General features: G+C 41.2%; 2 protein-coding genes across 2 annotated transcripts; both read left to right on the top strand.

The window, feature by feature from the left end:
* Positions 1-38,199: 38,199 nt before the first annotated feature.
* Positions 38,200-62,768, top strand: RRP15 (ribosomal RNA processing 15 homolog). Its single transcript, XM_068405646.1, has 5 exons — positions 38,200-38,278; positions 41,795-42,069; positions 43,977-44,074; positions 44,931-45,132; positions 60,532-62,768. The coding sequence occupies exons 1-5, from the start codon at positions 38,215-38,217 to the stop codon at positions 60,679-60,681; spliced, it is 789 nt and encodes a 262-aa protein (XP_068261747.1). The 5' UTR covers positions 38,200-38,214; the 3' UTR covers positions 60,682-62,768.
* A 10,511-nt stretch (positions 62,769-73,279) lies between these two features.
* TGFB2 (transforming growth factor beta 2) lies at positions 73,280-139,945 on the top strand. Its single transcript, XM_068399788.1, has 7 exons — positions 73,280-74,140; positions 116,291-116,454; positions 130,842-130,974; positions 131,093-131,203; positions 133,596-133,770; positions 134,345-134,498; positions 136,411-139,945. Exons 1-7 carry the CDS (start codon positions 73,798-73,800, stop codon positions 136,567-136,569), a joined length of 1,239 nt encoding a protein of 412 aa, XP_068255889.1. The 5' UTR covers positions 73,280-73,797; the 3' UTR covers positions 136,570-139,945.
* Positions 139,946-144,179: the final 4,234 nt, after the last annotated feature.

Below are 144,179 nucleotides of genomic sequence, written 5' to 3'. Positions count from 1 at the left end.
TCACTCCTGCACATTGTGATCTGTGTGTCGTGGCCGTGTGATGGGACATTTTGGCAGGACTTCTAGGAAGTTTATTTCATCTCATCTGACTCTCCTCATCCTGTCTGTCTGCTCTGTTATTTATTTATTTGTCAAAAAAGTAAACAATGGGATAAAATAATACCTAATTCTTAGTCTTGTAATGCTGCAATAACAGTATGGCAATTGGATTTGAGAACTAGGTAAGTATACTAAGAGCAAGGTTACTTACCACTTTCTATGCTGGCACATATCACTGACAATGGTTTTTCTCATGCTAAATTTCAAGTAACTTCGGATTTTTTAAGTGTGTATTAGCAATTACATTTATGCCTCACTGTTAATACTCCTTGCTCACCATCTCAAGGGTATTTCTAAGACTTAACAATTATAGACTATTTATATTAGAGAATTATAGTTGCAGTACTTGCTTCTCTCACCTTTCATTTTGTCACTTATTTGCTTGCAAATCACTGAAGGCACATCTCCATTTTTAAGCATGGAGATACGCAGATAGGTGTCCACTGTGATTTTTATACACACTCAGTGCCTGACTCCCATAAAACCAGCAACTTTATAAAGCTGGCTCAGAATCAGAGCCTCCATCAGAGACATTTCAACATCTATATTTCTTTGCATGACTACAGACTTAAATTCTCTGAGCAAAACCTGTCCACATTCAAGACATTGCCATTAACGTCTATAAACAAAGACTTCATTTGATTCTTAGATTCTTATCTACTACTGTTACATTTTAAAAATTAAAAAAGGGGGAGAAAACCAAACAAAAATGCACGTAACTGAAAAAGCTAATAATAGACAACAAGGGAGAGGTTTTCTTGCAATATGTTTTGCCCGATGTGCTGCTGTGTAGCAGCTTTATGGACTAGTGTTCCTAAATATGAATCGTATTTTCCCTATTTGTCCAAGTCTGTCTGTCCTTTTGACTTCCCTAATTGCATGCATTCTTTTAGCAATATGATTGATTGGATCAAAGTATAGCTTATGTTCTTTTTCTTAAAGCAACTCATCTGAATTGCTGGAGATGAAAACATTTATTTTCCAATAAAAGTAAGTCTGTGTGTCTGGTCTTCAAGAACAACCATGCTCTCTGTCTGTTATGTTGCTCAGTACAAATAAATACATTGATTTTTAGTAGCTGTTTTCATATAATAATAAAATTTAACTAACAAGAAAAGCATGGATAAATACTAGAAAGAATTACAACAATGAAACCCCCTCCAAATTAAAGAAAATGTCTAATCCATGTGAGTAGAAAAGGGTTAAAAAAATTGCAAGAATTCAAGAAGGCTTAGATGACTTTGGAAACACAGATCAAAAACAAAGAGACTGGAAGTATAATTAACTCCATTACTGCTCAGTCAAATGAAAACAGCTGTGACACCCCGTCTTATTTATGACAGCAGCAAATAGCTCTATTCCCTTGCTGGTTATTGCTGTAGGACAGCAGTGGTTCTACAGCAGGTGAAATAGAAACAAGCTGCCAATATTTATGTCACTAGATCAGGTTATGGTTACAAGATTTATGCAAAAGTTCTATAAAAATATCTAAGTAGCTTTTATATCTTCCTGCAGCAATCCTTTTCCAATAGCAAACTAAGTATCTCTTTATTAAATACGATCCTACGCTCTGAGTAGTATTGTGGCACAAAGGCAGCTCCCCCACTGCTAAAGATGAGAATGTGTTTTCACTGCAAACCCGGTTTTGTTCACTCTAAAACATAAATAAAAAGCCATTTGGGTCTCAAAACCACTCATTTATTTGCAGATCCAAGGTAGACTTTGTCAATGTGGAATGGGATATGTGGTAGCTTGATAATAGAACTGTTTGCTGTATTTCAAAGAGCCCGGGTTTGCTTTTAAAAGTATGGAAAGCAAGCAAGAAAAATAGTTTTCAGATTAAAGCCCTTATTTTATTAGCAAATGTCATTAAATCAGATGCTACCTACTTTGATATAAAAAATGTGAATGGGTAGAAGATTTCCTAAAGCGTTTTTTTATCCTGCAGCTTTAATCATTGTGCTTCCTACACCTAATCAGTCTTACTTCTTACTCAGACAAACTGCCCATTAAATAATGACTGAGAAATAAGATTGTCAATAACAGGACAGAAAATAAAGCAAGTAGGATGTTGCACACTTCACTGCTAACCTTTTTACCCTCTCCACTGCTCATCAACCTCCCTCCTCCCATTCCCCTCCAGTCTGGATGCTGACTGTACTCCCCAGCTCCATGGTGTGTTGACACTTGCTTGCTCCCCACCGCAGCGCCCACCTGCACCCCCACATATCAAAACCCCTTTATTTCTCCACCCCTCTTCCATTATGCACCAGGAGTTTGTTCTCTAAGCATCTCACTTTGGTCCCATCTGGCCAGACACCCCTCAACAGCCACTGCCTTCCAGGGGCTTTGAGCAACCTTGCCAGCCCTCCCAGAAGAGGTCACCTCCTCCACCTACCCCATGGATCCCACACCAGGGACCTGAGCAGCACATGAGGCTCCCAATCCCTCTGCTACTGCAACGGCATATGCCCAAATGCTCCTTCCCACCCCTCCCAACCCTACTTATGTGTCTTCAATATAAAGAGTAACATCAGGAACCAGCCTCTGGGGTATGGCTATGCTGGAATACCTCTACAGTGCTATGCCACTGCCTCCAATAACACAGGAATGACGTAGTTGAAATTGGGGCTCAGACATACAGACACCATGTGTCTTTGTGTCCCTCATCTGGTTCTTGCCCTTTTTTTAGTATTTCTCCAAAATCAACAGTGTTGATAACATTCCCTGTGATCTGCTGGACTCACCAACTGCATATCCAAACAGAAATGCCATCAAGATGACCACGAGGGTTTCAGATTCAGGTAGAAACAAATTTGCTCTTTTTCTACCACACAAATATGTGTATCTAGAAGGTCTAGGATTCCCTCCTGGTTTCATTTTCACTGAAAATAACGTGCAGAGATCTGCTGAATAACTACATATGTATTTAGGTATTTAGTTATGTACGAGCACAGCACAGATCATGGTGAGCTTCCCCTGCGGTGTCATCATTATACTTTTACCCAGCCTTTTTGCACCTGTCCACTAGAAATCACAGGCATCATCCCTCTTTGTCCTGGACTTTAATATCCTGTTACTGGCTACTTCTGAAGATATTTTTTGGTCCTGACTCTCACAATGATTTACAAGAGAGAACACAAGAGTGAAACTCAGGGTCTGACAAAGCTGTGAGCAAAACTCCAGCTGGCCTCAGTGGTACTACGGTTGAACCACTGTCAGTCCTGTGAGCACATGCACAACAACCACGTTAAGACAACTTGGCATTGTCACACCAACACTGAACTGCTGCTTTCAGCTCTTCCACAATGCAGATGCTTTGCCTCGATCTGGCAAATAATTTATCCGAGTGGTCAGTAACATTGGGAATATTTGTAGTTTTTAACTCAAAGGGATTAATTCGTCCTGTGGTTACGTTCTGCACGATGGAGAAGCAGCACTAGATGCCCGTAGGAAATAAGTATATAGTAACCATATTTTCTTGCCCTTTTCTTAGGGAATAAAGTTCCTCATTCCTGCATAGTATAAAGACCCAGATCCACAAGATAATTTCTGCAAGCAATGCAAAGAAAAGTGGTACTGAAATCAAGAACAAGGTAAACACTTGCCTGGATTTGGACCTCGCTGAGATCCCAGATGACATCCCTGCTTCCAGGAGAGACCCTGCATTTCTTGGCTTTCTCAGTCTCCCCGCAGCTGCAGCACAGCATCACCATTGCAGCTGTAAAGGCAACACGCAGTGGCCAGCTGTGCTGGCAGGGCTGAGCTTCCCACAGAGCCGTCCCTGTGAACACTGCTCAGAGTTCTTGGACAAGAGAGATGAGCATCCCTGCAAGCCAGAGCCATGTGGGGCTTTTTTCTGCTGCAGCATCACTCTGAGAAGACTCAAAAGTAGGGTTTTTCATTTTGCCTTTGTGGAGAGGGTGATATTCTAAAAATCATTATTAAATTCCATATTTGCTTCTTCTGGGCAAGTTATTTTGTTGATGGAAAACTGAAGCCAGCTCTAGGTAGCTGTTTGCTCTGTAAGAGGCCCTCAAGCAAAGAGAAGCACAGAAGACCCAGAGCACAATGAAAGACTGAAGTGGTCAAAAGAAGGGCAGGATACAAGGGATGTTGCAAAGGGCATGCAGCTGGCTAGGCCAAATACCTTCAAGTCTTTGGCCAGGAGCTGGACTGTAAGGTACCTGAGGCAGCTGCACAGAGAGGGCTGATATCCCTCAGAATCTAAGGAGCCTTACACCCTGTCGACCAACAGCTGGAGGAGTGCAGGACAGCCAAGATACCTCAAAGGGCACCACAAAGCCAGGTCTGGGCTGCTGAATCAAGCTCTGAGAGCTGACAGTGAGCCCTGGACCACCTTCTCAGGAAAACATCCTTCTCTTGCCTTCTGCAAAAGTTTGTGGCCAAACCAAAGAATATGGTTGACATGGTAATATATCTATATGTTGATACAGCAAATGATGTCTTCAGCACATCATTCTCGCTATTTTGTAACTTGCCAATAGCACGACTATAAATTTTCCTATATTATAACAGCAAAATTAGATGATCCTAACAGTCATTCGTGATATAAGGCTACCAACAATCAACACAGGAATAAATTATTTTGTAACCTTATTGTCAGATCCACAAAGAAAGCAGATTCACTGCTTCTGGCATATCTGACAGGCAATGTTTAAAAATTAGAAACAAGAAATACAGACTGCCCTGGTACAATTCTGTTGATCTTTCAGCAACATAATCAAGAGAAAAATGTAGTCTATGAGGTATTCACGTTTTCAGAAATTAAATAGTTGTTCTCTTAAAATAAATATGTTTCCATTTAATATAATTTATCCAGAGAGAGTAGAAATATAATAGTACTCCAAAACAAAACACAGGAGCTAAAAATAAAATTAAAAAACATATTTGAGTAAGACATAGTGTACTTCAGTTAAAATAACAGCTAAATGTCAGCTTATATTTTTGTATAGGAACATCTTAGACCTGCAAAAGACCACAAAAAATATTCTGTCTTTAATATAGGGGAGCCATATTAAATCTGTTTAGCAAGAGGAAAAAAAAGGACTTTTAATTAACAGCTGTAAATTGCTTATGAACCTCAAAATAAATTAATTTCTTTATCTGTCCCTAGTCCACATCACTGAGATGGCAATAGTAATTAAAAAATAGATCAACTGTTAAAAAAGTCCATAACTTAATACATTAGGCAACCTGAATTCTTAAGTGTGCAACAATAGAGATATTAAAAGCCACAATACTGTTAAGATTCTGCTTTAAAGATGAGACCTCATACGCCAACTTTCAACAGAGAGTGATTTCTTAAAGTCAAGTCATAAACCCTAAAACTGGGATTTCATGGAGACACTATAATTTATAATACTTCTGCAGTTTTCAATTATTCAGATGCTCATGGCCCAACAAATTGAATAATGAATGGAGTAATGAATTGAACCCTGACAAGATGATAACAGAAAATATTATGAGTATTCAATACACAGCAGAACCCACTTACAGAAAGATCCCTCAAAGAAATAACTTATTTGAAGGACACATTTTCTTTTGAAATCCAAAAGACTTGCAGGAAAAAATGTGTGCAGGAGTTGCCATTAACAAATAACCGCTAAAGGCATAAACCTGCAGAATAGTATATTTCTAGTGACCGAACTGTGAATCATAATCATAAATAGGCCAGTTATATTTTCTGTGGATGTAGGTTATGCATTTCATTATTGCTTTTTTTCCCCTCCCTTTAACGCCACAGAGAGAGAAAAAGAATGGCCGTATAAATTCTTAAACACTTTAGCTGCAGGCTTAGCCTTGGAGGTGTGATGATATTCCACAGATGCTAAAGCACACAGGTCTTAACAGTATTTAATACATTTGCATCAACACTGCAAGCCAGAAACATAAATAATAAAAGTGATAAATATACTATTCAAAAATGGTGATAGGTAATGCATGTTTGTATCTCCCAGCTTGTATTTAAAGGAGCAGAGCAGGCAGCCAGCAAATGCCTTGTTTAAAAAAAAAAAAAAAAAAAAAGACACAAGTTTTATTTTAAAAAAAGGTATTAAAACAAAACACTATTGTGCATCAGCAAAGAGGTAGGTAACTTATCCTACATATTGAAATTTTGATGAGACATTGACCACTGCTTCAAATTAAGGTAAACAACACTGCCTTCCAAAATCTGACCCCAAACTTTCTGACAAAAATCAAAATAAGTCTTTTATAGAAGTTTGGAAAATACTGGACTAAGTATAAGAGAAAAAATAACAAACTGCCTCCTGTTGGAGTAGATCCAAATGCAAAGCCAGTTATTTGCAGCATGTTTCGCTTGAATCCAGGGTTGGTCTTCAGTGCTAGGTCAACACTTTTACTGGGTTCAACCCAAAGACTCATATAGCTGTAAACACTGGAAAAGCTGCAAATAGACTTAACAGCTCAAGACTGTCTGTGATTGTACTTTTGCACTATCTATTTTGATTCAGGAAAGAAAACTGGATGGTATCAGAAGCGCCCAAGCTTACTTACATTCTGTTTCCCACAAGCCAGTGGGAAAAAAAAAATCAAGAAGTTGGAATATTTTAATAAATATTCAGATTCTTGGGCACAGTGGACTTCTAACTCGCTCCTTGTGCTGAATAACTCTACCTCATGGGACTATTGGGAAAGTGTGCTTCTTTCTGTGGAATAGTGAAAGAAACTGCCCATTTCCAGCATTCTGAAGAAAAACCCTGGTAACCCAGGAACCAGTGGCCAGGTGGCACAGCCCACTGTTCAGTAGCATCTCCAGGTACTCTGTTCCTATATGGACACTCCTAATGTGCAATGACAGCTCATCAAAAAGCTACATCAGTTGGGAAAATAGATCTGCACTTTGGAAGTCTCCAATATTGGCACAACTCCTACCACATGCAGTTCCCAGCTCACCACCCTTTCAGAAGCTCCCATGATCTCACATTTGTATGAGCTCTCCCTGGACCACCTCCATGAAAATCCACGAGCTGGGTTACAGTGTGCCTAGACCACACACGCATAGGCACACCCATCCCTTCTTACAAGCTTAAAGGCATTTAGTCAGCTTTCAGCATCTAGAAGACCTGTCTTCTGGAGAAATTCAGATCTCTGCTGTAACACAGTAAATCCATAATTAACTATACGGATGGAAGAAATAATAATATACAAATACCTAAACTGTGTGTATGATTTTTCTTTATTTATTTCCTCTCAGAGGGAAAAACAGGCATATTTGGAAGTTTGGACTAGCACTAGCACTGAAAAGACAAGTCTCTCCTAGCAATGAATTGGCTTTGAAAATGAGATGCTCTGATAGAATCACTGTAATTACACTTAAAAATCACTTACATTTTTATTTCAGCATTTTCAGTATCCTGCCGGTAGTGAGTGATCTCCAGTCATACCCTAAACATTAAATTGCACCCTTTGCCTTTCCATTTTCCTTCAGAAATTGCTTTTTTTAAGAGGTTTGACACCGTTCTCTTTCCATGAGCATTTTTTTCTAGTATTTAACTCATCAGTTGTGGCAGCTTGCATTGCTTATCAAATCCAGTATCCTGTATTGAAATCATGATCTAGTAGTAAAAACACATTGATCGTGTTTACTGTTAATATTTTACAGCTTAAAGCACATTTTTCTAGCCAGAATAATGATTTGCTGCTCAATTCTGTCATTTTATCTCATACTGAGTAGTTCCAATGAAGCCAATGGGATGGTTTACTTAGTAAGGCAAGAGAGCATAGCATGGGGACATGATTCGTAACTAAAGAGAGAAAATTTTGTAGAATTTAAAATAAATTATTGCTATCATCCTTAAGCTCAACTGCTATTGAGAGCAGTGGGAACTGTCCCAGAAAAAGCCTAGTAACTAGTTTTATACAGGCTGAACGTGTGCTCACCTTCTGCATTTGTATTTCCCCCAAAATAGCCGTGAACTGGAGTGCTAGAGGGAAAGACATGAAGAAAGAACTTGCAAAGGGCATGGGAAAGCATTTTGCTGAAGTCTTAGATCTGGAAACAGTCTATGCCTCACTTGAAGATGAGCCTCCTGAACACAGATTCAGCTGTTCTCAAAAGGGATGGCTTCACCAAAGCGATCTAAATTGCAGTGGTGCCACCAGTATAATTTCGGTACGGTGAAGCCCTGCCCCTGACCTCGGTGGACACAGGAATGGCAGTGCTTCACACACAGTGCTTCAGGAGCAGAGAAGCCAGAGGGATGCTTTTGTATTTACTACGTATAGCTGAATACAAGCTAGCACTACAAAGTTCAGGAGGTGGGGGCTTTAAGGGAAGATTTAAAGTCTTTTTAAAAAACATAGTGCATGGAAAGTGTTAGCCAGCTACTCTTAGAGAAAAATCACCTAAAATATGTATTTCTGAAGCACTAGCACTGCTAAAACTTTTTTCCAATGGTATTTTCTTCATCTGGGGCCTGTGTTTGATATTCTTCAGAATTTTTTTTTTTTACTAGACTGCTTTTCTCCCATAGGTCTCTTAACAGGAAAAGCACTGCTGTATCTTCATCACTACTTTTTATTTCTCATCCTGTCTGGCATCTTTCTTAGAAATGCATTTCCTTCACGAAAATCAGTCACCTAACACATGGGTGGTGAAGAGCCGTTGGCAAGGCTGTTTTCTTTACCTGCTTGATCTGTATAGTCTGTACTGAGTCTCCATTAAACAGTCTGGGTTACAAATGATTCAGAGTTTTGATATAAATGGTCATTCGTCTCTATGCCTTAGTTCACACATTAGCAATAACAGGCCGGGCACTAAAACAGGGGTAATATTTAAGTTCTGTTATGATCAGTGCTCCAATATTCCCCTGTTAGCTCCGTACAATCTTCATCTCCCAAACATATCTCACCCCTCTTAGGGCCAAGCACAGCTTGCTGCTGGTGTTTCAGGGTACACCTCCTGCAGCAGCATCAGAGCAGTTCAGTGGTTCTCACCTCCCTACATGCCACAGAGCAACATTTATGCAAGAAGTTCGTATTGATGCTAATATATGGATTATCAGTATAAATACACTGCTCAATATAGGGGTAACTTCTAATTTACATGTTGGTCTTCTAAAAGCTCAAAACAGAGGCTTTCCTGAAAATTTTACGCTACCCAGCAGTTCTATCTTCTCTAAGACCTAAAAATTAGATGAATCCCACTTCAAATCAGATGAGGTCAGAGCCTCTGCCAAATCCCAGCTATGTGAATTACATGCTGCCCACTTAAAACCATTGCCTGAGTGCCTATCCCAGCTACTTCAGGCAGACACAGCACCTCTCTTCACAGTTGTCCCCGGGATGCTGCACCACAGGGCTGGGCACGGCCAGATGGCCCCTGCATTTCCCCGCAGTGCTGGGGAAATGTCTCCTTTGCTTGTTTGATGAGGTAATGCTGCAAAGCACGTAGGGATCCCCAGGAAATGAAAAGGCCTGTTGAAGTGTCAGAGGTTATTTAACATCCCCTTCAACAGGTTGATTTTTATATTTCTGTGAGGAGAGGTAAAAACACAGCAGTACTGGGAGATGAGGGGTTATGCTGCAAGGGCCAAAGAAGGATGCACGTCCTTGCTTGGAGCCAAACACTGACACAACACCTGTGGGGGCTGCCAGGGATGTGCTGGGGGGACTCGCTAAGGAGCTCAGGATGATTCCACTTTCTTTGGTGGAGCTCACCCTTGCTTTGGTCACTGTTTAATCACCCCTATCAAAACCAGCTTTTACTCCAAGGGTTCAAAAAAATAATCCAAAGGTTATGGGTCATGTTATTATTTGGTGGAGCACATACTCATACATCGATGCTCACACTTACACAAAAGAAACAACAGAATCAGCAACAGCAACAAACCTTTGGTGCAAAACAAACTGAAACAAGGGATGACAGTTTAAGATGAAATATTTCAAAGAGAGAAGATTCACCCTTTCTTCTACATATCCACTCTCAATCCAAGTTTGTTCTTTATCCTATGCGCCTCAGTTCCAATACCCATCCCCATTTACTGAACGGCAGTTCTGGTAGACTTCAAAACCATAGCACTTGTATGGCAAGCCAAATTCACTTAAGAAAAAGTATTGGGATTTTGGGGGGCCTTTTTGGTTTGTTCTTGTTTTCTGAGGATAGATACAAAAAGACATTTTTTTGCAAATACTGAGGGTGCTTCTAAGTAGATATTTTTAACTGCATACAGTCCTAACAGGATTCAACACACCAATGAGAGTCCACTTCTTGACCAGGCCAGATCTTGTTGTCCTCGCCCTCCAATGGTGAGGAGACGTGCCACTGATCCAAAAGCAGTGTATTCTCCAGGAAGTCCCTAAACTTCATTCAAGCTGAAAAGGCCAATAAACCTGGTGCTGGTATTTTGCACAACTACTAATATTACCTCATGAGCATCTAACAACCTGATGCATGTATTTATCACAAAGTTAAAACATTTCTTTTTTTAAAAAAAAACTTTTTTATATTATTGACACATCATTGGTAAAACCAGTTGCTCACACAGCAGAGATAAAAAATGAAAACTCCACAAACAAAAATGCAAGCGTCATTTAAAATCACAAGAATGGTTCTAAATATTGTGTTATTGCCTTTCTAATTGTTAGATAAAAATGAAATGCTAAATCATGTTTTATTAAACCATAGTTTCTATAAGAGCTTCTCTTCCATGAGATTGTCTCGTGTTTCATTTTACTAACTCTGAAAAGACTGCTGGAGTTAAAAATAAAATAGGAAACAGTTTGGGGTTTTTTTTTTTAAATCATGCGTCACAGTTAGATTTACTAAGCCAGTTAAAACTGCATCACTTCAAAGCCTAATGTATAAAACAGTTTTATCTAATGTGCTAAGAAAGGCCAGGTCGATGAACACTTTTGACTTACAGAATATACTGATGATCTATTAAACAGACAGCTCCACTCAGTGAGAGTCTGGTTTTGAATGGATTCCTTTATTTTTGGATACAAAAATCTATAATGTCACTCAGAAAAGTCTTTAAGAATGTGTACATACAAACTCAAATGCATGTATATAGTCCTGCTGGACTCAATGGGATTCAACGTATTTAAACACCTGCACCTATGAAGTGTTTTGCTGGATGAGGGCTGTACAAAATATTGACATCTGGATTAAAGCATAAGCATCCATAAAATGCATATCTAAATCAAAACTGTAGCGCAGTTCTAACTGCATTAAGCACTTAGATAACCCTATGTACTTGGAAAATCCCATATGGTAAACACATACCTGGCATATAGCAGTAGATCATCCAGGATTAGGTGTCTTAGGTATCTACAGATCTGATACTGAAGTGAAGTCCTATTTGGAAGGTCAAAACTCAGACAAGTACAGTAGTTCCAATATTAAGAAAGGCAGCTTTATAAATAATGACACATGGTACTTAATATAGAATTTCTCATTTGTGGAACTGCTTATGTCGGGCTTTCTGCAGGAGCGGGTAGATGTTACCTACACTAATTTTGAAGGATCCACCTTACACTGAGGCATTGCAGTGCTAAACACTATACCATAAAAACAGTCCCTGCCATGAAGAATGTGTTGCTTAAATTGGCAGGAAAAAGATGGCAAGAGTGAAAATAGAGACACAGACAGCTAAGCAGACTTGCCCAAGATCTCAGAGCAGACCAGTGCCATGGATATGGTCGGAATCTGCCCGACTGGGAGAGGGACATGGAAACCTGATAGACAACAAACAATATCAGTTTTGGGAACAGGGGTCAAAGTGAAGGGCAAGTGCCTCCAGTCTCACTGAACACTATCTCCAGAGTCTGGCTCACGATGTGAAGGTGTGTCCCAGCTCTCCCAACCAACTTCCCCAAGTAATAGAGCTGAACCATTCCTAAGCACAGCATTATAAACTATACTTCCTAGGGGAAAAAAGGAAGAAGGCAAGGAAGTCCTTTAGGATTTCATGAAGGAATGCAACTGTACAAGCAACGGAGCCACTGTGCAGACTGATCCCAAGCAGCTCAGAGATGAATTCATAAACCTCACGGCAGTCTTCCCATTGGAGTATGAATAGCCATGCTCGTTTTACAGATGGGTACACATCTATACAGGTGCTTTCTGGGGGCCAGATCCTGAGGCTACTAAGGCTGCTTAGCACTTTGAAGGATGGAGAAGCACAGCTACAACAATTTATTGGTGTTACAGCTGAGCTTGGACCGGTCCATAGGGGTTCCCACCACCTGCTCTAGTTACTATTCCTCTAAACCAAACTTGCACAGCAATGAGCAAAGTGCTTCCTTCTGAACACTGCACACAAATCAAGCCATCTGCAAGGAAGCACCCCGATCTTATCCAAAGTGAATAAACTTCCTTTTTTTTTTCTTTGTTTTCTTCTCTTTCCCAAGCAGACTACTGAGACAAGAGGAATATCCTTTCTGGAGTCTTAAAAGTCACTCTCTCACAGTTGAAAGCCCTCCACCTGGCACAGCAAGCACATGCACTCTGCTCTTCACCTGGCATTTCACCTCCCTGTGCCGGACAAGACCTCCTCTTGTCATGGAGGCAAAGTCCAACGCTGAAGGACTCCAGCTTGAATAGAGAAGACCATTGTGATTTCTGTGGGACTTTGTCTGAACATTTAATGTCCTCCCTGGTTGCTCTCCCAGGAGGTCAGACTTTAAGAGAAGTCAATGCAGCACAACACACAAATGCACTTGCACATCTGAGATATGTTTAACACACACACACACACACACACACACGCACACGCACACGCACACACAAGTCCCTGAGATTTTTTAATAGTAAAATAAACAGGAAAGGTGGGGGAAAGCAGAGAAAACCTCTCTCTATGATCATTAGTGTAAACCTAGTTCTTGGCATATTATGGAAAATTAGTGGCTTTTAAGAAAGGGCTTTTAATTGCTTAATCTAAGTAATGTGGACAATGGCATACGTGTTTTATTTTAGGGTCTATCTAGCCCACTCAGAAAATGTAATGGACGTAATTTTCATTTAGTATAGGTCTGTGCAGTTCCTAAAACATCTAAATGGCTATTAATTTAATCAGGTAATTTAACTATAGCTCTAGAAAAGGCCACCAGCTAGTTGTCACGCAATGATTATGAGGATGACATTTCTATCCCATGATGCCAGAGGCAGACTTTGATACATCATTTTCTTTTTGAAGGTTAAACTCAGATAACCTGCCTTTGGCATTTAATTAGCTACATATTAAACACTCTTTTAATAATAAAATGATTAAAAATTTTATTGCATCTCAAATGAGGCCCTTTTAGATAGATTTAATGACTTGGTTAGAGCACTGTAGTTTGTGAACCAAACCTTAGTTAGACCAGTATATAGTATAATGATATGCTTTACAGCTTGCAAAATCTGTATTTTATTCAAATGACTGCCATAATCATTTTGGGTAAAACTTATAATGCATTCTTCTGTATTTTTAAGTCTAACTGTTAAATGTCATTGAAAAGTAACCAAGAACCAACTGATCTCAGGATTTAAAGAAATGATCAAATTCAGGTATAGTTACATTAAGCTGCAGTAGGATTAATGTACTGTATTTTATACAGAAATTGTTTATCCTTTTAAAAAATCATTTTTCACAGTTCAGTATCTGTAAAAAAACCCCTCATCTTCACCTAGCAATGATAAAAAAGCGTGAAGTGGCTGACAGTCTCCGCTTTTTATTTGGTATAAAAATGTTAGCAATTTAATGAAAACTGACACAAAAAAGATAATATTTTTCCCATTCCTGCATGGTAATAACAGTGTCATGACTGCAAAATAGCTGTAAAGATAATAATTCCATGGGCTGTGTCCACAAAGCGAATAGTACTATAAGGTAAAGCAAGTACATGGCATTTAAGAATATATATATTTTATGTCTGTGTGCATACAGATTTCTCTCTACACATAAACCAAACAAGTACCTTATCTACAGAATAAGGTAATTATTAAAAGCTCAACTTTTTGCAGCCACGAGTTTGGCCCACCAAAATCCCATCACCTTCACAGCCAGAACTAGGTCATCTCCTCACAGGCAGTTAGTTACTGGCAGAGACGCATAATGTAGGAATCAACCTACCATCTAGTCCCCTTAAAAGTGGTCCCTTAGGGAAGAAGTACATTGTCAGGACAGCTGGATAAAGAGGGAAGTTAATCTCCAAGTCTGTCAACCTAGCACTTTTCATGAGCATAAAAATGAAGGAGAAAAAACAAGAGCAAACCCAATGAAGAACTGAAAAGTAATATCTTTTAAACTATGCAGCTTTGTTTCTAAGACTTTGAAGGATTCCTCATCAACTTAAACCCTGCTGGAAAGAAAAGTCTTTCCTCAACATCTACTCAACCCAGTCATGACAAAGTAAAAGCCAGAGCCTTCTTAAACTCTCCCTTTACAGGCAGGTAGGACAGATTATTTCCTTTGCCAAGATGGATTTGATAAAGGAAAAAGGGGAGGCCATCACGATTATGGTTATGCCCTGTTAATTTTCAAACTGCCTTAGTCCCTGTCCAGATGTAAATTAAGACAATCTAAAAGTTACTCTGCTTACAGTCTCAGCTGAGCACGCCACAGGGAGTAGAGGTCTACTCTCTGATCTTCCCATGTCTCCTGGGCCAGGGTAGGCACGCAGAGGTAAAGTGTGCACCAGTGTCCTTCTCACCAGACATCCACACAATTTTACACCTCACGTTTGATACAAGAAACCATACACCTAAAGAGTCAGGGCCACATGGTCATGTCAGGGCCTTGAGGGTGCCAACAGGCTAATTGCCCTGACCAGTCTCTCATGCACAGTGCACCTGTCTTTGTGCCATGATTGTATGTTGGCCTGGCTTGTCCTTGGGCTTTGCAACCACAGGCTTGCCTGGACCCAGGTTGACCCTGGTTGCTGTTGTTGGACCCAGTCTGCTCCTCTTGTTCAGGTACTGTGAGGCTGAGAAATCCCTGCCTGGGCTTCCACATTACCCTTGCCTCCTGTCTCATCTGCCCTCAGGAAGCAACCTGCTCCTGCTGCTCCCTCACAGGTTGCTGGTGAACACCAAATGTTTTTTTTTTTTTACTGGGTACATCTGTACAACATAACAAGTGGAAATAACTAAGCTAGACTGGAACAAAATGAGTTAGGTAATGAAGCCAGCACAGCTGTATGGGAATGATGCTTTTCAGGGGCTAATACTTCCCTGAGAGAAGCCTGGGCAGTCTGGCTCCTGCTGAGAGTTACTGTAGATGCTTCACGCAGTATGATGCCGGTGTATGGGCATTCCTAACATGCTCTCTTTCAGCTTTTTTAGGCCACACCTCATTTCAATTAATTAAGACTTCTTCATGCCTCATTATATGCTATAGCTAAAAGGGTAAGAGGTGCTTTGCACCTCATTTGATGCTTGCAGGACCTAACCCATGAGATGAGATAAAACTTTAGAAATTCTGCTCTGATAGCTCAAAGGTGTACCATATAGCGTGTGTAAACTTTGCAGCCTAGACAAAAGCCTTGACAGAGAGGACCACCACAGAAATGTTTCTAGAAGAAATTGTATTAGATACATCAAAAAAAAAAGACGAGGTTCTGTTCTTGGGCACTTCTTACAAAAGCAAATGGAGAGCATGAAAAAGGCTACCATTCCAGTATGCCTCTATTTTACTAAAATGCTGTTAAAGCCACAGGGAAACAGAACCATGTACCAAGAACTGAAGGTTTTGGAGGCTATTTCTTCTCATACTTAGAGGATACGGTGCTTGAAGAGATGATTTATCACTGGGGTGATGACACTCACATTGCTGCCTTTGCACCACCCTTTTGTGAGGGGTGGGGGAAAAATAATCTCTCGAAGTTCGTCTTTAAGCATGTACAGATTTCAACATGAACTCAAAAAGAAAGATGGTAGGAAAGAAAACAGGTCAAGGATTTTCCTAAATACTAGACCTGCAAGCATGTCAGAACAACAACAACAACAGCAGTCAGTCTTTCTAGGTTTCTTTTTCAGTAGCATCTGTTTTAAGCATGCCTTCCAACACTGCTGCCCTTTCCATGGTGGGTTTTGTTTTCTGTTTTGCTTTTTCTTTCTTGAAAGTTGAATCTTCCCTTTCAAACTGTCTCATTCTGCAAGCTATTGTTACTTGAAAGGAGAGGAATAAAACAAGCAGCAAATTGGTCTTAAAATGCAAATGCCCTCTTCCAGTCATGCGTGTGCCTGCTCTGGGAGCATGCCCACACTCTGCAAAAATTCCTAGGCATACCAGCTTTCATATTCTCATTTTTCTTTGTGAATAATGACTATCCTCTTTCTTATGTTACACTTCTGTGCCCAGCTATTCAGTTTCTGCTTTTCCACAGGGGAAAAAGCTATGATCTTAATATCATGGGATGATATTGCAGTATATTATTTTACTATGCATCTATGCTGCAGGTGAACTACTGAATGAAGAAGGTTCAGGCAACACCCTCCCTCTTTTTACTCCTGTTTTGAAAGTATGCAGATTTTTCACTCCTTGAATACTATGAAAGGGCCTCCTAGTGTGGTGGATTACATAGCCAAGGACTAAATCTACACTCAAATACAAATTTTTAGCCCTTTTGTGCCTCTTACACTGCCCGTCGGGACTAGCTAATGTGAGTACAGGTCAGAAATAGTCCTCCAGCAATGTCACCAAGCAGACACCTGGGTAAAAGACTGATTTTAGGACACTGGGAAAACTGACTGCCTGCAGTGATGCTCATGTTTCATCAAGTTTATTCAAATATATCAGTTACAGTTAACTCCAGCTGGATGCTAAAGGTATTGTATTAAAGGTGTTGTATTAATGGCTAAGCTAACACAGTTGCTTCTTACAATGAAATAAAGCTTCTCCCTTTCTCCCAGGCATGTGATCCTACACTCCCCAATACCTTACAGAGTTAGCTCATCACACCAATAAACAACTAACTTGGCAAGGAGAAAGCTTTCTTGTTGCACAGTGAGTTGAGCTGGCTCACTAAGGGATCTGACAAGCCCCAGAGCTGGCTTAACAGAACAAACTGTGATGGGACCAGGATGGTCCCTTTTAACAACGGCGAGCCTTTTGATGTCATCAAATTATGCCCTAGATAGGAATCAAAACATAAAAAAAGCTCTCTAGCACTCCTCCAGTAGAAAGATGAAACGCAGTTTTACTTTGCTGAGAAAAGGCAGTGATCCAACTTTGTATAAATTAAAGGTTAATCACATAACAGAACTTCTAGATTTCCAGTATCATCACATGCTACAGGAGATATCGGGTAACACAAGCTATATGATTTGGTCCAACACCTTATACTTGAGCTCCAAGCTCCCTGCAAAAGAGTAGCAAGAACGAAGTGGAGCTGGAAACAAAGCACACTGCACTCAGAAGCCATATGATTTTCAGATATTCAAATACATATTTCCAATCAGTTTTAAAAAAAAAAGAAAAAACAAAGCTCTGTATCTAATGTTATAAGCTCAGCCCATGATCGAGAACTAGGAAACTGCTTGCAAAAGAAAGGACACTAATAGCACTATGCTAGCAACAATCATAGACACACCACTCAAAAAAAAAAAAGGAAGTTGAGATGCTCCATAGAAAAATTTGATGCAAAATTTGTTGGGGTAAATGGAATCTTTCCTTTGACTTCAATGGGCTTTCAGTTAGGAGTCAAGTGACTGAATTCAAGAGGTAGTTTTGTGCAAATGAGACTGGAAACAGAAAACAGAGTGACTAGACTAGATCTGTAGGCACTGAACTTCAAGTTTTCAACCAAGATTTTGAGTATGTTTGGTTTTTTTTTCAGACTGTTCAAAATATTCCAGGAACATACTAGAAATCTAAGCAGTTCAGTAATTTAGCTAGTGCATTGAGTGGTAACGGGTGAAAGAAAATGTAGTAATTCTGGGAATTACCTATGAACCTACTGTGCATCTAATCATTGGGAAGGATTCCAAATTTACCACCAGAAAACATATAAATTAAAAAAAAAAAATCTTTGAAACCCAGACATTGGTATCCCATTATTTGCAGAAGAGTATCTGGTTTCCTACCTCATTTTCTATGGATAGTAAGATTCCCTTCCCACTCTGACAACACTTATCATACATGTATTTGCTTATGCTTTTCCTTCAGGAAGTAGAAAGTTCGTAAAGTGGTGAAAACCACTATCATCTTGATATACCTGCTTATAAAAGGGAAGCCCAGTAACACTACACATATAATTTTATTATTCCTTTAGATCTTTAAAAAACATAGATAGAACACACAGAACTGTAAAGAAAAAGCAGACCGTGAAGGTGACTCACATCAGAAAGATACTCATGGTTTGACTAATAAGTGTCTGGGATACTTTTTAAACAGTAAATAGTTTTTAAACAATTTAAAGTCACACTACTAGTTCAACATTACCTTTTGTTATTTGAGACGTTTGAAGAGAAGTCAAGAAAAGACAAATACAGAAACAGGCATGAATTTTTACACTTCAGTATTCTTTACATCTGAAGTAAATAATGAGGTTTAGTGACTTTTAATTTCTAGGCTTTTCTAGGTACATTTTGGCAAGCTGTTATGCAATTCGTTTTGCTTTTCTTTTAGAGAATGGTTTTATGGCCAGAGCTGGAAAGAAGCTCACTGCTAGTTCCAAGCTCAGAAGAGAAATACTGGTTTGGAGTTCCACATACTTACAGCATGTAATGCTTCTGGAGGAATTAAAACAAAACCAAGAAAGCATCACATTATTCAGCTTTTTACTTTCATGAATATGGAATGAACATCACAAAAAAAAAAAAAGAAAAATGAAACCCAACAAACAAATGACGACCCAAAACTCCTTGTTTCCCCAAAGCCACCTGAAAAAAAAGAGCATCCCTTTTATATGAAGCTGAACTTCAGGCCCTGGTGGCCATAGGGGAGCTTCTATGAGTTAAAGGATTACCATAGGAAAAGGAATCAAGGTCTGATATCTTGGAACTACTCCATTTAACACTAAAATTACTTCAAATTGGCTGGAGAGTTCCCACTGAGAACTAGAGCAGTTGCATACTTCCTATTCATCATCCATAAGGATCCATATTTAACTTCATGTTACTTTTCCTACCACTCTGAGTATCAATTCAGAATTACAATTTGTTCCTGAACCCAAAGCAGTAATCATGATCTGAGACAATGGAGTAATATACTCTCTTTCAGCATATACCTTGGCAATGTGCCAGGAAGCATGTGACCCTTTTGTTTTATTCCTGGCTCAGCATTCAGAAAAGTAAATTAAATAAGTGTTCGTTTGCAAGGAAGTGTTTCAAAATTATTAGGCATACTTTGATCAGACAATTGCATCATAAAAAGTGATGGAAGACAAAAGTTACCTGCCTTTGTGGCAATAATGTCTTAGGAGTGGCAAGGAATTGACTAGTTTTCTCCTGATAACCCCATCCACCAGTCTTAATATCTCTTTACCTCCAATACAGTAACTGAAAAGGAAACCTTTCCATATAGGTTGCACATTCTCAGTAGTTGTCTATTGAGCTCAGCTGCTGTGTGCAGCCACATATACAAGATGGAACACTGCATTTTCATCACTGAAAATGCTTTGCCTGTAGCAGCCTCTGTTGCAGAAGAAAAGTTTGATATGCCCAGTGAAAGGCAGCCCTTGCTCCACTGAGGAATAAATTACAGGTGTAGGAGTCCAAAAGAGAAATTGCTGCAATTTTTTTTTTCATATGAACTTCCCATAGACATGTACAACTTTTCCTGTGTAGGATTACGGCAAGGATTCTTATTTTTACAAGACTAAGTAAAATCCAGCTTTGCCTAACAATTGCTACGTGCAAAGCACAGTATCTTTCCTTTCCTTATGAAAAGTACATGAAATGTTATTCCCTGCCCACACACACCCAAAACCTGAAGCTGCTGTTTCTCTGCACACTTGCTGCTTTGCTGTCTCCCCTCAAGGACAGAATCTTGGGGGTTTCATGTAATTTGTATGAAAATGTAATGCTTTCCAGATCTTTCATTTATGTTATGCAAAGCCAGTATTCTCCTCTCCAGAATTTAAAGCATACCCAGTGAAACTTGACAGGTAAGGGAGGGTAAGGTGGAGGAAGATCTTACAGGTCTGAGAAAGCGAATATAATTTACAATGCCTAAAACCATAAAATCTCATTAAATATGTAAAGCCAGCAGAACTACCAGGAGAGGAAACTAGGTAGGGCTGGCCCTAAGTACGGAGGATGTGCTCCACAGAGACTCCCTGGTGACCTTCAGTGGGGAGAGGACTGCGTGTAGGTGAGCTTTCCCACAACGTGGCAGAAGTCTTGTGGGACATTCTCCAGCAAGGCGAGGTGCTGGGACACTGCTCCATTTCCCTTCCCTCTTCACCAATAGTGGACAAATATACAAGCAGATGCCACACTTCATCCATCATGCCACCTCTTCGCTTGAGAGTGATTGCTGGATTGAATGAGAAACTGTTACCCTGTTGTGTAAGATTTAGAGACCATTCCTGTTCTGCATTGTGAAGTATCCATGATTTTTTTTCAGTTTCTCCTATTAATCTGATCATCTAGTGTTTTTAGCATATATGTAGGGTGTAGGAAATGTAGGTGGTCTCTGAACTATGATCCTCCACGGCCCAGGAAAGCCCATCATTGGGCAGATTTTACCCTTGTCTCTCATTCTGGGTTGAAAATCTTTCCCAAATCCTCCCAAAACAGTTCTAAAAAAAGCATTATTAAAATGGTAAGTCAAGGAAGTGCTCTATTGCAATAAACAGATTTTTCAGCCAAATGCCATTTTTGAGCTTTCCCAAGCTTGTCACACTCAGTGTGCAGATGGGGCCCATTTCTGTGATTTCAGCAGGAGCAGAGTGTGCTTCAAGACCCCAGGCACCCACATGGACAGGTACAGAACCAGATCCTAGACTTCACAGATTATATTATACGTGCATTGTTCAAACAACACAGGACCTATTCCAAAGATTTCAAAATGCCCAGTATTCTCTAACGAGAGCACTAAATGCATATCATTTACTATGCTACTAATTGAAATCCATCCTTATGCTTTTAGTTCCTTATTATTTCTTTTATTTCCCCTTCTCTTTCTCCTTTCTGTTTAAGTGAAAAAACATAATGTTCCATCTTAAGCGTGGCACTCAGCCTCCCAGCTTTGTTATGGATATGAAAAACATGCTCAGAAGAAATGCACCTGGCTCTATGCAGTTCTTTAAAATACAAGATGCAGTGAAAGAGCTGTCACAAGTCTAAAAAAAACTGGGGTCTTTCCCTTTGCAAGCTTCACATCTAATCAATTTAGAATGCGACAGTATTCCTAGAAAACCTTCTTTCTCACTGTATAAAGGCCTGGTATTCAACCATTTTTGAGTGATAATTCAATAGGATTAAATTACACTCATGTGACAGCTCAACCTCACTAATGAGGTACATTTCAGTAAACTGTTGACAGAACTGTCTGGAAGGCTTCTTTAATTTACCAACATGTAACAACATGGGAAAAGCATTAGTCAACTAGATGAAGATGAATAAGCATTGGGGTCTGGGGGCATTTTACATTAACACATGACAACCTAAAAGTGTTTTTGTCACTTGCTCTATTTAGCCCAAGGCAGTCACTGAATAACTGGTACCTGTTAGCGTGATTGACTTACCAAAGCAGCAGAAGGGGTTATATTTATGAATGTCTGTATGGAAAACGCACCAGAGAAACGTCTGTCTTTTTTCTTAAAAGATAACAGTTGTTTTGTGGGAAGATGTCTTACAGCCACAGACAGGCTAAAAGAATTTTTAAATTGCTTCAAACAGCCTGCCAGAGAGCTACATCGATTATTTAATTTCAGAAGTTCTTTACTAGATTTTTTTTTAACTTGTTTAAAACATATAATTCTATGCAGCTGTTGACTAGCAATAGTATATACAACCTTTTACTAAGAAGAAAATGTAAGAGGAAGAGAAGGATGCAGAGACAAACTCTCTGCCTTCCAGTAACACAAAACACCTCTTTATGTATATCAGTTTCTGCACACACACTGCTATTAGCATGCTTAAATAGAAGCTGAGGGATATTTAAGGAACTGATGGTATCATTAAACAGGGAAACTAAAACGCATATGGAAGTGAAGACAAAGCAATGCCAGTAACTTTGAATGTGCAGCTTCCTGTAGGTGTAAATTAGCACAGGCAATTTTAAAGGTGTGATGAAAAGTCTCTCACCTGATGCACTCAACTGATGCATCTGCTGAATTTTAAAACTAGAAAAGTTAAATACTTGCAAATAGCTTAAGACTTAAGCATAACAGGTTGCACCATGACTTATGGGAAGTGGTCCACTGAAGGAAAAGCCTGTCTTTCTACATAATCAGGTTACGTATTTAACAGGAGGAAAAAAAGTGTTTATTCTATTCCTCCTCAGTATCATCTAGTGCAATGCTCACAGTTCTGTATGAGTTTACTTCCCTAAGAGGGACTGTCTGCTTCAGAAGAATTAAAACATTCCCTGATGTTTTAATTGAAAAGACAACTGAACTAGAACACAAGTTTTCCAAGGTAGTGGAAACAAGTCAAACATTCTGAAATAAGACTGTGGTTGAGGACTGAGGGGAAGCAGGAGATTTGTAGGCTTACCAAAGGAGAGAAATTGAAAGGCTAAATTCACTTCGATGGGAATCAGACCCCAAAACCACATAGCTGTCCAATTACATTGAATTTGAACAATGTGAAAAGAAGAGAAACAAAAGAGGTGTAATTTAATCTTGCCATGAGTAAAGCTGATGAGGTTAAGTGATAGATATCCACTGACTCTTTCAAAAGATCCAACTTTTCCCATCTGGATTTGTACTAGTCTGCTGCTGTCTGTGGGCTACCATCATCTTAATTTTTTCTATCTGTACTGGCTGTACTAGCTGAACTCACCACTTCTTTCATCTGTTCCTAATTCAAATGACTTAATCACAGAATCACAGAATCACAGAATGTTAGGGATTGGAAGGGACCTCGAAAGATCATCTAGTCCAATCCCCCTGCCGGGGCAGGATTGCCTAGACCATATCACACAGGAACACGTCCAGGCGGGTTTTGAATGTCTCCAGAGAAGGAGACTCCACAACCTCTCTGGGCAGCCTGTTCCAGTGTTCGGTCACCCTCACCATAAAGAAGTTTTTCCTCATATTTAAGTGGAACCTCCTGTGCTCCAGCTTGCACCCATTGCCCCTTGTCCTGTCAAGGGATGTCACTGAGACGAGCCTGGCTCCATCCTCATGACACTTGCCCTTTACATATTTATAAACATTAATGAGGTCACCCCTCAGTCTCCTCTGCTCCAAGCTAAAGAGACCCAGCTCCCTCAGCCTCTCCTCATAAGGGAGATGTTCCACTCCCTTAATCATCTTCGTGGCTCTGCGCTGGACTCTCTCCAGGAGTTCCCTGTCCTTCTTGAACTGAGGGGCCCAGAACTGGACACAATATTCCAGATGCGGCCTCACCAGGGCAGAGTAGAGGGGGAGGAGAACCTCTCTCGACCTGCTGACCACACCCCTTCTAATACACCCCAGGATGCCATTGGCCTTCTTGGCCACAAGGGCACACTGCTGGCTCATGGTCATCCTGCTGTCCACTAGGACCCCCAGGTCCCTTTCCCCTACGCTGGTCTCCAACAGCTCTGCCCCCAACTTGTACTGGTACATGGGGTTGTTCTTGCCCAGATGCAGGACTCTACACTTGCCCTTGTTATATTTCATTAAATTTCTCCCCGCCCAACTCTCCAGCCTGTCCAGGTCTCTCTGAATGGCTGCGCAGCCTTCCGGCGCATCAGCCACTCCTCCCAGTTTTGGTGTCATCAGCGAACTTGCTGACAGTGCACTCTAATCCCTCGTCCAAGTCATTAATGAATATATTGAATAGTACTGGTCCCACTACCGACCCTTGCGGGACTCCACTAGACACAGGCCTCCAACTGGAATCTCTCCCATTGACCACCACTCTCTGGCTTCTTTCCTTCAGCCAGTTAACAACCCACCTCACTACCCGATCATCCAGACCACACTTCCTCAGTTTAGCTGCGAGGATGCTGTGGGAGACCGTGTCAAACGCTTTACTGAAATCGAGATAGACCACATCCACAGCTTTACCATCATCTATCCACCGGGTTACGTCCTCATAAAAGGCTATCAAGTTGGTTAAGCATGACTTCCCCTTGGTGAAGCCATGCTGAGTGCCCCTAATGATCCCCCTATCCTTGATGTGCCTAGAGACAGCACCAAGAACAAGTTGTTCCATCACCTTTCCGGGGATGGAGGTGAGGCTGACCGGTCTATAGTTACCCGGGTCCTCCTTCCTGCCCTTTTTGAAGACTGGAGTGACATTTGCTTTCCTCCAGTCCTCAGGCACCTCTCCCATTGCCCACGGCTTAGCAAAGATGATGGAGAGTGGCCTAGCAATGACTTCCGCCAGCTCCCTCAGCACCCGCGGGTGCATCCCATCAGGGCCCATGGATTTATGGACGTCCAGGTTGCTTAATTGGTCCCTGACCCAGCCCTCATCTACCAAGACAGATTCCTCCTCTATCCTGACTTCTTCTGAGGCCTCAGGGGTCCGGGGCTCCTCAGGACAGCCTCCAACAGTATAGACAGAGGCAAAGAAGGCATTCAGTAACTCCGCCTTCTTTTTATCCTCTGTCTCCAGGGCCCCCACCTCATTCATCAGTGGGCCTACATTGCCTCTAGTGTTGGCTTTACCTGCAATGTATTTGAAGAAGCCCTTTCTGTTGTCCTTGACCTCTCACCAGTGTAATCCTGTTGTCTGTGATCACAAAATTAAAAATCCTAATTTTAATACCAGGGAACAGCCCTCATCAGTCTCTTCAGCATTTCAGACTGGTAAATATGGCTGAAGAAAAGACAAAGGACTACAGGAGCAACACCTGGGGAGTAATACAACTGCCATAGTCTCATGCTCTGTGTCCCCTTCTCACCTCCTCCCTGTCACTTACACACTGACGCTCCTAGCTCTGTACAACAGCAGATTCATGGAACAGCACAAACACAATATTAAGGACAGCCTGAGCGCAGAGTAACCTACACTCTGGTCCCTTCACACCTATTACGAACAACTTCCTACAAGAATAAAACTACTGCAGGTCCAGTGATAGCTGGCACTTGCTTCAAACCTCTGTCCTCCTCCCTTCCCACCTGCCCCTGTCACTCTTCTCTCTGTACAGCTGCAGTGTTGGTGCTTTGTATGGGCTGTGCTCTCCTTTACAGCAAGTAATGGGAAGCCAACTTTGACTGCATTCGTAAAACTGTTTCAAAAATATAAAGAGAAATGTCTCAAATGACAAATATACAGGAGAAACAGAGGAGGGGAAAGGTGGTTGTCATACATAGAAGAGCTCATTTAAAATTGTTTCTGAAGACCCTTGCACCTTGTAATCCCTGTGATGGCTGACTGAAAGCATTGATGCCACAAAAATGGAGTAGAAAAATAGATGCATGCTGTGCCAATAATGTATCTTTTTTAACGGTTTGAGTCTCTGGGGCTAAAAAGCACTGGTGCGTGACTTTGTCTCTCTTCCTCTTTTCCCTCAACTCAGATGCAAGTGTATTTCTTATGCAGCAGGCTGAAACCTCTTCACCACAAAAGTTAACTTTTTTCCATTGAGTTTTACTATTTACTGGAAAGGGGAATTACTTACACAGCTTTGATTACTGCAGCACCAGAGCAGCTCACAGTCCTGGTGCATTCATTCTCACAGAATTATTTGAAGGAGGGACAATGCTCTTATCTACATTTTGTATACAGGAGGACCTGAGCTCAGAAGCTGACACATTCAAACTCAGTGACTTGCCCAACAGTATACAAACATCTCTGCCAAAACAAGGCCTTGAACTCAGGTCACCCAAGTTTGTCTATATGGAAAAATCAGCAATTGAAAGAGCTTTCTTTTCAGACAAAGCAGCTCCTGAAAACACGTAATTCCCGTCTTAATTGGTTCTTAGGTCTACTAAATGTCTACAGCTGCCAGATGACAACTTGAATAATCCTCAAGATGATATGATCAAGCATATTAATAAGCCTATTGATGGCTTTAAGTTTTTTTTCCTGTTCAGCTCTTGTTATTAATAGTTTCTAACTATGGTGTAATTGGTAAGTGAGACTGAAAAGGTTTGGCATGCATCAGCTAGCCAGGAAAGGGCTAAGAGCCCTGGCATCCAAAATACCAACAGCAGTAATTTGTATAGCCTGTTGAAAACACAGGGGTTTGGTTATGTTTTTTTAAAGCAATAAAATTTCCTAACCAGTCACAAGCTTCACAATAGATCAGTATGTCTGATCTATTCTACTTTGAATAAAGTATTTGCAAATTCAAGAAAAATATCAAGTGTAGGATTGTATCCTTAGGAATAATTTCAGCTGGTTTCCAGAGGAAACAGGCAGGAATCTTGTAAAGTTGTTCCTGCCCATGAATACTTGACCACTTACAGAAACCAGAACTACATTTATAAGGAGAGGTGCTCTTTTGGAGACCAGAGTTCATAAGTTTCCTCCCTTTTCCCTTCTACCAAAAATACTCAGAACAAGTAGGACTTAAGAAACCAGTCTGATCCTTTGTCTAATGAAAAGCAGCTTTTTTCATGCTCATCCCACGCATTGCCAGAGACATCAAAAGAAGGGAAAGTTAAGACACTGCATGCTCATTTACTTCTGGGTGACATAAGGCAATTTCAGAGCATCCATGAACCTGAAACACTTCTCTTCTTTAATGAGACAGTATCTAGGAACATCCACGGAGTATGAACTATGCCATGACTTTCTCAGGCACAACAAATGATGCTAGGGAAGTAAGTGTAGCTGAATGACCATGAAGGCCTAATCCATCTAGGCTCTGTGAGTACATCATAGCCACCCAGCAGTAAATTCACCAGTGGGTTCAATTTACACTCCTCTGGCACATCCACAGAATGACTAAAATCATACTGAGTATTGTTATCCTTTCTCTAGAGATGAAGAAACCTGTCAGTGCAGAACTTGAAGTAGGATACTGGAATGCCAGAAAATCACAGATTTTGAGTGCTTCTTCCCTAACACCACCAACACACATGCACACACACACACATCCTGGGCTTGCTGGTAATGCCCAGCCTCTCCAGCACTCTCACCAAAGTCCACGGGGCATGCAGAGTGGAGGTCAGCAGCCTCCCTCGCTCCATCCCGTAAGTGAAGGACAGCAATGCCATCACATCTTCCTGACAGTGTTATTGTGCAATTCCAGAGCTCAATCTTGGGGCTATTTTCTCTCTGTGTTGAAACACTCACAAGTTATTAATTTGCTATATGCCCATTGCTGTCCGGATTCTTTTGTTCAGTGAAGAGTCCCCTAAGTCATTGTCCTTTTGTATAGGACTGTAACTCAAGTACTTTGCCAGTGGCAATGCCTTCAGGTAGTGATATCTGCAAAAATTGCACTTTCCCAGTCTACAGGCAGTACAGGCAACTGTCAGAAATGGCAGTCAGCTCCATCCTCTCTTCTGTTTGGCTCCAGTTCCCTGAACACAAGTCCCATTCCTATCTCCATTGACCGAGGGTAACCTCTCGGGCAGATGTGCTGACCTGCAGGTGCAGCGCTTGTACACAAGGCAGCAGCTCGCCAGTGTGGCTCCTTCCTGCAGGTGTGGGCCTGATCACCTGTGGAGCCATGACCGCAGGTAACACCCACATGAAGGCATCTCACAGCTAATGCAAGCACCTGAACAAAGCCACTGGGTTCTTCCTTGGCATCCTCCTTGGGAAATGGCTCAGGTCCTAACTTGTGCTTCAAAACATGTCCTTATTCATGTTTGTGCAGCACCTAACACAAGATGAACAAGAGACACCATCCCAGAATAAATTGTGATTGTCCTAACAAGTATAGGACCTACTCTGAAAAATCTACATTGCTTGCTTGCAATATACAGCCTTGACTTCCCCAAGAAAATAGTTGGGTGGGCAGAGCAAGGATATCGTGCTCCATCTTTCAGCTCAGGGAGAAGAATGTATCCTGAGCTGCTATTGCTCTGCTCCTCCAGCACGGAGCACTCAGAATTCCAGGTCTGCTGCCCTTATCTGCTACAAGATCTGCAGCCAAAAGACAACACACATGCCTTGTTATGATAAATTGCTTAATTACAAGTTTGGCAATATGTAATACTTTGTATTTGCTATTATCGTCAAAGCAGAAGAAACCAAAAAAAACATCCATTACTCTGAGAAAAAAAGTCTACTGTTACCATAAATTTCTGATAAAGAAATGAAGAAGGTTCACATTTAATCACATCAGCAGTAAATCAAATATCAAATTTAAAACAACGAATTACAAAGAGCCTCCTCACAGTCACTTAGCATTGATAAATTAGTAATGTAATATTAAATTATTCATATCTTTTTTTTCCTTAGGACTATAATGATATACTGTACACAGCACTGATAATTTACTTAGGCTGAGTCCATTCATTTAATTATGCTGCTAAACTTGGTAGGCCAATTGGTCATCATGAGAGTTTCCAGGCAAGCTAATCACAAATATATAGAACATGTCCCTTATTGTCCCCAGCGGCTAAGTGCTAAAATGCTATTTAGTGCTCAGAAGGTTAATGTCCTGCTTATGTAAATTGTCCAATTTAACATTCAGCAGCAGTATCATAAATTCTGGCTCCAGGATTTCATTAAACGTATGTTCAAACTAGTTGACCTTAAAGGTTAACAAGCACAAGTTAAACAGGACAATTATTTAACTCGCTTCTTATCAAGAGACTGAAGCGCTCTAGCTATTTAATAGTTATGCATACTTCACAATTAGAATTCTTAAAAGGTCTCTGATAAAGCAGCAGGTCATGAATTTTCATAAGGATGTCAGATAATAACTATTTATCTGCACTTGTTTTTCTTTCTTATAAACTTAAACTTTGATCTTAACATTCAATTAGAAATGATTCCACAGAGAAAGACTAGGTGACTCAAGGAGCTTGTCTTCACATTAATTTGAATCTAAATTAAGCTTTAAAAACATTGCATCCATATTGTCTCCTACATAAATTAATTCAGAAGTTAGCAACTTATTCTTCAGGCAAAAAAAACCCACTTCAGCCTTTCAGCATTAGCCAATTGAAAAACACTGAATGCCAAATTATTACATCAGGCTAACCATTGCATTTTTATGTAAATCATAGGAAAAAAGTCTCCCTATACATCATGAAATAATTTGTATTATACACGATCAACTTCCCTCTTAATATGTTAACCAAAGATGAAGACAGACTAGCCGAGACCATTCCTTTTTTATACTGCCCTATTTCTCACACAGCCTCTTTTCCTGAGGCTTTTGTGAAATATGAACAACAGCAGCTTCTGAAAGTGGCTGCCACCGCCACCACTACCTATGGCGGTGGTGATGCATTGAGAGCAGCCCCTCTGCTGACACTTCAAATCCCAAACTCACAACTTCTAAATGTAACAGGATCAAGTTGTAGCTTCAGGGATACAATAAAACTGTAAACATACACAAGGAATCTCAGGAGCTGACAGTAACTACATTCCAAGGAAGTCATAAGAAATATTCTTTTTTTTTTTTCAAGCTCAGCTGTATGAGGTGTTTTTATTTTCAAATAAAATAGCAACTACAAGCAGTTTTATATTTATAAATCATGCAAATCCCACAGTATTTTAGAGACAGAAAAAAAATGGAAGAGAAATTGAGTTGTTATTTGAGAGAGAAAAAGTATTTTCCTTTTTTAATATGATTATGCTTGCACGCAGCTTGTAATACGAAGATATTTTTAGGGCAAAATTTTACTCCTGAGGGTGTCTTTTGCCAAGTAGGACCACAGGACACTTCGGAGCTAGGGCCTAATTTTTTTCAGTAATACCTAAAAAAAAATGCAGGTCAGTTGGAGTAAGTCCATGAAGATGGGAAGTTGACTGCACTTTTTTTCAGTATGTTATTTAGAAGTTTTCTATTCTAAAAGATATCAGATAACTTCACATTTTGGCAGTCAGGACAAATACTCAAGAATAAAGTTACGTCATGTAAGCCTTGAGGGGAAGGGACTAAGACTCTGTAGGAGCTGCTACTTGCAGTACATTTAAACAGCCCATGGAACTATGACACGTTCTAATTTTGTGCAGTTAGCAGATTACTTTGGTTTGGTTCACCAGAGTTTTCTTTCCTAAAAGCACTGTAATTTAATGATGGCAAAGCAGTAGATGATGAATCCTCATTCCTCTTTCTAAAGGTTATTGAAAACCTTGAAGAAAGAAAAGGATTTTCTAGCATCCTGAATGTGACAGCATTTTATGACCTCATGTGTGGCTCTTTTTCCAAACTTCATCTTTTGAATTCTGGCTTCAAATTCTTCCTGAAAGAGGACATAAATAAAGCTGAATGGCTAATGGACTAAAAACACTTAATGATCAGGTTTCATAACGAACATTATTAATGGCTTCCTTTGCACATGCACTGACATATTGTGAAATACTCATTTCTAAAGTAAGATTTAGAGCCCTATTTGCAATAAAAAGCTAACAGATGCAAATAAAAAATGAGAGATTCCATTACATAGCTACATGCAATGGATTTCTATTAAGGATAAACAGAAACATTTTCTTCTAAAGACAGAAAGAGCTTCCATAGACCTTCATTAGAAACTCCCACATGAATCTGGGAACCACATTCATCTTCTCAGACTGACTTGGGCATGTTTCTTTTATTGCTATCAACAGTACTAAAAACCTTGGGTCTGCTTTTTAGCAGTAATGCACACACACATCCTACTTTGACTCTTCCTAGAACTGTGAATCTTCATACCTTAAAAATCAGGTTCAGAGATTAAAGATTATCTAAAAAAAACCCCAAACAAAACTAAAACAAAATCCCAAAGACCCAAACAAACAAAAAAACACAACAAAAAATGAGCATATATCCCTCTGCCAGGCTTCTAATCTTTCCCCATTTTTCCCCTTTTTTCTTAAGGGGCAGTAACAAGAGATTTAAACCTAGAAATGAAGACATGTCACATGAAAAACGATTCTCTATACAAAACGCAGCAGCCTGCCTATTGATTTATATAGATCATCACAAATCCTCTGCTCTGGCTCTTCAGAAATCCCAGGCTAGCTAAATGTTTTTGCCCAAATATTGAGAGCCAAGTTGTTTTTCCTGCTGCCACCACAGTACCCCCCGGCAGCCGCATTCCTGCAGAGCAAGTGAAGAGCCTGCCAGCATGGGGAGGCTCACTCAGGCAGGAGGCTGAACACCCTCACCAGCCTGATTTACTCAACAGGATGCACTCTCAAAACAAAACCAAGAACAACTATGGAACTAACTGCTTTCAGAATTAAAAGTAAAGCTTATTTCTCTGACTTTGCATTCTTTCAATAATTACCTTAGATCCCTTTCAAACATCCAAATTCACTGCAACAAAAGAATACAACACTAAATCAAGCAATTCAGCTCCCCTATAGATTCAGATGAAGGCCTATGATGTTATTCTTTTCTCAAATACATAGTAAATAATGTGGTGATGAAGCTCAAATGAAACCTTAGGCAAACGACCAAAAGACCACACAACTCTGAAGGTGAAGGTTTTATAGGATTCAAGTGTCATTGGCATATCAGTGTGCTTTTGGTCGTGGCTGCTGCCCAGAGACACTTGCATTGTTGAGCGAGTTGTTTTTTTCCAAAGATGGTGACGGTAGCAAAGCCTATCCTACAAAAGACGGACTTGAGAAAAAGCAAAGGAGTCCCAAGCACAGTTTTCTCTGAAACATGACAAACAGCTACACAGGTTCAGCCAAGTCCCTTGTTCCAGTTAGTAACTTCATTTACAGGAAAATTGCTCAGTGGATTCAGGGAGTTCAATTGCAATAATCACTTCTGTTGGGGCTGGAGAAGAAAAAAAAAATGACTCAAGTTTAGTTAACGCTAGCGTTCAGAGGAAAGCTGAAAGAGTAATTTTACCATAACAGGTTTTTCCATTAATAAATTTATCATCAAGGTAAATGTATCACTAGAGGTTTATAGGCAAGAAAATGAACTTGACAAACATTAGGAGTTATGGTTTTGCACAGGGAATAAAAACATAGTACTAATTCTGTTTCCCTGAACATAGTGGGAGATATGCTACTGATTTCAGGGAAAACAGAAATGTATCCGCTTGTCTTTTATTAAAGATGAAACCCTCCTAAAACCACTTTGAAAAAATATCCCAATATTATCTGGGAAGGTCCCTGTTACAAGAACATGGAGAGAAGAAAACTCAAAGAAGGCAGATTGGATGATGAATCTCTCCAGCACCCATCTTAACAGTATGTGCAACTTGCTTGATAGAGCTACCTCTTTCTTCCCCTTTACTTCTCCATCTATAAATATATGTAATACACGTCTCACTGAAGAGTTTAGGTCCCTCTAAATATGTTCCCGTCATGGTAAGACTCTTGATAGATCTCACCTTGTTTAAATGAGTTTTAACTACAGTTGTTACCCAACTTCTCATTCAGCTGAAGGAGCATTAGCTGGATTCACTGATTGTAGATGATCTCCACTGTGAGGAGGAGGGAGTGGAGGAGGAGGAATTGATTTTTAGAAATAAATTACTTTGCCGCAGTACATCTGAATGCAAAGTTCAGTTTCCTGTGTTTAAAGTGTTCCTCTGACCTTACTGCTAGCAAAGTCCAGGTTCTTAAAAACATACCATGACTCGAAAATCTGAGAGTATGGTAGGAGACCAGTTGTAAACCAATTCCCATTGCGCTTCGGCTGTCAGGAGAAAAAAATTAAAGCTTAATCATTTTACAGAAGATTTGCTGATATGAAAATCATGGCTTTTCATCAGCACTCAGGTGCAAGTAGCACATCCTAGTCACAGCTCATGTGCTCACAACCTCATGTAGTCAGGCTTCATCAAGGTAATTACGTACATGCTTACTAAGCACATTTGAAGCTCACAAGTACTCATGGAAAGATTTCATGTGCTGAGAGTTCACAAGTATAGAAGAGTCTTGCTGAACAGGGATACAGAAGCTTTTTGAAATCAGATTTTTTTTAATGTATTTATTTATTTTTACTGATTGGAGTAGGATAACTTATGAAATTGGGTGTTATTGAAGGTAGGTGTATCAAAATCTGGTATTAAATGAAGTGTAAAAATAGATGCAGTTGCTGATCTTGTGCAAACAAGTTTGAAAGTAAAGGTCAAGTCCAGTTAAAAACCAGAATTTCCCCGTCTTATAGTTAAATAAAATATATGGATGGTAATTTTTAAGCTACTTAGCATGAAGTCTTTCTTTAGCTCTTACACCACTGTACAAGGGTATTATCTCATCCTCCCTCAATTATCCAATACAGTTTTGCTTGTAGCTACAATACTGTTTTTGGCTAACCCTTCTGCATCTCTTTTTCATAATGACTTTTGTGGCTGATGTGAAATCACTGCAGTGAGGCTTCAACTGGTTTTGTGAAGACTATTATAATAACTAACAAAGTAGATTCAGGAAGATTTTACAACTTGAGATAATAATTAGGCATAATTTTAAAAGATTCAGGTAACAAACAGATAAACCTTTTAAATAAAAATGTATATAAACTTCCCTGAGACTGTTCTGTAGGAATAAATGACTCATCTTTTAATTAATCACCTTAGAGAATTATCTTTCTCTGCAGTTTGTTGCTTTACAACTGGTGAGACATTCCCACTGTCAGAATTTACAGGAACTGTCCCTGCACAGTCCTCTGGGCATACCAGCCAAGTCATTATTTAGCACTTTCGTCACAACTGGAGGCTTTTATTATGATTCAGGTATTAAACATTTGGATTATCTTCTACTACAGACAGGCTCAAGTCACAGTCTCTTCTGTAATTTCCAGAGAGCAGGAGACAACATTCTAAGCTTACCTAAGCTTTTCTGCTTTTCCATATTAGCAAGTTTCTTTTTCTTCTCTTTTCTAACCATTACTGAGAATTCTTTAAAATTATCAGATGTGATGAACATGGCTGACAACAATTTAAACGAAAAAAATAAACCTCCAAAGCCTTAAAGATTTGTATAAAAAATTCATTGACTGTTTTGTTCTCCTGTCTGCCCTCCTTGACAAGTCCTTAAACATTTAAAATCTACTCAGGACATAAATCCACAGTTTTGGGCACAAGCTCTTTTTCTCATTTGCTCATTGTAACTCCAGCTAGCTCCTGTGATTCAGATATTGATAAAATGGAGAAAATCTGACATTAATACCTAAAATTCTAGTTACTAGTTCATGTTTTTAACTCGATTATGTCAGGTAATATATCACCACCATAATTCATTCCTATGGAATACAGGAATAAGAATGGTTATTGAGCCTGAATAAATGAATGGAATTAGTGAAGAAGAAACAGAAAGCAATTTAAGATTTAGCTACCACATACATTAAGCCCTTTTCTCTCTTTTTCATTTTCTCATATTGATGTGGAGAAATAATAATTACTCCTCAACACGACATATAAACTTACATATCTCTTAAACCAGGAAGCTGTATTTCAAATGGCACCATGATATTAGTTGAAAGATAATATATAATAATCAATAACTACATGCAGAATAAATTGTGTCAAACAATATGGATAGTTGCAAACTCAAGCACTTAAAGTTAGGAAAACATAGATTTAAGATTACCAAGCATTACTCTACACATATGCAATGTGATAACCTGCTGCACTCAAGTGTCAAGATTTCACCATTTCTTTTTAGCATCATTTTTCAGTCCATGACTTCGAGCCTCAGAACCAAAACCCTTTTTTTAATGTACATGAGAGTTGTTCTTCTTGACTTTTGTATGGTTTCCATTGCTTAGGTAGCTAACAGTTGCACAAGTATTCAGCTAAGTCTAAAAGAATGCATTTATGCTCACAAATACAGGCATAAACATTTGAAAATGTTTTATTTACCCCTCTGTGACTCCTTCCTAAAAACACTAAGATTTATTTCATTGGTGGTTGTGGGGCTCAGGGGCCAAATGAATACTGATGTAAAGAAATAGGAAGTCTCCACCTGACCTTGCTGGGAGCTGGACTGGAACTTCCATGAGGTAAAACATTTGCAGAGGACCAGGTAGTATTTTATTATGGTTTATTAAATGTCAGTTTATATGAGTTTTACTGAATACAAGATTAGAGCAGTAGTTATTATATGACAGACAGTCATTCTGTGATTTACTCATGAACTGCTCTCTCTTTCTCATCTGCAAATACCCTGCCAGAGTTGGGGGGGAAACCTGGCATCAGGCAGAACAAAGAAATGGAATGAGAATAAACATGTTAAATCTTGGGGCACTGGAGAGCTTTCATCATGCTCATCTTCTATCCGGTTGCTATTGATCTCTTTTAGTGGGGAATCAGGCTGTGAATATGACCTACAAAAGTGGCAAAAGATTTTGAACCTTTATCACTACTGGCTTGGGATTCAGCCTTCATTGGAACCGAAAGGGCAATTGTTCGGGGGATATGTGTGAGTCAAGGCAATCTGCTCACAAAGTGAAGAGGAAGAGAGCAGAAGCAGCCATAGGGGAAAGCTGGAAAAGAAAACACAGCTGGACAGCTCAGAAACACCGAGCTGTTTGGTTGGGATAATAAGGGCTCAATACTTGGGAAGCTGAGGATAATGCCACAGAAATGTATGAGGGATGATACAATGCTTAGCTCTCAGGGATGCCAGTAACAATTTCTAGCACAGAACAAGGGGTTATATTAGAAATTATCACAATTATATTGTTTTTTTCATTTCTATTCTATTGAAATTTAAGCATGAAGAACTTGATCCAAAGGCCACTGGAGGCAGCAGGTCTCTGCATTTACTTCCACACCTATCCAATTAAGTCAAAACCGGACTCCTATCTTTAAGGCCCTCGGTGGTCTGCGCCCAGGATATCTGAGAGGCTACACTCTGGGATGAAGATCACAGCTGATAACAACAGAATGACTGAACTTTTTAGAGTGAGGGTAATTCTGTCTGCATAGGCAAGAGTACCATTGCAAAGAATGAGACAAGTCTGTGGAGCACCTTCCCACAAGAACTAAGGATAATACTGGGCACAAGGTATGTTTCTCTGACTTTGTTTTCTTCTACATAAACCCACTGCACATTTGGGTGTGTGGCTGTGCATTTGTGTTGAAATACACCACGCAAACTTCTTTCCTGGAGACAAACTGACAACAGACATATGGCAGACTTCGGTCTCTGCTTAGCACGTTGCTGGGATCTATGCGTTCATTGTAACTCCAGAACAGACCAAGACAGGAAGGAGCTCTACCACTCCAAAGAGAAACCAAAGGGCAAATCTTCTCAAAGGGCAAATCCTCTCAAATACATTACTAGCTATACTCACATCTATAGACACACTTTTCAATGTCCAAGGTTATTTGTACTGCACCTTTAGAGCTCCAAGGAATCCTGGAGCTTCTGCCTACCAGCATATTTAATTGTTACAATAATAGCAGTTCTTGATAACGAACTTTTGTTTGCTTAGCTTGGAGTGCTTTTAAGTAAGAAGTTGCCTAAGAAGATTTGCTTCTTTTACAGTTTTGGTGTTCTAGCTTGTGCTTTTTTCAAGACGTACTTCTTACAGATGCATCAAATTGAGTAATTGGATTACCGGTAGTGTTACAGTCTGGGGTTAGAATCTGTGTGTAAATACTGGTTGTGAAGTGACAGAAACTTAGTGTTACTAAGATAAGAAATTCTCTAACCTAAGGTAAGAGGGATTTTTTTTTCTACGCATGGTGGATAGTCTGCTCTTCTGAACACCCAGTGCTAAAAACAAATACTACCATTAAGAGGAAGGAATTTCAGAACATCAATAGAACAGAAGTTTGCAAAAATTTCTACCATCCTAAACTCTTAACGTGAAACATTTGTAAAAGAATGTAAAGGATAGACAGTGATCTAGGACTTAAACTACTCATGCTAAGCATTAGATCAGTGTAGTTTGGGTGGATACAGTAATTATCATGTGGAGGTTAGCATCCTAGCGTGCCCCAGAGGAGACCTGTGGTGGCACATGTCATTTTGCATATACAGAAGAAAAGCAGAATTGTTTAGAAAGGGTCCATGACCTATCCACTTATCTGGGGCCCATGTGCCTTTTGGTGTCCAAGGAGGTTTGAGCTCACCCCTTCTACAGATAATAGCTAGTGCAGACTAACCTTAAAGATTGAAAGCACCCTCTCATGAGTATCCTCAGAGGATGTCTCTAGTGTAGAGAAAACAGATTCAAAATAGTATGTGGCATCAGCGCAAAAATGGTAAATGTTTAAGAGGATGTAGTAAATATTCACTTTTTTTTTTTTTTTAATTTGAGTGAGTGAAAAGCCAACAAAAGATAATCTCAGTTTTTCATCCCTCCCCATGTTGAAAACCATCCTCCTTTTGGGCCTTGAAGCGATGTTTGAAAGCGTGGCTAAGTCTTCTTAGGGATACCAGCACTGTGAAGGTCAGACTTCAAATTTTTCTTCCCACCATGCAATCTATAGCAAGTACAACATGAATTTCCTTTTATTGTTGCCATGCTCACTGTGGCTCCCAAAGGTGGAAGCCCATAACTAGCAGGCAATAACCAGCCTGGGCTTGGCTTGGTGGGAGCCCTTGCAGGGGTACTTCTCCAGGCCTTCGCTGCGATAGCCTTTCTTAATGTACGGAACCGTGAGGCCACGTCTCGCGCCTGGGTGGTGCTGACCCCAATAAGGGCCCCGAAGGCCCCCGAGGCCCGCGGAGCCGAGGCCCGCAGGGTCTCTCTGGGCTTTGCCGCTGCTGGAAGTAGCTGCAGCCCAGCGGCCGAGACCCACGGTGCTCCCCGGGCCTGAGGGAGAGGAGGAGCCCAGGCAGAGCTCTCTGCTTCATTTATTTTTTTTATTTCTGTCGCTTGTTCAGTAAAAAACAGCCCCGCCAGGCCCTGCCAGGCTTGCCGACGTGCCTCCACGCCTCTGCCGGCCCGCAGCCTGCCCCGGAAGCCGGCGCGGCCGCCTGCCCGGAACCTTTGGAGCCGGAACGCAGATTCGCGGCGCAGGGGCCGGGCTGGGAAGGATTCTGGGTGGACCGTGGGGAAGATGGCGGCCGCCATGGCGAGCTCACGTGGAAGCGGGGCTGCGGTGGGCGAGGAGGCGGACAGTGGTAACGGGCACCGCTTCCCCAACGGGAGAGGGAAGGGGTCCCTTGCTGCTCGGACGGGCTTCTGAGGCCTCTCCGGCCCCTGCCGTGGGCCGCCTCCGGCCCCGGCGGCCGCTCCTCTCTGCCCCGTCCGAGTTCCTCTGGAGCCTGGGCCGAGGGCTGGAGCCGGCTGGCGCGGGGCGGCGGGAGCTGAGGTCCCGGCCCAGCCGCCTGCCGAAGCCCCTTCCCGGTGGGGCGGAGGCAGCGGGGCGCGGGGGCTCGGTGTGGGAGGCCTTTCCGCGGTGCTGTGCCGGCTCCCTGCCGCCGGCCCCGGCCTCCCTGCGCTGGCGCTATTGGTTTTTGTCTGCTTAGCCCGGAGAGTACCGACAGCAGCTCGATTATTCCCTGGGCCCACCGAATTAACTTTCGCTGCCGTGTGTCTCTGGGGTACCCCTTTCTTGGGGGGGAGGGAGCGGGGGAGCGATTGGGCAGAGCTGGACGAGCTCCGGGGTGAGGTGGGCTGTGTCTGCCCGTGTCTGTCTGTCCGTATGAGACGGGGATCTGCCTCCTGCTCCGAAGGAAGCCCGTGAGATCCGCCAAGTACAGTAATCCACCGGGAGAGCACGGAGCATGAACACACTCACGCTCCATCCTTTACACGTGGTTCTCCACTCGTTCTTGCCTCTTCGTGTGTTGGGGCATTCCTAACTAGTTGTGATCGCTTCTTAGCTATATCGTGTAACTGGATATTTTTTTTTCTTTTGTTCTGGGAGGGATCAAGGTTGTGGCCATCTGGAGCCGTAATTCACAGTGGTTTTGTTTGGTTTGAGGGTCAAAACTGAACCCGAGGGGAAGCCTTGTGTGGGAGCTTCTTTCAGAGCTCATTTCTGAGTGATTGCTGTTTTTAACTGTATGTGTCTACACCTAGATCACTGAGCAAGCTTAGAAGAGTAAAGTATGGAGATGTATACCTATATTTCCCCCCACACACAATTAGGACTTTTTATATTAAATCTATGCCAGGCTTCAGTCTTTGCAATTCAGAATAGAGCCCCAGGTCATACTTCTGATAGAGTTAATCTAGTTTAAATTACTTCAAAATACCTCTGCTTCATCTCATGCTGTTGACAGGTCATCTGATGTATTAAAGAGTAAGTCATAGCTGGTTGTTGAAGCCTTGTTCATCTTTCTGTAATTATTGAAAGCAAAACGTTGTTGGTATTATCCAACATTATCTTCCTATTGTGTTGGCAGAAAATATTATGTAAGGGAGACTAATACATGCTTTTGCAATTTTCCTTTTTCTCTGAGTCTGATCTGGTTTTTATGGCTGACTGTGGAAGTTGCTTCTAACCCGTATGTGGAATTTAGGTTTGGACTTTTCATAGCTGTTAGCGTTTGTATGTATAAAAAGTCACAAGTAGGGGCTAATTCCTTGTTTTAAAAACTAGATATCAGTATTCTAGCATGGACAAGGCTTAGGGGTGAAAACTTGACAAATTGTTTTACATGTAGGAACCAGGATGTGGTGATGCACCTACTTCCTTACATGCAATGGTTTGAATTTTTTTTTTTTTTTAAATTTGGAAATCAGGATATGGAGACATACTGTTATCATACAAAGGATGCCTTTAGTAGTTTCTGAATGTGTTGAACAAATTTGCCGCTTCTAAATTTCCAATTTATAGTAAGGACTGTTGAAAAAAAACCTCAGAATTTATCCCGCATAGAACGTGACACAACACTGTGTTCACCTTGGTGGTAGTAAAAATCATGCTGATATAGATAACGAGCAAGTATTCAGTAGGTATTCCTGTTACACATTTGTGATGTAAACATATAATCGTGCTTATGATGATCATCATCATTTAGTTATCATGATGATAACTAAATGCTTTCCGAGCCTCTAAATGTGCCTGGGTGTTAGAGGCTTTGCTTTAAATTGATTAACACCACTATTTTGCTTCTATGTTGGGGTTTTGGACTAGATGATCTTTTGAGGTCCCTTCCAATCCCTAACATTCTGTGATTCTGTTTTTTTTTCTGGTTCAAAAAGGCACATGGAGAAGGCAGAGTAAAGAGTCTGGCAACAGAGGGTATGTTTATGTTTGTTAAGTAATTAAATAGGCAATTGATTAATAAGGAATATCATTAATAGCTGTCTGCATGGTTTTACGGAAAAAAGATCCTGTGAAGCAGTCCTGACTTTATTCTCTTAATGATTGGATTGATAAAGGTAGTTCACGGGATACAGTATTGCTTACAAAGTAAAGCACTTGGCTCAGTAGTACTTAACATTGTGATTTTAAAATACTCCTTTTGAAGTAGCGTGAGAGTGGTAGATGGATGAAAGATGGTCAGCTGATATCTCAGAGTTGGTGGGGAATTGTTCCCTTGTTCGTGGGACTGCGGAGGTGTCAGAAACCAGCCTCCTTCTGTCCAGCACTTGATTTACAGCCTTGAAAGTTGTATGTAACATAATTAATTTAAAATTTTTGGGTGGCACAAATACTAGTGGAATGGTAGTTAATAGTGGCAGGACACTTGTGTGCTCTGCTCTTGATAACATGATAAAGTGGGTCCACTGAAATAACTGGACATATTTTAGCACATCCTGAACGTGCAGCCAGTTTCATTCTGGTCAGTCATCCACACCGTTAAAGACACTATTTTTGCTATTTGACCCACTGAACAGACTAGTGAGGGAAGTGGTAGATCCTTCATGTGTTTGATTTGCTGTCTAGTTGGCTGTTCTCACCTGTATTGCTGTTGCTTGATTCCAGACTTCAGTATTTTAACTTTTAATTCCTTCTTTTCTGTTTTGAAGGGGGCATATGGTAAGGAAACTTGAGTTTGGAGGTAGTTTATTTATGTATCCAGAATTTGAGCAGTTACTTATACCAGAAAAGCTCAGTGCTTTCATTTGAGCTACCTGATAGCTGTCTTGATTCTTTATTTCGCAAAGCAGTCTCCCCTCTGTGTTCATTACGCTTAGGTAATCCTATTTTTGCTGGCATTATTTTCCTTGAGTAGATTTTGCTTTCACGTAAGAAATGCCCCCCACCTTTAATTTAATCCAGGTGGCTGCTTGCATTTAAACACTAGATGTCACTGTTGCAGTTTGTATATAAATATGTGTCTCCATACATATATATATACACACACATATATTTGTGTATATGCATTTATAAATCATAGTTTTCAAGTGGGAAAATATATTTTTTTCCCAAAACTGGCCACTCCTAAACATCAAAACATTCATTAATCTAATAATAAATTTCCAAGGCTGCCTTTTCCTGTTTACCCAACCTCTTAAATCACTTTGTTCATCTCAGTGATGATTTAAGCACTTGTGCTGGATACTTTCTAATAAATTCATTAAGGTGGTGTATGCCTTCTTGAGGAATTAATTGCAACATGAAGTACTACACGGCCCTAAACGTGGATAACATTTACCTGTGGAGCAAATTAAGCTAGTGATGGATCCTTACTAGAAGCAGAACTCCTGATATTTTTTTTGTTCCTTTTTTTTACCCCTAGATTCTGAGTTAAGCTCAGGACTTCCAGAAGACAGCTACTCTTCAGGAGGTGAAGCCCTGGACGGTGATGATGAAGATGAAACCACAGCCCTTGGCAATGTGGTTGAAGAGGCAACAAGCTGCAAAGCTGGACCAAGTGCAGGCTGGGCAGATGCCATGGCAAAAGTGCTCAACAAAAAGATTCCGCAAAATAAGTCCACCATCTTGGCCAAGAATAAAAAACTGGAGAAGGAGAGAGAAAAAGAAAAACAAGAAAGGCTGGAGAAGAGAATGAAGGTAAGAAATAGATGCAGTATTTTGTTGTACAGTCACAGTCAGATGGGGATACGTGCAAGATCCCCTCAGTGTGGATTTCAGAGAGTGCTCTGAGACTGTCTCAGTGTTGGAATCTCTCTTCCACAATGATCTCAAGTAGCTTCAATTTTTTTACTTTCCAGACAGTCCTGCTGTAGGGCTTTTTCCATCACTGCTTTTTCTGGGCCATCAGGCAGGCTGATCTTTGGCAGCAGGACTGTTCCAGTCTGTCAGCTTAAGGTGGTTTTGGTTTTGTTGTTGAGAGGGTGAAAACAGCTGCTTTAGGCTTAGTTTTCTAATTGCTGTTGTTAATTTGGGGTATAATTCACTTTGTCAGCATTACAAGTTGAGTTAGTTCTCTCTCATCGAAAGTGAAAGGGAGAAAGAGAAGAAAACTGCTTTCATTTAAATTCTGCAACTTCCAAAATCAAAGGCCTCTAGGTTGAGACTGAAGTAATCATTGATGTGGTTGTGAATTGTGTGCTCCCCTCGATGTTTTTCCTGGTAGGAGTTTTCTATTACAATGTCTGTCCCTTGAATTGCTTCTGGTTCTGAAACTGTTATGAAGAAGAAAAAACTATGTTGGCAATTAAGTCATTTGTTTGTGTGTCTTTAGTGGAACTTTTAATTCCAGGCTGTGATTGATTTACCTTCAGGCTAAAAATACATTAATAGTTCTAATGTCTTATCTTACCGGTTGTGTTTCAATAAGATAACCAGGTTATCCACCTGACAATCTGGGACATGCTGTGGTTGGGCCACGGCCTGCCTTTTAGAGAGCTTCAGTACAGCATCTGCTCGGTTGTGGTTGTCCTAAATACCTGTTCTCATCCAGTAAATATGTGCGAGTACTGCAAAGCAGAGATGGGCTGCAGGTCCCCAAACTGACTTGTTTACTCTTAGAAAAGGTTGAGAACAGCCTGCCTTCTATTAATTTATTGCTGATGAACACTGGAATAGGGCAATCCTTTTGATAAAAGGCTAAAACATGGTCATAAACTTGCAAATTCGTAGTAGTCTGCCTGGAATTATAAACATAAGGACTCTGAAATTCCATGAGAAACTTCTTGTGTAAAACAGACTTAATGCAGCATCACCAGGCCTAGAACACTGTTAAATTGTTAAAATGGGGGGAAAAAATATTTCACTACCTTACTGCTGAAGCAGAGGTGAGGGAAATAGTCTTCTCCTATTGTAGCAGAAAAAAAAAACTGGTGGTGTTGTGGCCCCTGGTAATGGGAAAGTGGAGCAGTTTGGTTTTGAAACAGAGAGCCTCAAAAAAAAAAAGACAAAACCCAATGTTGTACACAGGAGTTGTTCTCCAGTGGGCACTTGGTGCTCTTCCTGGTGTTTGAGTTCTGCCTGTTATAGACTTTGCTGTGCGTCACTGTCAGTCACAAAGCTGTACTGTGATTAATTCAGTAGGGGAAGTCAAATTCCCAAGGCTCAAAATGCGACATGCCTGTCTTGATAGACCCAAGATTTTATTATGTATAAATTTCTCTGTGATCAGCTTGTGAAGCCTTGGAGTTGAAAGCTGCCTTTGAATAATTTCCTTGTCTGTAGCAGTCAGTGTGAAAGCATTTGAGTTTTTCTAGACTACTTTTGCTTGTCTTGAGCCAGAGGCATCACTCTGGTGCGACTCTTTTCTAGTTTTTGTTACAGAAGGCAAGTGACTCTTTGAGATTTGACTGTGGCCCATCATGCGTCAATGCAAGAGACCTGCCTCATACCTGTTGTCCAGCCCCACATTGGAGCTCCCCTTAGCCTCAAACCAAATTGAGCTTTGTTGATTTATCTTTTTTTTTCCTTTTGCTACATGCTCTATCAGAGTATTCTGCATTCTCAAATGCTCCGTGTTGTTTCACGTAACAATATTTATAACACAGCTTGATAAAAAGCGGGAGTGGGAAATGATGTGCCGAGTGAAGCCAGATGTTGTCAAAGACCGAGACAGAGAAAGAAATCTTCAGAGGATTGCCACGAGGTAAGAGTTTTTCTGAATGCTTTCCTTAAATATATGTATATTGAAAAAAGGAGGAAAAGGGGAAGAAAAGGCCTGCGCAGGTAATCTGTTTCCAATCAGGTTGAACGCTTAAGAAGTGACTAGCAGGAGCAGAGTGATTTATATACAGGTCTGCATTGTACAGTATCAAGTTCAACAAAAGATTTCAGAAGCTTTATGAAAGAGTAAAAATTTAGATGGGAATGTAATGTATACTTAACAGAAGTGCTTTGTGAATTCCCCTCATTTTATTAATTTAATACTTCAAAAATGCAGAACAGTTGTTTCTACTACTCTGGTTTTTCCTTCTCCACGGAGAATTCACCAGACCCACATCTTTTTAAGTTCAGTTGCCTGTTCTGCGTTGTGGTAGTTTGGTGTCGCAGAACTAGTTGAACACTTTGATGTCCTGTCTGTATCTGTCTCCTTACTCCTTCCTCTGCCTTGTCCCCCTAATTCAGCTGCTCTTAGGATCTTGCCTGAGGAATTTAATAGCTGTTTGTAGGACGAGTAATGTGCTTCTGGGGATGAAACATACTCTTGCACTGATCTCAGTGCCATGTTACCATGCTTACTTTGGGGTCTGAATAGTTATTTGTGAATTTGTTTGTTACTGGTTCTTAGCAATAAGTATGAAGGAAGAGTGAAAATCAAAAGTCTCTCATGTTGTAGTAAATGTTACTTCTTAACTGAATTGAGATTCTATGAAACCATTTTGGGGAGCTAGAAGCCAACTAGCATCTGCACTGATTGGTTGCTTTGGTAGAGAATTAATTTCTGTAAAGGGAACTTGAGTTAAGAACTTTGTTTTGTTTTGTTGGTTTTTTCCCCATCCCAGAGGTGTTGTACAGTTATTTAATGCTGTCAGGACACACCAAAAGAATGTTGATGAGAAGGTGAAGAAAGCTGGGAGCTCTGACAGGCAACGTGCTAAACTGCTGTCATCTGTTTCAAAGAAAGATTTCATCAGTGTTTTAAGAAACATGGAGGGTGCTAAAGGAAGCAAGAATCCTGCTGGAAAGGCCACAAAAAGTAAACAGGTAGGCTTTTTTTCTGGGAGAAAAAAATGCATACAAGATACAGTATAATTACTGTTTGTTAATGTGCCTGCTCTTCAGAACAGCTGTGATCCAAGTGCCTGGGTTTTTTTGAGACTACTTAGGAAGGGAGCAAGTAGCTCTTAGCCTGTTTTTCCTGTCTTTTGAGTATCCAGGTACAAAACACTGGAAGTTCTTCTGGTAAGACATCAAGCCTTGTGTACAAATAGCTTGGTTTAGCTGTGTGTTTAAAAAAAAAAATATGAAGAACTGGATTTTATCTTGGATTTTGCATCAACCATGGAACAAACTGCTAGATTTTAGTGGGTTGTGACGATTGCAATTTGGCCAATTGTAGTTATCGGCTCTTTAAAATTGTTGAAGGCACGGAGGCTGTTCATCTTGCATATGTAGGCTATTCTTACCTTAATTCTCTGTGTGTGTTAGGCTGATGTGGCTTTATTGCTGTTACGATGTTTTGGAAAGAAGTATTTTAACACATTCCACTTGCTCCAAACATGCTCAAGAGAGACACAGTGTAGTTGAAGTTGTCCAGCTCTTTATTGGTTCTTTCAACTCACCAAGTAGCTCAGGGTTGAAAACAAGTTGCTCAGACATACTCTTTCTCCTATTTCAGAAGCTGCACGTTTTTGAAGCTTCTTTGTGTTCAGGTTTGAACTTTGTGCTTGGTAGTGGGTGGAATACTCCTGTTGGCCCAGACTCACAGCAGTTAACTAAGTGCTTTCCTGTGCCAGGAAGAAATACTTTAGTCAGTTGGGAGACAACAGTTTGTCATATGTTTTTTGTTTGTGTGCGCTTGGGGAGCATGCTGAAACACTGCCTGGCATGAAGAGCTCATACAATTTTCATGCAAGTGTAATATTGAAGTATTTTTTAAATTCTTTGGGTAATGAGAACAATTTAGCTTAGTGCTGACACTTTATTTCTCCTTAAATAATTCCAGCTTGCTTGTTTGGGGGGGGGGGGCATGTGTGTGTGTGGTTCAGAGTGATAGCAGTGCCAACTACTATTGTAGTAGGCATTGAATCAATAGCTGAGCAAGAACTAGGACCTTTTTTTCCTTTGTATCAGATTGTAGCAGGGCAATTTTCTAATTACTAGGTCAGAAAACAGATTGCAAATGTTTCTATACTATAACAAAAAAAGTCTTATTTTGGCAGCATCAGTAACAGCATATTTCCATTAAAGTGCTCTAGCGATGCTTTAGATGATGGCTGGTTAGTGTCTGTTTTGAGTATTGATACAGGTGCTGCTTTCACATTGCTTGTGAACAAAAACTTCAGATTTTGGAGTTTTTCATTAATATAAGGCTATAGTTGTAGGTCTGTTTTTTTGTTTGGGATTTTTGGTTGTTTTTTTTGAATAGCCATGTCTGCCTGGATAGACCACCCCCCTCCCTCTCTCACTGGTGCATTTGCTTCAGTGACTCTCCATTCAGTACTGAACCAAACTCTTTAATAACTCCTTTTCAATCTGTTCTTAATCTGCCTTATTTTCTCTTGGGAACGTATCTTACCCATTTAGCAGGCTCCCATCCTCATACTTGTTGATGCTTGAGGTTGAGGCCAAAATCTGATCTTCATTCTTCTCCTCAGAATTACACAAACATTTAGCCACTGAACAGTACTGCTGGCCTCCACCGTCATCTCTCTGCTTCTTGGTCTTTGAGAGTTTTTCAGAGGGCAGTAAGCAGGAATGAGGCTTTTGGGTGGTGAATTCCTTGCAGCAGGAGTTTAGTAGATTGATTGTGCCATCTCAGAGCTTTTGTTTGTTTATTTTGTGGGTTTTTTTTTGTAGCAGCCTGTTTTGTTTTTAGCAATTGAGTGTATGGTGTGTATTTCATTTTTAAAAAAGAGGGGGGAAATATATTTATTTATCTCAACAAAAACAATGGAAGAGATGCCAATCCCAAACTCCAGGCACTCTGCCATCAATTAAAATGCAGTCCAGAACAATAAAAACATTACCCCACCCACATAAAACAAGCAGTCAGCAAGAAAAATAGCAGAATAAAGTTTTCTCAGTGAAAGCAAACGTTTCTTGACTCAATCCTTGTGCTATGAAAGGCGACTTGACTATATTTGTGAGAATGGGCAAATGCTTTTTCTTGCTCTGCAGTGGTTTTTGAATGTGAGATTTGCTGCCATATTTTTGAACGTTTGGTGGTTTCTTCAAAATGTCAGGGGTTATTGAAGAAACCCCTTGTAAAGCTCTGTTGTGGTTGACTATTTAGTCAGCTATATGTATGCATGAGAAAAAGACATTAAATGCCTTGTAAAGGCCCATCTGTAGCAGTGGGATTTCATGGTAGCATGACCACTTTAAAAAGTTTGTTCTTTATTTCCATCAGCTTCATGCATTGATGGGAAGGACAGGTAACCTGTGCCCTGTGAGGACGTCCTTTATAGCTGTGTCTACTTTTAGCCATTGGCCTAAATGTTACTTGGTATGCACCTACCTAATGTAGCTATGAAAGAAAGACTGTAAGGCTGTGAAAATTTTCCTGTGCCATTTGAAACTGTAGCCCTTCTTTGGGTTTTCTGTGCCCAGATGGGAGTAATTACTTTTCTGCACTGGAGCCAAAAGCTTTGCCTTTCATATCATTAGCTGTTTATCAAGGTATTTCTTAATCCTTGCTGAGCCAGCTGACTTGTGTAATATTTTTCCCTGTTTTTTTCCAAGGTACTTTACATGCTGCTTGCCTCTGGGTAAGATCATCTAATTTTCCTCCCCTCACCACCTTATCTGAAAGCCTTGCAATGTGGGAGAAAAATGTAATAATTTTCTTTTTGTAAAAAATGGTGCTTATTTGTTGTTTGGGTGTTTTATTAAAGTTTTGGGGTGTTTTTTTTGGGGAAGCATTTATTGGGAGATATGAGAGCTTTCAATCTTGTTCAACACAATCCTTACAGACCAGATCTTCATTTCAGTATGTGTTGGTTGTATCTTGCAGCTTCCTGCCTGTAAGATACTATAAGAAACATTATTAAACTATAGGTTTAAAAAAGGTACATATCAGAGATGCTGTCTTTCAGCCCTAGAGACCAAAGTCATCTTTACATCTGTAAAACAAATACAGAAGTATCCTTGCAGGAATCCTCTGTTTTCTTTAGGTCCTTAAGAAATTTCTGGGTGCTGTTGGCTTAGGGAAGTACCTTTGCTTACAGGGTTAAGTGAAGTTTCTGATCTCTTAGGGCTGCATAGACATATTGGTTGCTGTAGTGAATTACATGAGGTCTTGAAATCTTAGTTGTAAGAAAACAAAGAAATTCAGAGTTAACATTCCCAGAGCAGCCTCAACTCTTCTCACTGCTGTATGTCCCATTACAACAGGGTCATTCAGTACCAGAAGTTCTCATCTTGACTTTTCACTTGTCATTTTGGCTGCTCCCTGTAAAGCATTACTAGGTGGTAAAACATTTTCTAGTGACATATAAATAAGTGGCATGAAAGTTACAAATATTCTTTGTAACAAGCATAACCTGCACTCCTCAACCTTTCATTTTGAATTCGGCCTTTGTAGCATGGTTTTCTGAATCACCTATGTTTGCTTCAATTCGTAAGTTTTCTTATACCAGATTTGTTGCAGAGCATTTCAGTGGTGGAAGTGAGAGCAGAATTTCCTGGTCTACTTCAGTAACCATGACCCAAATTCTGCAAGGTAATTTTTCTACATGACTTAGAGGTACAATTTGCTTTCTGTGTTGTGATGGCATCTGGAAAAAATTGGTATATTGGTCTCAAAATAGTACCTATCTAAAATAATTTATTAGTGGGAAGGAAGATGAGCAGAGATGAATACAAATGCTATTTCATAACAGCTATTGCTCGTATGGGATTTGAAATAAAATGCTTCTCCAGAAAAGTTCCTTCTGCCTGAAGTGTATTTTATAAATGCTCCTAGTGTTTGGTAAGTAATTTATAAACACAGTGATAAGAGTCAGGTTTGCTATAGATTTTTTTTTTGTTCATAAGACTTAATATTCATAAATATTTTAATTTTAAGCAGTAGTTTGAAGATTGTTCAAGGACAGGAGGAGTACCATACTTCTGACTTTGCTGTTCTTGCTGGGACACAAGAACTGGCATGGGGGCTTTAATTTTTCAAGTTAGATGGGGATATAAATGTGCTTTCCATCTTAAAAGTTAGATCTGTTTAAAAGCTGTGAGAGTGACTGCCACCTTTTTCTTGCAGCTGCATAAGTACTGGCCATTGGCATGTTGTTCTGTTTTTTTCCACAGTTTCCAGTGTGGAAATGGGGAGGGGAAAGAAAAAAAAAAAGGTTATTTTCATCCATATACCTGTTTGGAGGGACAGTAGTCTGAACGATGCTTCAAGCAGCTGTAGGAAATAGTTTATTTCTGAAGTATGGATGAAGCTATAGACTTCTATAAATTTGGTAAGGTGTATCAACACCTCTTTTAATCTTAAAAGGAAACTTTTTTTCTTAGGTGATAATGACAATGGCAGAGTAGCAGAAGTTTATTACTACAGCTGTTGTGTGCTGGTTTTACAGAACTAATTGAAGGAGTAACCAGGCATGCATGTATTCCAGCAGATTTGAGGGGGCAGCCAAGTATTAATTTAGTTCAGCTGCAGCCAGAGTAGATGTGTTCTCCCAGTTTTAATAAATGTCTTCCCATCACATGCACAGAAACTTTTAATTTGGATTCCTTTATAAATAGTGCATTTGTATCTGTTTTTCCCAAATGTGTGTATACTTTCTTGAAGGTCACCTTGTATATGTTTGGAGCTGATGCTTTTAATGTAGTTTTTTGGTTTTGTACCAAAAGGTTGCTCCTAATTTTATGCTGTATTCTAATTTTTATCCTTAGGGATAAATACAGTACAGCCTGCCACTAGTTTGTTATATCCTAAATTCCTTATGTTCTTTAAGGTAAAGGGTCGTTGTGAAATATTAGAAGTTGTTTGATGGTGACATTTTTACTTTAAATCTGTTTACAGGAAGATATGTTGACTTAGCCAGTTGGGCTCATGAGCAGTGTTAGGTTTTTAAGATGTACAAGCTCAATTCCCTATCTGTTGCCATAGCTGGTAACACACATCTGTGTTAACATGGGAATGTAGGTCTTTGTCAGTATTTTTATGTGTATTTGATTAATAGATGTAAAGAACTTGACACTCTTGAGTTCAACTCCAGATAAGAGGATTAAGGGCTGTGGGATGGCTGTATTTCACTAGGTTCACCCTTTTTCCTGTGTTTTTATCCTCAGATTTCCCTTTATGCTCTCTTTTTCAGATACTTGATCAGAAGTCAAGAAGGGAAAAAGATTGTCATTTTTGTACTGTTTCCATCAATCTCTCTTTTTTTTTTTTTTTTTTTTTATCCTCTTCATGTTTTATGTTCCTGACCGGTTTTTCTCCCTGCTCCTGAGGGCCGAGCATGCAGCCCGGTGTCCTGGTTTCTAACGTGAAAGCAGCCCTGACAACTGCTCGCACAGAAAGACCAGTTCCCTGTCTGTCATCATGAGTCATGCATAGTCCAGTTTAATGCTGTCTTCTAAGATGCAGATAGTATGTGATAAGTGAGGATATATATTTTAAGGGAATTTGATACTAAATGCCTGTCTTATCTACTGAGGTGATGACCTCAGATTTGGGGAGGACAGTCCTCCAGATGTTTATAACTTGGCCAGATCCAGGAAGATGTTCATGGAGATAGCAAAAGACACATTCCCAGCTCCAAAATATGTCCTTAACTGATTTTTAAGTTCAAAAAAAAAAAGAATGATGCAAGGTTTTAATGGATGCCTGTAGGAAATGTCTCTTCCTTTCCTCATTAGAGCTGTAGACAAAATGTTTTAACTTAACCTTCCTGCGAAAAAGGCTGAAGTGATTTTAGTTGAAACATCGTGAAAGGCTTCAGCCTGAAGCAGTTGAAGTTTGGCAGATTTTGTAAGTGAATATAAACAGGGGCTTGTGATTGAAATGTCAGGCAATGTTGAGACAGCTCCATCTCTCATATTTGAGGCTAACTTGCCTTGCTATTTGATTATTAGTGCACAGGATACTATGATGGTGTTCTGTTTTCCCAGATGATGTTGCAAGGCTTTTTTTCAGTAAAACTATGTCTAAAACAACCACATTTGAAAAACTTGTGGTATACATCTTCTGATCTTTCTGTAAGTATACAAAGCACAAAAAATCAAATCCTATTAGACTTTTATCTTGTAAATTGAGTTGGAAGCCTTATAAAAGTAGCTTTCCACTTTCGGCTTTGTTCGTAACTTACAGGCAAGACAGTGTACTTAGAGAAAAATATATCTAAACATTTCATAATGTTTTATAAGAAAATGTTCTCTGGAACTAAGAAAGATTAGGTGGAGCTTGTCTATCTGAACCAGTTTGTTTCCCTTATCTAAGCATTTTCTATTGGAAATTATCTTGAAAAGTGGTTCTCTAACTTTGAAGTTTTATTAAGGTATAAAGTGTTCTGATATCCAGAGCGTTGAACTAGCAGAGGTGTATTATAAATGACCTTTGTAGGCACCTACTCATCTGTTTATCTTGGTAGACTTCAGGAATGGTGGGTCAAACTGTTTCTAGCTTCCAATGGTTAGAGGGTTGCTGAATTCAGCCTTTTTTTTTTTTTCTACAGGAAAATCTGGCCAGTTTTTAATGAGTGTTTCTGAAATTTACTGAAAGCTTAGAAAATACACTTTTTTTTTTTTTAAAACCTACTAATATTACAAATATTGTCTTCTTGTAAAGATCTGATCTCTTTTTGGTTTGTTGCTGAACTCTGAACAGTGTTCCGCATGGGGTCTGTGTTATTTTTTCTCCATCTGCAGGTGTTGGGGAAAAACCATACAGGAACATAGAAGGAGATGGAAGGGTCAGAAATGCAGAGAAAGGGTAGCCAGATGGCTAAGATAAGGGAATGGAATCATGGGCAGTTTACATATTCCCTCTTCAGGTTTAAACTGCTTTCAGAAAGCGGCCTGGGATTGTTGAGGGGTATGGTCTGTTCCTTAATGAGTTTGCCACTCACACACGACAGTGTGAGGGAAATTATAGGAATATAAAGTCAAAGAAAGTTGGATTTGCAAACATTTAGGATATGTTGCAAAAGCCATTTAAGTAAAAGCAGGGGCAATGAGGGTAGGGAGATTTAGCCAAACAAGCTGCTTAGTAGTCATAAAAACTTCAGTATTTCATACTTAGTAATAAAAATACAAAAAAGCTAGTTCTTTGTGGTTTTTTTTTTCCTTCCCCTCCTGCCTTGGATCCCTATACTTGTTTTGGGACTCAAATGTAAGTGGAAATCCTGAGTCAGGAAGAGGAGGCTTTTTATTAGCCCCACTTCTTCCTCATCAGCTACTCTGTGAAATGATTTCCTAAGTGCTGGAAGTGAAGGACTTGGTCATTACTGTGGCCTTCCTTGCTTGAGACAGCCTTTTGGGACTCACTCTGTTATGCCTCTTGCTGAATCATAATGAAAAACAGTGAACGATTTCAGCATCATTTGTAGGAAATAATCTGAGTCACATTCAGATTATTCAAAAATCTGCAAGCTGCTAATTTATTACAAAAAAGGATAAAAAAATACTCCAAACAGCTGTGGGCGTACATGTTTCCTTACTGTGCCAACAGGCAAGCTTTTATAAAAACCTGCAGAAAATTTTAGGTACCCAGCTGAGATAGTGCGTAAGTGTTTTGTATAAATGGGTGACATCTGAGAAAAATCTGTTGTGACTCGAAAATGTTTGTCTAAAGTAGACTGTTGAAAGGCATTAGAACTTGACTTTTGAGGGATAGCATGTAGAAGGCCTTAGTCTTGACCGGATGCTTTTTGCTAGGTACTCTTGCTGTAGCTGCGTATTTTCTAGATACAGCTTGATGGTTTGGGAACTGTGGAACTAAGAAGCATGTTGGGGATTTGGGTAATGTTTAGGCTGATCCTTAAACTCCATCATGTCTTCGTTACTGCATCAAATACACATTAAGAAATGTAGGAGCAGATGATGGACAGAAGCCTTTTTTTATTGCTTGTGAGAATCTGCTTGGCACTTCGTTCAGGGTTGAAATGTGAAGTATCTAGATAAGTCCTTTCTTCCTTTATTTTGAATCCCATTCATACGGAAAAATTCTTGGTTCATTATTTTCCATTTAGGAATATCGATGGAAGCTGGTAAGGTGTCCATATAAGTTTGCTCTCAGTAATTAACTAATACTAGCTGATTGATGAACAATATTTTGCAGACTGTGGTCAGTTGAGGCTCGGGATTAGCTAGCATGAAAAGCTGTTCTTTCTGATGGACAACATTGTCTGTTTCCAAGTCAGAATTAAGATTCCCAATGAAGCACTGCAGCTGTCTTAAACCTTACATGGCTTATGAACAAAGAGCTTATGATTCAACTACTTCGAATACCATAACTTACTATACAAATTTTAGTCTGATAAGCAATGAAAGTATAACATACGTTGTTTTAAATACAAAAGTCTTGATCATATGTTGTTTTTAACTTCAGTACTCATTGGGTCTTTATGTCAAGAATGAATTGATGTAGGTGCTCTGCAGTCTTTGCTCTAAGGATCCTATCGTTCGAGTAGATGAAACATGAAAGCTGTAGGAGGACTTACAGATGAAGAAAGGGTAGGAGTAACAGGTGAATACTGAGATAGTAGTGGCCAGTATGGTGGGCAGCAATTTCACTGTCAGTAATATAACTGCTGATAAACAGTCATTGCAGATGTGAAAGTAAAAGCATATAGATGACGATAATGAAGCAGTTTTGTTTTTAGCGGAAGAAAAACCAAACATGACAGAAAATGAGCAGTGATGGCATACTGAAAAAGCATACTCTGAAAACCTTCTGTCTTGATGTGTTGTGTGATAACACGTTCTCTGTATTAAGTTATTTCTCTCTTTCTAGATATCTTTTCTGTAATGATTTGCAGTCTACTTTGACTTAATTTTTATTTGGTACCTACTTAAAAATGCTCCCTTGGAGACCTTTTTTTCTTTATGTCAGTCGAGTGTTTTGGCCTGACAGTTGTAAAGACAGTGACGTAATTACTTGATATTCAGGACATTGTCATTTTGTCTGGTATTTTACAGAACATGAGTTAAAAATTACAGAATATATTCCACGAGAATATATTCCATGGGTAATGGTAACAGTTCATACCTGTGTTGTAACTTAACAAGATGATTGTTTCATTAGGTGAGGCTTATTTTCAGGTGAGTTTTTATTGTCTGTAACTCCTGGGTGTTGCATGCCCATGCTGTTCATCATCTCATTAAAACATGTAAATGGAATCTCAATGCCACTATGGCCAGGTGTTGTCTTGCAGCAGCATGTGGTAAAATTCATTGTGCAGCAGAAGGATTTCTGAGATGGGTGTTATCAGAGCTGGAGCACAGCATGGGCTGAGGAGCTCCAGAGTGTCCTGTATGCAGAAGGGCCCTGTATTACACTTGAATTCTTAAAATATTTTTGCTTTTTCTGACAGGAGTACTGATATATGAGGTTCTGATGAACTAAGGCTGTTCTCTCATAAGTTCTTTCTGCAATTCTTCTTTGCAACCGAGCATTTAATAACAATACTAATGATTTTTCTTCTTTGCTTAAGTCCAGATGAATGCTTGTTTTTAGAATTTCTGTAATTCAGTTCTGACCCCTCTAAGGTTAGGTCATGTTTAAACCTGTGCATGCCAACCCAAAGCATTCCTTCTCATTCACACATCCTCAGTTGTAGTAAACCCTAGAGGAGGATGTGAGGATGGGGAGACTCCTCATGCCAGGTCATTAAGCTCTGGGTGGTCTTCTGGCTATGCTCAAAAGGAAAATCAGTGTTTGTTGTGCTTGTAGTAATAATTCCAGTGCGTTACTTGCAGAGAAGTTTGAACAGGAACAGTAGGTTTCAAAACAACTGTAAAAAAATTTCATTCTTAGATTTATTTACTAGAAATGCCAGTGCAGGTTCTGGTGTGCACAAGAGACCTTGTGGTCTGAGTAAATGTTCTGTGCCACTGCTGATATCTGCAGTATAGTGTCACTTCAAATATACCACGGCAGTTTAGTTCAGTCGCTCTGATCTCTTGTTCAGAGAGAGGATGCAAATGGATATTGAATGAGTCTAACCTCAAAGAATAAATTATTGTGCAGACTTATGCTGCAGCAGGGTAGGCTTCTGTTGTGAAGCTTGCATGTTCTGCATGCTCGAAAATGCTTCCCAAAGTCAACGTGAGTTGCTGTGAGACTTCAACTCAGAAGTTCAAGGTAGTAGTGGTACGGGATATCTTAGTTTCCAGATCTGTGGTTTTTTGTCTCTTTGTGATCAGGTGTACATAGGAACCTTTCTTATAGTCAAGATCTCGCTGTAATTCAAATTAAAGTTGCAAGCAGCACTGATGATTAAACCAAAGTATCATTTTTCTGTTAAAAATCATTACATTTTGTTTTCTGCTTATATTGCTGCTTTAGATACTTCAGCTGCAGTTTGCTTTATTTCCTCCCAGCCTAGAGGAAACATATTTTCCTAGCCTGTGAGCTTGGGTATTCCTGAAAACGAGTTTAGGAGATATTATTATGCTGGTGTTTCTTTTTTTCCATGTCCTCCCCTCTCTTCAAAGTGTTTTTTGATTTGGTTTGTTATTTTAAATGTAGATTTAACATGCCCCAGTGTATGCCTGTGCTGGGGGTTTTTTTTGAGCTAGGTTTAAACAAACTTGCTTGGGGATAAGGAACAGAATAGCAGCAGTCATTCAGAGCAAGATGCAGGCTGGTGGGGAAGGTCATTGTCAGATGTATGCGAGAATGCGTTTTGGCAGTTACACTTTTTAACTTCTTCATTGTGACAAAAGCCTCCCTGTATTTCAAGGTCTTAGATGTTTGTATTGAGCAACAGGGAGGAACCTGGGGAGGCAGTTCAAATTAATTAGACATGTTAGAATTGTTTTCTCGGGGCTTAAAGTTGTTGCTTGAGAGATATTTATGTTAGAAATTCCTTCCCTGACTGGTACAAATAAACATTTACTGTATGTGATGGTAAAGAGAGATGTCCCTGCAAGCTCTGGCATTTCATCTTGTACGTGGAGCAAAGGCGTGGGAGCCCAACATGCTGATAGGAATTCCTAGGTCTGAAAAATGTTTGTTTGTTAATACCTTGCAGTCACTGCCTTCTGGATGCAGGTCGTAGGGGAATCTCTACCGTGATGTACGTATGTTTGCTGTTCTGCAGATGCAGAAACTGGGGTATGTTCAAGTGACATGAGCTGGCAGAAAGCGGAGTGAAATGCTGTCTTTAATCTGTGCACTCTGATTTCAAGATGTATCTTTTAATGCCGTTACGTACCAATAAGCATTATGGGACTTTGTTCTGCTTATGGATAGGGTTCTGAAAAGCTCTGGCAAACTTTCCTGCTCTGGTTTTAGGATGTTGCTGTGCCAGTGAAACAACAGATGAAAATGACAATGTCCTGTGACATAGACAGACTGAGCTTAATTCCCTTAAGCTTTCAAAGGAAGAAGGCCTTGAGCTGAGGCACTTATTTGCAGACTGAAGCAGCTATGTGTAGTTACAAGTATCCTGCTGCTGCTTCTGACAACTTCAGAACGGGTAGAGAGGATCGATCTCCCACCTGAGTGGCAGTGCAGTCTGCCACACTCCAGTGTTGTTTGGTAGGTCTCAGTTGAAGATACTTACCGTGATGTCATTTACTAAGACTGAATTACGTAGCTCCACATTTTTTTCAGTGGTAAAGAAATGAACCAAAACAGGGAGATTTCGAACTTGATCTTGATCAGCTGCTGCTGCTGATGCCATGGGGCTTTCATAGACCAGTTCCCCCAAAGGCAATATCCAGGAGGCAATTCCAGCCCAGATCCTGCAAGGGATGGCTGTTTGTTCTAGGTGACAGCCCTAAGCTTTGTTTTGAGTGGGTAGGTGGGTGGTTTTATTAGGACTTGGCTAAGAATTTCAGTTCATCTTGTCCTGGTGCAGTTTTTAGAGGGTATGTCTTCAAACCAGAATTGGTTTGGGAAGTATGTCCCCACTACAGAGCCCTACTTGTGTCAAACTTGAGATAATGCTGTGATAGCTTAGGTGGCACACCAGTCTGGCAAGATGCTGGTTTTTTATTTATACGATCTGTTTTCAACTGGACTATTGGTCTGTCCCAGGAAATAAGTATCTGCACTAGAGTAACCACACTCTGCGTTTTGGTCTGTCTTATTTCAGCTCATAAGTGCATCACCATTTACCAGTGACTCCTGAGGTGTTTTACTAACTGCTGCCTCTCAGACCTTTTGAAATTGGTTGCACACCTTCAGGCAAAGAACAAACCCATTCAAATGTATGTATAAAAAAAAAGAGAGGAAAAAAAAGCAACACCAGAATTTTTCACTCCTTGCCTTACTGAAGGATCCACTTTATGTAGCATTACACACTGATGTTTATATAGCCTGCTTTGTTTTTGTTTGGGGATGTTCAAAGGGGACTTCAGTGTTGTAGTGAAATGTGGGAGATGTGGATGAACAGCTGACTGGAACTTCAAAAGCTGTTGAGTAGAATTAAAGCTGGCTTATTTTTCACATGCCAAGAATCAGTTTTGTTTTATGTAGATGAAACCAGATTATGGCATTGAAATCCCAAGTGTATTAACATTCTTACATAAAGCAAGTTGTGAAGCGCTGTTACAGTTGAACTAATTGTTAATTATACAGATAGTCTTGCTGCTTATTTTCTTAAGACTCCAGGAATGTTTTGTGATACAGTAGATTTGGGGAGTTTTTATTCTGAGGGGAAAATGGAGTAGTAAATGAGTTAAGAATGGAGATATTAAACATGGAGTTTTCTTCACTTGGGAGCATGCTTAGAATTGATTGGATATTTGCTTTCAAGCATTTAATCTTCATCTTTGAGGCATGGATGTGCTTCCTCTGTCTTTCTCCTTAGGGCTTGTTGTAAAACTCTATTCAAACCTTTGTGGTGCCTTACATAGTGGGTAATGCTATGGAGGATCAGCATCCCTCTTTTGTTGAGGTCCTGCTTTTGTCCTGTTGTTCACTTGACATAGCCAGAAAGAAGGGCTAATGGTTGCTGAATAGTAGCTTGTGATGGATTTGAGCATTGGGCTTTTCAAACCCTGAGGCTTTTACTGTCGTTGCTGACAAGAATCTTCTGCTTCTGTGGTGTTCAAAAAAACAAAACAAACAAAAAATCCCTGTTCTGTGCAACTGGGAAAAAAAATGGAATCTCTGTTGGTTTTATTATTATTGGAAAAAAAAAAAGATGATTTTATTGTTTTTTAAGGAAGATGGGATTTTTCCATTTAGGTATTTCAAATTTTACTCTGTGGCATGTTCAAACAGTGATTTATAGAAGGTCTGGCATTAAAAAAGAAAAAGCTTGGTGACTTTTGTGATCTTTTTGACCCTTCTCTACTCTGCAAAGATAAACATACAAACCAGCTGAAATACAGTTAAAAAGGAAGGGGAAAAAAAAAAACAAACCCTGTCTTCTTGCATCCCAAAACAGAGTACCTGTATTTGCACTAGTACAGATTATTCCCATGTGAACATCTTAGGGTCTGCCTAGGGACCTATGTTATCAGTAACTCTCTAATTCCAGGTAATTGATTACCTGGTCTGAGATGATTTCAGGCTTTACTGGGTATAGCATTTGAAGTGAATTGCTGCAAGTGTGGCAAGTGTTTAGGAGGCACTGCCTTGGGGAAGAAGGGGATTGTTGGGATGGGAGAGTTACTTTTAGGAGTAGGCATTAATGACAGCAGCTGTGAAGACAAAAAAAAAAAACAAAACAAAACACAGTGCAAGCATCTTGAGGAACAGCTGGAGAGTTTCTCTTTTTTTGAACTGGGCCATGGGAGATTCCTTTTGGGAAGGAAAGTGTTCAGACTTGTTATCCTATTTTTGTGAGAGTAATATTTCAAATAGAACTGCAGGAGAAGTCACATTTAGCATTTCCACTTTGGTTACCTATTAAAAATACATACCTTGTTTGGCAGACTTTTTGCACTCAAATAACTTCTGTTGGTGCGATACGATGTGTTAGATTTACAGTGATGGACCTGCGTTCTCTGTTCCTCATTTCTCCTGCTATTCTTTATGCTGCTCTCTCCCAAGGATTGCACAGACATCAGGTTAAATATGCTATGTATGACAATATATATATGCATGACATAGAAGAGGCATGAACAATTGTCTACAGTGGTCATACATTTACTACGGGTTTTGCATCTAGTAGGCAAAGCTGCATCTGCAGAGGATGCTGTAACAGGTGACCCCCATGCACTCTACAGAATCAGGCAGTGATAGTTACTTAAACTAGGGTGAGTCAGTTGAGATCTGTCTTTTTGAGCGGGGGAGTGGGAAAAGCACACCTGAGGTGCCTCTATTAACTTTGTTTCAAAGACCCTGCAAAAGTAAATTATTGTTTTCAGTGCCCCTGGTTCCACTTTGGCAGGACAGTTTTTTGCTTGCCTGCTCGACACTGAGCTACGTTGTTCCTCAGACATATTTTGCTACTAAGGCTTAAACCACTGAAATCCTTCTTCAGTACATTGAACAGTTTGTAGTATTTTCCTACAGTAAGGATGTAGAAATAGCTTCAAGCTGTTCTTTAAAACTGTTGCCACAGGATGGAGCTGTTGCACTGCCCAAATATGATCTGTCACTTAGAAGAACTGCAACCAAGCACTATTTGCAGTGCTGACCTAAAACTACACTCCTGTCACTTTTCTATATTATTCACCAGTCCGTGTAGTGTGGCCTCAGTTTATCTCCTTTCAAGAGGTAGGAAATTTGGAGTAAGGTGGTGTTGGCTCGCTGAGTGTAGATCAACTTTGTTTCTTTTAGAGGCAGCTTTGTACCATATGACAAGCCCAGGTAGTGAGGTAATAATCCACATAAAGGAGATTTGGTTCACATATCGCAGAATATGTTAAATATTAAATTTGGGGTTTTTTAAGCCTTTATTAAATCCATATTTGTGTTATAGAAATGTGCCAAGAAGTGTTCTAATGAAGCAGCACCTGGGGGTTAATAAATGATATCATGAGTCCATTCTGATTGCCAAGAAAGATTTTAATAAAGGAAGCTATGCCCAGGGTTGACAGTTTCATCAATGAGGAATAATTGTTTTGTTTCCATATTTCTTTTATTGGTTGGTTAAAACAAGTTTGCTTATTAACATCAAGTCATTTATGATTGTCCTGCATATTTCTGTGTACCATTTGCATAAAGAGCTAGCCCTCAGTAGGTCTGCTGATGCAGATTGTAAGAGTGTGAGAGGTTTTATTTTGATTGCGTAAAAAGCTTCCATCTTTTACTGCCTTTCACATTCATCTCATCTTCCTCTGTTCCCTCTTCTCCTCCCCTCAAACATTCAGGGTGAAGTGAAGTCTGAAGAGAGGCCAGAATGGAATATACTACGTGATGACTTCATGATGGGAGCATCTATGAAAGACTGGGACAAGGAAAGCGATGGAGAGGGCAATACTGAACAAGGAGGTCTGAAACAAGAAGATGAGAGTGACTGAATGAAACTGAAAATCATTCAAGATAATGTTTTATCTTAAATTTGTTTGGATAAAAAGTCAGCATTCTGTGAATGTACAACATTTGGAGGATATCTCTTTTTTAAAAAAAAAAAAAAAAGAAAAAAAAGACTTGCACAACTTTGGAGTGTTTTCTCCTCCATGTCAAACTTTTATTTAATATAGCTTCATTTGCTATACTGAAATCCTGAAATATTTTCCAAAACATGTATAATTTTCAACATATTTCCAAAACATTTTGTACAGTCAAAATAGTGGCACCTGCCCAATGCAAGAAAGATTTTGCCAAGGTCATTAAAAGTTTATACATTAGTCATGGCAATTGATGTATTAGTGTGCCTGCACTTCCAAATCGCTGTTGCACTTTGAAAAGTTGTTAGCAATTCGCAATAGAAATGGCTTACAATAAACACAGAAATGCCGTCACCTTGTAAAGTTACCGGACTCCTATAGAGTCTTTACTACTTTGGCCAGGAAAGGTTTTGTAGACAATAAAGAAAAGTAACCATTAATGTGATAGTTCTGGTCTTGGAGCATTAGTTTGATTGGAGACAACTCTAGAAACATAATTGTAAAAAGAGAGACTTGACCCTACTGATTGGCTTTTATATTTTTATATATATTTATGTATATGTTTTCCATTGGAAATCTGAAGTTGTGTAAGCTAAGAGACTGGTAGGAGAGGAAAGGACAGTCCTTGCTATTGTTTTTGTTGGAGGAAGGAGAGCTTTTCTAGCAATACCGCGTAAAATCGTATTCCGTGATGCTTCATTTGCAGTTCTGGTGTTCTGGCCTTTTTCAGTAAGGAGCTGGACCTCTGAGATACATCCTGTGGGTTTAGTCAGCTATAATGCTAATTCCTCAGGTCTGTAAAGGGTCAAACTAAAGCCCTTCCTCTTAGGCGCGTACTGTAACAGTACCAAATCTTGGAAGACATATGTTGGTGTAACACTATTGGCTTTGTTTAAGCTACAGCATTTTCTCCTAATCAGTTGTTTGCTTGCAAAGGTGCAGAAGCTAACATACATAATAAGAATATATTCTATATAAGTATATGCATACAGAAGGAAGTGCATTGTGATTAAGGTGTTTTAAATGAGAGGCCGGGGTTGAATTCTGCTGCCTTCACTGTTCCAGACTGGCTGTCTGATGCTGTGTCGTTTGTTTTACTTAGCAAATGGGGAAATGCAATAGCAATGTGAAGAAAATGCCTTGGGGCCTATTAATTGATACTTAAAATACACAGTACTATTCTGTCTGTTTCTACAGATGCCTTAACATACAAACTTTTCTTTGTACCTGCTTATATGCAAGATATGATTAGGAGTGACTTTCAGATTTTCAGTCTTTGGCATTGAAATGGGTGGAAGGACAGTGGACTTAGATTTTCCTAACAAAGGCATTGAGGAGGGGAGAGGGAATTGAACTTTGTGTATACTGCAGTATAAAAAATATACATACAAAATGGCAGAGAAACCCATCCTAACAACTGGCAATGCTTGTGTTATCCCTAGCCTATTCATCTGGTATATATTGTAGCATAATTCTTTGAGGAGAACTCAAAGCTAACAGCAGCAATGTTTAGATTTTCAAGTTGTTTTGAGTGTTAAACATATTAGATATCTAAGGAGACATTAGTTTGTGGCCTGATATTTATTATCACAAATGAAAGCATACACCCAAAATATCAAGAGGCAAAACCACAGAAGTTTGACATATGGTTATCCCGGCTTCTGAAGGTTAGACATCTGTATAGCTGTTCAGCTAGAGCTGGCATCTCATTAGTGCAATACAAAAATACACTACAATGACTTTTAAGTCTATGAAGCAGTGTAATAGTCTAATCTGACGTTGTGTTCTTTCTGCAGAGTTCAGTTACTTTGTGTGGAAAAAATTACATCGGCACCCTTAAATCTACAGTTGTTCTCTAGTTTGATATCATCAGTCTCTGAGATCTAACTTTTGGAAAATAATCGTGTTTTTCTTAGGAATTACGACATCCTGAGGTGATTATTAAAAATTTCAAAATACTTTCAGAATATTTCTACAATACTTGGGTGTTTATGGGTTTTATTTATGCATTTTTGAAGTAATGTTTTGATTAAAGTACTGCAGTGTCACTTGTGTATTTTAAGAAAAATGTGGAATATATCTATATTGCTAAAAATATCTTGAGCTTTCATTTCATTTAGAGCACATAGCGGTACTTTTTGCTTACAGATGGAGAGCATTTCTTGCCTTTTAAGAAGCATAATACTCAGATTTTTACGTATACCAGATAGTTTTATGATTTCGATACTGTACCTTGCCTTTGCCATGTCATTTGGTTGTGCCATATGCAGAGAAACTCCTCAGATAACTTAAATTGGTAACTGCCTCCAAAAGAGAAATGAGCTCGAGACTTTTACGCAGGTGGGAGCGCTATATTTTAATTTTAGGCATTTAGTGGATGATTTATTTCCCAAGTTTTGTTTTAATTGACTAGCAATTCAAAAGAAGAGCTAAACTCTGTTTATCCCAGACACCTTCCAGTCTCCTCTCTCAGCTGTGGGATTGGCTGCCCTACCTGCCTCCCTACCCACTTTTTCAGTAATGTTCTTTTCGATAGCTACCAAGAACAACCTTTAGTGGCTTTTCCCAGCAATCAGAGTACTCGGTCTGTTTTGCCTGCTCCCATGAATATCTCTGCTTAAGCAAAGCTGTGCTGCTGCCCTTCATTCCAGAGAGCATGAATCATCTCAACTTTGTATATTTCTGTACCTATCTATATAAAGCCAATAAGGATGGGGTGGTTCCAGTTTTGTTAGGCTTCAAGCCAACTCCAGAGTATGTAGAGTTTAATATTCTATGGATTGCATGCAAAGCAACAAAGTTTTGTTTAATAAGAGAAGGCACAGGGTCAGCTCTTCCCATGTCTCTCATCCTCGGGTCTAATTTCTCTTCACATTAGTTGTGCTAACTTTTTTCAGCAAGGAAAGCCAATGGAAAAAAAAAAAAAAAAGAACCATCTTCTTCCTGCTTTTCTTCAGCCTTCTGCTAGGGAACACTTTGGGAGTGGTGGTGGAGTATCCTTGTTGTGCCTGATGCTACTGCACCACAGCGTCCTCCGTGTTTTAGCATGGAGGGAAGAGCTCCCACTTCTGCAGCTGTGAGGCAGGTTCTCCTGGGTTCACAAGTTGAGCAGAACAAAAGAGCTGGAAGCTGCTGCCTGGGGCCCCTGCCACTTCCTAGTGGAGATAGGGCTTTTTTTGTGTGTGTGTTTTGTTTTAAAGAGAGAAGTGAACTGTTTAGAGGCCATAAAAGTGTTTTGACTATCTGATGCTTCCAGAAGAAGGTGGTCTGTAAGGCCGCATCTGCTCAGAGCTGGCTCAGTAGCTGTCTCCAGGGAGGAAGGCAGAAGTCATCTGGCACACAACACACTGCACAACTTTAAATGACAAACTCCTCATTCTTGTGAAATGAGTCCTGGCATAGTTAATATCCACACAGAGCAGTCATCAACGTTGTTCACTTCCAGCCCCTGTAAATTGCTCAATGATTTCTGCAAGACTTGCTGAGGTAAGGAGTAAGAGGGCCAGGAGAAGGCTTGAAGTAGTGAAGACTCTTAGGATCCTACTGCTAAATAAGATGTTACACTTAGACTCTAGGACCTCAGTGGCAGACACTGGAGACCAGACAAGTTCTTGGTTAACGGATGGTAGAAGACTGTCCATTTTATTTACTGTTGTTCTAAAGCAGTGGCTTTTAACCTCTGTCTATATCTAAACCTCAAAGGTTTCAACTCTGTAGATGATCTAGCAGTTAAGGGCTTTTCCTTAATCATTCTTTTTCAGATTGATAAGGTGGCTGATAGTTCTTAGACAAAGCATTTTGTTTTCAAATGCATCTTTTTTTAACTGCTGTTTTTCTCTTAAGGGACATGTTGAAATAAAACTCCAGTCAAACTGAATAGCTTCAGCACCAAAGATGCTTGTGTTTGTGTAATGCTTCATCCTTTGGAATGATTTCCTTTTGTTTAAATCCGTGTGTTTAATCTGTTGGATATCAAATTGTAAAATGAATTAGGACACTTTCTTCAAGCCTTCAGATATGACCTCATGAACACAAATGGTTTCCAAGAGGCACTTTGGAAGGTGATTTTAGGAATACTCATAAAAAGTGTTATTTCTTCATAGTGCCTCGGTTGTTTCAATAGTCCGTTGTCTCATGCCAGCGAGTGAACTTCTCGAGCATTTTTTGAAACACTTTCTTAATGTTTCTTAATTCTGTTTTCACTATGTGCGTTGTTAATTGTGAAGTGCTAACCAGATCATTGAGGTTTGATACCACTAGGATTTCTTGCAGACATAAGTGTTCTCAGAAATAGATAAATAATTAATAGAAGTAATTCACTTCGAAAGATACGCTGGTTACACTTATCAGAAGCTTAATTCATAGTTTAGAAATGATTAAATATACAACCTGCTGATGTTATGTACTAATCAGGTCTTTAAGTCATGTCTATTATAGGCATGTAGGATCACAAGTAGAAGGTAGCATAGGGTTGTTTGACATAGTTTTAAAACCTGTTTGAATATAGAAGTACTTAGATTCCACTAGCCATTCGTGAGCCCTTTATGAAGTGCATTATGGATGTCATCTTGGAGATTGTGACTGAGGGTCCTTGGCTATTCAATCACTATTGCTTTTAACTTTGTTTTTCTATCCCAGTTAAGAAGGACCTTCCCATTCCTGTTCAGAAATACATACAAGTGTTCCTTGATCTGAGCAGAATGGTAGTGAAAAGCTTTCTTGATTGTGTGGATGTTTGGTTTTGGTTATTGTCTTGAATATTTACTGCATTGCCTTTAAGGCTGTGTATGGTTTGTCTGAAGAGGATTTTCTTTGTTTTTCAAGTGATCTATAAATCTCAAAGTTTGTGGGCAGTGATGTATTAGAAAAGTAGGAAGTTGTGGGTAGAAATACAGGTATTCCTGTACTGCTAATAGAAAATACAGGTATTCTAGTAGAAAGTACACGTATTCCTGTGTTTCTAGTCCTGGGCATTATTCCCAGCTCTGCCACTGGCAAAGCTTTCTAAGAGTGTGCTTTTGAAGCAGCCTTATATTTAGGGTGCCCTACATCCAGGGACAAATACTGGTGTGCATCTGTTTCAGGAAGGATGCCTGAAGTCAGGCACCTGAATGAAAACTGTTACTAGAGGGCTGAGTACCTGAGCTTACTGCTTTTTGTAATTGAGACAGTCACCACCTCGCAGTGCTCCTTAGAGACGAAGGGTGATCAAAACCACACTGTTAGCCTTTGCACCGTTGTGTGGGTCTGCTTCCTCAGTTATAATCCCCATGAGGTTCAAAAGAGCTTCAGCTCTAAAATAATCTAGATCTGGCTCAAAATTACCACTATCACAGAATCAAAAAGCATTCAATTATGACTAAGTGTAAAACTTCTCCTTATGTTCCCAGTGATGCGCTGAGCAGTGCTTCAACTCGGCATGGACAAGCTAAGGAAGCCAGTGCTTCCAGCGTTCAGTACCTTTGTACAGAGCAGACTTCGGGATAATATAAATACATGGGCTTTACATAAAGTTCTGCTGTAGGGAGGAGATGAATCCCAGCTGAACTGAAATGGATCTTTTTGTTCTATTTCTAGATTGAGTCACGAAGCTCAAACCATCTTGCTGGAAGGGTGTAGTTCAGTCAGCCTCTCAGGAATACTGCTTTCATTGATTTCAGTAGCCAGGCATAGAAAAGGGGTTTAAAAATGTGTAAGGCTGGGAGGAGAAGGGAAAGTGGCAATACAAAGACCTTCTCAGGAGCTAGTTTTGTGAGTGCAGCACAATACCGTAATATTGCACGAGTGTGGGCTTTTTTTTTCCTGAGGTAATATAAAGCAATGCATTACTTTCTCTAAACTTGCTAGGATCATCTTGAACATGTGTTGCTTAAAAACAGTTAGGAAAAACATTTATGAAGCTGTATTAGCTTATTAGAGCTTTTCTTCTGTGCAGACTGTATCAGCAGCTTGTGAAGAAGACAGGACTCCAGACCCCGGGCTGTTTGTTTGTAGCTGCAGAATATAACTTAAAATACTGCATTACTGACTGGCCCATTTTTGGAGTTGCTGCCAGTTAATCTTGCTCTGTACGTATCTTCTTAAAACTTCATCAGTGCAGTCTGGGTGCATATTCTAACTTGAGTTACATAACTTTATTTTGTTGAATAAACATCTGTAGATGCTCTGTTAGGAATACAGTCTTTATAGATGGCATTTGTGTGTTACTTAACGAGGTATAGCCCAAATCATCACTGAGCAGTTCAGAAATAGAAGGCAACAGCTGTAATACTGAGAAAGAGGTGCAGGTCAGGAGTTCAAACATTGAGATTAAAAGGATGACTTTTACTCTACTGTCTTTGCTTTGTCATGCTTGCTATAAGTAGATGTCAAGACCCTCTGGTATATAAACCACTGCGCTTATATTTCTCCCTTTTTTTAAAAAATTATTTTTAGTTAGTGAATCTGATCTTTTTCCTCTGCTGATATTTACAGCAGAAGTCTTACTGACTTTAGTGGAAACAGGATTTCCTGTGGTGATTAAAACCACAGGTGCTTGGATTAAGGGAGGCCTTTTTTTTGGTGGTACATAGACTAAAACTGGAATGATACAGAGATTAGTGTGGCATCCTCAGGGCTGACAAGCAGATTTGGGAGAGCACATGAGGGGATCAAACTCTGGGAGGTGTAACCATGGGGGAACTTCTCTGGCATCCACAACATTTTTATCAAGACTTTAGTCTTAACTGATTTAAAGATGGGAACTGGCTATTGGAAGCAGAAACCCCTTTGGATGCAGCACTGATGTGTGCAGCCTTTATAGAAAACATGTATATCTTCTGGGTTGTCAAATCCAGGCCGTGGATAAGTACTCTAGCACTGAAATACAGACTAATGGTCACGTTCCTTTCTGTTCTCTTGTTCCTCTTATCCATAAGACTTATTTTTGGGGGGGAGGAGTGATTCCAAGGGACGGCTATAATACCTCGGCACCTCCTGAACATTCATTCCCCTTTCCTTCAAATGTTAGTCATTCTGGCTTGAGGTGTCTTGGGATCAGGATCCTGTCTAAAGTTACTTTGTTTTTTTCTGTAATTGCATTCTAATGTGTTTTATTAAGGTACACACACGGACTGTACACTGCTGTGTGGACATTACAGCTTGCTGTAATACTGTGTTCTCGCTTGGTGGTGGAGGTGGTGCCATTCCATAAGATCACAGAGGTGACACCTGAATGGCTTTTTGTACCAGGTCCTGTTGACTACTGTCTTGTGATTGTGTTCACTGAAGTTATTGAATCGATTTGTAGGAATGAGAACTTTTATATATGTATATATCTATATAGATATATATAAAAAACATTTAAAAAGTTCTCCTTCCTACATATGTATTCGTTCCTATATACCTAAAAATATATATATAAAAAAATTCTTGTTCCTACAAATAGGTTCTCTCTATATATATCAGAAACATACCTTTGATTTACAAGTTGACAAGTAGTTACATATGTATATGTATATATGGATAGCAGTCTTGCGTGTCAAACAGCATGTTCTATAAAGTAGCCTTTATCTTCTGGAACATGAGCGTTGCAGGAGTGGGCTGTGGTTGTGTGAAATGCAATCCTAGGGGCAGTGGGGCTGCTTGTGTTAGTAAGGTCAGCAGGATTTGCTCTCAAATTCATCCAGGCGTTACTGCGCACACTAATGAAATGTGCAGCACAGAAGTATGGACTTCTGCTTCACTAAGGATAATAAACAGTAAAATCTAAAGTTTTATTATGGTATATATTACAATTTTCCATTATTTGTCATCTCCTCTTTGCCTCACCTTTATTAGGTGCCACCTCAGCTCTACAAGTTAAACCTTCATACGTGTATTTTTATAAAAAGGAGAATTCAGAAGTTTTTTGCCTAGCACCCTGCATCAGAGTAACTGAGATTCTACATGACCACAGTTACGGCTGCAGATTTCTGTGTGTGACACAAAGAATTAATTGTGCAATCATCCTCCACTCGTCATCAGTGTGAGAGTTTACGAAAGTCACCTCTTAACTTTTAAAAGTTATTCCTCTTCCAACAATGTTCTTTAGTTTATGAAATGTGGCCAGCCACCTTACTTAATGACCTGGTCGTCAGCAGTTTTAGAAAGATTATTGCCTTTGTATTTTGCACAGCACATTTGCGTATAACCAAAACAATCTAAAAAGAAACCACAAATTGTAAAATCCTGACCACATAATTTTTAAGTTAATAGGAAACATGAAACCTTTGCATTTAGTGAAGTAACTTTCCAGGTGTCTCTGTTTTTCTAATAAACAGTTACTGTTTATTAAAAAGAAATCAATATATAAAAAGACAGTATTGTATTGAATTAAGAGCTCCAAAACAGATAAGTTCTGTTCTTTCCCTGTATGCACGCTAAGGGCCCATTCCTGCTTTTTGACTTACAAAGTTTCCACTGACAGCAGCCCCACGGGGTAAGTCTATTTCATGAAGGCCCAGGGAACAGAGAAGTGCAAGTTTAGTGTCTGATAATCCCAGCAGCTTTTGAAACTAACAGGCAATCATTAAATACAAACTATTTTGGAATTTAAATAAAGATAAAAAGCTTTTCAGGCTGAAATACAAAGCCATAATTGGGATGATTTTGACAGCTGTATCAGTCCTGAAAAGTGAAGGTGGAATGTGGGAGCTGGATTACCTGTGCAGAAGAGCATGTGATTATTGGATTCTGATGATATTACTCTTTATCCAGCTTTGCAGGGTGCACACAGTTTGTCTCTGTCATTTCTCAGTTTTTGATTGCCTCTTCTGTGCGTTGCTCACTTCAGCAAGGTAGAAATGGCAGCTGTAAATAGTGTCTAGTTTGTCACAGAGTCCAGTTTGCAGGACTTTTATGGCAAAAAAAAAAAATGTTAAATGTGCAGGGGAGAGATTTTAGAAATAAGATCAGGTATATCATGATGTATATGTTCCAGATATTTTCCATTTACAAAATGGAAAGTCGGTATTTATGAATGTCGATGTGTATTTGAATGATTTGGCTAGGAGGTAGGTGTGCCTTCCTGGGGTGAACCGGAGCAGCTCAGGCATGTGTGATGGGCCTTTTGCAGCTGCTGGGGATTTAGCCCAAGTGGTCGGGGCTTTTGGAATGGAGAAGCCAAAGCCTGTCCCTGCTGCTGTGCCTGAGAAGTTCTGCCTGGTAAAAGCATCACCACGGTGATACCAGAAAGTTTTGCTGCAATGGTGAGGCAAAATGGAGACCTGCACCCAGGCAAGTCTGACACCGTGTGTCACACTAAAACGGTCAAAAAAGAAGCAAACGGGTCATCTCAAATGAGAACAAAACCAAGATTTATTTTAATTCTTTTTTTTTCCTAGCTGATCTGAAAGACTCTGAGGAAACATTGCCAAATAACAAGGAATCTCAGCAACTTGCAAAATCTAGTCAGACTGGTTTGCTGTCAGCCTGGCTGGATCTCTGAAGGTTTAAGTTAAGGCTCCTCTGGAGCTTGGACCTCCATAACCTGCAGCTCTGTGGGCAGGCTGGCCACATGGGCACTGGGCACATGGGGGTTTGATGGCCTCCAGCAGGGCATCGCTAAAGCTCCAGGGTTTGTGAAAGACACATTTTTTTTCCCCTCCAAATTGGAATAAAAATTAACTTGCAAGAATCAAAACACTTTGCAATCTGGCTGGGCTGTACCTGTGGAGGTCTCCTGAGAGATGGTGGGAAGTTTCCCACAGGAGGATGTAGAGCACTGTCCCCATAGCTGCTCTGAAGACCCCGAGGCAAGTCATGGGCAGTGCATTTACAGCAGTGAAGTGTTACAGGGCCGTAGATGCCATGTAAGGAATTTTTCCATGGTTTCAGCTGTAGCTTTTGGAGGAAGTAATTTAATAACCCTTTTCTTTAGAAGTATTTGCCATTGAGGTACCTCGTGTAACAGAGCTGAATCCTCAGCTGGTTAGCAGCGGCAGTGGAGCTGTGAGATGTAACAGCTCGAGGAACTGTCCCCTTGGTTTTGTACAGGTGTGTTGCAGAAGTGAAACCAGCTGAGTCTACATGTTGAGCTTGCTTGTTTATTTGAGTAATTTTGGAAACATTGCTGTTCCTGACACTGCAGCTGTGTTTTTGAGGTCAGTGGGAGCAAGACATTGACATGTACAGCAGTGGAAGTGTGATGTGGCAGAGAAGTTTAATCTGGCCTTGCAGGAATTCATAGATTTAAGTGGAAAGCACCATGAACTCTTGCATCAGGAGGATGCAGTCTCAGTTGTGTCTGCAGTGCTGTAGATACCCATGCACTTTTCAAGAATGAAGAGCAAGTTTACTTTCAGAGTCTGTGTGTGTCCACATACCTGTAAACAATGTATTTTCTTACCTCCTTCATCTCTCAGAGAATCTCCTCTGCTGGTACCTACAGCAGCACTAGGTTAGCTGGCCGCGTTGGTACAAGACTCCCCTACAGCAGAGCCCTGCCGATGCAAACAGTGCACAGCAGCGCCGAGGGCTGGGGTCCTCCATCATGCTAGGAAGGAAAAACTCACTTTTAATTTTGGGTCTACCACCATTCTTGGGCTTCAGAGAACATTTTAACGTTTTGCAGAAAAAAGATGGTTCCTGAGATGCGGTCAGCCCAAGAAAGTCTTTGGTGGTGTTTGGCTGGTTTATGTCGTACCTGATGCTCATTGTGCTTTCGGATAGATCCTAGACAGCCTATCTCACTTCTGGTGTGTGTGTTTACCTGTAATACTGCGGGCAATGGCACAGCTGTGCTTCTGAATGCCCGTGGCCCTTCAAGTACCTCTTCTACATGTTTCTTCATCTCTGGAAACAAAGCAGAGGTTCTTTAGAAACAGCCTTGTCCCACCTAGGAGGATGTGATTGGAAACTCCAGGCAAGTAAAACTGGTGACAACTTAATTCAGAAGGGAATATAGGGCTAAAACGGGTGAGGGTAAAGAAAAAGGCTACTTAATCGCTTTAGAAAGTTGAGGTACAGGGGTGATAAATGGACTGTGAAAGGAGAGCCTTAGGGCATGAAGTTGAGGGATGCTTAGTAGACTGTGGAGTAATTTCCCTCGGGCAGAGGAGGGCAGCTGTCCTCCTGAGGTCAAAGCACAAGACGTTCCCCCTCCCCACACTGGAGCAGGCACGGATGGAGCCTGTGATGTTTGTTGTGGCCAAAAGAGGCAGTGGAAAAATTGAATTACAGGCGCAGCCAAAGCATTTGGGGCTTGAGAGTTTCTGTCAAGTGCAGATGAGGATGTATTTGCACACTTCCGACAGGAGAGGAGACCTTGGAGAAGGAGCAAATCCTCCTCAGCTCTTGTCCCCTCCCTGCTGGGGGAGTAGCGCCGATTACCAAGCGGCCTGTCAGCAGGGAGCAATGAGAATTGCCCAAAACGCACTTGGGAGTGAAACCCACGGGCAAGGCGAGGGGCAGCGCAAAGCCTGGACCCCTCCTGCTGACCCTGCAGCGTGCAGACCCTCACCCTCTGCCCCCGCAACCCTCAACACGAACGCATCCAAGGGGTTCCCAAGAGGCGCGTAATTCTTCCTCTATAGCAGGGGTGGTATTTGGCCCAATTACTTTAATAATAGGCGCAAGCAACATTAAAGCCTTTTTTTTTTTTTTAAAGAAAAGGAAAAAAAAAAAGCCTGGCAGGAGCTGCATGTTCGTGTCGGCTCCGGGCTGCCTCCCCTCTCGTCTCCCCCCTCCCCGGGGGTGAGGCACCTCGGCAGGCGGCGGCCAGGCTGCGGCAAGTCCCTGGCCGGGTGCGCAGAGGGGAATAAATAGCGGGGCGGCGGCGCGGCCGGCGGAGCCCTCCGTTCCCCGCAGCCCCTCCACGTCACTTCGCGGCGAGGCGAGCACGTGGGGCGGGGAGACCTTATAAATCTCCCTCTCCCTGCGCGGCCGTGATGTTATCTGCTGGCACACGTCCCCTCCTCGCAGGGAGAGCCGCGGGGCCGGGGGAGGCGGGCGGGGGGCGCCGGGCGGAGCGCTAGATCCAGCCGGGAGCTGCGCGCCGCGCTGCGCCGCGCCGCCGGGGCCAGCCCCAGCCCCGCGGGGGAGGCCGGGGGAGAGAGCGGCGCTGCGCTGCGGCCAGCCCCGGGCGGCCAGCTCCACGCCTGCGATCCGCGGGAGGCTGTCGGGGCGGCGGCAGCGGCGCTGCCTCGCTGACTGCGGCGTGGGGTTGGCGTTTCGGAAGGAGGAGGAAGAGGAGGGAGCTGGAAAAGGCTCTGCAGCGCGCAGCGGCCCGGGCGGGGGTGGGTCGGTGCATGCAGCGCGGGGCGCACGCAGCAGCCTGCGGGACGCGGCCGGACGGAGGATCATCGCCGCCGCCGCCGCTCGCTGCCGCCGCGGGGGCAAGGCGCCGCCGCGGGGCCGCTGCCTGCCGCTCCGCCCGGCCGCGGGGGCCGGGGCTCGGCGCAGCCGGGCGCACACGTGCGCGCCTCTGCCGGCGCCGCCGCGGGGGCTGAGCGCCGCCGGGCGCGGGGCGGTGCCGCTGCCCGCCCGGAGCCGCCGGGCGCCGCGGGCGCACGGAGGGGCTCAGCGCCGCGCCGGCACCCGCTCCCCCGCCGGCTGCGGCAGCGCCCTGTAATACCCATCACTGCTTTTTCTCCCCTCCTTTCCCCCACCCCCCGTTTTTTTTTCCTTCAATTTTTTGTTTTCCAGCCCGCTCCGCCAACAGGCTCTTTTCCATTTACTTGACTCGCAGGTTTGTTTATCGGTTTGGGGTTTTTTTCCTCCCCTTTTTTTTGCTGCCCGGCTTACTCCACTCCCGAATTTTATCTAGTTCTAGCAACTTGCTTCTTTTTTTTTTATTATTATTATTATTGGTGTTTTTTTTCACTGACGCCTCCCGTGCGTTTTTCGATTGCAAGTCGTCCTTGCAGTCCGGTTTTTAACTGCATTTTGTCTGCAGATCTTCCCTTTGTTTGCACACATCCCCTTTTGATTTCTAATTTTTTTTTCGTTGTTGTTGTTCGTTGTTAAAGTCACTCTTTTTTTGGGGGGCGCTGTATTTAAACACTTAAAATGCACTGCTATCTCCTGAGCGTGTTTCTCACCGTGGATCTGGCCACCGTGGCTCTCAGCCTGTCTACCTGCAGCACCCTCGACATGGATCAGTTTATGCGCAAGAGGATCGAGGCGATCCGGGGGCAGATCTTGAGCAAACTGAAGCTCACCAGCCCCCCGGACGAGTACCCCGAGCCCGAGGAGGTGCCCCCGGAGGTCATCTCCATCTACAACAGCACCAGGGACCTGCTGCAAGAGAAAGCCAACCACAGAGCCGCCACTTGCGAAAGGGAGAGGAGTGACGAGGAGTACTATGCCAAAGAAGTTTACAAAATAGACATGCAGCCTTTTTACCCCGAAAGTAAGTCCTCTGTGTTTGTGCATGTGTGTGTAATTTCGCCCCTGAGGCTTGGCAGTGCCCAGCACCTTCAAATACCAGACCCATGCATCACAATCTGCCTTCTTTGCTCGGGTTTGCTCTTATCCTCAGTATCTCTTAGCTGGTGGCTCCTAGGGTTTCGTTTAGGTGTCGGGTTATACGTATGCCTTGGGTGGGTGGGTGAGTTGGGGGGTCAGCTGTCCCCCCAGACTCGCGAGGTTTCAGATCCCCTTTGAAGTCCCCCAGGAGTCCCTAAAGGTGCCTCTGCTTTCCACCACCGCGTACCTGAGCAAAGCTCCCCCCGCCCGGGATCCCGCTCCCTCCCCAGCACTGGGTTTAACTTCCTTGCAGCCCCGTGTGCAGCCTCCAAAACGAGCCAATATCTTTCCACTGCTGTTTCCCTTGGAGTGTCTGGGTCGGGCAGCTTTCCATCTCTCCATAACTGAAAAGAAAAGGAGGTCTTTTTTTAAAAAAAAAAGTCACTGGCTCCTTTTCTGGCTGTGCCCCTCCAAAACATCGTCCCGCAGACCGCTATTCAGATCGGTGCTCACAGAGGACAGAGGCATAGACATCCTCCCCCTTCCCACTTTAGCCTCTCGTTTCAGTTCATGGGCACTTGCATTTCAGGTACAGAAAAAGTTTTCACTTCTGGGTAGCCTCGGTTCTTGGAACCTGTCTCAGCCCGTCTGCCTTTTGCTGTTTTTAACGACCTTCTGGTGATCCATGCCACGTTTTGCATTAAAAAAAAAAGGGTACAAATGCTCTGTGCTGACCAAATCCACTTAGAGTGATTAATAATCGTAACGACGTGCCTTTTTGCTTTGGTAGTGAAGTTTAAGTGTATAGAAAAAAAAAAAAAGAAGGAAGAAAAAGCACTGCACTCCCTTAAAAGAATCTAGATCATCATCATACCAAGGAAAGTGAAATACCAGAAGCAGAAAATAACTTCACTGTTCACGTATCCAAAACCCAGTCCCTACTCTTTTCATTTAGCTCCCTTTTTTCTCTCTTCCCTCCCCCGCCACTTGATGCCCTATATACTTGCTGTCTCTTTTTGAAAAGCACATACCTCTAGCTTAAATAGATAATGCAGCCATCTTGGTAACTTTATCCGAGAGTTTCTAATTGCATTTTCCCCTTATTTATTTTTAGTTTAGCAAGTTGTAGCTTTGGGGCTTGCTCCGTCTTGCTTGTGATAGTCCTAGGATGCCAGCCAAGGTATCTGAACCCCACGCTTGGTGCAGCTGCCTCCCTTTCTTCCTTTATTCTTAAATGACAGCATCAGGTACAGGACATCCTGGCAGTCAGAGCCATTTTATTATTGTAATTATGGCACCATCCGTATTAGCCATGATAAATACACTCCACCCTTGTTACCCTCAGGGAAGAAATACTTTTGGCTTTTTTTTTTTTAAATGTATGTTTGGAGCTAAGTGGGTATGAGCAGAGAGGTTCAGTATAATTCATAGCCATAGTAAGAACACAGAAATCGTGCCTGTTTTCCATACTAGTATACTGCAGTGTTTAGTTGGTGTTTTTGGTGGAAGTCAGCACTTTGCTTTGAGACCCATCATGCTGTGAGCAGAGGAATGAGCACCTACGGGCAAAGGTTAGGAAGACCCATAGCAGTGCCTTGGCTTGTGGAGTTGACCTTGTAACAGAGAGTCTCTGAGAACTAACTATACAGTGCATCCATCCTGAGCACATCTGTCCTTTTTCCTCGCATGAGCAAACTACAAAGAATCGATAGTCCAAAATGCAGCCGCATACTTTCCAGAAAATTAAAATATCTGTGGTGTGTGACTTGGATGGTGTTGACAAAAGAGGAACTATTTTTAAAATGCTGCCAGAGGCCAGATTTCTACTGAATTATCGATAGAGGGTTTGGAAGAGCAAAGGAGATTGCAGGTATCTACCAACAGAGTGCATCAGTCGTTTGGGATCAGAGGGCCAGTTAGCTGCAGATCCAGTACTACTGTGCAAGGGCTGCCGCTAACAACAGAGTAAGTAGGTTAACTGTTTTTCCACTGCTCTCTAGTTATGCTGGAGGGAGCGAACCTTTCCAAAAAAGCCAGAAAGGAAGAAATCGCTCCACCATATTTTAAAGGAAAAAATTGAAAGCGCAGCTCTGGCGGCTGCAGGCACTTTCTCCTAGACATCTCCGAGTGAATTTTTTTAACTCTACGGTTTCTGCTGCGTCGGAGGGAGGCAGGAGGGAGAAGGGAATCAGTGTGAACACACTGGAGGTCAAAAGCTGCTGGAAGGAAGGCATGGGAAAGATCAGTGGTTCAGTTTTTACCACAAGTTGTTAGCGTTCAGTAACTGACTACAACCCAAGTATTACAAATATGCTCTAATTATACTCATAGTCAGCAATATATCACTACAGATCGCTGATAGGTCTTTGTGGGGCATTTTGTAAAGTTCAGACTAAATATTTTTAGCAATGAGGAGATTTAAAAGGAAAACTATAAGAGATATTGTATATACCCTAAGGCATATTTTGTCTTAAATATTATCCTTGGCCAACTGTACTGTATAAATACAGTAAATATGAATAGAACTGGCAAGATGCCAATCTCCTGGGATGAATTTTAGTCAAGAAGGTATTTATGGGATATAAATAATACTGTGTCAACATTTAAAGAAGGGATCTGATTAGTTTTGAATTTATTCATATTAATCTTTTCACATGCTGTTAGTTTAAGGCTCAAAGTAAAGTTATGCTAAGGTTTACTGATAGTTTGCACTGAGGAAATAAGGGGGCATCTGGCATCTGGTTGACAGTCCACTTGAGGTTAAAGACACATCTATTCAGAATATATGTGGAAATTCAGCGAGTCAGGGACTGCCTGACCCAAAAACAACAGAAGTGAAAAGTAGTGGCGGAAAAAAATACTGTGAAGAGGTTTGGAAAACCCAAAAACCTTTTGTCTGTGAAGCATGCCTGCCTGTGTTGTGCTCACGACAGCACGGATTTAATACTGCAAGTTTGAATCCCTAGACCAGTGGACATTCAGGAATCAAGTTGTTTTACAGTGGTTTAAAGAGAGGTTGTATGTGGAAACTGAGCACAACATGAGAGAGAATTCTTGCAAGTTTTGCACCTAGGCAGAGTTACCTGAGTAGATGCTTGATGCTAATTTCTGTGAAAAATGGATCACATTAGAAGTTTCTTATTTATCAGTTCTTTATTGATTGTGTAGGGCCTGATACTTAAGCTAATTACTGATTTGAGGCTGAGTGATAATCACTGTTGAACTGATAATAAACAGAAATGTAATGCCAGCACAGTTATGGGTTGCAAACTGTAATACTAATACATACCTGGGATACTCAAGAAAACCAGGCAATACGTGTATGCGGGGGCTGGGGCCCAGTTCTGTCATCTTCAGGCATGGCAATTTTTATCACAGTCAATGAGCCAGTCAGTACTGAAGGATTAAGGCTAATGCAGGTAAAGTTTTAAGTTTTCTGCATACCTGGAGACAGGTCTGTAAGTACTCAGTAGCCTAAGAAATCACGGTTCTTCTGAGTTTGATCCTGGTTTTGCATGGATTTTAAACTACTTCAGTATGAAGGAGCCTCCACGGTTCCAGCCTGTACTCGGTGGTAGGATTAGTCTTCTCAGGAGCTCTGTACCGTGAATATTGCTTTACACAGACTGTCATTCTGCTGAATATTCACCTCATGAAAGACAACATTATAAACTGGCTGGGCACAATGACATGCTTCTACTTTATCAACAAGGACTCGATTTACCAGCAATTATACTTATGTGGGCTCCTTGTCTTCAGGGTACCAGAATTACTCGTGCAGGAGTGGCCGTGCTCCATGTCTGCTGACACTGACTGAATCATTACCGTGATGTTAACAGCTACGGCTGTGTGGCTCATGTGTGTTTGCATTTAGCAGAACACAGAACTTAATCTTTGAGGATTTCCCATGTTGTTAATGATCTGGAAACAGTCTCGGAAGGAATACCTTATTTTAAAACCTTCTAGCTATGCTGGCCCTATGGTCATGCTCTGGAGCACCTCTTGTAGGAGGTGTTTGCCAGGCTTACTCTCTGTTTTGGAGAGAGGACCTGAAGCAATGCAAAGGCTTCCCGGAGGAGAGATGTGGGAGGAACAGTTCCTTGCTCTTTGTCCATGAATGGCACTTACTGCAGCCTAGGTGGTGAAGAAAAAAAACAGGAAATTGCAAATGGCTTTAAAAAGGGGAAGGATAATTTTCTGGACAGTAGTCATCTACATACTAAGAGGGATAATAAAATAACATGCTCTGGTGCACTAACCAAGGGCAGCTGAAATCAAAGAGAGCTCTCTTCTTCCACTCCCACTCATATGAGGCAGATGGTGGGGTGCACCACGTGTGTTTCCTGCCTACATCCTGAATCACCAGCAACTTGCTGTAAGCAGGGCACCAGCCTGAGAGAGGGGGAGGTCCACAAGCTGGTCTGGCATGGTACGTGGTCCCGTGCGTTTCTTCCAGAGGCTGAAGCCTACAGAAAAAAACACCACCCATGACCCCCTTCTTAATGCTGCAGGGTCAGAAGACCTGCAAGACAGAAACGTAGGGCTATATTCCAAAGTTCTTTCCATAACCCTCCTTGAGTTTATCTATCTCTGGTGTCTGTTTTAAAGAGACACTTTCACTCTAATTTGGTGAGTGAAAAGGTTAGATGTGCATCACTACCCCTGCTGCTGCCCACTCCCCAGCCCGTTGGCAGTGTGAATGTTTTCCAGTCCCAGAGACCTGTCTGGCAATGTGCCCTTGTCTTCTGCTCATGGCTGGAGATGTGCAGAGAGTGCCCAGAGCTCATGTCACTCTTGCTGGCTCCACTTAATTGCAGGACGAGTAGGTGATTGTGCGAAGAAAGCAGAGCATCGTCTTCATTAGTTGCTGGTTTTAGCATTGCTTGTCCTTGGTGCACTGCGTGAGAGCAGTAGTGGTCATCAGGATGGCTGTGTTACTTTGAAGTTACTTTTTCCAGTGTTTTTCTGTCAGTTTGAGATTCCTTCCTGCACCAGAGCTGAGCAAAAAGATGAATGAGAGCTCCTGGCTGTTGTCCTCAGTGAGCTTCTTCAGCATGGTTCTGAAACATGCACAGAGCTTCACACACATGAATGGGCTCATTAACATTAAGGCTCTGTGTATGCCTAATTAGCTTCCTGAATTGGGGCTCGGTTTATGGTGCATTTGCAGGGATGAGCAAAGCCAGACACTTCAGATCCCTCTCACTGTGTTGAAATCTGTCATTTGGGCATCAGAGCCCAGTGAGAAGGAAATGCTTTACGGGATTTTTTTTAGAGAGGAAAGAAGAGGCTCTTCAGTACTTCCGTGATCCTGAAGAAGGCTGACCCTGTTGGGCAGCTGGCTTCTTTTGCCTTTGCAATGTCTGTGCTAGACTGCTCCTGTATTACAGATAAAGAGAGGAACTCCAGGGTATGGTGACAAAACGAGTCATGAGTGAAGACACACAAATGTTTCTGTTCCTGTTGTGAAACCACATGCTGCACGTTTCCAAGTAGGCAGTTTTTAGCTTGAGGATGATACGCTCCCCAGGTATTATTTAATGTAATACTGTGTTACGGATGTTTCTGCTGATTTGTTCAGACTGAAAAGTTTGTTTTGGTTGTTTGTTTGGGGAAAGTTTGCATCCTGCCTTCAACCACAGACTGTTGCTTGTTTCCATTTCAGTCTGTGATGTGGACTACTAGGTGCCTAGCTCCAGCATCGCTGTCAGTTGGATTCCTGTAGTAGTCTATCTGAAACAGCTATGTTTCTTCTTAAAACAGTTCCCTACTCCTGTCCTCACTGTCCTTGCTGCTGTTAAGTGATTACAGCTGGACACCCAACTGTACAAGACATACAGCTGCAAAGCGTAGAGGAGAAACTGAAAGATTTGTCTGTGACAAGAGGATGAGGAGTTGAAAAAAAACTTAGTGTGAAGGGTTGTGTATTATCTCCCTCCAGTGTGACCAGTTGTTTTTGAATTTGTGAATGACTCATGAGCCTGTTTAGTACTGTGGTTCTCTTAGCTCAAATGGCATCGGATCGGCCCTGGAGAAAAGAAATGCTAGACCTGGCTTCGTTAGACCTGTCTGGTGAGCAGGTTTTTACATGTTTTAGGTGCTCTGCAAGTTGGTCTAGAGTAGAGAAGTTGCCTCTTTGCGTAGCATACAGTTCTCTAAACCAGCCAGGTTTTCCAAAGGGAACCGCAGGTCAGTTCATGCATGCAGCTTGGAAAGCTCCTGGCTCCTTGCGGAGGAGGTCAGGTGGGATGAGTTTAGGCAGCAGAGCAGAGAGACTGCTTGTTCACTGTGGAAAGACAGGCTTCACTGAAATACCGTCTTGTGTTGCTGTTTGGGTTCTCTGGCATCCACGTTTGGTTTCCAGGAGATGCTGAACCTCACGGGCATCCCTGCAGCAGATTTATGGCTGAATGTGTGGAGAGGATCTTTAGAACATCTCTCCCTCGTTCAGGTTTTAATTTGGACAAGGAGCGAGGGTTCCTTTTAATTTCATGTGTGATGCTCATTGACATATTCAAGATCTTCAGTGTAGAGCTTAGCTTTTTCCCACTGAAACCCCCTTAGGGCAGGAGCCTCTTTTTGTTGTTGTATAAGACCTAGCACAGTGTTATGCTGACTTCAGGTTGTTATAAATAACTGTATAAAGTATAAATGCTAAGTTGACCTGATAGCTGACCCTGCTTTGAGCTGGAGGTTGAACTACATGTCCTTTCCAACATGAATTAACCTGTGATCCTCATAATACTACATTTTAATACAAGAAAAACAATGCATTGTTTCAACTTCCATAGGGTGATCTTGACTCAAGTATCAACAAATTTCTAAAGATGTGTTGTTTTCTGTCAATCTTGGATTTGTCCCTCTGTTGTAGCTTTCTTCCAACAAAGCGTTCCTTTTTTCTTTTTACTTTTCTTGTGTGAATATTGCTTTTCAAAGAAGCATAGTAGGTTGCATAAAAATAGACTACTGTATTAAACTTTAGCAAAAGCTGGGGCATCGTTTTAGGTGAACTGCGTGGGGGAAAAAGGGAAATGTTGTGATACTGACCTTTCACTTTGCTTGTTTGGCTCCTTTCCACCATATCTAAGCCCCACTGCACTGACAAATACTGCATCTGTCTTAACAGGCGAGTTCACAAATAACCATTCATTCATAACTGGGAGCTGCTGTAAGACTTCTTATGAGTTGCTTAATCTGACAGTTGTGCATTTGAGCAGAGACTTTGAAGAAAAGACTTTGCAGAATGACCATAAGTTCAGTCTGACTTTGTGAAAACTAAGAGGGAGGTCTTGCGTGAAAGAGGATACTGTACTTAAGTATATGTGTGCATGCATGCACACACGTGCGTGCATATATTTAAGAGCATTAAAACATCTGTTGTTGCCAAAGCCCAAATTGGAATGTTCTGGGAAAGATAATTCAATTTTTAGCTTCTGGATTCATTTCAGTGATGGTAATTTCAACACTTCCTGGGGAGAGTCTATCAGTGGTTATGTGCATCAAATGCAGCAGTAAATCTGTCGTTCTTTCCATTTCGTTTTTTCAGGCTTACAACTTCGTTATTTTTTCCCTGTTTGGCTGGTCTTAGTATCCAATGTTTTCCCTGGCTTCATCTCTTTTAAACCCCTGCCTTGAATTTTAAAAGGCAAGCTAAGCCAGTTGAAGTTCCTTCTCTTGTTTTTGTTTACGCATAGCATTTGCAATTCAGCAGCTAGCTCAACTGAAATAGTGATGGTAACTTATCTTTGCCATAGTGATGATTGAAAGGTAGGAATCAGAACATGTTGGTTTTCATTCCTTGGGGTGGAAGGAAAAAAAACAACCCACAAAAAAACCCAACCCTGTGGGTGGACTTTGTACTCAAGAGGCTGAAAAACTAATAGTTAGCAGCACTGACTTTTTTGAAATGGTTAGAGAGTACCTAGCAATCCCATACTTGATGAAGGTTTATGCGCAATAATACTTATTAATCTGAGCCCGCAATTGTGTTTACAGATGATCTCCAACACTCCAAACTGAACAGAGAGTAGTCCTTGCTTATTTGAGAGGGTGTTGTCTGATACGTATAAAATGACTTTTTTTGGGCTTTGGGCAAACAGTCAAAGATCTTCTCTAGGACTGCCAAAATGTACGCTAGGAAGAAGAACAGCTGCAGAACTTTCCATCCTCCAAGTGACATGTAAAAATGATGCAGCAAATTTATTCTCTTCAGATGCAGCAGTGGGTTGAAATAGTGGTAGAAGTGGCTTGCAGGCACAGTGTGGTTGGGGTCTAGCATTCACCGGAGCCTGTGGCAGGCTGCTGCTCTTTGTCCCATGTCTGCTTGGTCCCAGGGGTGGCCCAGGTTAGCAAAGCTGAGAGACATCTCTGCTCCCCATGAGTGTGACGATGGAGAGGCAGCTCTGCCCTTTACGTTGCAGTTCCTGGCCTTCATGCTTCGAGGGTTTGGTGCAGGAATTGATCCAGTTGACTGGATAATACTGAAACAGAGCACTTAATGAATACCTAGTAAGCAAAATTTATGGATAGCAGAGGTCAAGTCCGCTGGCAGTTCATTTCTTCATCCAAGTGCCTACAGGGTGTTATAGGGGATGTTTGCCCTCGAGGAAGGATAAGTGATGTATTGTACTCTCCAACATGACAGGACATTTTAAACTGCCTGGAGGTGTGTTGGATCTATGCAGATCCTTGGTGTTCTTATTCTCGCCCAATCTCAGAGAGATCCAGCCCAGTTTTTTTGGCTGTTGTAGTTGGCTCTGGGCCTCCCTGGCAGAGCAAGGGCTGTATGTGTCTTGTGCCAGTCACTGTTCTATACTCAAATTTTTCCTGATGCACGCTTTGGAAGTGAAGTAGCCACATTTCATCATTGAGGTATGCTGAAAGATGTCTGTACGTTTCATTTGTTGTGCTTGTTGCATGTTTACCTAGCATATAATGGCAGGCTATTGCAGCAGACACACATACATCTTTAGGTTTGTGAGTGAGAAACAAGTTCCAGCTTTCTTGAAAATAAATCTACTTTCTGATCTGGTGGTATGATAGGAACTGAGAGGCTTCCTGCCAGGATATACAGTTTGGAAAGCAAGGAAGCTAAGTGAGCCGCTTTGTCCCAGTTAGGATGGACTCGAAACAGGTTGTTGGGGTCTGAGCTTTCTCTCCCTCTTTGAACCTGGATGCCCCCATCCCGGCTTGGATTTCTCCCCAATGCTAGGAGCCATGCATTTGGAAATTTTGCATTCCCCTTGCTAATCAGGGAAGAAAAGAGCCCCAAAAGTATCTAGAAAAAGAGATCTTTATAAAGGTGGCCAGAGACTGAATTACAACAATATCATGTGTCTGAAGGAACTTACTTCCTTCCAAGTTGGAGTCCTATTATTTATCCACTTTATTGGGAGGCTTAATTTTCTCTGGCTGGAAGTGTATTTGTTGAGGTAGAGTCTGGAAAGGAATCTGCCTCATGCACACTTGCCACAAGGCCAGCTATACATGTGATACAGTCAGACCTTTCAATTTTTCTGCCTTTTGAGAGTATGTACCCAGATTAAGGGCCTTGGTCCAAAGCCTGCTGAAAACACTGGAAGTCTTTGGATCAGGTATTAAGCGCCATTCCTTTTTTTCAGGGAATGGCCACATCTTCAAGATATATTGGGACGTATTATTGTAATGTGGTGCTTTCCCTTTTATTGAGTTGCCACTGGAGATGTTCTTTTGCATGAGGCTTTGCAAAAAGAAAAAAAAAAGAATCACTTTTAAAAATAAACACCTTAGTAGCTTATTGATAGAAGCATTTGATGGCAGATGTCATCTGGGAACAGCATATGGCAGCAATATGGCAAGAATTGCAGAACGCAGAGAAGGAGGCATGAGTTCATGTCCTGTACTTCTTAGGTATTCCACACCTCCCCCTGTCTAAAATAAGTGACCATTTGACTGCAAAGGTCTTGTCAAATAAACTTACCATAATATATCTTTATCGTCCTCCCTACAGCGCGTTTTTGTCTAGAAGCTCATCACTCCACATCCAGAGGCTTCTTAGAAACACGTGCCAAATTAAGACCTCAGTGCCCAGTGCTGGGAAGAATCTAAAGGCTGTGAATAAGAATGTGGCAAATCCCTGTGCAGTGGACTGTAAAGAAAGGTCAGGGCTAAGCCAACAAGGTGTTCTTATGTTATCAATAAAATGTTAGAAGTCAGTTCTGAATAGAGCTGGAGCCAGGAGAACAACTTCTGAAAGTCAATTTGCTGCACGGTATATGCTGAGTTTACAAGCTGGAAAGCCAGGTAGTTTAGGAACAGGAGCTGTGCTTACAGCATGAAGGTGCATGCATGTGGTTTTACATAAAGCCTCTCTGACACGATACGTCTCAAAGTGGCTCATGAAATAATGAGTTAACTTTTGAGGTACGTTTTTTGCATGGATGAGAAGTTGGAGCCATTTAATTTGAGTCAGTAAAGCCACTCCAGACTTTTCCTTGTGGTGTTGAAACTGGAGTTGTGCAGTGATTGTTTAGGCAAGCAGAACAGTTGTTGTGGCCGGGGTTTTAAGCAGCACCTAAAGGAGTGGTTCCTTTGTAGCCTTTGAGAATCCCAGCCTTTTATTCAGATGAAGCCTGAGGCAGCTAAATCTGCTTTGCTGATTAGAAATGTCCCAAATGCTGTTTTGTATCATATTTGTACTACTACTGTATACTTTCCAAAGCCTAGGAGAACTCAACATCCACCATGGCGTGTGCTTTTTGTTTGATTGTTTTTTAAAAAAGAAAAAAGCTTGGTTTGTATTTAATCTATGTGGTACTTCCTGTGTCCCGTTGGGATGCAATTTGATCCCAAGCCATTTGATGCGGGATATGAAACCAAAGGGCTTGGTTCTTGTTTAATCTAAGGCAATATTACAAGGTCACAGAGTATAAAGTGCCTTAATGTAGTGACAGCCAGACCTGCAAGCAGGTTTCTGATTGAACATGAATGTTGCCTTGCAACTGAAGGAGATACTCATCTCAGCAGGGACAAGATGTTCTTCTCAGGGTATAATGTTCCAGGTCTCTTCTCACTCATAGCTAATGACTAATTGATACTGTACTTCAGAAAGGATGAGACTGACGTTGCTCTAGGAGGCTTTGAGTTATGGTAGAATGGACGCTTACAGATTGAAAAAGCTGGAAGCCATCATGATGGTCTTCTGGTCTCCCTGCCTGCATTTTCTAGGCATTAATTCCTTTTTGAAAGGGAGTTCGCACTATGCTTGGTAAATTTTTCCAGTGATTAATTACATTCACTAGAAACAAACATCTTTGTGTTTTAAGTTGTTTAGCTTCTATTTCTAGGATTTCAATCTGATTTAAATCTTCATTTGCTATTTTGAAGACCCGTTATCAAATCTGTGGGCATTGTGTAGGCACCCGCTGGAGAAGGAAGTTTTGCAGACAGAGACTGATATGGTGCGGCTGCTGGAAGACCCTGCAATGAGGCAGCCAGGAGCTCAGCCTGGGCTGCTTTACCTGACTTAGAGCATGTTTCAGATCCATACACTGTGATTGAGCCACAGCTCTATTAAGTTTAAAATGCTGTGCTCCTTAAGATACTTTCTAGCCTTTTCAGTTATTCTCACAGTTTCCCTCTGAAATTCCTCTGCTTTATTCATATACTGCTGAGATTGTGGACAATAGTATTGGACACAGTATTTCAACAGTGTCTGTGCCATTATCAAGTACATGCACGTTGCAGACTCTGCTCTAATTCAATATTACACAGCTTATGCAGCTAATTTCAGCAATAACTTTGCCAGGAACTCTACAAGGAGAAGTAAAAATTCACACTTGGGTAATTATCCACCAGGGTCCCCTCCCCACCAAGACCTTTTCAGAGGTGCTGACTCTCAGGATGGAGTCCCCTACTCTGTAAATATGGTCTAGTTTCTGTGTCCTGGAGTTGTATTTTCATATTGATTCTACTGACATTTACATCTTGATAGTTCAAGATTCAAGTCACTGTATTCGTGATGCATCTTCTTAATTATTTGTCACATTTCATTATTTCACCTGCAGTTGGCTAGTGATGGTTTGGTTTCCTTCCAGATGATGGATAAAAATATGAGATAGTAGAGTACAGTAAAATGAGCCTTATGGAACCTTGTTAGAAGCTTGTCTCTCAGTAATGGTTTCCTGTCTACCGTTGTATTTTGATTCTCATAAAAACACAAGGCTTTGATTCGTTTACTGCCTGACCATGTTGGTGTCCTGTTGTTCTCTTTCCTAATGAAATCATTATGTAGCACCAGCTTAAATGTCTTGCAGCTACTCAAGTACATTATATTAAAACAGTTGTCTTACCAACAGGACTACCAGTCTCACTCACTAAGATCCTGGACCAGTGGGATCTGTTTTTCTTGCGCTGATGTTGGTTATACTCCCTTAATTCCTCTGAACTGATTCTCATTCCTGCACTCTGCATATTTTTTCTGGGATCAATATAAAGCTGACTGTATATGTGAGATAGCATGGGTTGCCCTGTTTAGGCATTGTATATTAGCAAATATGTTCTGCCTCAAATCCTTAAGATATTTTTCAGTGTTTGGGATTTATTGAAAGCCAGTTTTAATAATTTAGATAATTCTTTGGACAGCTCTTTAAAAAGTCTTGATGCAAGTTATCTGGTCTTGCTTGTTTTACAGTGTTTGATTGTAGTAACTATTGTTTTAAGATTTTTTGAGTTGCTGGTGGAATAAAAAAAAAAATCATTTTCTCTTATGATTGTCTGGCTTTTTTATCTACAGAAGTATATTTCATATCTCTATTACTATTTCAGCAGTTTTTATCTTGTAATGGATGAATATCACTGTTAAACTTCCTTAGTACTTGAGTAAATATCTTTAAGTTTCTTGGCCATGAAGCTGGTACACCCATTTGCTTTTTCTCATCTGTTATCTGCAGTTCTTATTTTCTGATGTATAATAGTTCTCAGCCGCTATTACTTTTGTTTGTAATATATAGTTGCATTTTTAAATTTTATCTTCTTATGGTTGCATTCAGTTTCTGTCACAGACAGTTTTCTGACCTGAGTGGTCTTATTTGTTGATTGTGGAACTGTGTCATTTCTACCCGTCCAGTAAACTAAGTGTACGTCCGTTATCCTTTCCAATTTTCTCTGTAAACACTTCTGGCCAATTGATTCAGCTCATCATTGTATTCATCTTTGTTTGACTGTCTCCTTCACAATAGTAAACCTGAATGTGTGTGATTCTTTGGGACTTCTTGATTTTGTGCAGAACGTGAGGTGATCGCTTCTACCTAAGCTGCAAATCTTTCCTGTCACATCTGGGTAACAAAAGCACCTCAGTTCCATCTTCAAAGTAAACTGGTACCTGGTACCTACATCTGGCTCCTTGAAGGTACTTAACTGTTGAAGTGCCGGGGCCTAAAATAAGGGGTCTCTAGAAACCAGCTGATCAGTGAGTTACCGTATCTCAGTGGGAACCAGATATAAAGGTATGGCCTGACAGAATTGGCTGCCCTTGTGCTGGCGGGAGTGGTGCCATTCACAGCTCCTAACTACAGGGGGGAGGGAGTAGGTGGTGATAGGTTATCTAGTGCTCATACAGTTGGCGACTCTTCCCTCAGAGAAGCAAGGGGCCAGACACTTCAGCTGTGAGGTTAGTTTTGTTGCCAGAAACCATAGTTTTGGAAGGCAAATAATGTTTTTGGGTTTTTTTTCCATGTTCAATGGCACAAGACATGGGAGACCTCCAAGTCACTGACTCAGTTGGTGACTCCATGTTGTAAAGTAGTTACTGGAGGTGTTCTTCCTACCCCACCCAGAGGTCTGAGCCCTTAACTTATAAAGAAATTTCACTTGTGTTAAAAATAGTGTAGAGGGCATGATGGATCATAACTCATCTTAGTTATTGGGACTTAGTAAAAGGACCTTGGAATTAGGAATATCTGTACTTAAGTAATAAGAGTTGTTACTCTCATTGAGTCCATCCTCTTAACACTGAACTGGAGCTAACTCTAGCAACTACGTTGAGGGAACAATCTGGTTTTGACAAGTTACTGTATAAAAGAGAGTGACCAGATGTTCAATGTTAATCTTCTCTCTGATAGCCATGATTTGATAGCATGATTTGGGGCTACTTGTACATGAAGTTCTGCAGATGAACTCCTCCAAGCTTTGTTGTACTGTACTGTTTGTTCTGCAACTCCTAATCGTTCCATGTCCATCTCCGTAGTTGTCTCTGGGCTCAGAGAGCAGCCACATTTCCCATGTAGTCCATGAAGCGTTTTGGGGATTTTCAGAAGTGAGCTGCCTGGGAGCTTCCTAGGCCAGTTGGGGTGAAAAGTAGAGGAAGGAGTTGAAAGCTGAGCACCTCCACATGTGGATTTCCTGCATGCAGGCAGCTAGTGGCACTAACTTTACTGGCTGGAGAGTTTTCCCTAAGAGAGGTTTACAATCTCTGTGCTTTTCTGTTCCTGATTTCCACTGGACCAGGGTGTAAATAATTTTAATTGTAATTACTGCTACAAAGCAGGAAAGAGTGCACGATTTTAGTGTGGTTAAAAACTTTCACTTCCCTCTGTCTCTAACATTCATCTATTACCCACTGTCTTTATCTTAATTATTTAAAGATGTGTTGCCTGTGCTTTGAGTCTGTGAATCTTGACTTCTCTGCAACACAAAAAAAAAGTACAGTTTTCTTTTGCCTTTCCTTCTCCATTACACTTTTACTTCTTGTACAATTCCTTTTTCTTCTTTTTTTTTTTTTTTTTTTCTCCCCAGAGTGAAAGGGTTGGACAACCGAACCTGCTTTTCTTGAAAATGACTTGCTTTCATTTCCTTCCTCAGCCAGGGAATAGTTTGGAAAGGCTGTTTTCTGGACCCTTGGCTGAGCAGGAGAAGGCAGCCAGCTGCGCCGCTTGCCAGGGGAACAGGAGCGCTTCCTGGCAGAGGTGGGGCCAGAGGAACAGAGTTTGTGCCGTGGGACTCGCTTTCATCTCCTCCACTCTCTGCAAGGCAGTCCTGAAATTTCCTGACCGCTTTTAAATCTTTCAGTTAGAATAGCTGAGCAGTGAGGCCCACTCATTTTATTAAAAAAAAAAAAAAAAAAAGAGGAGAGAGCAGTTTGCTCTTATAAATAGATTAAAAATCCTAATCTGTGCTGGGCAAACCAGTGCAAATTTCTCTGTGCACAATTTTGAATACCCAGTAAGGGAAGATGACTGCTCCCACGTGCCTGGCCACCATTACTATCACCTTGTATTAATCCCCTTTTTGTATAATCGTCCACATATGATTTTTCTGTTAAGAATAGGATCTAGGTCTATGGTTTATCCTGTTGCATTATATTTAGCATAGTTAGGGTTGGATGCACACTATAATGTTCCGATTCTCGTATCTTTTTTTTTTTCTTTTTCAAAGTTCTGGGTGTGTTTGAATTTGTGGGTTTGGTCTTGGAGCCCTGAGCATTGCAGAGTACCTGAGCCCTGTTGCCGAGATGAAGCATTGGGCAGGAGGAGTGCTTCCACATTGCATTCTGGCTTTGGGGACCTGCAGACAAGTTGCTGTCAGCAACACTGCAAATGCTTTACTTCATGGAGTATTCTTTGAAATGAAATTTTGCAGGTTTCCTGGTAAAACCTAATTAAACTTAATTCCCTGGTCTCCATTGTTGGGGCCTTTATCAGAAATACACAAGTGAGAGGACTTCTACGTCTCCGAGAAGAAGTTTGGAAGCATCTATCCTCTTTCATGGTTTTGTCACAGACATGTTTCAGAAGAGGTCCCGGTGTGAAAATGACTCCCACAGAGAAGGCTAAATCTGTCACTGTTCTCTTGCCTTCCTCCTAAGGCATTTCAGAGATGTCTGGAGATGTCATGTATTCTCATGCCACCTTCGTAAGTGATGTATTTCTCTGTGTCTGTGCTGGTACAGCTTTTACCATGAACCTTGAGTGAAGTCAGCAAATGATGAGGGTTTCCTGGCTTGACCTAAAGTCACAAGTGACAGAACCACTGGTGACAAAAGATAACTCATCTGGGAACCTTGTTACACTTGCATTAACAGTGATGGGAAACATCAAAGCAATATGAAGCCTCAATGTCATGATGAAACTTCTCTCATCCTGCCATGCAGTTCTCCAAGGTTGAGGAAACAGTTTGTTTGACATATGGAAGAGGCATTGTTTTATCTGCTTTTATGAAAGCCTGGGTATGGTGAGATGAGCTTTACAAACTTTTAGTTTGTTGCACTTCATGCTCTTCAAGTTGGATGCAAAAATTGCCAGTGGCTGACCAAGAGCAAATACATCATGTGTGCTGCACAAATGGCATTTGCTCCTTCAGAGTCTTTCTGCTAAGAATTCATGTTTCTGACTGGAAGTTGGAAAGCCTGTGAGAGCCTGGGATCCTTCTGTCTAGGAGACTTTGTTAACCTCAAGTAAATACCAAAATACTCATCTTACTTTTATCATTATGAAGCAGTGGTACCATTTTTGGGTACTGACATCTAAGCAGGTAGTCATTAGTTCAAGGGCATTGGCAGCTATTCTGTGTTGTTTATAATTTTTCATAACTTTTAACAAGGAACTTTAAACTTTTATTGATGTCACCAAAGAAAAAAATCTATGTGAAAGCAGTCTTGTTCTTCTATGCAGGAAAAATTGGAAGAAAGAGAAAGAAGTTCACTCTGGATATTCCTTCCCCGCGCGCCCCCCCCCCCTTCATCTTATTGAGAGGTGCTAAGTAAAACATCTATGGGTAGGAACAGTCCAGCTGGGGAGGCTGTAACTGCCCACGTTTAGTGAGTCAGGGCTCTCCACAGTCCCTATAACAGAGATTCTTTTCTTTGCTCCCATTCTGGTCCTGCTAGTGCTTCAGCCAACTTTCACCCCGTATTGCAGCTGCTGACAGAGAGGTTTTCTGATGTGTGGAGCCAAGGGCCAACCACAATTTGTCCATGTATTTACAGGGATCATTTCACTCCTGTAGAAGCACGGCCAAATATGTCTTGATAGAAACATGCTGCATCCATCTAACAACACTATCCAATTGAGGCAAAGTGAAGAATGCTGTAATATTTGTATTACAGTAGTTGCTCAAGCCCCAGTGAGAGATCAGGACCCTGTTGAGTGAGACACTGTTGACTTTGCAGTATTTTTCCCGGTCCTACAGACCTTCCCCTTTAAACTGACAAGTCAGATAATGATGCTCCGTGGTATAATCAGTTATACTGCAAAAGGCGTGTGTGCTCGAAACCAGAGACTTCCATGTGAACTTAAATATTTCTTCATGTGATAGTGTTCATTGTCTCGTGGCTGCGCTAGTCCAGCATGCTTATCTAGGAAGTGGTCATGTATGAGAAATGGAGAAACTTAATGTGTCATTCAGCTACTGGTCGTGGTTTTGTTTTGGTTTGGGTTGGGTTTTTTTTGCAGGGCCAGACATTAATCTTGGCCTTACAGCCCCAATAACTATTATTTCTCATCAGCAGCATGGTGAGTCTGAAAAGAGAAATTACAGTCAAGAGGATATTTTCCCAGAAGATTACAACAGTTATAATGGAGGTCAAACTTTTGGCTTCAGCTATTGGACTGTTTCACTTTAAACTTGAAATGCACATCAGTGAAAGCAGCAAGTTCAAAGTTTAGCATGAAATAATGCCAAAGACTAAGGAAAAAAAAAGACATATCATAGTAATTTTACTAAAACTTTGCCATCACTCTTCACACTGAATGTAACTTCAAGCAATATAACAAGCAATCCCAAGATAATGAATCACACCAGTGGAGGAAAGCACTGTACAACATAGCATCCTGGTTTGGGGAATTCAAGACCAGGGGGTGGAGTACCAGTTATAATTATTTACTGTGTTGTTTTAAGCATGAACTTGATATTAATACCACAGAGAATTTACTCATTATACTTGCTTTATTATACATTTCAAATATCCTGGTATAAATTCCTTTAACACAAGGCTTATCTCTTTAACTTCAGGAGCAGTTAATGGTTTATTAGCTAGTTGCAGAATAGCTGCAACAGACTTGCAAGTGCATTACTCAGGAAACAGAATGCTTCGAAGAAACGTTGTTAAATGTTTAAGTTAATCTGTCTCTATGTCTGTAAATAGTAGCATGTAGAAACTTTTCTCACAGGAAGGGTTTTAGAAGCCTGTCACTCCCTCTGGCTGCAGTGGGAGCTTTCTGTGCACGGCAGCTTCAGCTCCGTGCTCCCAGCTGTTATTACCTTGCTGCATACTGGGCACGGCTCTGGCTGACTGGAGAGGCAGGTCTGTTGATGTTAGTAGAGTTGATGTATTGATCTGCACCCTCTGGTACCTGACCTAATGACGTACCTTCCGGAATTACTCTGTATAAATATATCTAACACACATAGGTATCAGTAGATGTATTCATAAAGCTTGTTCAGGAACGTGAGCTGTTTGCCAACACCCAGTTATCACAGAAGAAACATGGAGCTCGAGGGACTTGAGGCTGCTTCGTTGGGACTGCATTAGAAAAGGGTGTAGATTGTAGCCATGATGTTCCAGATGGATATTTGTGTAACCTTTTCTTAAAGGCTTGCAGTTACCACCACAGCCTCCCTGTGCAACCTTTTCTAGTGCATTATCGTTATCCTTGATGTCTAAAGGTTTTCGTGATATCTAGCACAAACCTTCTTTGGTGCAGCTAAGAACTGGTCTCTTTTGGCTGAGCCACCCAAATTTACACGTTAGTCTGTGTTTTATAGCTCTGTAGTAATCTCGTTGCTCTGCAGCACCTAGTTGGGTAGATGCTTCTGTTTTAACTAGGAACCACTGATAACTGCTTTCTCAGGGCAGTTTTCCAGTCTTGCGGCCTGCCTACTGTGTTTTTTTGTCTAGACCATATCTCCCTCATTTGCTAATGGGCGTGTCAGTGTCCAAACTTACTGAAGTCAAGATAAATGTCATCTGTGGTTTCTTCTCTATTTGCAAAGCTTATTATCCAGTCCTGAAGGCACTTCAGGTTGTTTGGACATTAATTGCTTCTGACAAGTCCATGTGAGCTGTTACTCAACTCCTTGTTTTCTTCCAGGTGCTAACAAATTTGTCTGAATATTTTTCCACTCTTGTTCTGTCTTTCATTCCTCACTGCTTCTTAGTCCCCTCCCCCTCCCCCCCCCCCCCCTTTTTTTTAAATGGATAGCATAGGTTGCTCTATTCCAACCTTGTGGTACTACATACTTGACACTATTTAAAACTATATTTTCTTATATGTAAGTGTAATTGCTACTAGAAGCAATAAGGAACAGTAAAGTAGACAAGGAGTAATGTATTAATTTGTGGCAGGTCTTTTCAAAAGTTTAGGTAAGTGTAGAAAAATGTGCAGGTGTCCACAGTCCTTTTCATCCAAGGCTGTGCATTAGACCTGCATTACTTGTATAAGAAAGGTAGAAGAATGGAGAGAGGGACTGAATGCACTGGTGCCTGGGTCTCTGCCTCTAATCAGGGTCTGTGTCTGGGGTTTTTTATATTGTGCTGTGGCCCTTGTTCACCAACTGGTCAATGAATTGGTTTGTAGCTTGCTGCATACTTGGAGAAGTGAGACAGACTTTGGGAATTGCTTCTGTCAAAATATATTGCAAACAGCGAATTGAGTTGCTGGCTGTGTGTGAAAGTCACTTGTCAAATTTGAACAGTGTCCTGATCATATCTTTTTTTTTTTTTAATTTTAAAAATCAATCTGAGGGATGATGGGTAGCATTCTGTAGTATCTTTTACTCAGGGATCTCCACAAATGCCTACAGGAGGCTATCAAATGAGAAAAACAGAGCTCAGCTCTGACCCTCCCCATCTTGCGTTATTATTGTTCTTTTTTTTCAGATGGAATTAGGATTTGATGCCCTTTCAAAAAATGGAACCTATGAAAAGAATGGAGAAATAACTTCTAAGCATTTTCTCTCAGGCCTCTATTTTGAAATAACCAAATGAATTAAGAAGTAACTTTTTCATACTCTTTTCAAGAAATCAAAACAAAGCCGTATCATCTTTCTGACTGAGTGTACAACATTGGCTAGGTTTGCTATTCCAGAGCATACAATTGGTATTTATGAGAAACATAATATTCTGGGGTTCTTTGGGCTTTGTTTCTTTGGATAGGGACTACTTGAATTTCATGCCAGCACAGTACCTGGCCCAGGTCTCTAGGACACTGGTGCATTGTATCCTCTGATTATTAGTGATTTCCGAGCATCATTTTTTCCAGTGGCTTATATTTGATCCCATGGATCACATTGTGAGCACATGAGCTCATCTCTTTTACATTTCACTCTCTTCCCTTTTGCTTCAAGTCTCAGTGGCTCCCTTGGTATATTCACGCGTCCTTCCCTCCACCCTTGGGGTAGCTGGCAAGGGAGAAGTAGGCATTATGTGTTTGCAGCGCTTTGGGAAAGTGGTGCCACAGTTTAACCAGAGATGTGGTTTATCATAAGTAGGTGCTGTTCACCTCATTGTTAGATTAGCACTTTGGTAACTTATTTTTAAAATTAACTGTATGTTCATGAGCTGGATCCTTAGCTGCTGAAACTTCAAACCGTTGTGTCCACTGCAGGGGGAACTGCCCTGATTTATTCCAGCTGAGTTGAGAGCAGAGTCTGCTTCTAATGTGCTTGCGTTGTATTTCTCTTAATTCCTTTTTGAAGTCAACTGCAAAGTTCTAATTTTTATAAGTGGCAAATCGGGAGGGTAGGTGTGCCATATTTAATCTCCCCAAAACTTGTTGGCGTTTCTGTGATGTGAGAAGTCACTGGTTACTCCTTCCTTCTAGACAGTATAGTTAATTGCTCAGCTATATACATGGTGGGGTAGAAGATGAGGTTACAAAGGATCTGCTTGGCAAGCGATCCATTTCCCCACCATTGTTGGCGTGTCTTTTTTCATTTAGTGTACTTTTAAAGGCCAAGCGTACAAGTTTTTGGAAGTTGCCATTTGCGCTACTTTTAGAGGCCACCTAAAAATGGTTATTAGTTTAAGTAGTCACTTAACTGCAAGCTACAGTTAGGTGAAATATGGAACCACGTCAAACCAAATAGAAAACTACACTGAATATCACAGTCTAAAAGGTGTAATTAATTCTTTTTTTTTTTTTTTTGGTGGGGGGTGGGGGGGGTTCAGTTCCTCCTTTACTCTTTCTGGTCTACGAAATTGTCTTCTCAGTTTTTATCATCCTGAGGCCAAATGCCTAAAAAAGTAATGCAGCAGTTCCATAACATCTCTTAGTGAGCAAAGTGGACTCCAAGGTAATGATATTACTGCCCTAAAAATTGCTGTCACTTTTTGATGATTACGTGCTCCGGATGTCTCTGCATGGTTGAGTTTTGACCCATTCCATTACTTTTCATATAGGTATTCAGCCTTTGTTGTCTTTCATCAGACTCTGGAGCCACTAGATCTCCTTGCTTAGCTCGACTTTTCTCCATTTTGACACTATCCTAATGGAAAGATATATCCAGCACTGAAAGGAAGATTTTGTGTGTGTGTGTATGATCCCAGTTAATTTCTGTAGTAAAAGACTTATTTTCACCTTTCCTTGCAGTCTGAGAGCACATTATTTTTGCTGCAGTGTTACAGTGAGAACTCATTTATCTGCCATACACTGTCAACCCTTGTTGTCTTGCCGTGTCCTTGCACTTGAACCAGTTTTTTTGGATTCTCAGTCATTTTAATATTTGTGATTGCTTCTTGTTATGGTTTTGTGCCTTCTAGGTTCCAGTAATGCTTTTGTGTGTGTAAAATAACCTATTGTTGTGTAAATTTGAAAATGGCAAATATGTGTTCTGTGTTACTTGGCATGACTGTAGGGTGGTTAGCTGGTGTCCCATACTTCTCATTTGAATGTGTGATCCTGTAGTGTTATAGTATCTGTGTATCACATATACAAAGCCAGGAAAAAGATATCACCTCCTCATTATAGATGTAATTTGTGGGTGCATTTTGAAGACATCTTCGTTGTGAATTCTGAAGTTCCAACTCTGAAAAGTGGAGCTTTTCCTTTTGGTAGTAGGTCAGCTTTGGGCTGGGTAGAGCTAGAATAGTCCTGAAGCATGCTGTGTTTTCTGTAGATATGTACGATATTTCACTGTCATGTGTTCTTTTGCATCAGTGTTTAGAAGGACTGTGCCTCCAGGGTATGCAACCAGTACTTCAAACAGAACACCCAACTCAACAACAAACTCTCTGGACAGTTCCCTGTTTCACAACCTATTTTCCAGTGTGATGTTCACTTTGAATACGGTTCTTAAGAAGCTTAAGTATCCTGTGCAATTTGTGCCAGTGTCATATGACTAAAGCAGTAAAGTCTGTTTCTGGAGCCCTGCTTCTGTAGGCACAGGTCAGCTGAATACCTGCAGAGCCCCACCAGTCAGAAGTATGACTAATAATGCATGTAGAGCAGAAAATTTAAAACTTGCTGTGAAGAGCCACCGTAGTTTTCATGCTCCTTTGAACTAATGTGTTTTCAAATCATTCTTTAGGTTATTCTGAGAAGCCACTAATGCATTCCTAGTCTGTTTTGATCTTTAAGAAATGCAGACGTTGACTGTGTAATTGCCATCCATATTCATTATTGCAGTCATGGTGTTGTATGATGCAATTTGTAGAGTTCTTTCACTGAATGTGATCTCTGTCTGGAGTCTGCGTTAGTTTTGGATCCTTCTGAATCATAAATGGTCAGAACATCTTTTTCTAATATTTAGTTGGATATCATCTCTTTAGTCTGAAATATATATTCTTTTATATTTTTGGTTTCTTCATGCGCATATATGTGTGTGTGTGTTTGTATGCACGCCTCTCTGTCTCAAACATTTATGTGTGCCCAAAAAAGCAGGAGGTAAGTTGCTTGCAAATATGAAACCAATCTTTTTTGCAATTATTGCAAAAATTGTGAAACAAATAGGTGAAACTTGAGGTAGAGGTAAAGGGTTGAAATTAAGTGAGCAAAAATCACCATTAAAAATAGCAGGCAAAAAGTCATCTGTTGTTAAGCTTGGGTGTATTTCCGTTGTTTTGGCGATACTGTGAGCCCGCTTGTGGTGTGTGTCCGTGCCCCTGTCGCTCAGGTACCTGTGGTGCAGAGCTGTCCTGCACCATGGTTTTGTTGTCATGATGTCTCCTTCGCTATGTGATAAAACTCACCAACAAAAACTAATCAGAAACTCAGTCTTGGTGGTGTATATCTAAAGGCCAATCCTCTGCAGATGAATCTGAAGCAGGTGGCCACACTCGGAGTGATTGATATTTGTAGTGTCTCAGGGAAAGAAGTTTGTCTTGCACTTTGGAAAATGCAACTGGATCCATCTAGCTGTTTTATTTGGACACAGGAAAACTAGTCTAGCCTTGTAAACCTGAACACTCAGCTATGAATAGCACAGACAAGAACTGAGTGCCCACTATGGTATGAACTTGTGCCATTTCCTCATGTGTTAACCTGTCACAAGGAGGGGCCACACTATAAAATCAGTGAAGTGTCTGTAATTTCTTCTGTATTGTGAAGAGAGTAGGTACCTGCAGCAGCAGCTGTCGCAGTGAACTGTACCATTCTCTGCTTGTACTCCTCATTCTCCAACTCTCCTCTTCCGTTCCAGACACTAGAAGGTTAAAATATAAAAAGTGCATATATTGTAACAAAAAACTTAATCCTTTTTCAATCTGTATATGATTTTACTCCAGACAAGGCAACTTTCCAGATTTACATTAACCAATATTTGAAACGGGATGGCTTTAAAACTCAGAAAGCTGTCTAGGACATCTTACTATGTTAGCCTGAATTGTTTCAGAAAAAATGATCTTTTTCTTCTTTTTTTTTCTTTTTCTTTTTTTTTCTTTTTAAGAATATTGGAAATAGCAAATTTTTGTAATAGCAATAACAAATACTAGAACCTGAAAAGCTCAAACTCTTGACTATAGGTTTTTTGGCAATACATTTTAAATTTTTTTTTCTTTTTTTTTTTTTTTTTTTAAATTGTGTCACTGTTCTGGAGCGAGCTGGGGAGGTGCTCAGTTGCTCGCAATGGCATTATTTACTCACTCTTAATGTGCTTGAACCAGTAAAGGTGGGAGACCACAATTTAGATCAGACCAGAGGAGGGTGGTTTTGAGTAAAAAGTAGACTGTTGGGCTAAATCTCTTCTAGTCATCAGTATCTAGAACATTTCTAGCATTGAGTTAAAAACAATGTTCAAATGGAACAATAGGATTTGAGAAGCAATGGTCTTCCCACATCTTGCCGCTAGTCAGAGGTTCTTGCATAAGCATCTGTGCGGAGTATTGATGTCTTTTCAGATTCAAAGGGATTTTGCTTGTTTCTACTTTGTATTTTGAGGGGTACAACCTGCATTTTGGTCCAGAGCAACACAGTTCCAGATCTGGTATCAACAAGGACAGACTGAAGTGGAACCATTAGTTAACAATATTCTATCTTTCTCGCATGTCTAATACTGAGCTGAGATCTATCTATTGTCTTGGCTGTCTCTGCTTCACAAGAGGAGAAGGTGGGAATCTTTTTGCCCTTCTCTGCTCGTGGCTGTGGCAGACGTGGCAGGATACTCTCCTCTGTGCACATGGCAGTCTCTCTTTATCTGCCAGTAGGGTCTCACTATCTGTGAGAAGTTTGGGAGGCCAGGCTTAATGGTAAAATGATTCTTCAGCTGGTGGTTTAATGTATGGGGGTTTTTTAGTATTCTGTTTAGCCTTACTGCAGCTGTCCCTACAGGCATGTCATTATGGAGTAGTCCTCTTTCCTTAGCTTCAGTAGAGAAACGGACTCCTCACATGAGGAGGAGAGTGGGCTTTCATGTGTCTGAGAATTGGGTTGGCAAGGCATAACTTTTTGCCTCAAGGTACATGGACACCATATAGCCTATACATAGATTAGTAAAGTTATATTTGAGGTAAACTTTCTATTACGGAGTAGGATGACTTTTGTTACTAACACCACCTCTCAGAGGAAATATTGGACACCTCTACTTTCTGTATATTCTGTAGACGTCTTAGTTGAGTCATCTTTGCTTCTTTCACAGGCACTGCTAATTCAACAGTGTTCAGGCAGGTAAACCATTTAGGCGGACAGTTCCGTAGTTTGCAGTAAGAGGAAAATCCATTTACATTTAGTTACAGTGCCACTGAGAAAGCTCTGAGACCACTGACTTCTCTGGAAGGAGAACAATGGGTTTATTTCTTACCTGCGTTTTGAATTCTACACCCTGTATTATCATTTTTCCCCATCCTGATCTATAAATGCTTCTTGAACAAGTCAGTGCATCTCACTTAAAGAAGTCTTTACAATGTAGCCAGCTATACCGTTCAGAGCTAAATACGTGTTGGCATGTAGGCATGGCCAGCTGTTGCGTTCACACGGGACAGAAGTTTTTAAGCTGAGAATCCTGTCTCTTCCCAACTAGTGCTGGACGTGAAGCATCTAATCCATGCAGTTAAGTTAGTAGGAGCAAACAGTAAATTCAGCAAAGCTCTTCCAGCGTTAGGAGGTTTGCAGTTCTGAACAGAGCACTTGGAAGTTAGCGTTTGTCAAGACTGAGCCTGTATGGACACAGCCCTAGGTTAGCAGGTGAGAAATGCTTGGATTTTTCCTTCCCAAGCCATGCTGTGTGGTGCCATTTAATAATTCTTGATTATAAAGAAAATTTGAACTTAATTGTTGCTTTATAACTGTTCTTATTCTTCAATAGCAGCAGTATCTTTTGCGTGTAAGGAAAAGGCCAGGTAAATGCATCCTCTTCTGCCTTTGTAGCTGTGGAAGATACCTTTGAGCAGATGCCTTCAGTCTGTCTTCCCTAATTCATTCAGCAGTAGGGCTAATTATGTATAAGCAGGGCAGTGGTCAAATGTGTGCCAGAACGTCCACCCAGGAAAGGCCTTCAACTGGCTCTCACTGCTATTCTATAAACTTTGTCATGAAATGTCAGAGGTTTGCATGCATTGGTCCTTGCTGTTGTGCAGATGATAATGTCACAGGGAAGGCTCCTATCGGAGGACAAAGCATGACAAACCAGCCTTTATCTTCTATCTCTTGTCCTTCATTTGTGAAGGATGATAACAAAAATGTAAATGTATATTCCAGATTGAAAGGTTTATTCAAGACACTGCACTTTTCAGGGACTCTAAAAAGGCAAGTAGCACTTGTCTCTTCCCTTAGGAAGGCATTTCTCTTAACTATGGTTTTGATTGGTGAACGATGTTTATACAGTCCTGGGATTTAGTATTTTCATTTGAATTGAATAAAGCCAGTCGAATACTGTTTGGCACTAGGCAACAAAGTACATACGTTGAGATGCCAAGAAGAGACTCTGCTGAGCTCTAGATGTTTCACATTCCAAACCTGTTACCTTGTAAGTGTAATATTTACTGGATTTCAGTCCAGCTGGAGATGAAGAGCAGGCCTGTGATGGAGAGGAGAGTTAGGGAAATTTTAAGCTTGTCGAAGAAAAGCTTGAATGAGCTGGTACAGCATGCTAAATTCTTCCTGGGTAATTGACTTACATGAAGGCATGTAAAGAACAGTCACTCATGGGTGATTTATTCAGGCTAGAATCAACATGCATGGCAGTATAAGAAAAACAGAAAAAGGAAGGGGGAAAAAATGAAAGGTCTGCTTTAGCCATGGATGAAAAGCCCCCAAGCTTTTGTGTTTGCAAACATGAATGGATTCTTACAAGGGCACAAGAATAGTTTTAACACTTTTTCCCCTGTGCACACTTCGCTTTTGTACCCAGATGGCTTTGTCTACTGAAAGGACTTTTCTTTAGAGGAGATCGTGGCCCACAGTTCAATCAGTGCTTGAAATCTTGTTTACAAACAGAGCTGGTAAATGAACGAAGCTGAACGACTGGAACTCATAAATGTTTTTAATCTGTGCAAATCATAAAATCCAAAGCCTGAGAAGAAATGAGGAAGTTTCGCAAAATCACCCCGATATTCCATGTTTCAGTCCCATGTGAGTGCTGCTGGAGAAAGAATGATTTCAGATTCTTGTCTACCAAACTGAAATATCAGGGAGAAGCTGGATCCAGTTCAGTTGGACTTTATTGGATTATGCCTTCATGCTATTGTAGCAGAAAAAAAATGCTACAATTCCAAATATGATGTGTAACTATTGTGCAAATTCCTTAATCCTGTTTTCCATTCATTTATGTAGTAATTAAAACCATAGACCTGGAAACTATTTTCACAGGCAAGTTTCATTTGCAGAGACCTATTTAATTTTGTATATTTTATGACTGTATATTCAATTTGACTCTCTCCCTCTTCCAGAAAAGAGTGAAACTTGATGGTGTTATCTTCATTATCAATCTGTGCATTGGCTTGGTTTCTTACAAGTTGTACATTATTCCACTCTACAGAATATGAGAGTGTAATTGGGGGGCGGAGCGGAATTTCATTTAGTTCTCCTTAGAGGGCACCACAAAATGCTCTAGTGAAAGAATAATCATAAGCTTAAAGAGGAAGGAAAGTTTTAAGGGACTAATTGAAGAGGGGAAATGGCTGAGTGGTTTAAAGGAATGAAATGATGGGAGAGCTCCAAGTGAGACGAGGAAGCAAAAGTAAAAGAGCTACCACCAACTGCGATGAATGATGGACATGGACTTAAAAACTGTGGTCATGGGGCTGTATAAGTATGCAGATAGAGGGAGGAAAAGGATAGTTCATGGTTTGTTCAGGAGACAGCAGTTCAAAGGTACATTGCCTTATGTGCAGTAGTCTGCTGCCATAGGTAACAGGCAGTACTTTGTGCTCCAGACCTGTGGCAGTAGGACACTACCCCTTCTAGGTCCATGTTAACAGGAAAAGCAATTCAGGACATGGTTTATAGTATACTCTTACTCAGTACAGTCATCCATGACAAAGCAAAGACCACTGCCCTACTGCATTCTGGGGGATGCACTATTGTATTTGATCCCTGTGCAAGAGATCTATGTTAACCAACTTCTGTTGGTTAAAACTGTACTCTCTTCCCATTTTAAAAAGAAAAATTTTTGGGGAGACTGGATGTCTCTATCTAGACTGGAATTTAATCCAGGCTAGGGAGGCCTGGAAAGCGTTAGTAGCAGGTAGCTGTCCATTGGCCAGCTTGAGATGAATGGGATGAGCTCAGCCTAGCAGGTAAATCTCTGCATGCTCGCAGAAAGGTGACGCTCATTTTCGTCTCTCTCGACAGGAGTTCGAACTGGAAGGCCACTAACAGCATAGGCATGAAAGGTATCACCCACTATTGCTCCCGCACAGAGGAGCCCTCTCCAAAACACAGGTTGGGTAGGTTGGGAAAGCAGTAACAAAAATTACATTGCAAGTGTGAAGTGCATGAAGGATTTGGTCCTGTGAGCTCTCCTCAGTCTGAGGAGCTTCATGAGGACTGGATTCACCCCAGTCTCCCTCACTGCTAGGGGCCCTGAGGCAGGAAAGCTTTTAAGCACATGGCTGTATAGGAAAGCTCATAGGATGACTTCAGCAGGACTGTGTTTAAGGTGAAGCCAATGCCTCTGCCCTTTCTCTGAAGCAGAGGGGGAGGCTTCTTGCTCTGTTTTTCTACTAAATATTCAGACTGACTTTACCACTTAGCTCACATACATTCATTTCCAGTCAGTTAAACCAGCCTGCAGATGAATAAGAAGGGAAATAAAACGTTTGACTTGAAAACAAGAGAAATTGTATTTGGATAATTCTGTGTTAAGGTAGAGAGACACATAAACACAGCAGTATGAACAGCTTAAACTGAATTGTGAAATAGCCTGAGAATGTCTTTTCACTGCCATTTCCTTGATTTCAACACCACTGAGTTTGTCATGTATGACGGCTTTGTGGTTGTTGTGACACTGTTGGAGAAAATTGGATTTGGGGAAAGTTTTCTTTGTTCTTTAAATAATTCAAAATGTTTTCCAGTTGTGTTTTTTTCTCTCCAGCACAGCTTTGTTCTGCAGTGGTACATTTTTTGTAAAGTAGATTTTTGTATAGTGTTGCATTGCCGTGGCAATGTATAATCCTCAGGATATATCCAAGGGATTTCCAGCCATCCTCTTGGATTTCATAACAATACTTGCGATTAGAAGCCCTTCTACGCAGAAAATTAAAATGCAGATGCGTATTCACAGGCTTAAAACACAGCTCAAGTCATCCAGCCCTAAAGGCACAAGTCGGGGCCTGCAATGAGCATGTTTGCTGTCAGAGTGCAAGCTCTACCAATCTGACGTTTAGTGAATGGCCTCGTTTTACAGACATAGACATATGACAGGTAACCACAGCTTACCTTGAAAGAAGTATTAAGTCCATTTCCTTGGAGAGGTTAGCCTTATAAATGTACTAGCCTGATTTCTAGCATTGAAAGTGTATGCCTGTGCTTCTGTCCAAGGATCAGGTTTAATGACAATCCTCCTCACTGGAGCTGCCTTCTGGGGTCCCAAAAAGACTGTCCTGGTCCCCCGGGTCTGGGGGGACCTGACCGGGGTTGTCCCTGCAGGACCACTGTCCTGTGGCTCTCGCAAGTGGCCTCACCCTGTGGCCTGGCTCTCCTCTCTGCCTTCGGCGTTGCTGGAGGAGCACTGCTTTCTTCGCCTGACTTGCACAGCACCCGTGGGTTCAGGGGCGTCCTGCCCATGGCAGCAGGTCCCGCCAGGGCTGCAGGATGCCTCCATCCCACCTGCCGCCTCGGCTTCGGTGCCTGCGGATACCGTGGCGCTGGGAGGAGGGAGAGATGCGGAGCATGCGCAGCTGCATGTAGGCATGCCAAGCTCCTTTTGTATGCTGACAGGGACAATAGATTTATAACAGAAGCAGGTTTTTTTTTTGCTGAGTCTGATGGATTCAATAAAAGTATGTCTGCACAATATATTATTTTAAATATTGCTCATTAGTAAATTGGCTCTGAGATAACACCATGAAGCCAGTTTTAATCCTGCTGGCTGGGCTGTCAGTGCAAGTGAAATTCGCAAGAAAGGTGCCAGGAAGAGGAAGGATCTTAAAAAAATAACAAACGTACATAGACTTTCTCAAACACACGCACATATGTCTAGTCTTACACCTAATCTGCTGTTGAGAAGAGAAGGTAAAATGTTTTCTTAGATAAAAATTATTCAAGGTTACTTGAGTTTTGGGGGTATGATGACTGCTTAAGGGTTTTTAGCCACTGCAGTCAGCATCCCGATGTCTCTGTGTAAAGCAATATGATATACAAGTAATGCAGCTGGCCTCAGGATCATGTCTGCCTCTTCAGCCTGCCAGTGGAGAGGTCTCTTGTTACGGATGGCTTCTGAAGATAGTGCTTCAGTAGCATGCAACCAGAAGAAGGCTGGGAAATGAAAGAGAAAAAAGGTCTGTTACGAGGAAAACTGTTGGTCAATCTTGTGAATGACAGAAGGTTAATCTGGTCTGGTTTAAGTCACTGAAGTCATTGCAGCCGTAAAAACTCAGCTGAACAGTGCCAGCAAGTCAGGTCTTACTTTGCCGTTGAGAAAGGTTGGCTTGTGTTCCATGGTGAGTTTTCTTTTTGCCACCTTTTCTTTTCTTTTCTTTTCTTTTCTTTTCTTTTCTTTTCTTTTCTTTTCTTTTCTTTTCTTTTCTTTTCTTTTCTTTTCTTTTCTTTTCTTTTCTTTTCTTTTCTTTTCTTTTCTTTTCTTTTCTTTTCTTTTCTTTTCTTTTCTTTTCTTTTCTTTTCTTTTCTTTTCTTTTCTTTTCTTTTCTTTTCTTCTTTTCTTTTCTTTTTCTTTTCTTTTCTTGGAGAGCAGATAGGTGATTGTACTTGTGATTCTTGCTTATGATTCCTAGCTGAGAGGACTAGCCTTTCATGGACAGAGATGAAAGACACTAGGAGTATTTTTCTTACATTCCAGTGTAAGCAGAATAGCAAAGTACATACCTGAGAAGTTTCCAAACACAACATACATCTATTTACATATTTGATTTCAGTGGTGATACATGATAACCTGGGATTTCATTCAAAGGATCCTGATGGGGATTTGAAAGGAGTTGTTCTTCCCTGAATGTTCACAAAATAACTGCTGAAAGCTGAAGGACCTTTTGTTGGCAAACTAAATTCACGGAGAACAGGAAGGAGAGAGGCTGGAGACAGTTTTCTTGTGCTGAAAATCCTCTCTATGCTTACAAGTGTGGGGGTAAATTCCTGGCCCTTTTGAAAGCAATGGGCATGTTTTATCGGTGACTTCAATGGGACCAAAACTTCACTCGTATTTCGGAGAGGCTTTGGTAACTCTATAACTTGTTCTAATGCCTGTTGATGGATGCAGCAGCTTTCCTGTTAGCTTGTCGTGCATCTTCGCAGCAGAAAAGGATCTGTCAGCTCCTGTTGGGAATGCATGGTCGTGGGCTTGCTACGATGGCATCCGACATACAAGCAAGGGACGCACCTGAAGATGTGTTTTTCTCTCACTATTAAAAACGTAGTGTTGCGTAAGCAGTGGTGAGATTACAGGGGGGGTATGTTTGAGAGAGCAAGCTGTTGTGCTGTATGTTTACCCCATATGTTTTAACCTGCCACAAGATTAAGATTTCTTTGTTGAGAAACAAAGATAGCAGTATGGTTTGTGTTTACATTCCCTCTTGGCTCCTTTGCATGACAGGCAATGTGTAAATAGGACTTTGAGAAGAAGAGAATTGAGGTCAGACCTTTCAGACTTTCTAAAATGAGTGGAGATTTGTATATGCTGAAAGACAGTCAGGAATGGAAAACTCAGCATTTGCTGCTGTCCAGAATACTCGCAAGTAATTAGATTACCCCAATTAAGCATTGCTCAATGACTCAAAATTTAGACCTGAAAATAGCTCTCGTGCTGCATCACTGTTGTTTGTATTACCCAGCCCCTGCATTTCAGCACGGACAAGGCAAAACAAGCCAACAGCCTGGAGAACTTTAAAGGCAAGCAGAGAGGAGGGTCTGGTGAGTTCACGTGAGGGAATTTGTCTTCAGGAGATTAATTTTCAAGCAATCATAAAGGCAGAAAGTGTCCACTGAGCACCATGTGCCTGAGGGGGAGTCACAGGTGTTGCCACACAAGATGCTATTTTAACCCCGTTTCCAGCTACTCTGACTTTTGCAAATAAGCAAATAGGCTTTCTTGCTGGAAGAAAGATCAGGCACGGGGCTGTGCTACGCATGTTACTTTGTCCTGAGAGGGGCCATTTCCTGGGAGGGACTCCACTCTCCTTTTTAAGAAGTAGGAGTAGTTGGCAGTGGTTACACCAAGTCTGCCTTGGGTTGGGGTTTTATTTTTGTTTTTCTAAAAGGGACCAGACAGTTTCCCCTTTCATTTCAGCGAGAGGCTTCAGCGATTTGAACTGGCTTTTGATCCTCCTCCAGCTTTAGAGGTTTGGATTTAGGCAGTTGATTAGAGACTCCGTGCTCAGTCTGACTCTTCTATAAGTTAATATTCAGGGTTTTGTTTTATAGCAGAAGTGGCCTTCTGGGCAGTTCTCGCTTTCTTCAGAGTTGCAGATGAAAAGTGCACTTTCTTAGAGGCATTCAGTCTTATTCAATAGAGCACACTCTCGGGACAGGAGAGTTTGTAAAGGACTGGGATTGTGGCTTGTAATTGCCTCGCAACTGCCCTGTGGCTGTAAAGTAGTAATAACCCAAGTTTTTGCACTCTCTGTGCTGATTTACCTTAGCATACATTTGAAGATGTAAACTCATGCACACAGTCTGTAAGTCCTTACTTTCAGGTCTCTTCTTATACATTCCACAAGTGTTTCCTTTTTGTTCAGAACAGCCTGCACAGGCAACAGATTTCCTCCAAAATAAATTGTGTAGCTTGTCTGGAAGGACTATGCACTGAGGTATGTGTTTCTTAAGTATTTTTCTCCCAGTCCTGAAACTCATTCAGATTTTCTATTTTTCCTTGCAAATGAGAAGCACGGGGGAAAAGGGAAGGCACAGAGAGAGGATTAGACTAGCATCTCTCAAGAGATATACCGCAGTGCTTACAGCTGTCCCTGAAAAGGGTTATTCTATAAGCATCATTTTTTAATTGCACACAGTGTCTCTCTCCATAAACTGCTTAGTTCTGGCTGCCTCTTCTCTGACAGCACGTTACTTTGGTGGGGTGTTTGTTCTTTAAAGTTCCAGTTGAGGAAAATACAGGAGCTATCACATTGACACCCAGCATGGACCAGTGGACCAGTATTGTGTGGACCAGTATTGTATGGACCAGTTAGATGAAGGCTGGAGATGACATGGTATCAAAAGAAAGGGAGGGAGAGTAAAGGTGCACAGAGGATTTTTTCTGACTTCTCTGCTTTTTTGGTACGTTTTTCCTGGGTAGCCCAGTGGCTTGGCCTGTAATCCTGCAGATATGTTTTTGATTTTTTTTTAAATCATTATCATTTTCTACATATGTGACTACACTCCAGCTCACAGAGACTGGCAGAGAATTTTTGCTTTAGGTTTTTGGGCAAAGTGAGCCAAGGAGGAGGCAAGATTTAAGGTCATGTCTCAGCACCCAAGGCTGGGGCTAGCTGGCAAAGAGCGATCCAGCTCCATTTCAGTGCCAAAACGCAAAATTGATTTTCAAAAGATCACAAAAACAGTTAGGCCCTTTGAAAGTCAAGCCAGAAACGTCCAGTTGGAAGGCTAATCCCTTTCTGCTGCACATTAGCATTTGTAGCATGGTCTGGGAAGGGAAGCTGGGTCTTTTCTGTGGGAGCCTGCGCCTACATTAACTCACTGTCCCCTTGCAGCAGGAGTGTGTGAGGCAGCAACACCTCTCTGTCATGCACAGGAGAATGATCACATAGACTTTGTCTGAAGCTTCTAGTCATCATCTCAGTTAAAGCAGAGTGCTCCTGCATTTTTTAATTTTGTATTAAATTTGACTCTCCTTTGCCTTTTGGGTGATGAAATAGCTGCAAACCTTTTTCAAGAAGGGTTCATTTGAGGGATCTGTCATTGCCCAGGCTGTTGGTGTTGCACCTCATAGGAGGTGAACGAAGATATGTGATGTTGGCCAAGCAGTTTTTCTTCATATGATGCCTGTAGGAGAGGGAGGAGAGAAGAAGCCATAGCTGATTGTTCAAAACAGATATTTTGTCTTCCTTCTTTCTAGCTGGTGTGGGTAGTATGGATTTTTTCAGGCTGAACGGTGTTTTGGACTGAGCCTACAAAGACTAGTAGCTTCATGAGAATAATTGTGAAAGGGTGGCAGACAGAGAAAGTCCAATGGAAAAAAAGATTTAAATGAGGGCTTTCTGTCTGGTAAGTTTTGCTTAAGTCAGACAGTTCAGTGATATAGGAAAATTACAGCCTTTCTTACAAAGGTATCGAGACCAAATTAAGGAACATCCAAAGCCAGTTTCAGCTGCAGCATGTAAATGCAGTTGAGGTTGAACTTGCAACATGATTTGGCCTAGCCCAGGGAGAGCAATTACAAAAACAAACAAAAAAAAAAGGTTTTAAATGGGTTGTATTGTTACAACCTTAAAACAGCAATGATAGCTTTTCTTGGCAGGGTTTCATGCCCACTGTAGGACTCTCATTCAGCTCCAATGAGCTAGTAGAGATGAGGTCAGAGAAATTAGGGAGTATGGAACAAGATGTCCTTCTCTTAGCATCTTTAAAATGACCCACAAAGCCAGGACTTAACTTGTTTTGCACCAAGAATCCCACGCAGCAGCTTTGCTATGACAACACCAATGATCTGAGTTTTATTTTACTACTTGTCATTGTGAGAACTTAACCTAAACCTTAACTTAACTCTGTGATTCTCCAGTGGCTGATTACACTGTTTCAGTGTCCTTACTATGCCAGTTGCACTTTGACCCAAAGATGACTGCAGGATGTTTTTCACCATTACAGAAATCAAGAGTACAAAATACAATTATTAAGAGTGTTGAAGTTCATTCAAACTCCAGAGCAATAGGAGTACCTTGAAGGAATTAATTGTTTGGGTAACTGGAAACCGGACTACCAGATCATTGTGCTTTTGAGGTGATGATAGCTTTGGCTAGTCGTCTTTTGCTTCAGGCTTGGTGAAGCAGTGAGAAAGTTGCAGCAGAACCAGAAGGCCCTCGTCAGATTTTAAGTAAGGAATGCATAATTTCTTAAGCAAATCTTCAGAAAATTCCATCTTTGCCTCGTTGTACCTAACTCTTCAATCTAGAGAGCATCCTAGGGTTGTTTTCTTTCCAACAGTTGTCATAGATCTTAATGTGTTTTAAAAGAGGAATAGCAAGCAGTTCAACAGTGGGATATATGTCACAAAATCTGGTAATTTTTCTGTTCTAAACCCATGCCCACCTAGACCTTCACTGGTGTATATTTTGTGGACATGTGGAACTTGACAGAGAACAGTGTAGGCAGAAAAAATAAACCATGTATTTGTGCTGTCTGAGTACTGCCAAGTGTCTTTGCTCTGAGCAGTCTAGAGTCTGCTAGTGACATTTATTGAGTCTTTGTAGCCAGCTTATGGCATAATAATTACATGTATGGATTCCCTGCTGCATATCAGGAGCTCAGTGTGTCGTCGTTACAAAGGAAAAGTTAGATAATATAGCAAGAAGTTACTGAAATAAGAAAACACCTTCAGGATTGGCTTCTGTTAGCGTAACTGGTGAAAGAAAGTCATGTTTAAAGAGCTATATCAGGAGTCCCTGTAGGAGTGAGGTTTTGTTTCTTTGTTTTTTCTCCAAGTGGAATCACCTCCGGACTCTAAAATCCATTGTCTTAGTGAAGCTGTATTGAGGCTTTCCCATGTGACTGCAGGGACAGGTGCAGGGGTCAGTATTGGTGATAAAAGAGAGAAGTGGTTTCAGTCTTCAGTTGTTCTGATGTTCAAAAGGGTCATCCAGTAATCAGGACCCCAACCTGTTCTCTTTCTGTCTGTCTTTCTGATGAAGAAAGCTCTGCCTTTCTTTATGTCTGTCTGTCTGTCTCTCTTGCTAAGTGTTGGTGTATCCGTGTGCAGTAAATACCAAGACTGAAGGTATCAGGGAACGTGGAACTGTGAACCTTCTGCTCCTCTTTGACACGGATAAATTACATATCTAGGGATCATTCAGTGGAAGATGCCAAGCTGCCAGTTCTGGTGTGGGTTCTTCACCAAAAACACAAGTACAACAACAGAACACGTACGTCGTATCTTGCATTGCGCTGTAGGTGCGTGCATATCTTGTTCTGCAAGAGCTGCTCCAGAGCCATTGGGCCTCAGCTGAAAGCCTTATCATCTGCTGCATTAACAGCAGTTTTTTTCTGACTTTCAGGGTAGTGTCCCTCCTCAGTAGCAAATGGTTGATGACAGGTAAAGGTAATAGCTCACTGACAGCTTTGTAGGTAAAAACTGGAATATTGGAGTAAGTCTCTTACACTGCTGTTATACTGTCTGACTATGCAGCCTTGCTGCAAGAGGCTGGAAACGATGTCTGAGTGGTGAGCTGCGCAAGTGTTTCTGTCCAAGAGCACTGATTAGCTAATGGATGTGCTCATAACTTAATGTCACAGCAGGGTAGAGTTTCAGAACTAATGGAAAGCTGATGTACAACTGATTTAGCTGGGAGGGCCAATCCCAGTTCCCAAATATAACCTGTAGGCCTCCGTATTTTGGTTCACTGTATTTATATATCGCCTTTCATTGCAGAGAGGCAGTTTCCAGCAGGATTCTGCAGTCACGTCAGGGTCAGGAGGGGTGAGCAGAGTAATTATCCATGGGCTTTGGGAGCCCAGATACATTAAACAAGTTTCTAATTTCTTGGAGAGACTTTCCCTAGAAAACTGGGGAGGATTTGTGACCCGAGTGTGCCTGACAGGAAGGACGGGATCCTGCTGGAAAGGTCTGCTGTTACAGCTGACGAGCTGCCCATCCTTCCAGCAGTCTTGTGCATGCTGCTTCACTTACCACGTCTGGATGTCCTTAAAGGCAGCCTGACCCGGCTCGTGGCAGGGACCCGGATGTGGAGCAGGGAGTAAAATTCACACAGGGGAAGAAACAATGTCATGTTATGCTGCTTGTTAGCAAAAAAATGTAGGATTTGCTATCAGTGAGCTGAAATCTAAACAGCCTAAATGGTCCTAATAGTTAGAGGGGTTAGGGAAGCTTGCCAGAGCATGGAAAGCATAACAACTGCATTTAATAACAATCAAGCTACTCTTATAAATATTTGCATGTGCTGCTTCAAAGCCTACTACATGGTCATTCATGTACTACAGTTAGAAAGATGAGGAGGGGAAAAAAAAAAGAGGGCGAGAAGAAAAGGGCACTCCATGTTTTGTAGCTGCCGCAATAAAGAATGGGCAAAGCACCAGAAAGAAAAGAAAAAGGAAAAGAAACCCTCCAAAGTTTAATAAACACAAAAGGGAATAAAAATAAATCTTTGGAGCATTTATTACAAGCTCTTGATGGAAGGATTAGATTGAAGCGCTCAGCCTTTCCAGTGTGGGTGTATGTGTGAAGTCGGCCTGTCTGGCCTCTTCCAACGAGAAAAGAAAAGTTGTTTACATTTCCTAACTTGGGCTGTGCGTATAATTGATTTTTTTGTTTCAATAGCAGAAATGAAAATTCAGAGGGGAAAAAAAGCCTCATTTGGATACAACTGAATTTAGGTCTTTTTCCTCGCCAGAACAAAAGCCCAACTCTCAGAAGAGCTGTGTCAAACAGAGTGTTTTGTTTCTCCTGAAATGTCAGTACACACAGTACTTGTGAGGAAAGCTGTGGAAATGCAGGGCTTAGTTCATCAAACACAACTGTGGAAGGCAAAAGTGTCATCCTTTTATGCAGGAGATTCCTGACTTGGGGGATATCTCCAGCATGAAACAAATTCTTTCCATTCCCACTTTCGGTTTAAGGGAGCTTGACTCCATCTCGCTCTCCTCCCAGGAAAGCGATGCCTGGGGGTCTACGTGCTGTTTTGGATGATCAGTCAGAGGATGTGGTCAGTCTCTCCTGTTGACGATGCTCCAACCTGGAGCAATACTGCAGACTGTTGAGTATTTTGGGATCAGTCTCCTGCACCCCTCCCATCGGTGCTTTTCTGCTCTGTCAGAGCAGGGCTGCTTTCTGTCCTAGTTGCTGGCACAGGAGCTTAGAGGATGCTGGACACTGAACAAAGTCAGTAAGAAGCACAGAAACCACAGTGTCCCTATGCACTTAAACACTAGCATACCAGAATACATTTTAACCTGGCAGTTTGGACTGTCCTGTGTAAAGCGGCTGATGAAGTTTCAGCTCGTTCAAGAGAAAAACACCAAAAAGAATAAAAAAGCTAAACTTGTGATGCTCAGTGTTCAGCAGGCTAAAGGGAGGAGGAGGGATGCTGCCTTCACCTTCTCCAACTGTGTTTTATAACTCTTGTCTCAACTGTACTGTGATGATTGTGATTATGATTATTACAGCTGGAAGTCTTCAGTTTTTTGAGGGCTGAATTAATGAATAATTTAAAGATGATAAAAATGGAATCTTTCATTGTATTTACTATTCCCTCTCCAAAACAAAAGAAATCTGTGTTTTCCTAGCTACAGGAAACATATTGATTTAATTCCACTCATTAATGATAATGGTTCAAAGAATACTTAAGGAGTCCAGTCTTCAGCAGGGTCACTGTGTTTGCAGACTAACTTGGTCAGAGTCATCCTGGCGTCTACTGGAGTCATTGGGCCAAAACCAGAGGGGAGTCCAGAGGTATCCCACTGAGACTGAATGGATACAACTGTCAGGTTAAGGTGGAGTCACAAAGAGGTATAAATTGCAGCATCTGAGATCACTTAAAGGCTAATCCAAAACCTTGTAGGCTCCATAGGGTTCTTCCCATTCCCTTAAAGAGAGTTGCAAGTCTCAATTCTCAGTCTTAATGTTGATTAATTTTCATGTAAACCGCAATTCTGAAGTCAGCAATTCTTTTTCAGAGGAAGGGTTCCGGCTAGTAAAAAAAAATATTTTTTTCAGCTGTCCATGAGTAATGCCATTTCCTGAATTGAATTCCCGTGGATACTGTCGTGAATGATAGAATAAAGAAATCAAATTTCTTACATGGGTTTTTGCAAGATATAAAGCTATGTTGTAAGAGAGATGAAAATTCTGTAAGACAATAATTCATTCTTATTAATTCATTGTGGGTGGAAGGTAAATATTCATTCACTGTGTATGCAAATGCACATATACAAACACTACAAAATATGCACACCGGAAGAGTATTCCTTCTCTGTGGTCTTCATATATGAAAGAGAGAAAAAATGTAAATGCAGAGATGGTTTAGGAAAATCTATTTAGATACATAGTCACAGATTTTTAATATGCAGTATCTAAAATACAGAAACTGAAAAGTAAGACTGCAGTTATAGCGCAAGAAAGTTCTAGAAATAAGTCAGAAGCTAAATATAAATCAAACAAACAGTCAAATAGGACTTTTCAATCTGAAATAAAGTCAAGAGGGACAGGGTTTGTCTGTGCCAGGGCAAATGGCTGGCTGCTGGTTTGGATTGTCCATGGGGAATGAAATGGTAGGTTGATGCCTCAAATAAGTGACAGGGAAGGACAACTTACAACTCATCCTGGAAGCATCAATCTTATGTATACATATTATTATGCCAAATTATATTCCCAGTAGGATTAGGTTTGGCTGAAGAACAAGTAGTAGTCTCGGAGTTTCCTATAGCAGAAAAATAAGTTGAAGATGTTATTTCCCTTTTAAATCAGGATATATTCTCTGAACCAAGTAGCTGTTATAAGAATTTGCAAAATGTATCAAAATTAAGGTCATCATTGCATAAAGTTAAGCTTTTCTCAGAAGACCTTCATTTGGTATTTTGAGAGAGGCCAGCACTAGTGTGTTGCTCATGGGAGAGAGGAGGAGTTCTGGTGTGGGGGTAATTTACATCCCTTTTTCTTTGAGTTCTCACTACAAGCTTGTAGCAGGTTTTTCTGTCAATAAGCCTGGCAGGAAAGACTGCCGATCATGATGCATTGGGTTTATTTTAGAACACTGCAGATGTGAAAATTTGGGAATCTTTTTTTTTGCTTCTTTAATTAAATGGGATCATAAATAAGCCTGGGGCTTCGTGTTCTTATTTATACATATTGACTCATTGATCATACTGAGGGTCTCCTTTGGGAAGTACTCTTTCAGAGGATTTTTTAAGCATTTTGAGAACTTGTCATCTCTCACTTGTAATGCACCTACAGTTGAGGTCACGAGTCTTCTTTTATCGTCAAAGATTTTCTCATAGCTAGAATTATTTTTAGGAGTTTTCACCTCTGATCATTTAAAAAAGAGATTTTGGCTCAATTATGTAGCGGAAGCGTGTTTGAGAATATCGTGAAGACAGAATAAATTTGCTTTATTCCTCTTGTGACTGACTTGTACTTGGTATTTATTCTGTAGCCAGTTTGAGCTTAGAATTATTCAAAGAGCTACAGCAAATGGGTTATTAAATGTGTAACTGCAAGTGGTGTTGCCTTGTGTAGCCGGGAGCTGCTGCGTTGCTCAGGAGTTCTGGTAATAGCAGCCAGTCTAGAAACACTAAATATTTGGAAGAAGGCCTGTAAGTTACTAATATGTCTTATTGGCATGAATAAGTATTATTAAGGATTTATTCCAACTCCCTTTAATCATTAGTAGTTAGAAATAAAGGCGTTAGTAGTTAGAAATAAAGGTGAATGTGCTGGACTTGGCTTCTCCCACCTCTTTACACAGAAATGATAACTTGTGTATATTATATCTGTTAAGAATTAGGTATCTTCCAGAAGAAGGTCCTGGATGCGATTGATAGACGCCTGGATTAATGTCCTGGATAGCCGAGGGGGGCAGTGGGGGCAGGAGGCCTGGCTGGGGTTTCAGACACGGCCTGGGTCTTTCACGGGAGCGGGACTGCTCCCCTCCCTAACATGCAGCTCAACTGTCAGCTCCTGCCACTGCACAGCAAATCCCGAGCTACCTGACTACTGGGAAATTGTTCTGTTTTGTAATTATTATCTGGAGCCTTCCTGCTGGTGTGGCCCCAGGGAGGCCCATGAGGTTTGCTTCCTCAGCTTAAAATCCTTCCTTCCCTGGCCCCCCAGTACAATTTTCCTCTTTATACAATTCAGTTTTCACACTGTAAGAGAAAAGGAAGCCTTTCCCTCAGCTTGGAGATTTTTATCACCTTGGAGTCATTTTGACTCCCCTCTGTGTTTGACTCTGGGGTTGAGGAGAGCCTCGCTGGGCAGCATGGCGAGGAGGGCGTCGTGCACAGGGAGGGGATCAGGGCCGCCCTGCGCCCGCTCCTCTTCGTACCACTGGCCAGGGCGAGGTGGAAAGGCCTCGGATGATCGCTGAACCCTTTAGGGTAACCTGCGTTGTGCAGAAGTGCTTTGCTGCTTAGCCTCAGTCAGAGTTTACAGCTGGGAAGGAGGAAGAGGCTGTTTTGAAACCTGAACTGGTATTTTTAACACCGTTACTGAAGATTTGAGTCTGTTTTTCTAGCTATTTTTTCTGCTTTCTCCCCAGTATATAGTGAGGAGTGGTTATGTTTACAGCTTTTCCTGCTTCAAAGTGATCAAAATGCACCTAATTATGTTTGTAATGTCTGCTATCTGCTTGCCTTTTTCCTCGCTTTCTTCTTCCTCTTCTCTTCCTGCCCTTGTTACTCTAATCAGAATGAATATTTTATTCCAATAAAATCCTTTAATAACTAAACAGAAAACAAAATCTGAGGCTGGCTACTTCATACTCCCGTGTTCTGGGGGGAAATGGGCTTCAGAGAACATACAGGTCAGATGAGTTGCCATTGCTTGTCGTCTTGGCGGATCCCTGTGAACTCTGTGCAAGTCTGAAGGCATTTGCAGGATACCAACTGTTGTGATTTTTTCCCCAAATTATAAGCATCGACTGTTTTCCACCAATATGTTGAAAGAGGGGCGTTTAAATGCATGACCTGAAACAGAGTTGGAAATGGTTGTTAATCTCTTTTAATATGGTATTCCTATAACCAAACACATGTGGGGGTTTTTTTATTAAATTGTTAATAATATTTAATTGGCCATTGGAAACTGAACCACGCTACAGATATTTCCCTTACTGAGGTTGTCTTGTATTACACTGTTTGAAATTAAAAAAAAATAATAATAAAATCACATTGCCTTCTTGCAGATGCCATCCCACCGAGCTACTACAGCCTTTACTTCCGAATCGTCAGATTTGACGTCTCGGCGATGGAGAAGAATGCCTCCAACTTGGTGAAGGCCGAGTTCAGGGTCTTCCGCCTGCAGAACTCGAAAGCACGGGTCTCAGAGCAGCGGATAGAGCTGTACCAGGTATGGTGGCACCTCGCACGCGTCAGCTCCCCATCTCTCCACAGCAAACGCACCTTTTACCCATCTAGCAGATGGAACAAACCACAGGGAAAAGCAGTTGAGTCCTGTCTCTCCAAAGTAGCCTGTTATTTCCCATGCCTTTCCTAGAAAGGACTTTATTTAATATCATATGAAGCTGAAATGTGCAAACTTTTTCTAGTAATTATGCCTCAGGACTCCAAAGTTTCAGCATATAACAATAAGTGACAGAACAAGACATCAAACAAGTTATCCCCAGGATCTGTCTCCCAACTCCTGGCCTATACTGTAGTTTACGTAGAAGAAGTCAGATTCCTCTCTCTGGCCTGTGTTCAGGAGAAGCCTGTTAACTGTTTCTCATAGAAATGGTGTTGCTAATAATTGAGTTTCAAAGCTTAGCAGTTCCAGACTTGGCTTCTGTATAGTGGCCTAGGGACTGAGGTGAAGGAGTAGATAGTTCAGGGATTTAGGACTGAGGAAGAAAATGACCCCATGACTCTCTCACTCCTGAGTGTTGATAAGATTGATGTCATTTAATCTTTGAAGCCATTAAAATCACTTACATAGAGTCCGTGCATTTGTGCAAATATTGTCTAGAGCATATTTCATCTAAAGCATAGTTCACTTTGTTGAGAAGTACAGCAACAAAAAGGGGCTCAACTCCCAGCAGTTTTAAACTGAGTAAAACTTATGGTTCCAGCAATCTGGGACTTGTTCTGCTGAAAACCCTGCCAGACAGGGTACCATGTTGTAAAACAAAGTGTATTGAGCCCCTCTTTGGCTATGTTCTTGCTGCCCTTATTAGCTGTGCCTCAACACTGCCCTGGGTTTGCAGCACTGTAGAGTCCAGTTCAGATCCAGTGGGTGCAAATTTGAGTTAGTCTTCTCCCTCACTTTCAGCATTCACCTTTTCCTGCCTGGTCTGGTCATGTGCAAGACAAACTTTGAGCAGAGAGGGGGGAATTTGGGTCCACAGGCTTGCTGAAGTGGCAGTAGAAGCCAACCTTAGAGGCTGACAGCGGGAAAAGGCACACTGGACTGTTTAGACATTGTTTAAACATAGGAGGAGCGTGATTCCCTATTAAATGTGGTTCATGTCCACAGGTGGTCACTGGGTGCTTGGCTTCATGACTGTGACCTGGCTGCCTTCCTTCCCAAGGACAGGCTGGCAGAAAAGTTGAGTAAATGAGGTTTCATTTGTTGAAAGAGAAAGCTAGCAGAAATCTTTAATGAGAGTCGCTGGTGACGCTGCCACACCAGCCTGGTGAAACGATTGTATGTTCAGGCTTGACCTCACGGTTCAGACATCCTAAAAGGAGTTGATGGCATCTCTGGGCTTTCTGTTGTTCTACTTTTGAGAGCTGTTAGTCAGCCACCTGAAAGGAGTACAGCTGCAATTGCCTCAGCTCAGCTCATTGCCTTTCCGTGTTTGAGGAACGTGGGACACAAGGGGTTCAGTGGAGGTATGGAAGAAAGGGCCTTTGCTTGGCTGGGATTTTGCCTTGTGATGAGAAACAGCTGGAGCTTATTTGAGAGAGCCTGACTCCAGCAAGCCCGTGCCCATGGAAATGGCTGACACCTGCATCCAGGGCAGGTATTTGGGTCCTTTAGATAAATATATAGCTGGTGAGTAAGGCAATTTCTTTTTCAGGCTGGGTGGGGCATACTGAGTGAAGCGTTAGGGGAGTAATGAGTGCACGTTACTGTAGGATTAGGTCTTTTCTCCACCAAGTAACAGACAAGCCAAAGGCAGCAAGCTCCAACTGTGTGTTTGTGCCAGGCATATTTTAGGCATGTTATTTTGCTCCTTTGCCTGTAGAGAGGCAGGCTGTCTCTGGAGCATTTCCGTTTCAGAGCACCTATTAAAATGATAAAAGCTGCCTGTTAGTTCTTCTCTCTGCTTTACTTCTTACAAGTGCCTGTAGCTTTATTCTGCTGGTTGTTTTTACCCCCCTTCTGTCATATTTACTTGTTGCAGTCTTGTATGCAGCTCTCCCCAAAACCTTGTGTGCAAGTTTTATCTTAACTCTGTGATGGTCAATCTGAACTGTATGGGTTCCTTAACTGCAGGAGCATCAGAGTCCCTAAATATTGCTGCATCTAATCTCCATCACAATGCATGAGGTTAGCATGCAGTGTTTAACAGGAAAAGCAAAAGCAGGCAGAAGTTGAAAAGGAGGATGTATTGTAGGACAGCGCTATAGAAAACATCCTAAAACTTAGAATATGAATTTCAGAAAGGAAAATCTAAGGAGCTGAAGGTGCGGAAGGATGGGTAGGAGGCATTGGTGCCAGAGTGATGCTAGAGAGGAGCATCAGGGCTGTGTAATGATAGACTGATAGGTGTGTCTAGCAGTGGAGGAAGGAATAAATGTGGAGAATGGTAAAATGTGGAGGTGGTAAAATGGGAGAATGAGGAAGATGCTCATTTCAGTGAGAGTGGGAGACGGAAATACATTCTGTAAGGGCTGAAGACTTTCTCAGGTATCTTTACTTCCAGCATGGAAAGCCATGCATGGAGAGAGAGCCTCACAGAGGAGATTGCTGGTGGAGCTGGCATGTGCAGCTGCTGCTCCTCCTCTGTGCATAAGCACTGCTTCCTGTCTTGTGAGATACGTGCTGGGCTTGCCAGGGCTGTTGTGCCCAGAAGGAATAATGTGGTTTTTCATCTTGCATAAGCAACATTTAATTATTAGGGGTTTTTTTTTTTCCTCTCCCACCAAGTTTCGGGTTGCCTAGTGTTTTGCTTTGTTGAGATCTTCTTGATGAGTTTTTTTTAAATTCCTCTCATACCTGTAGTTTCAGGGAATGGTTGTTCCCGTGTCCCCTCATCTTTCTCAGTCAAGCAGCAAGAGAGTGGCAGAAGTCTTCTGGAGAGAGTCAGAGCTCTCTTGTTGTGGTTCACTGGGAAAGTGGCTGTCCCTGAACACATGCAAGTCTCCTAACTGCTCTCCCAGAGCTCTCTGATTTAGTTCAGTGGCAGTTTAGTAGTCATATATATACCCCTGGTGCAGAAGAGACAGTATTACTCTGAAGGAGTATTTTAGGAACAGCTAGAGACAGATGTGCAGGGTAAATGGAAAAAATAAGCTACCAGAGTATATATATTTTGTTTCTCCTCCTGATCCTTTCTTTGTGTGGTCCTCTGACCTTACAGATCTACCCCTTAAAATGAAAAAAGAAATGCAAGACTGCACCTTTTCGTCTGAGCTTTCCTCAGGCTATACTTGGCTCACTTTTCCAAACCACATCAGAAAAGGACTTTGTGTTTTCCTGCAGCCCTTGTTTGCACTGACTCCGGGAAGGCAGTCTGGGGCTGCTTGGCATGGCGAGCCGGTGCCGTGGCCCCCCATTCCTGGCCCCCAGTGCAGCAGCAGAAGGACCCTGTTCCCATCTCAGAGGCAGGGCTGGAGTGGAGAGCACCCCATCATATTTATGCTGGGAGTGAGTGGTTGTGGTGGTTCTGTTTGCCACGTCTGCTGCCCTCCCGGGTTTCTCTGGGCAGTAGGTCCTGGTGATTAATTCTCGTGGAGGTGCCCTGGATGCGTCCACGAAGTCAGTGGGCAAGTGGTAATCCCCGAGAGCAGAAATCGTTTCTTTAATGTCTGTTTTCACCCAGAATACTTTTCTTGGTATTTAAGCATTAGTCAGCCACATCTGTGTGTTCTGCGCAGATGGGAAGTGCAGTGCACATATTAAGTAGTCTTAGGATGAAAAATAATAAAACTCAGAGAAGTAGGAATTAAGTTTCTTTTATAAGGCTGGTATAAAAGCTTCTGTCTCTTCTTGGCTCTGGTTAAGTGAAGCCACAGAGAATTAAATTCTTTAAAGGCACTATCTTTGCTATTATTTCTTCTCTCTGAAAGTGAGGGTAAGTCTGCTGGTGATGCTGCTGATCATCAGCACGTTGGAGAGTGGGAAGCCAGAGGGAAGGAAGGAAGGAAGGAAGGAAGGAAGGAAGGAAGGAAGGAAGGAAGGAAGGAAGGAAGGAAGGAAGGAAGGAAAGAAGGAAGGAAGGAAGGAAGGGGCGTGACCTCAGATGCAGCGAGTGCTCTCCCGCACTTCTCCTCCCACCCTTCCACTGCACCACATTAGCTCAATGCGCTTCTCAATGTGCACCAAGACTTCAGAAAATATTAAGAGGATAAAGTACTTTTGGGGGAGGGAGGAGGAATAATATTAAATAAACAAGTTTTAGCATCCTCCAGTGGCCCTTGCTATGTTTTTAAAGATTTATGCCAAATGCAGGCTTTATTGGAATTTGATCAGATAAAGCTCAGTTGTTATGGGAATGTCTTTGTTCATCAGTTTTCTTGCCTGCTTTGAAGACTTCATCACATCTTTCTTTTATTAAGGTGCTTCTGTATTTATGAATAAAGTCCCTGCACCCTGCAGAAAAAAAGCTTGTCTTTTATGAATAAGCATTCCAAAAAATAAATAGGCACCACCGCAAAGCTGGATGAGTGGAAACCCTCACAGGGCAAAAAGCCATCGTTCAGAGAGCATTGTGGTATTGTTTTTAAGGTATTTTTATTATGTACAGACGGTCAAACAATAACAAGTAATAATTACTTCCTATGGAAGCAGTGCCATGTTTTGTTAACACATCATAAAGCATCACGAAAAATGCAGCCGAAGCACTGGTTTTTATCGTTGTCATTATCCGAGACTGCCATGGGTATGGACACCTGAGAGGCTGTGGATGGCGGGGGACGTACCACGGGACATATCAGAGCACAGGGTTGGAGCAAATGAACAGTGCCAGGTTAAAGCCCAGTGTGGGGGACATCAGATTGCAATGAAGAATGTGAAGCAGGCAGGAGAGACCTTTGGTCCTAGCACGTCAAGGAGGGCCCGGTCCATGCCAAGGGCTCCTGTGGAGCTTGCTCAGGGTCTAGGAAGAACGGTCTGCCCTCCAGACAGTGGTAACCCCCTTTTCTTTAAGGGCCTCTCTCTCTGCTTGGAGGTATGAGGAGGAAGATGCTGTGGAACATATTACCCCATTATGACTCAGATTTAAATTTAAACCACAGTCGGTTGTTCAAATACTTTCAATTCAGACAGTGTTTTGTCTTGTTTTTCAGTTAGGGAACACGTTTAGAGCGAACTACTATAGATTTGGGCCAAATCTCCACGGTGCAAATCTGAGGCAATTTACACTGACTGCAGCAGAGCTACTCCAGACTGATCTCCATATAATCAGGAGCAGAGGGACCTTGCTCTCTTTTCTTGCCAAAAAGGGCCGTCTGTAATGCCACGGAAGAAAATACCAGGAAGCAGGATTTATGGCTGTGAGCTGGCGCAGGATGTCTGTATTACAGATATCACCTGGGGCATTTTATTTTAATTGACTGCCATCGCTGTGACCCACATCTAAAGTAGTATATTTGGATCTCACAATTTATGTATTGCTGTCCTGAAACCAGACTCTTGCGATACGAAAGGTTACAAGGTTATGTTAAATAGCAAACGTACAGTGCTCTTTGAAGTGCCAAACTCGGTATGAGTGTGGACCTAATAACTTTCTACTCTACCAACCTCCTCCTCCTTCCCTGGCCCCCTCAGCAACAGCTCAGGACCAGAGGAAGTTAATTTGCAGTAAATTTCAGTCAAATTGTTGCTTTCTCCTTGTTCCAGAATCCTTTTTTTTTGGTTCAAAATACTGTATCCCCTATTAAAAAAGTCAGTATGCTGGAGCCCATGCATAGAGTAGCTTTGGCAAATAACCCATGAGCGTGGATGAGGGGAAGTATTCATTGCTGCATCATATTCACTGCGATTTCAGAGCTTATCTCAGATGCAGCCACCTCTTGGCAGGAACAGAGCAGTTATTGAAGACGACTTGAAGTATATAATATCCCCATTAGCTACTGGCACGAGCCCGTGTGTGCTCCCAGCTTGACGCTGCCGTGCGTAGAACTGTGGGGCACTGAGCTGATTGATAGATTTATTACTGTTTGCAGTGCATGTACATGATGAGGAGTGTAGGAATGCAGGACATGGGTCAGAAACCAGCTGCTAGGTTTGGGTTCCTATACTTTGGGCTGCAGTCTGGTGGGGTAGCCAAGCCCATGTTACACTGAGACAGGGAAAAGTTTTAACCAAGCACCGCAACATAGTAGTTACTGGGCTGAGGAACATCAGGCTGGCTTGCTGGCCTTGTGCTAGGGAGCCCATTGGAGAGGGGAAGGTAATATTGCTGGTTTGGGGAGGTGTAAGAAGCAATGTGAAGCTTTGTTGTAAAGAAGCCTGTATGAAGAAGAATAGATGATGGAAGAAAATGGAGGAGGATGGGAGTGGTTTGGGTGGAAGCCTGTAGGTGGTGGAAAGAGAAAACCACAAGGAGAATCATGACTTATGGAGAACAATGCAGGCAAGAGGAAGGGAAGAAAAAGGAGTGACTTGCAGAAGAAGACAGTATCTTAGAAGAAGCAGTAATTCCAAATACTCAGATAGCAAAGAAATTTGCATGCCAAAATGTTGTGGTAAAATGCATGTGAACATGAGATATAGCTGTCAGGGACAGGACCAACGGAGAAGAAGGGCTTGGGAGACCTGTGTTTAAAGGGAAGATGAACACAGGAGTACCCTGCAGGATCTAGGGGATTTGGCTAGATGACAGGAGAACCCACTCTGTTTTTGTTGACTTTGGCTCCTCGTTGTTGATATTTTAATAAAACATAATGTGCCTCTGGCAAGTTAAAGCTAAATGCTAGATAAGTTTACAGGATTTTTTTGTTTTGCTTCATTTTATATAAAATCTTTCTTTGGAGCTATCTTAAAATCTCCTAAACGGCAGGAAATTGCACTCAATATTTCAGAATCTTCCAGGCAAAGGACCCCAGACCCTCTGTTCTTGTTTATTGCTTATACAATGCAGAGTCTTCCTGCCTGCTTAAGCATAAATCAGACTGAATGGCCTCAGGGCTGTATCCCCAACTTAAACTGCACATGTATCTTCAGTGGCGGGAGGAAGGCCCTTCTTGGGGAACAAATGGAGAGGAAATCCCTTCTCAGGATCCGTTCTCTTCCCGGAGCTCATCCCCTTACCACAGGGCAATGCAATGAGTCAGTCACAGTGATTCCATGACATACTTGACTTCCCCTCCCTTTTTTGACCTGCTTTAGCCGCTCATCTCTTTACCCCCATCGCACTTCACCTTCTTTTACCTTTAAGCGAGTAGCAGCTAACACTGTGAGAGAATCCTACTGCAGCTGTAGCCCATCCAGATACAAAAGGGGTTGGGTTATGTGTGCAATATGTTCTTTTTATTTGCAAGTTTGCATGAAGAACGTGTCTGGCAAGTTCTAAGCAGATGGATCAGAGCGCTATGGGTTTTTTTAAAACTTTGGCAAGTACTCCATACCTTTGTATTTTGGCAGGAACTCTACATCTCATAATACTAGTCTCTAAAGATACTGCCCTCAGTTTTAGCCTGATTCGGAGACCTTTGCAAGTAATGGAAAGACTTCCATTGATAAGCAGGGGGGCTGTAAAGCCCTTTTAACTCCATAGCACTAAAGGCAGAGTCTGGATTACTCTTTTGCAGAAGAGGTTACAAGAAGATCTTGAAAATTCACACTGAGAATTTTTGAAAAAATACAGAGTCTTTTGCACTAGTGGTGATAAGAAGAAGCTAAGATTTTGATAGCCAGTAGATTCCCAGTTATCTGGCAAAAGGTACTATAGGGAGGCTTTGCACTTCACAACATATGTTTCCACATATAATGAGTAAGAAACTGGAGAGGTTTGCAACAGAATTGAGGGTTTGCTTATCCTTGTGTCCAAGATAGGATCAAAGACCTAGAACTCAACCAGGGAGTGAGAAAGGATTGAGAATTAGCATGGTCATTTTTTAACTTTAAGCTTCAGAAAGGGCTGAATGAGTCCCTGAGAGCTGTCTGAGGAGACCTTTGAAATCTGGAACCAGGCAGCGAGTGAATCTTTCAGTAGGGTGAATAGTACGTAAGAATTTGGAAACCACAAGTGGCGGCATATGCAGACCTTGGGAATCTGGTTATTCCACTGCAGAGGGTTAGGCTGGAGTCCCCTGCAGGTTTCTTGTAGTTCAGAGGAGGTTATCCTAAGCAGCAGTTTTCAACCATGATGTTGTGCGTAGCTGAATTTTGCTCTGCTCTGATGTTAACCAGCATTAGCACATCATTTACCACTGAATCTCATTGTTTGGGCTTATTTACTTTGAGCTTACAAGTACATGTCAGGTTATTTCCATTATTTTAAAAGGCCCTTGAAGTTCCAATGGAAACCATGGATAATGACTGATAAGTAAGAGAAAGATTAGTGAGCCTGCCAAGATGTTGTAATACACAAGAACATCACAGGAGTCTGAAATGACAGAGAAGGGAAGGAAGGAAGTTATCAGGGAGCCAACAGCATCTGGAGGGAGGAGATCAGACAGTCCAGAATGAATGGAGAGGAAAAAAGATTAATAGCAGGTTTTTACAAGATAATGCCATATTTACTGCTGTTCAGTGATTGCAGAACCCATGTTGGCTGACAGCAGTGACCATCGCAAGTTCCAGGGCAATGCAGCAGACAGGATAGATATTTTTAAGAGGCCACATGATCTTATTATTATGTTTTGAAAGTTCCTCAACTTGTTTTAAGAAACTGTAAGTCGCCAAAAATATTTCCTAGCAGTTGGTGACTGTAATTCTCAAACCCAGCTATAAAATGCCCTTGTTGTTTCTAAAGCTTAGCCTTTGATGTGTGCCTAGGCTTTTCTTGGCTGCAGCAGACGTATGTCATTGATGCATCAGCCTGTGTATCATCACTGCTGAACCACACTGAGTTTTTTGTTTGTTTGTTTGCTTTCTGGGGAGGTGATGAATTTATTAGCCAAAACTATTCCACTGTAAATTATACTTAATTGTAATTTTCCTATTCTTCTGCATCTGATTGTGGTAACTATAGGAGGCTAGAAGAAGTTATTGGCTAGACCATCAAATCTGAAATAAACTAAGCAGGTTGCTACTCTGGAGCTCTAGTTAGTTGAAAGAATGAGTCTGTCTTTCTGTCAGTTTTTTTCCTTTTATGTGTGTAATGAGTCATGAAGACGGGCTGTTCTGGTGTCTGCTCTCAGTGGTTATTGTCTAGAATACATACACTAATGTGTTCATTCAGTTATCCTCTGCTTTTAGCAAAATAATTAAGTTTCTATTAACCCAAGTCTTGGGTTTTGGAGGTTTTTTGGTTTTGTTTTTGCACCAGTATAATTACACTGATGCTGAATGCTGCTGCTCTGCTTATATCAGCCTCTGATATGCCCCATTTTTTTAAAGAAGCCATGTTTCTGCTAATTATGCAAACCTTTGTTTGTTATAATGAATTATATAGTGTTCTCAGTGTACTTTGCAGTTTATAAAATACAGACTAAGACAATCCTTGTCTTTATTTTTATACTCAGAACTGTGTGATAGTTACTTGCGAGTATAAACATGTGTGCATATAAATAAACAGTTTAATCCTCCAGTATTTAGTGAAGGTTTCAGCTACTTGATACTTAATTTTTTTAAAAAATATATCAGTTAGTGCTCTCCAGTTGATCTGAAAAATAAGCATAGCAGGTAGCAGAAATAGTTTAGAGATCAATATTTTCTGGAAACTCGCTTGTCATTCTTCTGAAACCAGTTCATGACAAAACTAAAGCTTTTCACTGCTGAATGCCCTCGTCATGGTGATTTGGGATACGCTTCCAAGATAGCATCATGGTCTGGCCTTCTCTAATGGACAAGGAGGAGCACAGACATATCCCTGCCAGCAGAGCAGAGGATCTCCCCCTCAAGACTGAACAGAATGCCTTTGCAGAACCAATGAAGAGCAGATTTCAACGGGATTTAAAAAATACTAGAAATCTGTCAGGCCTGATGAGGATGGCATGTGAGTGCTGTCATCACTGAGATCCCTGAGTGGGCTTCCTAAACATGTGTAGCTGTAGGAGCAAGAGCAATGCTTTGTTTGGATCTGTCTGGCTGTTTCATGAGCCCTTTCCTGCAATTAACTACATTATTCGTATATTCACATGTTTGTTTTGCCTTGATCTGCTGGCAGTAGCTGCAGGTATGTGGTATCTAGAAATCCTTCATGGATATTTGTAAGATAATTTTTTCCCCAGATGGTTTTAAGAAGGGTCAGAATAGAAAAAAAAATTTTTGAGGGGAAGGTTAGCAGTGCCCATAGAAAAAGATACCTAGAAGTCAGGGCTTAAGTGGACGAGAGACTTTGTCAAGAAGAGATTAACAAGCATTTAACAAGCATTTTGGCTAACTATTTACTTTCCTGTGGCAGGGAGGAATCCCATACAAATAGAGGGTAGGACAAAAACAAGTTGTTCTTAGCCTTTAGAGCATTGCTACTGAATGAAAATTATTCTGCATACTGGGCTAGAAGTCTGCTGGGTAACCTTTTGGTAACATTTGTACCTGTTCAGTTTATCCCCACATAATGTGATAATATGCATATGTTCCCTGCGTAATTCCTTATTAGAAAAGGCAGCGTTGTGTTATCGCTCTGTTGAAAGTGAGACCAAATAAACAAACCTGGAAGAACATCGCCATGTTTAGAAGCTGCAGAGATTTTACATAACCTCAGTTTTGAGTTTGTTGATTTTGAGCTTTCACTCATGCGTGTGTGAAGGTGTGCATGTCTGCACCTACACGCGTGCAGTTGTTGTGCATTGTCAGCTACTTGTGCATGCAGGTGTTTAAATGTGTTGCTTGTAAGTGAGTGGGTGAGGTTGTGTGCGTGGAAACTCTGTCTCCTACTCATGCAAATGATTGAATCTGTCATCTCTACATGCAGGTGGTGATGCACAGTACTCCCCCCACCCTGAAAGCCCTAGCCATCCATGTCATGACCCATAGACATACCAAACTCTTTCTGCCTCTTTAAGAGAGAGTGTCTGGACAAAGTGCCAGAAGGAAATGAGAAAGGATTAAAGGGGAAGTTTACCTCAGTCTTCCTTCTCTCCTGTGTTTTTTTTTTCCCCTTGTTTTCTGTGAATATTTTTAGTGCACTGAAAACTCTCTTGCTCAAAGGCCTTCTACTTTTTAGGCCTGCATTTAGCTCCTGCAGATACAGGTTGTGCAGTAACATTTCTGATAACAGTGTTTGATGTGGTTGCTATGGGCTAAGCATGAAAGTAAGGGAGTGTTTATAGGCAAGGCAAGACAATGTTTATAGGTAAAGGTAATATCTCTTCTAAGAACAATCTATAGTTGGAAGAAGTAGACAAGCTTTCAAGCACAAAAGCTGCAAGGCACGGAAAAGGCTTTTCTTTTTTTTCCAACTAAACTAGTTGATCTGGTACAAAGAAAGCATAGGAAATACTGAAACAAAAGTTTTTCAATGGGAATATAGGCTTGAGGGTGTATTTGAAGAAAATGGTGTGTTGCTGATGGGAAAGGTAAAACCAGAAATGTAGTGCAAAATACAAAAAAGCAAAACAAAGGGGGAAAATGGCAGAGAAAACCAAAAATGCTTATCTTGTATAATAATTTCTGGAAGACTCATTTGAAGAACATACTGTAGCTGTAAAAATTTCTGATAAGTTCCTACAAAGAGGCCACTTTGTTTACCACTATGTGGAGTGTAATTGCTTCAGTGTACATGGAAACACAGAATGCAGTGTAGGAAAAGAAGTAAAAAATCCTTCATCAGGTTATTTTGTGGGAGGAAGTACTCTGAGGATCCAGCCTAGGATTTTATCATCCATTAGCTTTCCACACTTGCAATGATGTGACAGAAAAAGAAAGAAAAGATGGAAATGGTGAGGCTAGAAGATTATTCTTGCTTACAAGCAGTCAGGTTGTTGAGATCATACATCACCCTAACACTATAAAGATACTTAGTCAGCCCAGGAGAAGGAGGTTGAAGCAGACGTGCTAATTTCACTTAAGTGTGGCACTCATCACACTTAAAAGCCTTTTGCTTAAGAACCACTAGTGCCTGTTTAACCCATAATGTCAGTTGTGGAAATCATGCCATACTTAGTTTGTGACTTTTTAGCTCATTCATCATAATTTTCTTCCTGAACATGCAGCATAAACAACATGGCAAGAAGCCTTACTTTCAGGTGTCATAGATACGATAGGATGGATAATATCTAGGTCTTCTAATTTACAGTGTCTATCTTGTCCCACAGTGTCCTACAGTTTTGAAACCTGCAAACACTTTTCTTGACACTCAGTTCATTGTTCAGGATGGGTGTTCTTTGTACCATTGGATACGTGCAGTGATGATTTCTTGCACTTTTACAAATGCCTTTCATGCCAGGTACACACTGCCAGCCCTCTTTTGATAGCAATGGGATTGGGATAAAGGCATTTTCTTTTGGATACCAAGGCACAGCTGAGTCTTCAGAACATATCTAAGACCAATTATAGTTAACATCGGGAGATTGCTTTTGGCACATTACTTACTTTTAGATCCTTACATCACTGCCAAAACTGAGGTATTCAGTTTCTGGAGTCTTTGGAAAGATATGGCTGTGCAGAAAGGAAGATAAATGAGCCAAGTTCTTGTGTCCCATTTGCCTCACACACCCCCCCACCCCAACACATCTTTGCAGAATGACAGCTGCATTACATCCTCAGAAACACTTGAGTTGACCTGATAAAGACCAAAGGGAGGGCAAAGTTATATTTGTACTTCTCTGGGACTTTCCCAGCATTGATTACTGATTCTCTCATCCCTCTGGCACTTCTGAGCAGTGGTAGTCCCCTTGCTGCTGCCAGACTCTCTGTAAACAGTTGTTCAAACACTTCGTTTGAACATTGCCTCATAAAAAGGAGTCCCAATGTTCAATGTTTGAGTGCCCTCAGTTTCTGCTGGAGAACTCAGCATCGCCTACTAGGGGCACATGGTAATTTTCTGGACTTGGCCCAACATCTTCTCATGTCTTTTTGCTAAATGTGTTGATCATAAAGAAGGCAAAGAGTGTGTCATGCTGCTGTTCTCATAAGACAAATGTTATTGTGGGAGCTACACTGTTGGCCTTTGAGAGGTCCAGCACTCCCTTGAAATGAATAGGGAGACTCTACATGTTGGATAGAATCTGGCCTTTTCAAGCCTGCTTTTCTGTTTAATTATGAAAAGCCTAATTTTATCATGATGACATAATTTCACACCTCTTTTGAAATATTTTTCTTTACATGTATTATGCAGTTTCACCATTGTTTTATTCCAGCAGTGTTTGCTAGATGTCAGGTTGGTCTGGGCTGAGAAAATAGGAGGAAACAATGAGACATTGTCAATTACTCATTTGGAGATGGACTTGGATGGTTAAAGAGAGGAAGAACCCAAAACAATATACAAAGTCACACAGCTGGCATGCCAAAAAGTTATAAAGTGATGTTATCGTGTGGTATCTTGATTGGAGTTGACTTAACGTTGCATGGCATTCCAGCTTCCTGCATCTCAAAACTATCAACTATAGTAATAACCGGGAAACTAGAAACCTGTTAGCAGCCAAAAGTCCAGTTGTTTTCATCCTAGAGTTAGGGTAAATAATAGCAGGCTGTGCTTGTGTGTGCGAAAGCACTTGCTGAATTGTTTAGATAGGAGGAAGACTGTGGGCAGCTGAAATTCTAGGCATGCAGTGCTGTGTCTTGAAAGAGAGGTGCGGGGCTTTTTTTTGTGCAGGTATTTTTTTATTGCATGCTCAGTAGCAACCTTTGCTGAAACTTCTGACACAAACAGCTGGTGTCAAAGTTTGGATGGAAGTTTGCCTGTTGCACAAATCCATGTGTGGCCATGATTCACACCAGGCTGTCTCTGCATGCCCCCAGGTTACCTGTATGGACAATACCTTTTTTCTGTTTAACGTATGACCAGTACCTGAAGTCAGAGGGAAGACTGGAAGCATTAATAAGGCAATACCATACAGATTAATTATGGGTGAGCAATATAATATCTTCAGTGTACAAACTGCATTGTACAGGCTTTCCTTTAGCATCTGATATTATGCTCTAACCAGTGTAAGTATTACTGAAGAAGGTAAAATAGCCTCTTTTGATGTTCCAGTTACTAGGATGTCTTGACCACTTGTGTTGCAGGACAAGTTTTCAGGGCAGTCTTTCTGTGTGATTTCTTTTAGGGAGGAATATGTGATGGCATGTTTTGCTTGAGAGTGTAAGCTGATTTCATTAGCATTTTTTTATATCATTACCTTCCTCTCCTCGCACACTCTAAGAAAATTATTTCTGCAAACATGCCTGAATGTACATCTGCTGCATAGAGAATTGAGCGGTAATAGTTTCTTCTGCTATTCTGTAACGCTGGTGGTCCATTTTAATAAAACCCAGATAAATGTTAACCTGTAGGCAATCATATTTGTTGTTTCTCGCAGGTTCTAAAATCTAAAGAGTTATCATCACCAGGACAGCGCTACATCGACAGCAAAGTAGTTAAAACAAGAGCTGAAGGAGAATGGTTGTCTTTTGATGTCACTGAGGCTGTACATGAGTGGCTGCATCACAGAGGTGACAACAAGTGCTCTTTGCCTTCACTCCTGCCCCAACTGGTCCTCCATTAACTCAGCAGTATTTCAGGGTCATTCCATGTGTAAAAAACAACTCCACTTACTTTTATGTTTTGCAGACAGGAACCTTGGATTTAAGATAAGCTTACATTGTCCGTGCTGCACCTTTGTGCCTTCCAATAATTATATCATCCCAAATAAAAGTGAGGAGCTTGAAGCAAGATTTGCAGGTAACAAAAGAAAAAGACTTTTTAAAATGTTGTGGTACTTACTAATTGAGGAGGGAAACAAAGAGCTGTTACTGCGTCTCTAAAATGGCATTCAGCTGATTGAAAACTTGCTCATCTGAGAATCTTGATTCTCAGCTAGTAGGAAATGGTATTGAAGGCAGAAAGGTAAAACTATATCAGCTGAACTATGCTAAAACCAGATGGCATGAATAAGCCATCTCATTCCATGCATGCAGCTTTGATGTCCTTAAGTGTCTGTGTTACAGTTTGCATCATGCACACCAGATATACGTACAATTTTGAATGTAGGGAAGACTGTTGCACAGTTGACCATCCGTTGTTCAATAGTCATGAGAAAACTTGCTGAATGTTTTCAGAATAAACCCTTTGATTGCTGTCCATCCTAGCACTGTAACAGTTCAGGCTTAGTAGAGAAGGCTACAGCTGGAAAGTCGAATTAGGATGGTGTTGACTCTCCTCTAAGCTGCTTGCAGTAGATATGTGTGTGAGCATCGTGCATTTTATAAGTGTTAAACAATACTTGTGGCAAATTTCCAAAGTATAGGTAAGGCAACAGTTGGCTACTTTGCTTACAGAAGCACCTTCCTTTGTCCTCACCGAGTATAGAGGGACCCAGTCTTTGTAAGTAGCTGCACACGTACTTCCAGCTCTTCAGGCACACTAAATAGCTCCAGCTACTCTTTTTTTTTTCTCTTTTTATGGTCATATCAGTAATATTTTAAATTACTCTGAGCAATGGCATCAGTCGCTTTGGGAAGAGCTGAACAATAGGTGCCAGACTTGGATAAATGTCCTACAGCGTTTTACTGACAGTGCGTTGTGGGTTGAAGAAACAGAAACATTGTGCCTGTCTACGTGCTCCTACTTGCAGCAGTGGAAGTCTGGTTCTCAGATGTAGTCAACAGGACTACATTAGTTAACACTGATTATCTCTATATATCTACATATCTCTATACATATATGTACATGTATTCTGTCGGCACATAGAATTTATTGTAACATATTTGTATATTAGTTCCAGAAAGTATTTTTTATGCTGACAGGTTGGTAAAAACTTAAGATTGGTTTGAGTGGTCATTAAAAAATAAAAAACAGTGTGTAGTTAGGGTTATGGATATATGTGCTTCTTATGGACTGCAGACAAGGTGATACAGAGTAACTATATCAAGGTCACATAAGCTGCCTTGTGTTTTTAAGCCATTCAAGTTTGAGTTTCAAAAAGGGAAATGTTATTTAATTGACTGTGCTATAGTTATCATCCACCAGTACATACAAAACTATGGCTATATTAGAACCAACACAAATTCTGTTTATATGGTTCTGACTTATTAATGTATACCATGATTTGGTTCATTTGTTTTCCAAGGATTTGGCTCTATTCCTTGTAAAGTATTAAGTTTTTCTAACCATTGTTTCACTGCATTGGAATTTTTTCTTGTAAGTAAATATATGTACTGTGCATATGATTAAAGCCATTGTGTGTATTTAAAAAATTGTTAGTATGATATTTGGTCACTGTAATTGCAAATGTTACAAAAAGAAAAGTCTATCTTTTTCACTTTAGATAGTGTTATCTGGCTCAGCAGGTTAATTTTCAAAAGGGTCTTAGCAACAGGGATAACATGGGCTGTTTGGACTCCTAGTAAAGGCTAATACCTTGAGTCTTTTGCCTGTGCCACTGCCATGATAAGAAGCTAGTAAGGCAGTTAGCGTTTCAAGACAAAATACAAAATGTGAGGTCATTGATTGCCACTTTGAGAAGAAGTATTTTGATCGATGTCCTTGCCATGCCCATACAAAAGAAGGGGCTAGAATAACTGACTTTCTGGGAAGAATTAGAAGATTTAAATAAACTGGCAATGGGAGACAGAGAATTTACAAGCATTAGAAAGAGGTAAATGTGATAGAGAAAACTAATGGGATGGAAGTAAGCAGTGGGAAATGCAGGTGAAGTATCCAGAGCAGCTTTAATGGTGCTACAAGGTTTTAAAAGGTACATAGCTGTTAAAAGATGGGAATACTGCACAAAGTGAAGTGGCAGAAGCATCACTTCGTGGGGCATTTGAAACTAAGCAAAGCAGATGCAGTGGCTGAAGTAATCTTTTCTGTTACTCCTTTCAACAGTTCTGGTAAATGTACTGAAGTGCCATTAAATGGCTGTGAATGTGGGAGGGCTGATACAATAGATAACATGGGAACTGTGAATACCTTAGGGATCTTGGGCTGAAATTTGCTCCCACTTCCCCAGTATACTTGCTCAGCTGACACCATCATTGCCCAGTTTCTGAGAGAATTTTTTTAAAGAGATGGTTTATTTAATTTGTGAAGAAAAAGCAACACAATGTTTATCACCAAAATGTATTTTTTGAAGGTATTGATGACTACACATATTCCAGTGGTGATGTGAAAGCTTTAAAGTCCAATAGGAAAAAATACAGTGGGAAGACCCCACATCTTCTGCTAATGTTATTACCCTCCTACAGACTTGAGTCGCAACAGCCCAGTCGGCGGAAGAAGCGTGCTCTAGATGCAGCCTATTGTTTTAGGTAACTATGCATCTATATTCAGTATACTTATGTAGTAGTACCAGCCTGTGAGGTGTAATGCAGTTGCTTATCATGTTTCTTTATGGTTGGCATTTATACAGAACATGGACCCTTATTTGCAGACCCATGAGGTCTGTGTGCAGTAGGTATCTGCCCAGTGGTCTCCAATCATGCAGAGAGAGTGTCAGATGAGGAAAGCTGTGGCCTTAGAAAGCAGAGGCTGAGTTCCATCTGGGATGATTCCCAGACCCATCGGCCCCATAATTACAGCCAAATTATCACCTCCACTGTGCTCACCTACTCAGAGACGCCACTCAGTAGGACTTGGAGAAAAATACTTACTAGTCCTCCAGGGAAACCATTAGCTTTGTCTGTATAAGCAAGTCCTGCCATGTGTAAGCATCTGATTTCAGTTACAGTATAATCTACTATTGATGTTATTTGGTTGCGAATTTTTGGGACTCGGACTTACCTGCCTGTAAAGCATCATTCGGGGAGCAAGCAACTAGATTATTTTTATTCCCTGTGTTGTCTTTGTTATGACCAATGTGTTTGTCTGTATTTTATTTCCCAGGAACGTGCAGGATAATTGCTGTCTGCGTTCACTTTATATTGACTTTAAGAGGGATCTGGGCTGGAAATGGATTCATGAACCTAAAGGGTATCATGCTAATTTCTGTGCAGGAGCCTGCCCGTATTTATGGAGCTCAGATACTCAGCACAGCAGAGTAAGTAATGATTCTGCTAATTTTCAGCTTGTATTTTATAACTGCAGGGTGAAATATTTTTCCAGGACTGACATCATCACCAATGCCCAAAGCTTGTACTTATTATCTCAATAACTGAGGATGATGAAATGTGGCCCTATAGAGGGACTCGCACATGGCCTCAAGCTAGTGTTGAAACAGTAGGAATGTATTGGTCCAGAGATTTTTTTTTTTTTTTTAACATGTTCGTCCATATGACATATGGATGGATGGATCGAATGCTTTTTGTTAGTGTGAGCATGGTGTAGCGTTGGGAGGCTGCCTGGAAAGGGACCTTTCTTTATAGAGCATGAGTGGAAGATGTCACAATGAGTTCGGTCAGCAAAGGCACTGAGGGAGGCACTATCAGAGTAATAAAAGTACTGAGTCGTACCACCTGATTATCACCTACTTTTGTGATGTGCCATTTTTAATTTTTTATTGTTATTGATGTGCTACCATGCTGAATTTCATGAAAATGTACTGATAGATGTGCTGCTTCTACTTCAAAAGATGTATTCATTCTTGTACTTTGAAAATTTATATGCAAAGGAGGAACTTTGTGTTGGGATGCCAAAGAACCAATAGTCGTCTGAGATGGGACTTTTTATTTTAGGGATTAGATGTGGTATTTTAGCCAACTGCCTTAGGATGCGTAGTATTGTGCTGTGAAGTGCTTATTTCTCTCAACTGTTAATAAGGATGTCTAGACAGTACATACAAGAGGCAGACATTTGCATCACAGTTGTCATAAAGTAAGAATTTCACCCTCAGGTCCATACTAAGAATGATGTCTCCCCTTTTTCAAGCCTCCCTTAAAATACCAAATCAACATCAGCCCGCAGGGAGAACTCTTCATGTCCAAGGGGCAGCTTGCTTTGCCTTTGGTCTATAAAGCCATGATAGCATGTTCTTCCTGAACTTACAGACCCAGGTGTAGATCTCCTTCATAGCTGTCACTGGCTGTGGCATTGTACTATCAGCAATGTCAGTAGGCAGAGGTATAAATAAGGTAAGTATGTTTCCGTGCGGGTGTGGAGTAGTAGTGTACACAGTTTGGAGCAGCACTTGTTTTTAAAGGAAAGAGGAAGAATAACTGTCATGGTCACAAATATGTGGTTTGGATAGTTGCCCAAGGAGTCAGAAGTTCCTTAATAAAGTAGTTAGTGTTGCTGTCCTGAACAGATCTTCTGTTTCTCTAAGTTGCAAATGTTGTGTTGAAGTTCTAGGAAAAGGTCACTTGGTGTTTGGCTAACACATTAATGGCATCCTCAGAAATACCTATGCATCATCAGCGGGTAACGCTACATACTTCCCTTGCAGAGAACCACGCATATGAATCCAACGTGACATAAAGCACCAGCGCTGCTAACTTCACCACAGCTGATTCTCAACGGGAGTAGCTGCAGCTTGAGTCCTGGTGCTTGCAGGGTGGCATTAAGGGACTTAGTAAAATGTAGCCAGAGAGCAAAAGCAGAGGAGTGCTTGTGCACTGAAGAGCTCTCTTCTCCCTTTGGTACATTTGTAAAACCAAAATCCTGTAACAGCAAATGACAATCTGAAGACACGTATAAAAACCTTTGTTTCTTCTTTCCATATCAATACAGTGTGCCTGTTGATTTAAAGGGCTACACTTTCAAGGCAGGCTCCAGGCACACACCTGTTTTGAGATTTAAGACACTATGGATAAAACCTTAGGAAACTCAGGCAGATTGTGGCACCAGATTGAATTGGAGAAGCATAAAAAATATTAAAGTCCAGGAATCTTTGTACTGCTTTCAGTGGGCTTTGTCTCAGGCACTGTGGGAGGAAGCGATGCAGAAAGGAATTTGCTCTGCAGTGGCAGGAAGGCAGAGGTAGCTGACTTGATCTCTTTTTTCCTTTCTCCTTCTAGGTACTCAGCTTGTATAACACCATAAATCCAGAAGCTTCTGCGTCTCCGTGCTGTGTGTCCCAGGATTTGGAACCCCTCACCATCCTCTACTACATTGGCAAAACACCCAAAATCGAACAGCTGTCCAACATGATCGTAAAGTCTTGCAAGTGCAGCTAAAGGATATTCCTGAAACAGCATGACGTGTGTGTATTAAAAAAAATAACCAAGGAAAAAAAGAAAGAGAGAGCGAGAAGGAAAGAAAGAAAACAGAAAACCCAGGTTCATCAGTGTTTAAAAAAAAAAAAAAGAAGGAAAAAAAAAGTGGTACTAGTTGAACTGTTCGAAAGTTTGTTTTGTTTTTTTTTTTTAAACTGGCATCTGAAGCAAAACCTTGAAGGCCTTTATCCTACATTTCACCTAAACATAGTGTGTGATAGACAAGAAGCAAAGTTAAAGAAAAAAAAACCTTTTAAAAAATAAACACTGGAAGAAATTTGTTAGTGTTACTATGTGAAAGGAAAAAAACAGGAAAATCCCATGAAGTGGAGTTGCTGTATCTGTCCCGTGCCTTACTTGATCTCTCTGTATTGTTACGCAATAGGCATCCTACCCATTCCTCTTAGTTGTAGCGTTAACAGTGCATTATTTATTTGTGTGTAAAAACTATCAAATGAACACTTCCGTATCGCCATTGGAAAAAAGAAAACCAGCCAATGTGGACAAAGTGGAGACCAAATAAGCTGCCAGAAATACATATAAAGCCTAAAGGAATACAAGCTCAAAAGAATCACAGGAGTAATGGTTAGTTTAGTTCAATTAAAATAGAAATCAGTTATTACATTATTGAGAAACTGCCTTTAAAATACCTTCTTTTTCATGCCAGCTGCCTAGAGAGGCTTCTTGTAAGACCTCAAACCCTTGTTTTAAATACTGAATAATTTACTAATAAAGGACACTCTGTTTCAGTCTCAAAGACAAGTCTATAAGATTTTTTTTTTTACTGTAAATGATTTAAAATGTCAGTTTAGTAAACCAGTGAAATATTTAACATGTACTGGTCTAATCTTCAGACCTTAATATGTTGCTGTATAGCTATGCTATGGGATTTTTTTTGTTCTTTTGGTATATGTAACCATACCTAGAGTATTACAATAGGTGGGTAGTAAAAGCCAGCTTAATTGGAAACATATCTGTAGATCTCTATTTGTAAACTATTAAAAAATTAAGTACTTTATGTGTAATGTGTAAATTTTCACCATATTTTTGTACTCTGTAATACTGTCAGCTCTCATGAGTTTGAATTTGAATTTGGGGCTCTTTTTGATCACTCAGAATCATGTGTTTCCCTCTAGCTGGCCAGTATGAGTAGAGTCCCTATATTTTGACTTGCACTACAAATACATGTTTTATAATAATTGCTATACATGTGCTTTGTATATTGTTCATCATTATGACATAAGCTACCTGACTCCATTTGTTTTTCTGTTTTATAAAAAGGTTGGATTAAAATGATATCTCCCCCCCCCCCCCTCCCCTGGTCATCCCCCTTTGTAACACTTGAATCGCGATGCGGTTCGGATTCCTAGAGCTTTTTATTTCCTTTCAGCTATAGACATTCAAACAAATGGGCAGGGAGCGAGGTGTTGCAAGAAGAGATGTCCCAGCCTGGCTGAGGCGAGGCAAACCCTTGCAGAGAATGACATTCACCACTGTGCAGAAGGCTGGTAGGAAGCGTCTGCCACAGCGATGCCCCAAATGGGGCATGAGTGGGATCAGTTTGCAGTCAGAGGCCATGCGTTGGCCTCGCATGCAGCGGGGACTTGCCCCCGCGGTTAGTCTGTGGGACCGATCCTGTTCCTGCTGCAGGTAACAGAGGTTTGCCTTTAACTTCTGCAGCAGCGCGGCAGGCCCCTTTAGGCTATCAGGGTGTGTGTGTAAGGATTAGCAGGATCAGACGCTTGATTTTTGTGAGTTTGCCAATTTTTTTTCAATTGAGTTCACATTAAAGTTTCTTTTAAAAAAAGAAAAAGGAGCATGGGGTTCCTAGGATTTTGTTGTTGTTACAAATGTTTAAATACTATAGAGGGAGTTAAAAAAAATCCACGTCATACTCCTTATTTAAAAAAAGACCCAACCTCGATAGCAAAAAAAAAAATTCACGAAGAAGGCGCATTCAGTTCATTTCATGCGATGAATGGTTTTGCACAGCAAAGCTGGAAAACTGCGTTAGAAACGTACTACTTGGATGAGAAGGACGTTTTCTGTCATTGACCCCGAGCGGTGTCGGGAGGACGCTCCTGAGCTTGATGTTGTCAGCTCCAGTTTTAAGAAGTGCAATTTCTTTGGCTTCAGCAGAACACTGATGCAAAACTGAAGTACCGCAGCGGCTTGCACACGCAGCTCCTCGGGACTTGGGTAGAGCCTGTGCTTATTGCCTAGATGGAAACATAGCCCCACAGATGATCTAATCCCACCCGTTGACTCAGTGCAGAGGAGGTATGTTAGACTTCTGATTTATTTAGTGAGTTGAGATGAACAAGTGAAAAATCTGTCCTGCTAACATTTGCTTGAGCCAGACTTACTCCAGTGAGAAGATGCACTGAACTCAGTGAAACTCCTCAGGGTAGTAAATACTCTGGATTTTGTTGTATACGGCAGCAAAATTAGTTTTATCAGGTTCAGTATGAGAACTGTATTTTTGTTGGACAGGAAAGGAGACAAGGATGAACACTATTTAAAGAATTTAAAAGCATTTTTGCAATTCTCTACCATGGGAATGCAGCTCAAAACCAGTTTTGGAGCTTTGAAAAAGTGGAATAGGAGATAGCATAGTTGTCCAACTATACTCACTATGTGCTGGACGCAGCTGAAAATTTCGGTTTGGGTTTGGAGTTTTTCTCTAAATTTAAGTATAAAACCTTGTTTCTGTAAGTCATTACCCCAAGATTGAATACTTTTTTTATTTTTCTTTTTTTTTTTCCTCAAAATGCACTGATAGTATTTGAAATACTCTATTATAAAGCTCCTACAATTTTTTTTGTTTGTTTTTGTTTATTAGGCATGTATTTCCCTTTAATTACCAAGGATGTTAGGCCTGATCCTACAATGTGCAGAACTCATGGGTGAAATTCCCCTCTACAGAGTTGGGGTAATGTGAGTCCTAAGCACTGCTCAGGTCTGATGTAAATCCCCCTCGAATGATGTTTAGATGGGTCTGCAACAGCTCAAGGACTTTGTGCCAGAGGTAATTGCCACTGTCTGAGCAAAGTCCCTGAGAACTGGTGGGAAATGTTCAGCACCTTGAGAGATCAGACCCAAGGGGCTGACTGGGACTGAGGGGGAATCCTGGCACTTAGCTGGGTGGGGTAGGACAGCATTTTTTATGTGTTTAGCATCAATACAACTGTATGGTTGGCATGGTTTAAAGGAGGAAAAAAAAAAGGAACTTAAAGGACAGCTGTGTTGTACTTTGGTGATCGATTACTCTGTATTTTAACACATTGTATGTCTGTTTTTGTGGTGCTCTAGTGGTAAATAAATTATTTCAATTATATGCTGGTGTTGCTTTCATATGGCAGTGTTCTTCTGGCATAGGCAATTCCTCAGCTCTGGCTCAGCTTAATCCCCACAAAGCCTGATTAGGTGTGTGCTTTTAGTGTGTGCGACCTTGACATGGTCCGTCAGAGGCTGAGGTGAAGAACAACCACCCAGGGTGAGCGTGGATCACGTCTGCTCTGAGGATTGCTTTCCCCTCAGCCCCTGCACTATATGTCTTTGTCTGTAGACAAGAAGTGACTTCTGATTGACTGCTCTGAGCAGCAGCACTGTCCCATGTGTGCACAGGACAGGTGCTGCCCTGGGCAGGAGCGGTGTTACCCCACAGCCCCACTGTGCCTTATCCCTCACCAGAACCAGGTCCTGGCGGTCCTGTTACTGCAGGCCCAGTTTTGGTGGCTTTGGTAGACGATCTTAAAGTAGTTTCTTCCTCATTTCTGTAGTGCTGTGGGAGGTGAGAAGGTGATGTGTTTCGTCATGCCCATACAATAAATGGTCCCACACCATTGCGTTCTTCAGTAGAGCTCAGTAAAACTGTTGGTTTTTTACGTCGTACAAAATGGTCTACCATGGGATGAGATGGGGTATTGGAGGAGAGGCAACAGACACAAGTTGGAACATGGCAAATTCTGGCTTTGTGCAAGGAAAATATTTCTACAGTGGAGGTGGCCAAGCCCTGGAACCGGTTGCCTAGAGAGGACATGACATCTCCATCCTTGGAGATGCTCAAAATCAGCTGAGTGAGGCTCTGGGCAGCCTGCACCCACTGCAACTGCTCTGAGCAGGAGGTTGGGCTGGAGACCCCACAGACCCCTACCCACCCCCATGAATATACGAACAGTTGTGGTCCAACCCAACTACTATTTCTGTCACTGTCTAAAAGAGCACAAGAAACACTGGTGCTCAACCGCCTCAGTTATTTCAGTTTGCCAGCAGCAGCCACATAGCCACATGGGAGTGGGGTTTTGACAGAAAACATGATTCCCTAGTTTGTTGTAAGTTTGTGCATGCACTCTGCAATATGTGATTGCATTATCTAAGCAAATAAGAATTAAGGAGCCCAGTACTGCAGCTTTTCTTTATAAAACCTGCAGCTCGAGTCACTTAAATAAATAAAACTGATGGGAGGACGGGCTGCAGGATTGAATCATTGCTTTTAAAGTTGATAAAATCATGTATGAAAATGCTTCCAGACCAGGGACTGATGACAAGAGGTGAACATCTGGTCTTCCTGGTGCCCTCTCTGATATCTGAGGGATGCATAGCATTTCTTGGCATGAATGAAAGAATATATTTATGCTAGATTGCTTAGTGTTGTTGTGATGAATTAGAACAAATGGACCTGTGGTCTGTGAATATGTGTTTAAGAATGCAACTTGGGATGAGCATTAAAAACAATCTTAGGGGCCATTTCACCACAGTTACACTCGAGCCTTACAGTGATCTGCCTTAATTGATTTCAGTGAGTTTATACTAGCATAGAACTGTGGTCCTGCAAAAATTGCCAGATACTAATTTGCATTCTAACTATTTTTAGTTACCCAGCTATGTCCTTTGACATGAACGTAATCTGCCAGCCCCATTCTTATCCAAGGTAGCCCTCATGCAGTGAGGTGAGAATACTTTGCAATTCTGTCTGCTGTATTTCTGCAATCAGTGAAGAGCGGGAGGGTTTGAGGAGGAATGTTGATTGGAGATTTTAGATAGGAAAGTGGTTGTAGTGTCTGTAACTAAAGAGGAACAAAGTGGAGGGAACACAGTGTGCTGATGAGAGATTTTATGGCGTGGGGCTGAAATGATGGAAGCTCTCCCACAATAATGAGATTTATGCAGAATATTTTGATGCTGGGTTGTCTTTTCCTTTCACTAACACAGCCTCTCCAGACTGTATCAGTGAAGCCCTTGCTGCTCTGCTTGAATCAAACTGTGGTTAATAAATGTGGAATATTCAATATAGGAAGAAACCCAAACCATGTACATGTCTTGAAAACCATTTTTTAGGCCAAAAACTGCCTCTTAGATCAGACAGAACAGATTCTATGAGGAGCCATGAGTTCTGGAAGAAAATAAACCAAGAGGTTATGTAATTATATGTGGTTATAAAGTAGATGTGAAGTAATGTAGTTGGCTTGTCAGTGGGTATGGGTGTAACAGTAATTTCTTCATCTGTATAAAAATAAAATTAAATGGAACAGAAAGCTGATGAGAACTTCCAATCAAATTTGATATGCTCATTTAATGAAGTAACCTGCTGGAATCTAATACAGAACCCCTGGAGTACAAACCTTAAAACATACGGTGGTCCAAGAAACAAATATTGCCTTTGATTGGGGTGTTTTAGTGCCAAACCAAGGTGATGGCAGAAATGGAGGAATGGTCAGTGGTCACTGATCTCTGGGTCTCGGCACTGTTTGCACATACTGTAGGCAGGTCCCAATTAAAAATACCCAGGCAACTCATACCAAAAACATTTGCCACAAGAAAGGGAACAAAGAAAATACAAATGGCAAATGCGAGCCGAATCTCTTTCTGTTCAGTGAAGTACACCATGAGGCTCAGAAAGGAGTTCTTAGTACTATTTCATCCAGCTAATTAGAGATGGATCAAACCAGAATGTTAACATGTGAATCCACATTTTACCAAAGTTGAAATCAAGTGTTTGTGGCTCCGATGTACTGTTCAAGCCTGAACCACTTTTACAAACTTCAGTTAGATCAAATCCCTGCAACTGGTTTATAACCAAACTTTAATCACCAAACTCACTGCTGGGGTGTGTAAGGCTTTTAGCTTAAGATGCCAGAAGTTCTTGCACTTGAATAGCTCTGAACATGCCAGATGCAAGTCTCACAGAATAGTCTTGCATTATTCCCAAGCACAAAGATGTATAAATCTAATTGTTATTCATAGTAATGGCAATCAGAGACAGTCAAAGTGTCCCTGCACATCAAGGTGGTTCCCAGAGAACTGGTAGTGGGACACCACACCTTAGGTCACCTCACTCTTCAGTGATTAAAAGACCGGTATTATGGGACTATGTGATGAGTTTTTTGCCATCTGATGGAACTCATGTGAAACGAATTGATGGCTTCATTCCAGTTCCTAGTGTAAACTTGTTGGCAGTCTCCAAGGGTATGCAGACTAATTTCATCTATCAAAAGCAGAAAATATCTTTAGCTGGAAAAAACGGGGTTTTTTCCTTTGGAAAAATGTAAATACAAAGGACAAAATATGCAGCAGTTCATGGGCAAGTTATGCATTCCTCTGCAGTGTGTAACCTGTTCTCAAAGAGGTGGTCTGGATCAATTTGTGGACATTTGGGAGGGAAAACTGGATTTAGAGATATTCTGAAATATATTGTTTCCTCTGCTTCTGCTATGAAACACTCAATTACAAAAAAGTCAAAAGACTGTAAATAAGAATATGAGCTGACTCCATTTTTTTCACATTGATATCCAGCTATGATGGATAACACAGGAGGTGAGTCACTGCAGATCTTGAGTGTCAAATACAGCCAACTGATGTACGCAAAATCGGCTCACAGAAAGTGGAGCAGGAAAGATGAACACAACAGAAGGTTTATGTCAGCATAAAGTATAGGCCCTACATAAAGCCACAGGAAAACTGGACTGCTTTTTGTTGTACTTTTTGCTTTGGACTTGGCTGTGCTTCCGTAGCACAAAGAGTGTTCCCATTTCTCATCCTTTGTCTTGGAATAGGGGTGTCTTCAGGGAGGTGGGAATTTACCTAGGAATAACTGAAAGTCAACGATACATTTTGAGATCATTATCAGTCAGGAGGCATAATTTGAATGAACTATTAATAAGACCTTAATTAACTTCCTGTAGCTAAGCACCCCTAACTGCTCTCCTGGCCTCTATATCTTATTTTAGTATTAAAAGTTCTCCACTGCTTTGTGGTAACAGATGGTGACTATCAGGCAGTTGAAATCTCAGCGAGTATCCCAAGGACTGAGGAAGAGATCTCAAGCATTAAATCCCTGGGTTTCTCTAGTGCCAGGTCCCTTAAAGCAGTGCTGTAACACAACAGGTACTCTGCAGGCTGGGCACAAGCCAAGACCTCAAACACACTCTCAACAGTGGGCTATCCATGTAAATAATGCAAAAATATTGTGTCTTGATTTCCACAAGACCCTCATGGACTCATTCAAACAACACTCTATCTCACTGGTCAGACCTCCCCCACGTTGTAAGCAGTGTAGGAGGAATCAGTGA

This window comes from Nyctibius grandis, chromosome 1 (genome assembly GCF_013368605.1).
Source record: "Nyctibius grandis isolate bNycGra1 chromosome 1, bNycGra1.pri, whole genome shotgun sequence".
Taxonomy (NCBI): domain Eukaryota; kingdom Metazoa; phylum Chordata; class Aves; order Nyctibiiformes; family Nyctibiidae; genus Nyctibius; species Nyctibius grandis.
Note: the sequence above shows the minus strand (reverse complement) of the source record. Positions and strands in the feature narration are given on the sequence as shown.

Coding starts and splice junctions, on each gene's coding strand:
- RRP15 (XM_068405646.1), top strand. CDS start 38,215: ATGGCGGCCGCCATGGCGAGCTCACGTGGAAGCGGGGCTGCGGTGGGC. Junction 42,070..43,976: donor GGCTGGAGAAGAGAATGAAG/GTAAGAAATAGA, acceptor TTTATAACACAG/CTTGATAAAAAGCGGGAGTG. Junction 45,133..60,531: donor AGGCCACAAAAAGTAAACAG/GTAGGCTTTTTT, acceptor TCAAACATTCAG/GGTGAAGTGAAGTCTGAAGA.
- TGFB2 (XM_068399788.1), top strand. CDS start 73,798: ATGCACTGCTATCTCCTGAGCGTGTTTCTCACCGTGGATCTGGCCACC. Junction 74,141..116,290: donor GCAGCCTTTTTACCCCGAAA/GTAAGTCCTCTG, acceptor GCCTTCTTGCAG/ATGCCATCCCACCGAGCTAC. Junction 116,455..130,841: donor AGCGGATAGAGCTGTACCAG/GTATGGTGGCAC, acceptor TGTTTCTCGCAG/GTTCTAAAATCTAAAGAGTT.